Here is a 144,179-nt window from a genome sequence, read left to right as displayed (position 1 = left end):
TGCATTTATCCGGGCTTGGGACCGGCCTACAGATTGCACTGGTTTGTGCCCCCATAGGGCTGCATTAGGGCATGAGGCTCAACTATTGTAACCTTTTTTGCCAGACAGTTTCTGATTTGAGTGTCCCTGGATTCTATTAAGACAGTTGATAGGTGTCTCCAGTGACTCTTTGTCTGCCAATCGCTGTCCAAACATTCATTTTCACTCAATCCTATTGTCTCTTGCAAAACCTGTTGTTCTTCCTCCTGTGGACAAGCAGTGTGCCCTCCCATTAGGGCCACGGGAAAAGCTGTCAGGTCCAAAAACATAAACAATGAATAAACAAAGCTTCAGCTCTGTAGCAATTTGCCGCTCCAGCAATTGGAGACTTTCTGCTCTAACTGTTCATTTGCATGCCTTAGATGCACTGACCACAAAACCATTTAGTAAAAATTGTGGGGGATCTGGTTTACAATAACGTAGATCAGGGATAAGAAACTTCCATGAAATTAGATTAAATTAAATTAAATTAAACTGTTGATGGAATGGTGGACAGCTGGTCATCATATCTGCCTGACAGTTCTGTATCTGCCTGACAGTTCTGAAGACAGTGGTTCAAATCCTGGCTCGCCTTTCTGTAGTTTGGATGTTCTCCCCGTACCTCCATGGGTTTTCGCCGGGCATCCCAGTTTTCTCCCACATCTCAAATAAATGTACACCCCGCTTCCAGCCTGCAGTGAGCTGGGATAGCGTCCCCTATTGGGGATAAGCAGTGTAGATAATGGTGGTTGGATGAATTAAACTCAAACTCCTCTACTTGTGAGAAGACATTTTTATCACTGTCTCCCAGCATATCACATTACCAGCAACCTTTTATTACTCATTGTCTGTTTGTTTTGTTTTTTTGTCTTTATGTCTCAAAATTATTCTCTGTCAATTGATTGTCTGTTGTTGTATTAGAGCGGCTCCAACTCCCTAAGACAAATTCCTTGTCTTTTTGACAAAGTGCACAAACAAAAATGATTCTGGTGAAATTCAGCACTGCACTACATGCAAATTAGCTTTTATTTAATGGAATGTCTCATGGGGGGGATTTTCAAAACATTTGTAGCTAACCACACCAGCTGGAGTCATTCCAAAAGAGTCACTCATCTTGTGTAAGAACTGATCTGTTTACTGGTCTTACAGCAACCTGGGCCACCTTTCAGATATACATCCATAGTTAAGGTAAAGGAGCTTGTGCGGTGGAAATAAATTGTGTGCTTAATCTGAGTTAATACATGTTTAATGGAATCAGGATCTGGTGCTATAGTAAGCGATCGCTGTCTGCTCTCTAAATGACAATGGTGTTATTACAACCAATAACTGCTTTGTTGCAGTAGAGGAAAAATATTTATAAATTTTACCAAATAAGTCTAGGGGCCACTTGGAGTGGGCACAGGACACATTTCAGACCAGGTATATAAAACAGAAAAATTATTGTTACTTGTCCATGTTAGTTATTAAGACCAGGTAAAAATGACGAGAACATTTGGGCAGACATGAGATCTATGTTACAGGGTTGCCTACAGTAGACATTGGTATGTGCAGACTTCCTTGTATATATGTGTTTATTTGAACAGCACATCTAAACAAAAGAGTGAGCGAGGAGGCCACTTTAGCCCGACAAAGGTCACATTTCCTAATGCAGAAAAACTGCTTCCTGCCCAGCCAGAACATTTCACCAATGAATAATGCTAAATTATGACGCAAAACCATCAAAATTTCTCAATGTGAAAAATGTCAATGTGCAGAGAAGTTACCTCCAAATCTCCAAATGTATTATTTATTTATTGCTTCCTGTATTTATCAAGATGCATCACTTTAAAAATCCAATTTCTTCAGTACCTGGTAGCTGCAAAAAGCACCACTTTGACAAATGCAAAATAGACAACACGGGCCTTTAACCATTCCATCCACTCTTTAAGAAACGAAAGCCCCTCTTGACTGCATAAAAGAAAACTCCAAACTAAATAAATTACAGTGTACCAAAGTGCTACCGTTAATCAACTGAGCTCCCAGTTCAGAACGAGGGCTTGGCTGTAATTTGTCAATAGCCTTTACATTTAATATTTGCTTTCACACTCTGAAGGCACACTTCAAGTTTAGTCTATTAGTGGAGCAGTCAGTCAGTGCACCTGAAGATAGGCAAGGAAGATTATCAGACCCCTTCAACCCCCAACTCCCAACCCCAAGTGTATGAAGTGCTATTTCATCAACAGGCGAGCACACCGGAATATTAAGGAAGGCTTCTCAGAGTTGCAATCAAGTGCAACATCCATATTTAAATAACTTTGAGTATGATGCAGATAATAGGGCATATTTTAGTCAAAGGCAACTGACAGAGGCCGCTGGAGGTTGTTGTTATTAGAGTCGTTGTCATTTTGTTTGCTAATTTCATGGTCGGGTGGATTAAGAGATTAAAACATAAGGTTGATAATTGATGTCATCTTAAAATAGCATGGAAGGAAAGAATGATTTGTACGTTTATTTGAAAAATGGAACAGCAAACAGGAGAAGTGAGTGTTGAAATGATGTATATGCTATTTAATTTATATATCTTCACTGACTTGTACTCCACTGGGGGGAAAATATTGGGCAATGTCATTTTTTTTTAATTGAGTAATTCAACTAAATGTTTCAAGTTTTTCTTTAGTGAAAAAAAAAACAGAACTACAAGAGTTGACAGAACAATTGTCCAATGTATTGTACTGATCTCCTCTTAAAAGAAATACTTGTAAGTACAAAACAAATCTCAGCAGTTGTGGTTGCCATAAATGTCAATGACTTTGTTATTGAAGTTTTTTTTTGTTTTTTTTTAAGATACTTTACCCTTTATGTACCATTTTTAACTGCTTGTTTTTCATGAACCATGAACCTCACTTGCACTTACATAAATTTCTCATATACTTACAGTGAGAAAGTTCTGTTGGGTAAAAAATTGGGGTGCAGTGTCTCCAATAGATCCACATCATCACACACCACTTTGACACGGACGTGCTGCCTGCTCAGCTCTTTGGACCTCTCGGCTAAGCACTGACAGCTGTCCACGATCAGGTCCGGACAGTTTCTGTTGGCCACGCTGGACCTCCAAAGCCCGACCACGGCGCACAGTAAAGTCAGAATCTTCATGATGGACTACGCTTGTTCTTACGATCATCTGTCAAGTGTTGTCCTCCCAGTTTGGAGTTCGAGTCCAAACCATTTCACATGGGCTCAATTTCAAGTCCAGCCTGCAAAGCCGCGGTCCAGATCACACGTCGTCATGTCACCAAGAAGTAAATTACGTGTTGTTGTTTATTTTACAAAGGCAAAAAGGCATCGTGACCAATGAGGGACTTGACACAAAGTTTCTGAACATTCTTGCAATGTCCAACTCCGAATGTTCTGCTGTGCTGCGCCATGCGTAAATATAACAACTTCCCACGACGAGCTCCACAAGTCTGGACAAACTTTCCAGCGCGCTAACCCTCACCATTTAATGACACACTTTTGAAGTCAGCAAATCCTCCTCCAAAAAGTTTTGTCAGAAGTGCTACCAGCAGAACACTGCAACCGCCTTCAGCGTCCTCAAAGTCCCTCCCAGCCAGTCTTCAACACTGCCGGTTCCGAATTTTGAACAGCACTGTATTCCTCATCAGGAGGTCACGTGACACCTCCGCGTCAACCCATAACAGAGTGAATGCGCTGTTTCTATTCATCTTAACACTCGGATCCAAGCAGTCAACGCATTAGGGGTAAAAAATAATGGGCAAAAAACATTTTCACCTGTCATATCTTTGTGGCTCTGGTTACCCATTTAAGAAGAAAAGTCTAATGATATACATTAGCACTCACTGTTTGTATATCTATAAGGAGAACATGTTCGCTGGCCGCTTTAAAAGACTGGTATTGGATTTATTGATGAAGGTATACAAAAGCGTTCTATGAGAAATAAAACAACTGTTAATACACATCAACTTAATATTTTAATAATGCAGATTTTTAAAAATGTGAAACCTATATATAGATGGCTCATTTAATTAGACAGTGACCGGAAGGTCAAGGACAGAGTAAATTAACAACATTGGAATCAACAACCAATTTTTCATTTATTTATTAAAATAATAACGTGTCTGTGTGAATTTTCTCCAGGCATTCCGGTTACTTCCCACATCCCAAAAGCAAACCAAATCAAATCAAAAGCCTTTAATGTCATACGTTAATGTGCATACAATGAAATAATGAGTGCTTCTCCACAAGGTGCAAGGTGAAATAAAATAGAATAAAAATCAAAGAACATCTTAGGTAAAACAGAATAGATAAAACATCAAGGCACAGTTGTTGCTAAAATAGATAAATGCACAAAAGTGCAGTTGCATAATATTCCATTACAGTACTGTTATTTCACTGGTTTGAGTTCAAGGAGATGATGGCTCTGGGGAAAAAGCTGTCCTTGAATCTGGTTATCCGTGTTTTGTGGGACCTGTACCGCCTGCCAGAGAGCAACAGGTTAAACAAGTGATGACCAGGATATGAAGAGTCCTTTACAATATTAGTGGCTCTGCTCTGATAGGGGGAGTTGTCAATGTCCTCAAGGGAGGGCAGAGAGCAGCCAGTGATCTTCTGGGCACTGTTGACCACTCTTCGCAGAGCTTTCCTGTCCGCTGCTGTGAAAAACCTGCATTCATTGGAGATTCTAAATTGCCCTTAGCTGTGACTGTGAGTTTGGTTAGTTGTTCATTTCTATGTGCCCTGCGACTGGCTGGTAACCAGATGAGAGTAGCCTGCCTCCTGCTCGAAGATAGCAGGGCTGGCTCCAACACTCTCGTGACATTTGTGAGAATGAGTGGAACTGAAGATGAATCAATGAATGATGAGTGGTACAATAAAGTCACAATAAATGAAAATTAAAGAAATGAAAGAAGTCTACACAGTTCAACACTGCCCTTAAAATGTTGATTTTTTTTCCTCATATTGAAGACTTATTTTGCGACCTGTTGAAAATATGACGTGAACTGTCAGAGTTGGCAAAAGTATGTTAAACATTAAAAAAAACATGTTTTTGAAAAGCGAAATGAAACCTAGCTCCATGATTCAGGAGTGTGAAAATGCTGCTCAAAAGCTGATCATATGAAACATAGACATTGCATTCTTGCCCATAAAAAATAGCCACAGCATTTCTTAGGTTTTGGAATGGAACTGCAATTTGGAGCTTTTTCAACAGCAACACATGGCCACTCCACCCAAATCATTGATGCAGGATTGATTAGTTTGTACAGAAAAGAATACTATAGCTGTGGCTCAAACATTTGGGTTTTTTAAGAGGCTATTCGTCTGTCTGACCAGCAAAATCCATTGGCTACACGGGCCGAAGACATCCTGTTCCTTGTGTTTTTACACACATGGAGGCCTGGTTCCCTCCCATTGTGCTCGCCTGACACCTCCCAGGATTGCCACTCACGTGTGTTTTCACAGATGTAGTTGCCGCGTCGCTGTAAATCCACACGAGGATCTTTCATGGGGGCTAATCGGAAAGTCACCTGGTGTGTTTGACATACATAACGGTTTTTGATGATCCATCTTCGGTGTGATGTACAGCTGATCACTGAGTTACTTGAAAGGTCGTTATGGAAACTACCGCAACTCATGCAGCCTTTGTGTTGAGCTTTTGTCAAGCCGATGTGGTTCTCTCTCACAATGGATGGCTCATCATGATTCATGATTTCAGTTGCAGTAAATGACCTCAGAAGACATTGAAGGCATCACTGATGGTTGCGCTGGTACAGTTGCCTAACGGTGCAGGACGTGTGGGTTCAGTGTCAGAGTGAATGTGAGCATACATGATTTTCTGTCTGTTTATATAATATATAAATCAAATAATCTACGGAAACAACAAAAATGGATATATCTGCTTTTGGATCTGAACTCTTCTTATCTCGACTGTCTGGCATACAGTCCAGTGTGTAACTATATCAACTCAAGTTAACTCATTTTTATTTATAGAGCAGTTTAACAACAACTGCACCTGTAACAGAGCTGTACTATCACGGCACTGTTTTTAAATTGTTCATCTTTGTGTTGCAGTGTCAGGATGAGCGATGGTGGGCGTCAGAATATTCACCCGTCTTTGCCTCGTGTTCGCCGCCAACGTTTGTCTTACGTCTGAACTTAGTTACTTTAAGGAGATATTTTCTACCAGTTTTTTCCATGCTCTCCGGTGATGAGTTCCTTTTTCTTTTGTGTGTGTCCCTCCGTAATGCTCCTTGCGTTCAAATAGAATTTGCTCATATGGCATTGCCGTCCCTGACAAATTCTGCTTCACCATGTTTACTTTGGACTCTGTGTTCCACAATTTGACCCAAATCTGTGGATTTCAGAGCCCTCTGGGTTTATATTCAATGAGCGCATTTCTTTCATAGATTTACGACTTACAACGTTGAATGCAGGTGTCTCAAACTAGTTGCCCGTGGGCCATTTGCGGCCCCCAAGATGATATTTTGTGGCCACTTTACGATGTAAGTTTAATATTAGTGCAGCCCTCAAGTTTTATATGAATGGCATTTTCATAGTGTTGCGTGCAGATCTGATGAACCAACCACGCACGGTGGGGTGTATGGCTCTCGGGGGCATGACATCAACCAGGCTCCATGCAAGCAGAGATGCACTTTTCAGTGTGTAAAAATTACAGAAGTGGTGCTATGGAGAGTTGTATTCGTAGTTTTGTACACAACTTGTTTACACCAGCATCCTGGTTTGTTTTCTTTGTGTAAAAAATAAATAAAAAGGACATTTGAGAAGATTGGATTCTTTACATTTCTTATTTAAATTGCACACACATGCTTGTGCACCGAGGCTGAGGCCCACCCTCTGTCAGACTCTGCGGCTCCAAGGTAAATTGAGTTTGAGACCCCTGATTTAGTGATTTATAGACCAGTAACACGATCCCATCCATCCATTTTCTGAGCTACTTATCCACTCAAGGGAGTACTGGAGCCTATCACAGCTATCTTTGAGCAGGTGGCAGGGTACCCCCTCAATTGGTTGATATCCAATTGTAGGGCACATATAAAAAAATGTATCGCATTCACAGTCACACCTAAGAGAACCTTAGAGTTTCCAATTGATGCATGGTTTGGGGATGTGGGAGACTACTGGAGTGCCTGGAGAAAAAAAAAAACACAGGCACGGGGAGAACATGTAAACTCCAAACAGGCAGGGCCAGGAGTGAACCCCGGACCTCAAAAGTGTGAGGCCAACGCTTTACAGCTGCTCCACCGTGCCACTCAATGAATTACTGTAATTCTAAATTGTATGATGATATAAAAATGTATGTTTTCTAAAAAATAATTTAAAAAATTATGTCATTAAATGACCACTCACAATTTTACATTTTTTTTCCATCTACACTATATCTGGAAATATCATTAATTAGAACTACAGTAGGTATTGTACTGTTATTAGTCACTCACATTTAAAAAATGCCCGCAGCCATGCCCGCAGATAAAAAGTTGCGGGGTGTGTTCTGTTGGTAATTATGAGTGTACACCTTTGAGAGCAGAGGGGGGCGGTGTCGGGTAAACTAGGAAGTAGAAGTAGGCTGAGCAGCAGCTTGTTGTTATAGACTATGGAAGCTTCTGTTAAAAATAAATAAATAAATAAAACAGGCTGTGGTTCACTGCGCTGGATCGGTTTTCATGTGCGCTGAGAGTGTGCGACAGGTGCGCAATTGCGCAGTGGGGCACCTTAGAGGGAACAAACGTGTTGCTTTGTTGCCGGCTCGCAGTCGAAGCTTAACCAGACTGTGTTTGCATGAAGATATGCCCTGTATTGGATTTTCAATACACGTCTCGTATAAATGAATGGGACATTCTTCGCTAGCAAAACATTGCTACGTGTGAACGATTGACACACTTATTCTTTGTTGAGCGATATTTAGCAATGATCGGACTGCACAAACGTGTCGCTTTCTTGCCGGCTCGCGGCCGAAGCTTAACCAGACTGTGTTTGCACGAAGATATGCCCTATATTTGATTTTTAATACACGTCTCGTATAAATGAATGAGATGTTCTTCGCGAGCATAACATTACTACGTGTGAATGATTGAATGAAATCAGAAGCATGGCGTCTCTCTCAGTTAAGAATGTATTGTATTTAGAATCTATAATATATCATTGATTTGAATGAAATCAGAAGCATGGCGTCTGTCTCAGTTAAGAATGTATTGTATTGCATTGTATTTGCCATTTTTACTAATTGTTTGTCTTACGTCAGCGCACGTGGCGTGACATCACTTCAGGAGGCGTGGTTAAGTGCCCTGTATGGAGGGGTCAATTGTGTTCTGCAGTGTAAAAATAACAATGGTGGATCTGGATTCCAGAGAGATTAACAAAATGGGGAGCCAAAGCCAATGGAAATCCAAAAAAGTGAAATGAAATCATCAAATAAAACACATTTATAACGACACGATACATCAAACCACAGGATTCAATTTAAAAAAAAATCCAATATTAATTCGTGATCAGAGCTCATCTGGATAGGGTGGAGTGGTGGGATAGTTCTACTGTTTTCATTCACATTCATCCATGGTAATGCCAGTTCATTATTACTTGCTGGCAGGGGTGAATAAAGTTTGGTGGCACCAATCCCAGTTCTTTCTATATATTTACTTGCTGTACTTGATGAGGCCACTTTATTAAAGGATGACAGTTTTCATTTTTATTTTTTATTTGTACAAGGCGACCTTTGAGAGGAGATCCCTTTTAATTTTAATTTAGCTTGCTTAATCTTTGTAGAGTGTTGCAGAGATTGTGCCAGAAAAAATGACAGGTTTAGCTTCCAGCAAATCTGACTCGTGATCGTAACATAAACAATTACCAAAGGAAGACAAATTGCAATACTTGTTCTGTATGTGTAAATATGTCATCAGGTATCCTGTTTGAATTGATTAGTTTATTTATAAATACAATACATGAGTTAAACAATTCAATGGCCACAAAGAATCCATCCAGTCTATAGAGCTCGTACACGTGACTTCACCGTTTTCATGGCGCCATATTGCCAGTCAAACAGAGCTGTTCGACATTGTGGGAGATATTGAACTGGATTAGAATATTCACAATGTCATAGACCTGTTGTGCTGTTGGTTGTCACAACAGACGATTCAGATCTTCAAAGAGATCATTCTAAAGAATACCAGCTGAAAAGACCAGTAAAAATCGATGGATTTTGGCAATTAAACGTGATGGATGGTGCCCAACCAAATACACACACCTGTGTCGCAATCACTTCATTTCAGGTAGGAATTATTCTTCTTAATATCAAATTACCAATAAGTATTTATAATGCCAAATTGACTCATTTGAATAAATAAATAAACCGTCTGTCGCAGAGAGGTTTACAGAGGTTAACATGTGGCCATAATACGCTTCCGTGTATGGAGGAGATGACTCCCTGTCCTAAAAAATGTTTTCCCAATCATAGTTAATGAATGCAAATTTGTGTAAAACCAGGGTTCATTTATTTAAATATTGCTATTCGTATTGGAAAAATCTGAGTGGGTCCATCACTATGTGGGACTTAATCTTGATTGAGAACAGATCTGTCACATCCCAACGGATCGGGGGTAGGACCCAAATACAGGAACTCGGAAGACGCAAGGTAGTTCAAGAAGAGACACGTTTATTATATGCCGAGGTCGGGGATCGAGCAAGCAGTCCGGTGCAGCAGCGGTAGTTGGGACGTCGGGCGAAGAGAGTAGGTGAGCGGGCAGGCAGGAGTCGGTACACGGGAGAACAATCAACGCAGGCAGAAGTATCAAAGGAGTCAGGCTTACAAGGTTGGTCGGAGAACGGACAAAGGTCGGTACACACAGGTTCGATCAGGGATACCGGAGCACACGAACGGGACATGAAGATCATAGAACTGGCGCCGGCCAGTTGTCATCGGGGTCATATAAATACACAGCATAATCAGGCTGCATGAGGCGCAGGTGTGCACCTCCCAATCAGAGCAACCGCGGACAGCCCAGGCTGTAGCGGCAGGTTCATGACAAGATCCAGCAACAAAGTATTTGTATGCGTCCAGACATTTCTATGCTTTTGAACCTGTCCATGTAAATCTCAACGACATATTCACCAGATACAGATATATGTATATCCAGTTGTCCAAGATAAGTGGAAGCGAATTAACAGTTCAATTTCTTATCAGCTAAAACATCGACTTCGGCATTAAATATGGGTCCCTTATGCCAAGTGTCCCTCATTTTTCCACGTACCTTCATTTATTATCACCTTCTAAATGTTTAACGGTATCAGACAAAACTCTGGATGTCATGCTATAAGACATATTTTTGTTTCGTCTCAATGGAATTAACTTTCAACAATGCTTTGTTACACCGGCAAAATGGCGATGTCACGTGATTTTATGACATAGGTGCACGAGCTCTATACCCAGACCTCTCTGGTTCTAGCATCTCCAATTGTAGCATGTCAATACCAGTTGTAAAGGGATTGTCGTTCCTGCATGTGCCAGCTTTGCCCATGTTATGGTTGGACTTTTTTAGAACCCCTCATCAGGGAGGAATACTGGACACACTTTCATTCTAGACACCTCAGCTTGGCCTTCTCGAAGTAGAGCAGTTAGTACTTGCTACTCTCCTATTGGTGCTCCAGTAATATGCTACTCTGTTGTTGGGTGCTATTTGTTGCTAATAGTTTCACAATGACAAGTGTTTCTCCAGAGGTGTCGCTGGAGTCTGGTTTTCAGTTGCCAACTCTGGTTGGAAAGAAAAAAAAGATATATGTATTAACTACAGGTTTAAACAACCAAGTTAAAGTATTTGGACAACTTTTTGGAGAACAATTTGGTGATTCTCTGCTTGTTTCGCTCTCTCAAATTCAAAATTCACTAGAGATGACCATGCGACTAACTTATCTAATGCCATTTGTATCTCACTCACATCATTTTACTGTGTACTTTTGATCAAATTGAAATGAGCATCATGATATTGTGACAAATATTATGGGAACAAATTGCTATAAACCGATATCCCAAGATTACCAGCTTCTGTTGTTACTCTCACCCATCCTCTCTTTAAGACAGATAGAAATGTGCTTTATTTGATCACGATGTGTCAAAGGAAGGACAATGCTGAATTGTATTGGTGTGTAGAATTTTTAACTGATCCAAGTGTCTAGTTTCCACCGGTTATCCACACCAGGATTGTGGAGCTAAAAAAACTCCAGCATGTCGTTGGTCTTCTCCCCCTGGTTCAACTTGTAGAGAAAATAGAACACTAGCTTAGGAATTGTGGCTGTACTCTGACTCAAATGAACAAATGATCCCACTATCACTGAGGGTTGATATTTTTACTGCTTGTCATCACGTGCCTGTTCTTCCAGTTGCTACCTAAAGCTGATGGCCACAGGTCAGAGTAGGAATCAATCAATTGAGAAAGTGCTTTTTGGATCAGCTCACTCTTCGTCAAGGCAATCCAGTACAGCCTTTGGTATCACAGTGGATGTTCGCTTGCAACTCCTCACTCATGAACAAGTCCCTCCAAAAAATGAAACTCTTTCAGTACAAACCCAGAGGCTATGATCAACCCTTTTCCTCAGGCCGATAAACTGGGCCTCCTCTATTCTTTGCTGCACATAAATTCTGTCTTGAAACATAATCATCAGGGCCAGTGATAAAGAGAACTCTGGCCCCAGTCCTAGATCAACTGCATAGGCTATATATTTGACTTGGGAAAGACACCTAAGCTTCTTCTTTGATTGTACTGAGATTGAATACCACAAAGTAACATGAATTTTATTCCTTTCACTCCCCCAACTTCACTTCCAAATTCCATTAGTTCCTGTTCACATTGAACGGACAGTTGGCCAGAGCCCTATTGGCAGTAAATAGAAGATGAGTTATTTTCATAATGCTGCAGTATGTGGTGTTAATATAAACGTTTCTCATGTTAATCATCTTTCCATAGGTCAATTTTCATTAGAAGAGATGTCCAGGCTTTCTTGTCTTTGGTCACCTCCTCTAGCTTGACCATGGGGAACAAAGAGTTTCTATGCAAGCTGTGACACACAGTCCCATGACAAACAAAACCTAAGTCTGCCTTAGGGCCTCCTCCAAGAAAGAACCACCTCAATCGGCTTGTTAATATGGAAGAGCCGGGGCTCTTTTCTGATTTTCTCTCACATGAACAAGTTTACCTACCTGTGGAGGAAACTTATTTTAGCCACTATTATCTAGAATCTTTCCCTTTTGGTCACTAATAAAGTCTTGTGACTATAAATGAGGGTGGGAATGTAGATCAGTCCATTGATTACATTACTAGGGAGGCCAAACCAATCCATAAATTTGTCTTGTGTTCCATCCTTCCTTTTCTTATAAACAAGGCAGTGAGATACTTAAACTCCTCTACTTGAGGCAGAATGTGACCATCAGCTGGACGGTTCAACTTACCCTTTTCCCACAAAAAACTATCCATCTGTTCATTTTCTGAGCCCCTTATCTTCACAGGAATTGCCAAAGTGCTGGAACCTATCCCAGCTATCTCCGGGCAGGAGGCGGGGTACACCCTGAACTGGTTGCCAGCCGATCACAGGGCACATAGAAACAAACAACCATACGGCAATAACACCCACGAGCAATAAAGAGTTCCACTGAAAATCATGATCATAAAATTTAAAGATGCTTAATACCCTCTTGTTTTTTTCACGTTTTTGAGAGTAAATAATGGTATAAAAATATATTGTTGAATTTGAAATCATGACTGGGATGATTTTTCATGTTAACAAAATACACTAAACATTTTTTCTTCAGTTAAATTTCAAACATACAGGATGAGACAGCCACTACTAAATTAACTTTTTTTAAAATTTTATTTTTATTGCCCCTCCATTTTGCCTTGTTCTAAGATGATATCCAAGATGACACATTGCATAACAAATACTGTCCTCTCCTCATTTGCAAACTGGAAGCATATCAATCTTTTCAAGGTATTAATTTCACTGAAGGCTGCAGACATAAAGTCCAGTTGTGCCTATTTATTTGTAATAACTGTTTTGTCTCCCAACTCCCCTCTTTTTTTCTAGATCTGAATATGGTTATCATTATTATCATGTTGTGTGCTAGTGTCTGAAAACTCCAACATCATATTGCACACTCTTGAAGGCAGCAGTATTAGGAACAAACTATCTATTCACTGAGTTATTTGTCTTGTTAGAGTTTGTTTTTTCTTTTTTTTTTTTACAGGCAATATTGTCGAGAAACAGCAGTGATGCGTTGTTAGTGGTGCTGAAGTGAATTTGGCCTCATAAAAATGTCGACTCATAATCTAGCCTGTGTGAGCAGGGAACAAATGAAGATATGAAGTATAAAGAGAATATAAAAGGGAGAGGGAATGGAAAATTTCAAGACATTAATTTTACCAAGGGATTTTATGAAATTTTATGACAGAGCTTTTTCAGGGAACGGAACCATGTTGTCGATTTAAATGTAATAAAAATGTTCACCACATAACTCTCTGTAAGGTAGTTGCACAACATATTTTTTCCCCCTCAAATATTTATGGTAGGAAAACATTGATTGAAAAGTAAAATCTGAATTGTTCCCCCCCCATTCTAGGAAACTGATACAACAGAAGTGTGCAAAATTATAGTAAGATAACATGGTGTTCATACCAGTCTGTTAAATAATTAATAGCAAGGGGAAAGAAGTAGTTGAAATGTCTAGTGGTTTCGGTGTGCAGTGTTTAATAGCACAAACAAGAGGAAAAGCACCAGGAAAACGTGTTGACGAGGGTGGGATGAGTTCGACAGGATTTGACATGCCTTCTAATTACTTTCAGTGTCCATGTCCTCAAGAGTGGGCTCGGCGGCATTGATAATTATCTCTAGAGTCTGATTGTTACCGTCTATGTTCTTACTTCTTTTCAACAGCAATAAACTAGACTGGGAAGGGCAAATAAAGAAACAATGTTAAGCTATAAATTATGACATTTTCTGGAATTAAAATAAATAAGTAAATAAATACATACATACATACATACATATGTTCTCCCTTAGAAAGGTGAGGAATCACCCAAGGACTACACGACAGGACTTGGTCAATGACCTGAAAAGAACTGGGACCATCGTTTCCAAGGTGACTGTTGGTAATACACTAAGACGTCATGGTTTAAAATCATGCATGGCAGGGAAGGTTCTCCTACTGAAACCAGCACACGTCAAAGTCCGTCTTAAGGTTGCCAATGACCATTTGGATGATACAGAGGAGTCATGGGAGAAATTTTGTGGTCAGATGAGACTAAAATGGATCTTTTTGGTCATAATTCTACTTGGTGTTTGGGGGAAGACAAATGATGACTTCCAAGAACACAATCCCCACTGTGAAGCATGGCGGTGGTAGCATCATGCTTTGGGCCTGTTTCTCTGCACAAGGGGCAGGACGACTGCACTGTATTAAGGAGAGGATGACTGCGGCCATGTATTGTTAGATTTTGGGGAACAACCTCTTTCCCTCAGTCAGTGCATTGAAGATGGATCGTGGCTGGGTCTTTCAACATGACAATGACCAGAAGTACACAGCCAGGAAAACCAAGGAGTGGCTGCGTAAGAAGCATATCAAGGTTCTGGCGTGGTCTAGCCAGTCTCCAGACTTAAACCCAATAGAAAATCTTTGGAGGGATCTGAAACTCCGTGTTTCTCAGCGACAGCTCAGAAAGCTGTCTGATCTAGGGAAGACCTGTGTGGAGGAGTGGGCAAAAATCCCTCCTTCTGTGTGTGCAAACCTGGTGAAAAACTCCAAGAAACGTTTGTCGTCTGTAATTGCAAACAAGCCTACTGTACCAAATATAAACGTTGGTTTTCTCAGGTGTTAAACTGCTTATTTGCAGCTGTATCACACAAATAAATTGTTGAAAAAAATCATACATTGTGATTTCTGGATTTTTTTTTTTTTTTTAGATTATCTCTCTCACAGTGGACAGGCACCTACGATGAAAATTTCAGACCCCTCCATGATTTTCTAAGTGGGACAACTTGCAATTGAGCAGGGTGTTCAAATATTTATTTTCTTCACTGTATGCGCCCTGGAAATGGGTGTCAACAAGTTCAGGGTGTACCCTGCCTCCTCTACAATGATAGCTTGGATAGGCTCCAGCTATCCTGCAACCCTTGTGAGGATAATTGGGTCAGATAATGGATAATGGATGGTCGGATAATTATTATTGTCCATCCATTTTCTATCACTTATCTGAGGTCGGGTCGCGGGGCCAGTAGCTTTAGCGGGGAGTCTCAGACTTTCCTTTCCCAAGCCACTTCATCCAGCCCATATGGGTCAATCCCGAGGCATTTCAAAGGCCAGCCAAGAAACTTAATCTCTCCAGTGTTTCCTGGGTCGTCCTCAGGGACTTTTTCTCATGGAATGTGCCCAGAAAATCTCACCAGGGTGGCGTCCGTGAGGCGTCTGAATCAGATGCCCCAGCCACTTCATCTGGCTCCTCTCAATGTAGAGGAGCAATGGGTCTACTCTGATCCCCTCCCAGATGAGAAACTCATTTTGGCCAATTGTATCAATTCCACCAACACTCCTTCCCACGAGGAAGCTGAGTCTGGGTGCTCTGGGACGGGCTCTCCGATCTCTGGGGTTGAGGTCACCGAGGTGGTTAAAAAGCTCCTTGGTGGCAAGGCCCCGGGGGTGGATGAGATTCGCCTAAAGGCTCTGGATGTTGGTTGACACGCCTCTGCAACATCACGTGGACATTGGGCAATGTGCCTCTGGATTGGCAGACTGGGGTGGTGGGCCCACTTTTCAAGAAGGGGGACCGGAGGGTGTGTTCCAACTATAGAGAGATCACACTCCTCAGCTTCCCTGGTAAGGTCTACTCAGGGGTACTGGAGAGGAGGGTCCGTCGGGAAGATGGGAGTTCGCCCAACCAGTCCATATGTGTTTTGTGAACTTAGAGAAGGCATTCGACCGTGTCCCTCGGAGAGTCCTGGAGGTTCTTCGGGAGTATGGGGTACCAAACCCCCTGATACGAGCTGTTTGGTCCCCGTACAACCGCTGTCAGAATTTGGTCCGCATTGTCGGCAATAAGTCGGACTCGTTTCCAGTGAGAGTTGGACTCTGCCAAGGTTGCCCTTTGTCACCGATTTTGTTCATAACTTTTATGGACAGAATTTCTAGGCGCAGCCGAGGCATAGACGGTGTCCGGATTTCTGGCCTCAGCATCGCATCTCTGCTCTTTGCAGATGATGTGGTTCTGTTGGCTTCATCAAGCCGTGGTCTCCAGCTCTCACTGGAGTGATTCACAGCCGAATGTGAAGCGGATGGGATGAGACCTCCACCTCCAAAATTTAGACTATGGTCCTCAGTCAGAAAAGGGTGGCGTGCCCTCTCCAGGTCGTGGATGAGATCCTTCCCCAAGTGGAGGAGTTTAAGAATCTTGGGGTCTTGTTCACAAGTGAGGGAAGAATGGAGCGGGAGATCGACAGACGGAACGGTGCAGTGTCTGCAGTGATGCGGACTTTGTATTGATCCATTGTGGTAAAGAGGGAGCTAAGTCGAAAGGCGAAGCTCGCAATTTACCAGTCAATCTCCGTTCCTACCCTCACCTATGGGCATGAGCTGTGGGTTGTGACTGAAAGAACAAGATCCCAGATACAAGCGGCCGAAATGAGTTTCCTCCACAGGATGTCTGGGCTCTCGGGTGAGGTAGGGTGAGAAGCTCGATCATCCGGGAGGAGCTCAGTGTCAAACCACTACTCCTCCGCATTGAGAGGAGCCAGATGAGGTGGCTGGGGCATCTGATTCCGATGCCTCCTGGATGTCCCCCTGGTGAGATATTCCGGGCATGTCTCACCAGAAAGAGACCCCGAGGAGGACCGAGGACATGCTGGAGAGACGATGTCTCTCGGCTGGCTTGGGAACGCCTCAGGATCCCTCCGGACAAGCTTGAAGAAGTGGCTGGGGAAATGGAAGTCTGGGCATCCCTGCTGAAGCTACTTCCCCTGCGACCCATCCTGGAAAAAGGGCATTTTATATTGCTCCAGTTCTTCCCGCTACCGTTTCCTTTGTCTCACCATCGATTCATTTATGCCAAGTTTACTTCCAGCAGCTCTGTTTCCTTTTTTTATCGGCCAGCTCGATTACTTTTAACTTGGAAGCTGCGATATATGCATTTCTTCTTGCATTTCCCATGATGAGGGTCATGCTAATTTCATTTGTGCACAAAGCGTGAAGTTACATTAAAATTGCGTCTTCCTCGACACATATATTCCAGCTCTCTCACTCTTATCTTTTCTGCTCGAGTGCCCCTGGCGGCCATTGGAACAAATACATAAATTAGCCACATCATTGCATAAGCGTGTAATAAAAAAAAAAAAAAGGGTTATAATTATATATATAAAAGGATTATTTAAGGGTTGAAAGTGTGTGATAAAAGTCACAGTTTATAGTCCGGAAATTACAGTATATGATGAATGCTGGGTTTTGTTGGCTTTCTGAGAATCTTTTGCACTTACTGTTTTATATGTTGCAATAAATGATATACTGAAAATGTGGATTAATCTGGTTAGTCACAGTGGACTCGTATTATTTTGAACATTACTTAGGTTAGGAACATAGATCGACCAATAAATTCAGAGCTTTCCCTTTCGACTTCGCTCCTTCTTTGCCACAATGGACCGATACAAATTCCGCGTCAATGCATATGCTGCACTGATCCGCCCGTCAATCTCACATTTCATTCTTCTTTCACTCGTGAACAAGACCCCACGATAATGGAATTCCTCCACATGGGGCAGTATCTCATCCCTGACTTGGCGATGGCATGCCACCCTTTTGCGACTAAGGACCATGGTGTCAGATTTGGAGGTGGTGATTCTCATACAAGCTGCTCCACACCGTTCAAGTATAAGTTGGAGCACACGGCTTGATGGAGTCAACAGAATCACACCATCTGCTAAACATAAAGATGCAATATTGACGCCACCAAACCTCCTCTGTGTAGAAATTCTGTCCATAAATGTTATGAACAGAATCGGTGACAAAGGTTAGCCTTAGCAGAGTCCAACTCTCACCGTAAATGAATCCAACTTACTGCCAGCAATGGATAACAAACTTTGACACGGACTGAACAACCCGTATCACGATGTTTGGTACCCCATTGTCATGATCCTGCCGCTCCAGCCCAGGCTGTGCAGGTGCCAGTGCGGTTGCGCTGATTGGGAGGCGCACAGCTGCGCCTCATGCAGGCTGATTATCCGGCATATTTATATGACCCCGATAACGACTGGTCCAGGCCAGTTCGTTGAGCTTCTTGTCCTGTTCGAGTGCTCCGGTATCCCTGATCGACAACCCTTGTGTACCGACCTTCGCCTGTTCTCCGACCAACCTTGTAAGCCTGACTCCTTTGATACTTCTGCCTGCATTGATCGTTCTCCTGTGTACCGACTCCTGCCTGCCCGCTCACCTGCTCTCTTCACCCGACGTCCCAACTACTGCTGCTGCACCTGACTGCCTCCTCGATCCCCGACCTCAGCATATAATAAACGTTTCTCCCTGAAGTACCTTGCATCGTCGGAGTCCTGCATTTGGGTCCTACTCCCGTTCGTGACAGAACGAACTGGCCACAACAGGACCCAGCAGGAAAGACCCGGCGTTGCCGGGATCGACGCAAGGTAGACCGTCTGCCGGAGGACCAAGCCTGTCCGATCCGGGTAGGCTCCTTGACGTCCTCCTCTTCCGTGTCTTACGCTCCGCCAGCGAGGTATGAATACGTCCCGAACACGACCCATCTGGCTTCTCATATTCTTCTGGACTCTGACTTTTCGGAATATGAGGAGGACCGTGATTTGTATGACCGGCTGCCGGAGTACGACTCCGATTATTCCGATTATGAATCTGCTCGTCCGATCTTTCATCCCAGTCAGTTTGTTTCACCTCCCCACGTTTCCAGCAACTGAGCGTCTTCGTCCAAGTACACCAATCCGTATGAGGGGATCCGCTTCGCCATCTACCCGGGACCTCCACGTGGCGGCCAGAGGAGACGCCCCGGCCGGGCGCTCCCTTGTGCCTCTCGCTGCGCGGCAACTAAGACACCGTCCTCCCACTCCTCGCCGGCAACGGCGAAACCGGCAGACCCGCAGCTGGTGGTGAAGCTTCCAGCCCAGAGGGAGGAGGAGCCGCCAAATCACGAGGCATTCCGCCGCGAAATGCGGGCAGAGATAGAGCGGCAGAGCGCCAAATTGGCGGCTCTCACAGCCCAGGTCCGGCAAGGATTGGCGAACCAGCCGAGCTACGCTGACGTCACAACTGCGACGGACTCGCTGCTGACGCAGGTTCACGTGACAGTTGGAACTGACCCGCTCCCGAGACATGCCCACGTGTCAGTTTCGACTGACTCTCTGCCTACTCTCGTTCACGTTGCCATGGACACCGACCCGCCCCCTCGCCAAGCGCACGCTGCAGTGGGAACGGACTCGCCACCATGCCAAGTGCACGTCGCAGTGGGAATGGACTTGCCACCTCGCCAAGCGCACGTAGCTGTGGAAACTGACCCGCCTCCTCGGCATTCCCACGTCGAGGTTTTGGCTGTTTCGAGCAGAGCTCACGCGGCTGTTGGAACTGACCTGCTCCCGAGACACGCGCACGTGTCAGTTTCGACTGACTCTCTGCCGACTCTCGTTCACATTGCCCTGGAAACGGATTCGCCATGCCCACGTTGCTGTTTCAACGAATGCACTGCAAGCTCACGTGGCAGTGGGGACCGACCCAATGCCGCCTCACGTTGCTGTCCAGGAGGTGGCGACGCCTCCACAGCCGCTTCTAGTCCGTGCCCTGGAGTACCAGTGGCGACCGGTCCACGGTCGCTCCCCGTTTTTGCTCTGTCGGCAACCGGTCCGCGGTCGTCCCCTGTTCCTGCTCCGAAGGCGACGGGCACATCCATATGTTCCCGTCCAGGAGGTGGCGATGGTGCCACCACCTTCTCACGTTCCTGTCCAGGAGGGGGTGGCACTGGCGCCGCCTTGTCACGTTCCTGTCCAGGAGGAGGCGGTGATGGTGTCGCCGCCTTCTCACGTTGCTGTCCAGGAGGTGGCGATGGCGATTGTGTCGCTCAATCCCCGACCTCGGCATATAATAAACGTTTCTCCCTGAACTACCTTGCATTGTCCGAGTCCTGCATTTGGGCCCTACTCCCGTTCCGATGGGACGTGACACCCATAATCCTGAAAGACCTCCAACAGGACCATTGAGACCCCTCCATGATGATAAGGTGACAGGTCTGAATGGCTAAAAAAAAATAATTAATTAAGATTTTGGCATGGCCATGTCAAAGTCCGGATTTAAATCTAATTGAGATGCTGTGGTGTGACATTAAATGGGCAGTTCAGGCAAGAATACCTTCCAATATGGCGGAGTTGAAACAATTCTGCAAAGAAGAGTTAAACAAAATAGCTCCAGAGTGATGTGAAAGACTCATCACTCATTTTTGCAAACGCTTGATTTCAGTTATTGCTGGCAAGGGTGGGTCACGTTATTTGGTTCAGTGGGCAATTATTTTTTCACAGAGGGTCAGAATGGTTTGGATTGTTTTCCCCTTCATTCATTGAATTATCATTTGCAAACTGAATTTTTAATTTCCTTGGCTTGTCTCTGAGTGATAGTAAAATTGGTTTAAGGATTTTAAACTTTTGTGTGTAATATGCAAAAAAAAAAACAGAAATCACAAAGTGGGGCAATATTTTTTTGACGGCACTGTAGTTTATTTATGTGTTTATTTTCATCGAATAATAATTTTACAGCTGCTTTACAGTATTTTGAAATTGAGATATCTTGTGTTTTGGCAATTGTCTGTATTTAATTAATTTGGGAATGAGAAAAGAAATATTTACAGCTACTGGAAAAAAAGTATGTATAAGTGTTTCAGTAAGATTCAATCATGGATATGGGAATTATGTAACAGCACCAAGCTCTGTTGAGGAAAGGGAGATACTACACTACTTTGGTTTCAAAAATATTTTACTCAATTACTCCCTGGCTTTCCAGTGAATAGTACAGAATCTGAATCAATGAACAGGAAAAAGAAAGCAGCCAGGTTTAAAATGAGTATGCTGTCTCGCATGTTTCTACCTTATATTAGATATTACACTCAAATTGCATGAACTTGGAAAAAAAACACAATTGTGAGACAGTGCACGAGAACTCTGAACCTAATGATCATAAACTTCTAGGAAAGGCTCACAGGGCAGACTCCTTTCCCATTTTTGTAGAGTAATTGCCATTTGTTTGCAGCAGAGGTCATCTCAGAGTCAGCGCTAATGCTCTCCCATGTCAGATTTTTCATGCTTGTTGATGCATCCCTCTCGATGTGCTCTATAAAAATGCCTGCTTTGGTTTATTTTATACATCTCATTCTCAGAGTTGCCTCAAGAAGCTTGTTGGCACACCTTAATTTGAGTCTATCCTTCTCCCAAACAGTACAGTTAAGAAGTTCCTTTTTTAAACTACCCCTAATTCATACCCATTCATCCGCATCATGGCCTTCATAGAGAAACGTCTCTTTTCTTTAGCCGCATCAAAGAAGAAAACTTGGAGGAAATAAGGAAAGCACATGTCACTCACCACAGAAACCTCCAGTTTAACTACTACCATTCCCAGCAAAAGTACCAAGGACCTCTGAGGTTTTAAATTAAAACATTTTCTTGGAGATTTCATGGTCAAAAATAAGGTGGTGATCTTTGAACCTGGCTTTATCTGCCTCTGCCCTCCAATCAGATGCATTCACCCACCAAAAAGGAATCGAGAGCACTCTCGAATTGGTGAAAGCTACTCATGTGGTGCAGCCTCCCCACATAAAGTTCCGTTGCTGCTTTGCCGCAGCAAAGACTGCAACTGTTTAAGTTGGCTGTGGGCAACAAGGGTTGTTCATGCGTCTCCCATTAAAAAAGAAAAAAAAAGAGTGAAGGTCATTTTCGGAGCATTCCTAAATGAGGTAAAACTACAGATTTGTAAGTACAAATGGAATTTTCCATATAAAATGTATTGCAACAAAATTGACTGGATTAATACATGAAAGTCAGTATTCAGCATTTTAGTTTTTATCTATCTATCTATCTATCTATCTATCTATCTATCTATCTATCTATCTATCTATCTATCTATCTATCTATCTATCTATCTATCTATCTATCTATCTATCTATCTATCTATCTATCTATCTATCTATCTATCTATCTATCTATATCTATCTATCTATCTATCTATCTATCAAAAAATGTTGGATTATACACTAATATTAATATGGGTGCATAAGGCCTCTATTAAGTGCTTCGATTCAATGGACAATCAGTGAAATCAGACACCTCTTATTAGTCCATTCTATCAAGTTTCCTCAATCCGTGTGAGCATGTGTGTGCATGCGCACGTGTATGTATATGTTATTTATTTAGTTCTTGTATGAAAAATTATTCTGTGACTTTATTTCCTTACCTCGAATGCATTTAAATTGAAATTCAATTCAGACACAAAGTGTCAACAATTATAATTCTGTCCATTGATCCATATATCCCTTACACAGTTCAATCTAAAGGTTACTTCAGAACATTTACAAATCATTAGGAATTATGAAAATAAATAAACTCTTCCTTAATATTCTTATTCTTTGTAGATAATATTTCATGTGACAGAGGTTTACAATAACATAAAATGTACTTTTTATTCATATAACCTCTGCCTTGTTTTTGATTGTTTTTGCAATACTGTATACTAAGGTCTTCCCTAGATCAGACAGGTTTCTGAGCTGTCGCTGAGAAACACAGAGTTTCAGTATCCCTCCAAAGATTTTCTATTGGGTTTAGGTCTGGAGACTGGCTAGACCACGCCAGAACCTTGATATGCTTCTTACGCAGCCACTCCTTGGTTTTCCTGGCTGTGTACTTCTGGTCATTGTCATGTTGAAAGACCCAGCCACGACCCATCTTCAATGCTCTGATTGAGGGAAAGAGGTTGTTCCCCAAAATCTCACAATACATGGTCGCGGTCATCCTCTCCTTAATACAGTGCAATCGTCTGGTCCCATGTGCAGAAAAACACCCCCAAGGCATGATGCTACCACCCCCATGCTTCACAGTAGGGATGGGATGGAACTCATCTTTCGTCTTCCTCCAAACACGGTTAGGAGAATTATGACCAAAAAGTTCCCTTTTGGTCTCATCTGACCACAAAATATTCTTCCATGACTCCTCTGTATCATCCAAATGGTCATTGGCAAATTTAAGACATGTCCTGGTTTAAGCAGGGGAACCTTCCGTGCCATGCATGATTTTAAATCATGACGTCCTAGTGTATTACCAACAGTCACCTTGGTAACAGTGTTCTAGTTCTGCAATCCTGGGCTAATTCCTCACCTTTCAAAGAATTATTGAGACCACACGAGGTGATATCTTGCATGGGGCTCCACTCCGATTGAGATTGACCGTCATGCTTAGCTTCTTCAATTTTCTAATGATTGCTCCAACAGTGGACCTTTTTTCACCAAACTGCTTGACAATTTCTCCATAGCCCTTTCCAGCCATGTGGAATTGTACAATTTTGTCTCTGGTGTCTTTGGACAGCTCTTTTGTCTTAGCCATGTTACAAGTTTGAGTCTTAGTGATTTTGTATGGGGTGGACAGGTGTCTTTATGCAGCGAACGATCTCACACAGCCGCATCTGATTCAGGATAATACATGGAGTGGAGGTGGACCTTTAAAGGTGGACTAACATGTCTTTCTGAGTCAGAATTCTATCTGATAGACAGGTGTTCAAATACTTATTTGCAGCTGTATCACACAAACAAATCATTAAAAAATCATACATTGTGATTTCTGGATTGTTCTATTTAGATTATCTCTCTCACAGTGGACATGCACCTACGATGAAAATTTCAGACCCCTCCATGATTTCCAAGTGGGAGAACTTGCAATATAGCAAGGGTGTTCAAATGCTTATTTTCTTTACTGTAAATGCAGAACCCATGACAATTTTGGGGAGGTCAAAATGTATAAAGCCACATTCTAGTATTTTCGGCGATTATCTGTCTCTATATAATAATTGATGGTCCTTATCGACCCATGGCAGCAGGATAGGACTTCATTTATCACCTGTCAGATAATTTATATTGAACACCACAGGAGTTGAACAAATTTTCACTTGTCTTGTTGCAACACGATATGAAATTGTTTGGCATCATTAAATTAAGTACTCAAACCTACCCAGTGAATTTATCACCCCAATTGCTCAGTTTTCATCATAATAGCTGAATAACCGCGTTACGGATGGTGGACCATCTCATTTTTTGTGAAGTGAGCAAGAAAGTAAGACTTCATATTTTGTAACTTCAGATCTGGGACTATGAAAACAATTCTGTTTTAGGCCTCAATGTTGATTTAGCATTATTAATGAAATTGACATTGCCATTTGAGCTAATCTAAATGACATTTGAGATGGACATTTAGAGGAAGAGGTTTAAAGGTGGGCTTTAGTCTAGGGTTGCCTTATGCTGTTTGGCAAAGGCTAAACATGAGATGCGGTAGGGTTGTGAAAGTTATGGTAACTATATTTTTCAATGATTAGAAAACTGTAGCATGAGCTTTAGCATTTAGCTTCATGAAGCATTTCATGATTAACTGAAAAACCCAATATCTTAAATGCATCCAGACGTTTTCTAAACTGCTTATCCTTACAATGGTCGCAGGAGTGATCGAGCCTATCAAAGCTATCTTTGGGCAGGATGGGAAGGGGGGTACACCCTGAAGTGGTTACCAGAAAATTGTAGGTCACATAGAAACAAACAACCATTCCCACTTACATACCTATGAGCAATTTTAAGTCTCCAATTACTGCATACTTTTGGGATGTGGGGAAAAAAACTAAGTGCCAAAAGATAAACCATCTAGGAACAGGGAGAATACTCCAGGGAGAAACTCCATACACGCTGAACTGGGATTTGAACCTCGGTCCTCTGAGGCAGAGGTGGTAACCATTCACCCCACCCTGTCACCAATATCTAAAATGCTAAAGATTATTTGAAAATAGTAACCATAAAAGCAATTTGAAGAAACTTAGCTAACTATCGCATTGAATTTCTGTCTGGTCATCTTTACGGTCTTCTGGAATTTGTGCCTTCAGTCAGCATAGTCTTGTGAAATAAAATTTGCATAACATGTACATATTAAATCTTTATTCAAGTGGAAAAGTTCACAATAAAACAGAGCTGTATAGTGGTAAAGATATTGTGTTTTATTTCTTGAGAACGCGTTTGTTGTTTTGCCATTGTGAAGAAAAAGTGGTTTGGGGTATTTAGGACGAATAGCAACATTAATTGGGAGCGTTTGAGAATTGAAGGTTCCCTTGGGGAGTAGTGTTCCTCGGGTTCACACATACTCTACTCTCCAGGGAGGTCTCAGAACAAGATGGATGTAACATGACTGTGTGCCACAACTCTCAAGACCTCGAGGTCTAGCTAACCTCTGCTCCTCTAGCTCTCCGCTCTGCTTGTCCCTGATGGGTGTTTTCTTTCCCCTCATTTGCTCTCCTCTGAGGTGTGGGCCTTACTGAGTCATGATTGCACACAGGCACCCAGTGACAGAGGGCGTCAGTTGGCTGTCAAGTGTACGAGGGTCTCCAGCTGAATCAACAGTATGTGTTATGTGGCAAACACATTCTGAAAGCTATACACAAACAGAACTGCATCTGGTAATTATCCATAAAAAACATTGACCAATTCAAAAATTTAAACAAGGAAGATGTTATTTTTCAGACCAATATTTGGTACAAACTGTGTTGTGGATGATGCAAAATTAGGAAAATCCTTGGTCTGAAGAACCCTCTTTAACAGCTCTATTATAAGAAATATAGGCCCAGACACCTTTGTGTTATCTCTTGTTCCAGTTCTAATTTCATTCCATTCCTTTCTCTCCACCTCCCCTTGGGTTCATTGACACTGGAACCAAGCCAAGCAAAATGTTCCTTACAGAACTTCTGCAGGACATCTGCCCATGGTACTACAGTGCCACAGACAGTCACCAGCTGTACAGAGTCAACTGGTAGGAATTAGTTGAAACCAGAGTGAAAAGCATTAAAATTGGATTTAAATCAGGTAACACAGGGTTGGTTGAATGCGTTTTCTGGAGATGTAAATCAGAGCACGCTTCTGAGAGACGAATCAAAATCACAATTTCCAACTTCCCAATGTATGACTGTACTTGTTTACCTGTCTTCGGCTGGGTAAAGCATGTCCTGCTAGCCTCATTAGGTCTTCTAAATTTTTTGAAACAGCTTAAGTAACTATCAATACAATTAAGAGTATTTTACAATCATTTTTGTTATTTTGAGAGCAGCTTTACAGACAATCCAAAACAATGCTCAAAACCTGTGAAGATAAATCAATAACAAATTAATCTCGAGGCAGGTGGACAAAATCATGGTGTTGAGCCTATATGTCGCATATCCAGGGATCAAAGATGGGTTTGCATATGTCAAAATACTTGAAGAGGTCATGTAGCATCATGCTGAAGAGGACATGCCCTTGAAATAAGTTTTTCAATAAGACAATGACCCTAAAGACACTAGTAAACATGCAAAAACTTGGTTCCAAACTAACAAAGTTAATGTCACGTCGTGGCTAGACCAATCTCTGGACTTTAACCCAATTGAGAACTTGTGGGATGACATCAAAAATGCAGTTTCTGAAGCAACACCAAGAAATGTAAATTAATTGTAGAGTGTCGTTAAGGAATCTTGGAGTGGAATAACAGTTGGAAGGTGCCACAAGTTGGTTGACTCCATGTCACACAGATGTGAAGAGTTATAAAAACTGTGGTAATGCAACTAAATATTAGTTTAGTGATTGAAATGATTGATAAATCCTTGAAACAAAAATGTTTGTACAGAATAGTTTTGAGTTTGTAAAGTCAGTGCCAGACAACTATTTTTTTTTAACACACCCCTTTCAACAAATTGCCCAATTGCACAGCCTTAAGAGTGTGTATATCATGAATGTTGGCTCTCGTTGGTTTTCTGACAATCTACTGCACTTACTGGTAATATTTAGCAATAACAAATATACTGAAAATGTGGATTAATCTGCATGATCAAGTAAGACTGCTGTTATTTTGAACATTATTCGAACTAGGATGCATTACTCCAGCTCCCAGACCTGCAACCCTAGTGAGGATAGGCTGTGTAGAAAATGAATGGACGGATGGATTAGACCACATTCGTTTGCTTCTGGGAAGTACTAAAGGCTTTTGGAGTGTAGATAGACATGGAGGACACTGACCTTTTTAATCATTGTCAGTGTAACAAATTAATGATTTCTTTAATGTGTTAAATTAGCAATTGAACATGTTTTTGGGGTGGTGATGAGGTGATAATGATTTCATTAAGATCAAAAAATGACGGTCCCAATAAGTAAGTACACAAAGACAGATCTATTGTACATCCATCCATTTTGTTATTCGCTCTCATTTGCTTATCCTCATGAGGGTCGCGGGAGTGCTGGAGCCTATCCCAGCTGTCAACGGGCAGGAGGCAGGGCTAAGAAAATAGATGGATGGATGTTTTGTAGATTTAAGTAAACAGCAGCTGATGAAAAAGATTTGGACATTTAAATTCCATTTAAAATCTTTCCACATTATGGGTTTACATCCCCTTTAAAAGTTTATAATTGAGGTTTTTAGCAAAACTTCATCTTGGGACCCTTTATGGACACAATACATCCCGCTATTGCTCACCAAAATTAAAGTCATCTGTTTGTGCTTGTAATAGTGTACTATAGCTAAACAGAAGCATGGCTATTTGGATACAAAGTGAAATAATTTAAGCTGCTACATTATTATGTCCACATTACATACTGTAATCTCATACACACAATGTAAAGAATGGCACATAAAGCATGAAATTTGCAGGATAATGGGAGGAATGTCTATGAGAGGCATTTCCCATATTCTGAATGTTCATTTCATCAGCATAAGCAAAGCTGTTTCATAGAATTTGGCAGTTTGCAAGACATCTGTCGAAACAGTTCAGAGGCAGAATCATTGTATTAGCAGTCAGAGACTTTTGCAGCACGTTGGAACAACCAACTTGGATAGACAAATTTCACCTTTGATGATGCATTGTTCCACTTGTTCACATGACAGACAATTCAATAACAGTCGCACTCACAATCACACTTAGGGGCAATTTAGAGTGTCCGATCAATGTTGCATATTTTTGGGATGTGGGAGGAAACGGGAGTACCCGGAGAAAACCCACGCAAGCACGGGGAGAACATACAAACGCCACACAAGTGGGTTATCTAACCCTCGACCTCAGAACTGTGAAGCCAATGCTTTACAGCTGCTCCACCGTGCCGGCCATGTTTATTTATTAAAACAAATTTGATAAGAGCATTGAACCTTTATAAGAAAACTAAGGGGGGATGATAATTTTTTTTTGTAACTTTGAAGGGGCTGAGTTTGTTTGCCTTCAAAACCGATCGATATTTCAATTACTCTATGAAAATGTTCTGCTGTGATTTACTTTTTCCTCGCTGAATTTCTGAAGTGATTCATAAACAAACTTGTCACAAATAAGAATTTTTTTTCCCTTGAATCCCTTTTAACCTCAACCCATTTCTGCCACTATATTGTGCAAATAGCATCAAACTATGTTCACATGCTAAAAAAAAAATACATCTTCCCTGAAGTGTAATGTATTTTGTGTTATTAAGTGCTGCATTTAGGCATCGAGAATTCGAGTGACAATATTCATGTACTGCAGAAGCATAAGATCTATTTTTGTCTTGGTTGAACTACCTGGCTTCATTGTTTCATGCTCCGTGACAGGTGCACTCTGGTTGAAATAGTAATGTCATATTATATGACGTAAATGGTCTTCTGACCACGTACTGACACTGTCTCTGTCCAATTTTGCTTAAGTGACTGATGAAAATGTTTGTTTAAAATAAGCAGCATGCATTTCAGAACAACCAAAACTAAGTGGGGGACACACGTACTAATATTCCGGGCAATTGAGTGCTATCCCCTTGAAATCAAAGTTAGCAAAGGCCTGATAATTATTATTATTCGATGTCTCTTTAAAATAATACCTTGATACTATTCATTAAAAAACATCACAAAAAAATGTCAGACACTGCCTTTAGCAACACAGGAGAGGCACATGGTGCTGACTGTGTTCTCTACCAGTCCTGTTCATCTTTTACACCTTTTGCTTATTGTACAGTGTTGACCTCTTGTTTGCAGATGACACTCCGAATGGGGGTCAAATCAGAGGTGGACAGGAGGAGTACAGGATGATGAATAAAGTCCCCCCCAAAATGTGTATTCTTGTTTTGCTACTAAATACATTAAAGATGTTTGAAGGTAATTGATGAAAATGTTTAAAGACAATAGCATACTGAATTATTGAAATATCTTGTCGTTTCAGACTTTTTCTTCATTACTTCTGGCTAGATTTTTGGGACAGGGCTAACAGCCCCTTGATGTCAGAAGGCTGAGTTATCTACTTTCTATCATGAGTCACTCCCTCCCTCTCTATACAAACATATTCCATGCTGTGGGCATTCACCTATTCTCTCGAATAGCCACTTCCTAATCTCTTTTAACCTCAACCCATTTCTGCCACTATATTGTGCAAATAGCCATTAAACTATATCCACATACCAAAAAATACATCTTCCCTGAAGTGGAATGTATTTTGTGTTATTTGGGCTACACTGTCTCGCTTTCTGGCCCCACATGCGTTATTGTCACGGACGAGACTCGGGGGTGGACCCAAATGCACGACTCAGGTGAGAGGTAAGCAGTGCGGAATAAGCCTTTATTCGTTCCAATGTCGGTTTCCAGGGAGTCAGTCCAAACAAGCAGCAAGATCAGTAACGGCAGGCTTACGGGGTAGGTCGGGAGACAGGCGTTGGTCGGTACACGGGAGGTAGACGTCAGGAGTACGGTAGTGCGGGAACAAGGCATGAGAGGCAACGATCTAGCAGAGTCTCTGTCGTCCCCCGGGTCCTATATGTACTGGGTCTAATCGGAGGTCATGAGGCGCAGGTGTGACCCTTCCGATTAGACGGCCACGCCCAGCCCTGGCTGGAATCCAGGATCATGACAGTTATCTTCGGACCAGAGGCCTGGCACGAGCGCGTGAGGTGGCGTCAACCTCTCAGTTGCCAACTGGATGTCGCGGGACACGTGCTCGTCGCATGGCTATGGCCACTTATGACGCCCCCTTCGGCAGCCACAGAAGTGCGTTGTAATGTTGAATTTTCAAGGCTTTTTTCTTCACCCTTAAGAGCCATAATTTGGGTGAGATTAGCACATGCTGGGATGCTGTGGCCTGAAGAGAGCGCCAAAGGTTGGGTGAAATTTTATCTTTTCTGAATTTTATCAGTTCTGAAGTCTGTTGTTCAAATCCCGGCCCCGCCTGCGTGTACTTTGCGTGTTCTCCCCTCTCGTACTCCTGCGACCCTTGTAAGCATAACTGGAGCGGCTAAGTTAAATCAAAGGCAGGGTTAAAAATACGATGTACGACTTCTTTTGTATGATTATGTAACTTGCCGAAAGAGGGGGGAGCCAAATTACAGTAAATCTCATCTCAGGCACCACATTAGGTCTGGCTGCTCGCTCGGGCTGAGTTAATCAGACCCCTTGTGATTATACCCCACGTTTAGCTTTTGCATATAATAACCGTTTTTAATTTGAATAATTGTTAAATACAGATAAAACATGTATTATGTGCTATATAAAATATTTTTATGGAGTGTTTGTTTAATCATGCTTTTCTCGCCATAACGTTATGCATCTGTGTATGCAGTAAAGAAATAAAATGGTACGCTCAAACCAAACAGGTTCAAGGGTTTGAATTTCCCTATGTTCAGGTTTTACCGTGTGAAATGTGTGCTTGCAGAGGTCACCTCCATATTCCTCCAGAAAATACAGTATGTATTAGATTTCTTAAGAGTGTACATTTCCTGTTAGTGGGTGGTTGCCTATGTCTAAGGGTTTAACTTTCTGTGAGCAAAAAGACTGGAACACAAATTTGTTGGAACACTGCTTGTGTCTCCCCTTATTGTGGGAGGTGACATCTATGTTTGCATAAAGTTATAGCCGAAGAAGTTCAACAGAAATTTGGCTCTATAAACATCATACATTGTGATTCACAGAGTTGATGCAAGCAGAGCCAAAGTGTGCGCCAAATCTGATTAAGATTGACTTTCAACATTCGAGTGTAAAACAGTCATAAATTTTCAAGGTGGATTTAAAAATAAATGTGTTTTGTGATTTAGTCCCATGTTTATTGATGAATGTGCAAACAGCAGCAGTTCATTGCCAAATGCATTTACATTGCCAGCAGTAAGTCTTGAATACAAATATTGTACATTATGCATAGTGATCAACATTTGAAACATGGTCTTTAATTGACAAATGAATGGCATTGTGACCTATGCTTTATGATCAAAGATGACTATATCTCAGTTTTCCATACTTTTGTGTGCAGAGTTAAGTAGTAACCTGCTACATTTACTCAAGTAGCATAAATTGTACTTGTCAAAGTAGTTTTTAACATTTATTTGAGTATTTCTGTTGAGAAGAAACGGGACATTTACTCTGTTAAAATGATGTAAATGCCCCTCACTACTTTCATTGATCAATTATTGCTCATTTATTGACCATTTTGTGGGTGACCTATTAGTTTTGACGACAACTTTGACTTCTGCGTTGGGTGCTCTTTGCTCCAATCCACTTGGCACTGGTGACTTTTAAATTGTGGTGACCATGTTGGGAAGGTTGTAGTTACCATTGAAGGCAATGGGGTGTGACCAGTGTCTACATTTATCTTATTTGTCCAGCACTGTCTGCCCAAACCTAGATACTTCAGGCCACATCTAACTTGCGAAAAACACCTTGCAGTGAGCTGCAGACATACACACACATTCACACACCACAGACATGCACACACAAATACCCCACACAGACACACTTTCAAGTCTAGTCAGCAAAAACCTTCTTCATGAAGGCAACACAACTGCACAACTGTTTAGAGCATTGGCCTCACAGTTCTGAGGACCGGGGTTTAAATCTCGTCCCTGCTTGTGTGGAGTTTGCATGTTCTCCCCGTGTGTGTGTGGGTTTTCTCCGGGCACTCCAGTTTCCTCCCACATCCCAAAAACATGCCTTCATTGGACACTCTAAATTGCCCGTAGGTGTGAACGTAAATGGTTGTTTGTTTCTATGTGCCCTGCGATTGGCTGGCAACCAGTTCAGGGTGTACCCCCCTTCCTGCCCGATGATAGCTGGGACAGGCTCCAACACTCCCACGACCCTAATGAGGATAAGCGGCTCATAAAATGGATGGATGGATGGATGGAGTTGACATTCATTGATCTTCGGTATCCCTTGTCCTCACTGGGGTCGAGGTCGTGCTGGTGCCCATCCCAGCAGGCAAGAAACGGTGTACGCGGAGAAAACTCACGCAGGCAGAGAACATGCAACATGCCAAATTTGAAGCCGGGTCCACAGAACTCTGAGGCAGCTGTGCTAAACAATCATCCATCATGCCACCTAAAGGTTACATATGATGAAAATTTGACTTAAAATTAAAATTGGGTCCATGTAGATCTTGTATGGGCCACCTATTTGGAAATGTATCCAACTAAGTGTGAACTAAGAGGTAACAGTGGGGCCAGTGTTACCTCTAATTTTCATGTCTGAACATACAGACAAGCTCCCTGAGCACAGAGAGGACCGCTGTGAGAAACATCAGAAATGCTCACTGTGGCCACACACAAATAACACACCTAGGATCGTAGAAAGTTTCATGCCTTATTAAAAGAATCAAATTACAGTAGCAATTTCCATTAGTTTACTTTTAATATGACTAATTTGGGACACGGCGGCACGGTGGATCAGTTGGTAAAGCGTTGACCTCACAGTTCTGATGACCCAGGTTCAATCCCGGACCCATCTTTGTGAAGTTTGCATGTTCTCCTCATGTCTGCATGGGTTTTCTCCGGGCACTCCGGTTTCCTCCCACATCCCAAAAACATGCAACATTAATTGGACACACTAAATTGCCCCTAGGTGTGATTGTGAGTGTGACTGTTGTCTGTCTCCACGTGCCCTGCAATTGGCTTGCAACCAATTCAGGGTGGACCCTGCCTCCTGCCCGTTGACAGCTGGGATAGGCTCCAGCACTCCCCGCTACCCTCGTGAGGATAAGCGACAAAGAAAATGGATGGATAATTTGGGACACTTAAAATTAAAAAGATAAAACACATGGATTCTTCGTGAGACTTGTCGTCCGTTATGTGTGAGGGTCCCTATTTGGCTTAGGTCGGCGAGGTCCAGTTTTTGCCTGGGTGAGTGTTTTGCCTTGGAAGAAAAGAGACATACAAACCTTTCAGGCATAACATTTTGCTCACATTAAAACATTCACATTTTCCACAATGACGTGTGCTGTAGCTAGTGATAGTGTCGTTTACTTTATTTCTACTACCAATAAATTATCTAGTCATAAAAGAATTTAATGATTAACATCCATAAATAAAACATCTCATCAGATGTCACTAGAATATGCACAAATCTGACTTAAAATTTACCTTATTTCTCATGTCTGTCCTTCTCACTTTTCTAATGGTTGTACACTTTGTCCAGGTTGATTTCTCCGTCTGCTGCTTGCATTAACTTTATGCGCATCAGTTGGTCCAAATGTGTCACCTCAAGACGATTTATGGATGCTGTTTTGATATGATTCATCAAACTAAATCCTCTTTCAAGATCTGCACTGGAATCTTGAAATGTAGCACAAATATTCACAAGCTGTGAGATCTCCTTTAGCTCCTCAAATTTAAGTTCTGCAGCCACCATATCTGAGAATGGGCTGATTGTCCCCTGTTTAAGTTTTTGTTTCATTATGTACTTGAAGTCAGCATATTGACTGTTGATGGCCTCCATAGACTGTTGGTGGTGGAGAATGGCCAGTGTAACAATGTGTGCTGATCCATTGCCAAAACTGATGTTTGAGCTTCAATTTGCCCTTCCTCACAGTGGACAGAGAGAAAGTGGAATATACAGTTCTAAAAGAGTTTCCACATCTCTCTTCAAAGTCACATCTTTCCAGGCATCATCAATGCCCAAGTCTTCTCTGTGGGCCACACAATGTTGTTCAGTTAGATGTGGTATTTGGCGCTTCAACAAAGCTGCAACTTCGTTGTGTTGTCCGAGCATGACTGAGGCAACATCAGAGGTCAGCATTCCCATTCTCTGCATGTCCAGTTCATGTTTGGAGTAAAACTGAGTTATTGCCTGCACAATATCATGAGCAGTGCATGCTGTCAGCTGTATGATACCACCAAACACAGTTTTATAGCTGAAATCTTTTTCCTCCCTACATTTGACTGTTATTTCTGTGCTCTCATCTACTATCATGGTGCACCAGGGTGCATTTTTAACCTTATACATAGTCTCATTCTGCCATATCTCATTGATGGAATTCACAAATTCAAATGCATTTTTGCCTCGCCAGCTTTCTGGTATACTCACATAATTTGCCACGTGATTTGTTGAACTGACAGCATTGAGGCATTAATTTTAATGGCAAGTAAAATATTGTCAATGAGAACTTTAACTTGCTCAGGGTCAGATTTTTTTGTGTGTGACAGCTCATTCTTTTTCTCCCGGTTGTTTGCGCTCTCTCACAATAATGTACTTATCCCTTTTCCCATCTTGAGTCTTTGTATAATTCCAACAGCATTCAAATGATTTTTCTGCTGGATGTGACGCTTGCGGTAGTCCAGCTTCCATTTCGTCCATTTTTTTCCATCAGAAAACTCATTCGCAACTTTACCCTCACTGCATATTTTGCAGTGCAGACCCTTCTCAGTTGAAAAAGAAAAGATCTCATCCAGTTTCAGTTTGTTCGTCTATTTGCACAAACTCCAACGGCCATTCCATCTTAAAAGTACCGCAGTCCTTTTTTACTTTGGTTTGGGGAGTCGACGTATCTCATTCACTGCCCACTCGTTTCGCCATGTTATGAGTTTGTTAGCATTAGCGTTAGCGCCGCTTATATTATGGAGTGTTTACAAGCCGAGTACATGTGCACGTACTGTCAATGACATGACTGGCTGCGTAGCGTAATTCCATCATAGCGTGTGGCTGGCGTGACACCCGTCACTAACTGAATTACACAGCAAAATGACGGAAAAAAAATCTAATTCATTTGCAGCGCGTTCACTGCGCTAGATAGGTTTTCTTGTGCACTGAGTGTGGAACGAGTGCGCAATTGACCCCGCCGTAGAAATTGCGTCATCTGCGTCGCTGACCAATCAGAGGCCAGAGATCTGCATAAACCACGCCCCTTTTTAATCATCCGCCGTTACCTCAGACAACGTTGCATGGTCCAGTATAGCTTTTGTTAGCGTTTTATCGCGTATTTGGGTTCTTTAACAATAGATATGGTTAAGAGGTGTAGTCACGGACTTTATAATAGTGACGACAGGTATCCTGAAAGGCTAGTTGGTGGAGTTCAATTTGTACCCTTTTCAAAACCGAAGACCCAGTACGAAAAATGTCTTCGATGGGTCAAACTTTGTGGAAGACTTGGCATGATCAACTGAATCCATCTAAAATCAACCGGAACAGAAGACCGAGTACGAAAAATGTCTTTGATGGATGAAACTTTGAGGAAGACCGCATGATCAACTGAATCCATCTAAAATCAACCGGAACAGATATGTTTGCACGAAAGTAAGCCCTATATTTGATTTTCTATACATGTCTCATGAAAATGAATTAGCAGTTCTTCGCTTGCATAACAAAGCTACGTGTGAATGATTGACACACTTGATCTGTGTTGAGCGATATTTTGCGATGATCTGACTGCACAAACGTGTCTCTTTGTTGCCGGCTAACGACCTAAGATAAACCGGACTATGTTTGCACGAAGGTATGCCCTATATTTGATTTTCAATACATGTCTCATATAAATGAATTAGCAGTTCTTCGGTTGCATAACATAGCTACGTGTGAATGATTGACACACTTGATCTGTGTTGAGCGATACTTTGCGAGGACCTGACTGCACAAACGTGTGTCTTTGTTCGCGGCTAGTGAGCTAAGCTAAACCGGACTAGCCAGTCCTAAAAGCCTTCGATGTGCACCGAGACACCAAGACTGAAGGAAGGATGTTTGAGGACACTAAAGTAGTGATTGTCGTACTCAGTCGGGACTTACGTAGGTTCGGCACTAATTCAAGAATAATTATTGAGGGGAGCACGTGACGTTACACAAAGAAAACGAGAGAAACAACTCGTAAATCAAGCCTCGCCTTCCAATACCATACCATTGAAACGATATTTCACTATTCGCTAAGAATGCGAGTGAGAAATCAGGTGGTAAATCCGACAATTTCGCTCTAGTCTTTTCTTCCTGTGCCGCCATTTTTGGTAATCGTTTGTCTGAGGTTAGCACACGTGGGGTGACGTAACTTCAGGAGTCATGATTCAGTGCCCTGTACGGAGGGGTCAATTGTGCAGGTGTGCACCTTAGAGGGAACAGTGAGTGGGGCTGATTTACAAAACATCACCTCCACAAAAAACCATGACTTGGTAGCTTGGCTGAGTAAAGAGCTCACATTTCAAGCAAAGTACACAGAAGGGATATCATTTTCAAGCCATTTGGTTAAGATGACAAAGAGAAAATGGAAAGAAAACAGAAAGTGGATGGATGATTATTTAAAGGGGAAGTCTACTCATTGAAAATAACATTATATCAGATAGGTCATGTCATTGGTACTGTAACTTGAAAAGAAATATTTTCATCTGATATCATTTAAGGTTGTTTATACTGGCAATTTTTAATGTTCCCGGTCACTGACATTTTGGGAGTCACATGAGCGAATGTGATGTGTCATGTGCTTGGTTAAGTTCCTACACAGTTATTCTTAGCGCTGATTTGTCAGATTTGTCCTCATCTGAAAAAGAAATAGAAGTGTCGGTTGATCGGGAAGACGGCGGAATACATCCATACAGATTTGAACCTGTGGCTGTAAATAATGTTCAATATTAGGATGGTTCTTCGGACTTTTAAAAATACAGGGACCGGGGGTCTTGGCTGTGTGTGTGTGTGTGTGTGTTTTTTTTAACAACCAGTATGCCAGTGATGATATTCAAAATGCGGCGGGGTGTATTGTATGTATTGGCCTCACAGTTGTGAGGACCCGGCTTCAATCCCAGCCCTCCCTGTGTGGAATTTGAATGTTCTCCCCGTGCCTGCGTGGGTTTTCTCCTGGCACTCCAGTTTCCTCCCACATCCCAAAAAATACAACATTAATTAGAGACTCTAAATTGCCCCTAAGTGTGATTGTGAATGCAACTGTTGTCTGTCTCCATGTGCCCTGCGATTGGCTGGCAACCAGTTTAAGGTGTACCCTGCCTCCTGCCTGTTGACATTTGGGATAGGCTCCAGCACTCCCGTGACTGTTGTGAGGATGAGCGGCTAACAAAATGGATGGATGGATATTCAAAATGACAAGTATAGTTTCTATTGGTTAGTATTTCACCAAAGTCTGTAAATATTACTCATTTGTACAATAAAGAAAATGTACATATACAACAAACACCTAGTAACCTCTGTTTCTATCTTTATCTAGTCACTGCTGTTTCTTTAGAGAATTGTCATACCATTCTTTGAACATTGATCAACCTTGCTGCTCACTCACTGCTTTAAGCATTCCGCTTATTTTTCATGCAAGTAATGAATAGCACACAATACTGTAGAATATTTCACAATCAAACAGCCACCACAGCCTCTGAAGTCAAGATCAAGCATTATCATCCAGTCTTCAGACAAATGATTACAATTGTCATTGTGCCACATAGTGTAATTTGCATTATTTCACTTCATAAAGCTTCAGCTATCCTCATAAACTGCAGTGACATTTGGAATGAGGACATAAAAGCCTGAAGACGATGCTACATGTGAATCCTCCGAGAAGGAAAAACCTCAGCTGAAGCCCCGAGTGACCCCTTTACAGCAGAGAACCAACTGGAGGATGGCACCAGTTCTCTTGAAATGTCTGAGTGTCTCCAGTAGTGTAATCAGTTGGAAGAGGAGGTTGACACCACTTTCATGCACAGGGATGAAGACCGTTTGAGCCGTCATTCATTTCAAACCTCACACTGGCTGGCTCAAGTTATGCACTCTCATGGTCTTTAAATTTACTAAGCCACCCCTGCCTTTTTTTACTTATTTTTTCAAAAGATACAATATGAAATTTGAAAGAATGGAACCTGCATTTATGACGGCTACAGTGGTGACAATGCAATTCTACACAACATAAAACTACATCGACATGTTTTTTTTAGATAAAAAATACATGATATCACTCTGACTAAAAATCTAATTTGATTATCTTTGGAAAGGCATTTTTTTAAATGGATTTTGTCTTTAATCTAGTCAGTGAACGTTTTCAGCTGTACAAATCGTTCTTTCCTGTAGGTCATAAGTTACATTGATACAGTGGTGGAACAACTTGACTAACAAACACCAGCAAATGAGAAAGGACCTTTAGTTCTAAGTGGTCCTGTTGAATATACTGTATAACCAAGTACAGTAGCATATATTTGAGGTCATTGAATAGTCAGGCATACATGGTTAAGAATAACGGAATGCAAACATGCAAGGTGTAGACAAATACATTGGGAGAAAGATAGGATTCATAATCAGATTCGGTCTTGGGAAAGTGGTTATACTTAAATTCTATTTTTATTACATTCAGGGCCGTAACCTTCAAAATATGAAGAATCAGAATCTATTATGATGTGTGGTGGAGTGCGTAAGATCATCATCGACAAAAGCAAATCCAGAAGACCAGAGAGAGAGAGAGAGAGAGAGAGAGAGAGAGAGGAGAGAAGAGAGAGAGAGAGAGAGAGAGAGAGAGAGAGAGAGAGAGAGAGGAGAGAGAGAGAGAGAGAGAGAGAGACGAGAGAGAGAGAGAGAGAGAGAGAGAGAGAGAGAGAGAGAGAGAGAGAGAGAGCAGAGAGAGAGAGAGAGAGAGAGAGAGAGAGAAGAGAGAGAGAGAGAGAGAGAGAGAGAGAGAGAGATAGCGAGAGAGAGAGAGAGAGAGAGAGAGAGAAGAGAGAGAAGAGATTGAGAGAGGAGAAGATGAGAGAGAGAGAGAGAAGAGAGAGAGAGAGAGAGGAGGGAAATGGAAGAGGGCTTCACAGCAGGTTAATGTCAGAATCCAAAAGATATTTTTAAACATTTCTTGATATATCTAGAGACCCTCTATGAATCATTACTGATATTTTTATGTGATTATATCGCAGTTATACAGCAGTTTCATCAATAAATATAAATCAGTAAGTGTCATCTGCCTTTGAAATGAAATGGATAACATTCATTTGGTGACACACACACACACACACGCACACGTCTTTGTTTTGTTGATTGACGCATGTTTTGCCATTTCACGTTTTATAGCGCGTCAGCCAGTTGTACTAATTACAAATAAATTAATTCGTTTTTACGCATATGAATCACATTTTGTTTTCCAAACAACACAAAACCATTGTCAGTGCACGATTTCCTGGTACACCCATTACAGTGACGCACACATCAGAGCTCGGCTACCAAAATGCAGGAATTGGATGAAATAGCGTTTTGAGGACTGATAGGAGGAAAATATCATTTAAAAATAAAAAGAATCCCTGATGGAAGTGTCAACGCATTCCAGGTTTGTGGATGGTACGAAAACCAAACTAATTAACAAGCATGCCGGCACATTTTGCTGTGTGTGGTCGCACACTACATCGAAAAAAATATCAACCTTCATTGGTAAGATTGTTTTGGGTTTTTTTTGTCTTAAGGTAAAAGATAAAGAAAATGAAATTGAACGAGGTGAGCCTGAAGCAAGACATGTCTGCTAACTACAATGCATGTCTCTTTCTTCAGAGCTCCCTCATTTCATCTCATCTGGTAAATTGTTTGACAATGCTACTGCACTGCATTAGCAACTCAGTGTTCACTGCAGAAAACACCGATTCATTGTACATCGACTGGTACTCCTGCATTAAAGAGCGCAGCCCCTAAAACCAAAGAATTTTGATCTAGTCTCTAATCTCAGCACGGTATCCTTTGCCTGAATTTGTGTATTTCACATTCCAGGAAAAACTTCTTGAGGGTTTTGACCCATCATGAATTTCACTGACGATCGTTAGCATTCATGGTTGCATTTCACTAAAGCCCTGATTATAGACTGCAAACTATCCAAAACCTCAGAGTAGTATTAGAATTTGATTGTAGCAGCTCATTAATGAGCATGAGTTCAAGTTAAGTTCACGCTGGCATTTAGTGAAAAGTCGACCTGTTAGCCAATTCGGGCCTTCATGTAAATTGGAAATATCGTAAAAACAATGATGGCAAAATGGAACGTTTGTAGTTTAACCAGGACTTCAGGAAATCCTTGCACAAGCTGGTCCAGGTCCATTTGTACACATCCACACCCATCCTTTGCTCATCCCCCTCCATTCTCTTCTCGCAGTAGCAAACTACTGACCCTAATCCCAAAGTATTGCTGTCACTTATGCTTAGCCACAGAAGTTTGATGACTCTACACGGGGATGCCATTAAAAAACACACATCCTCCATGAGTGATGCTTGTATATGTCATTGACTTCAAAAAGAGATTTTAATTTTATTTGTCATCTCCGCCCAATGCTGCAATGCACAGGTGTGGGATCTAGAGAGATAAAGAAATCTATAGTATATATAGAAGTTTTATGCCATTGTCAATGTCATTCATAGACTATACCATTGCCATCTTCGGCAAACTGATACAATGAGAGGGATAAAATAATATTCCATGTCTGCAAACATAAAAAATAGCTGTATTATTAATAACATACGCTCTATTAATATCCTTTCAAGGGGTGAGTTTTCTGAATGCAAGATATAAATATTTTGAATCACCAATGACATTGCATGTTTTACTTAAAACCCTTGGTTTTTGCATCCAAGTGTCCAGAAAAAGACCCTCTGACAGCTTTTTTCTGTTTGACCCAGTTTTCTATCTGCATTGTGCATATTTGACTATGACTGCCCCTTTCCTCTGATTAGTTGCCTACAAGACTCATTTGTGAGAACATACGTGTTTGTCATGTTGACTGCACTGACTATGAAGCAGAAAAGGATGATGGAGATATCCTCTGGTGATGTACACAAACTCCAAAAATTCAAATGACCACAACACCTTCGATTTGAGAAGCAGAGCTATCAGAGTGCATTCACAAGCCTGTAACTTCAACATAATACTCTTTTGGATTATACTGTGTACCCTGGTAGGTCAGATGACTAAGTGTTCCGAGACAATGTATTTATGACAGGTTTAATACATTCCTACAGTGAGGACTATTTCATGAATAAAGGAAAATCAAAGATGGCCATGTTATTTTATTTGGATTCTACCAATCACGAATCTTTAACCCAAATGATTTATTGGGTTTGCATGTTTGAAATATGTATGACACCGACATAAGAGTTTCCAAGATGAACAATTTGCCTGGGTGGAATGTGAAATCTACCCAATCAGCACTGCGGCACCGTAAGAAGGTGAGTGAGTGAGTGAGTGAGTGAGTGAGTGAGTGAAAAACTAAAATACGCACCACAGCAGGTTTTTCTTTAGCGATCCCATCACTGTCTTTTGAAGTGCTAAGGTATTATGTTTTGGTCACTGAGAGTTTACACTCAAAACACTTTTGTGATGAGACACGGCAAGAATGTAGTGGAGCAAAAACCCTTCCATTTGCAGTCAGGGGTTTTAGTCGCTCTATGAATTTCAATTGGACTGAAATTAATCAGGGATGCAATGATTCTGGCAAAAAAAATAAAAGTGAATGTGATCACACAGACGCCATACTGCAGCAAATTACAGGATCAGGATTAGACAATGACATAATCGGCTGCTCCTATGAACTTTTATTTTAAATAACAATCCATATAAATCAGTGAGTATGTCTCTGTGTGTGTCCATGAATATTTTCTTGGATAATGGGAAGGTCTGACTTTGGAGAGTGTTAAGAGCTCGTTAACAGTATTCATACTTCCCGTACTTAAGTGTATGAAATGCATTGAAATATACACACCCCTCAAAATATACTTCCTCAGTAAGAGGACATCAGTATCAGATACACACTTTTTGTTTGATTCAACCCATTTTCCATGTGAGGAAAATTCTTTTATAATCGAGGTAAAGTTGGTGGCATGATCCAAATCAGTTTATTTAAGAACACATTGTGTGATAATGAATAACATAGTGCTGCTGACATCGTAAAATCTCTTTTCTCTACTGCGGAAGAGGTCCTGACTCCGGGGTAACATTAGACTGACACTTTATAAAAATGGATAATAGGTACTTGGACAAGCCAGATTAACGTTTAGATGAGTAGTGGGCATGAACAACAGCCCTCTTAATCATCCGTGAATCAGTTTTTGGTGTAGTGTGACATCTAAGGCCTAGTAAATGCATAAAGACAATGGGGCTGTTTTAGTCTGGATCATGACCCTTAGGTCACGGGAGTGCTAGAGCGAATCCCAGCTGTCAATGGGCAGGAGGCGGGGTACACCCTAAACTGGTTGCCAGCCAATTGCAGGGCACATAGGGACAACAGTCACAATCTGAATCACACCTCAGGGCAGTTTAGAATCTCCAATGCATGCATATTTTTTGGGATGTGGGAGGAAACCGGAGTGCTTCGAGAAAACTCATGCAGGCACGGGGAGAACATGTTAATTGCACAAAGTCGGGGCGGGGATTTGAACCCCGGTCCTCAGGACTGTAAGGCCAACGCTCAAGAGCTGCGCCACCTGCCGTGTGTAGAGGAACAACTTTTTTTTTTTTTTTTTTTTTTTTTTTTTTAAGAAAAAGGTCTTTCATTACAGTAATGATATATTTCAAGTTGTGTGTCATTTTACGTCAAACCTAAACATTTTCAGACTACAGGAAAATAAAGGAATCGGAGTCTCGGTTGTAATATCTTTAGCGCAATGTGTTATTCTGCTTTAGACTGTGTATTGTTGTTTTTGTTTTCTATAAACCTATTGTATGCTCTCATGCATGCACTCTGATGAGCAGATTTTCCTTCCCTTTTGTTTTTGCAACTTTGTGTGTGTGTGTGTGTATTTGCGTGTGTGTGTGTATTTGTGTGTGTGTGTGCTGGTAAATGTGGAAGCTGCTTAGTATTCGTGACTCCCTGCTGTGATGCAGAGCCTTCTGAGCTATGACTCATCATGGATGCTCAGTGAGATCTCTGAGGTCAGACACAAAAGAGTTCAGGCAGGCAGAATGGCAGAGACATGTACTGAACAGAATCTGCCAGGTTATAGCCACTGAACTAAAATAACCTCTGACAGAACAGCACACTGATTCAGAAATTAAAAAAAATGTGGGAGGGAAGAAACAGTGAAGAATACTGATATGCATCTTGCAGCCACTTCTGCATGATGCGGGAAAAAATATGGGGACACTAACCCTTGCCTTTCTACAGGAACTGGAAACTAAAGAGAGTTCCAAATTAAATTTCAAAGTAAATTAAGGCCAGGTTTACACATTGAGTTTTTAAAGATTTTTAAAAAGAAGTCTATTATAGACCTCATAGATAAAGATAGCAAAGTAGTCTTTTAACAGTTTCGGATGTATTCTGTGTTATGCTCCAGTATTCTCAAAATAAAACATCACAAACATAAAGATTCTATAAAGTCGCTGATTTCCAAATCTGATCTCGCAAAAACAAATAAAATTTCCGGTATGTCAGTCTTTGTCAAGTGTTGCCAAAGGGAATGAGGTGGAAGAGGTGTATATTAATAAAAAGACTTGTTTTGGAAAGTACTTCTTTTCAACTATTGAACCCATTTTAATCATAAAAAAGTAACATTGGGTAAGGTATGTTTGTTATTATTTAACGGCCGCTCCTTTGTTCCTGATTCCGGTCACTTGTTTGGCTACCTTCCATTTCACGTTATAATTCTCTCTCTCATGACATGAGAAGTCGGCTTTCCCTGAACACATGAAGATTAATAAATATTGAACATGGTCAATATTTTGTAATTGTCAGCTGCACCCAATTTTAGAACCTATCATAGGGACACATCCTTTCCTAACACAACTCAGCCCGAGGGACAATCTTATAGGACAATCTTATGAAACATAACTATGGCATTTGACATGCTTTGTCTGGAAGGGTCATAATCCAGACAAAAACAGCCTCATTGTCTTTATGAATTTACCAGGCCTTAGATGTTGCACTCCACCCCAAACTGATTCACGGGTGATTAAGAGGCCTGTCATTCATGCCTCTTACGCATGCAAATGTTCCTCTGGCTTGTCCAAATTCGTATTCATTCTAGTTTTGTAAAGCGTCAAACAAATGTTACCCCGGAGTCAGGAGCTCTTCCCCAGTTCACGAGAGAAAGGTGATTTTACGATGTCTGCTGCACTGTGTTATTTATTATCCCACAATGTGTTCTTAAATAAACCAATTTGGATGATTCCGACAACTTTACCCCAATTATATTGTCATCATAGGTGATAAGCAGAGATCTCAAAGTAGATTAGACATCACTCAGCACACCCTGTGCAGAAACCTCTCAATGGAGGCTAAAAGCTGCCAGTCAAATGTGATCTCACAGGCAGGCAGGCTGAGAAGCAGACAGAGAAAGTTGTGCATGACTTTGTGTGTGGGTGAAAGACAAGCTGGGGTGGATAAGAGTTTGTCTCACATCTGATAAGAGTGTTGTGGCTTATTGTATACAGCTAAGCAACAGGAGACGTGACAACAGCAGCAGAGTGTATGAGACCTCTTACTCAGTTTACGGGCAATAAAGTTAGTTAGCAGGACACGGTTTGTAACACAGATCGACCCATCAAAAGAGCTCTGTTATTGATTTAACTATACCACCTCGCAATCTTTGCATTTTACCATGCAAATCGTACAGCTCGGTGGAAGAAAGGTAGGGATGGAGATTGGTGGAAGTGAATGAGACAATGCTGAATTTTATAAGGTGCTGTTGGTTTTGTTCTGAATGAGAGCTGGTTGTTGTTGTTGTCTTCGGAGTGAATTGACCCCTCCGTGGATATTCCGCAATCCGCGTCACTGACCAATCAGAGGCCAGAGATCTGCATAAACCAAAGCCCGTTTTTGCTCCCGCCATTTTCTCAGACAACATTGCATGGTCCAGTATAGCGTTTAGTTAGCGTTTTATCGCGTATATGGGTTATTTAACAAAAATATGGTTAAGAGGTGTAGTCACGGACTTTGTAATAGCGACGACAGGTATCCTGAAAGGCTAGTTGGTGGAGTTCGATTCGTACCCTTTCCAAAACCGAAGACCCAGTACGAAAAAAGCCTTTGATGGATCAAACTTTGTGGAAGACCGCATCATCAACTAAATCCATCTAATATCAACCGGAACACATATGTTTCCACAAAGGTATGCCCTATATTTGATTTTCAATACATGTGTCGTTTAAATGAATTCGAAGTTCTTCGCTAGCATAACACCGCTACGTGTGAACGATTGACACACTTATTCTTTGTTGAGCGATATTTAACGATGATCGGACTGCACAAACGTATCGATTTCTTGCTGGCTCGCGGCCGAAGCTTAGCCATACTGTCTTTTCACGAAGATATGCCCTAAATTTGATTTTTAATACACGTCTCGTATAAATGAATGAGACGTTCTCCGCTAGCATAACACCACTACGTGTGAACGATTGACACACTTATTCTTTGTTGAGCGATATTTAGCGATGATCGGACTGCACAAACGTATCGATTTCTTGCTGGCTCGCGGCCGAAGCTTAACCAGACTGTGTTTGCGCGAAGATATGCCCTAAATTTGATTTTTAATACACGTCTCGTATAAATGAATGAGACATTCTCCGCTAGCATAACATTGCTACGTGTGAATGATTGAACGAAATCAGAAGCATAGAGTCTGTCTCAGTTCAGAATGTATTGTATTGTATTTGCCATTTTTACTGTTTGTCTTACGTCAGCGCATGTGGCGTGACGTCACTTCAGGAGGCGTGGTTAAGTGCCTTGTACGGAGGGGTCAATTGTCATTCCAAGTAGTAGCATATCAATTTTTACTGCTTTTGCATTGTAAATTCCAGGCCCCATGCTGCCCCAGCCTTGCTTGGCCAACCCTGACCTCCCTTGCTTCTCCATTACAACAGGCCCCATTTAAAAGTGAGAGGTATTTAGGTGGGATCAAGAAGAAGGTAATGTACGATACTTGTTTCTTGTTGCATCTTCCATCTCTGTGTATTTCATCTTACGTCAACTTGGACAAAAATGCCCACAAGTCCTCAGGTGACTATAGAACAAAAGCTGCTTTAAGCCTGCCACACACTGCGTGAGATGGTCGGACGGGAACATCGTGTAGAGTTATTGACACACGCCCATACTCGAATTATTACAGCATCACAGATGGATTCTTGGCGAGCCTGAATAGGCATTTAATCCTGTCCATTCAGTGTCTTGTACTTTATCACATTCCTTAACCATAAAAAGATAGATTATTAGTTAAGGAAGAAGGAGGTTGCTATAGAAACAGGGTGTTGGTGAGAATAAAAGCAAGAGAGTGGATATTTTAAAGGAGCTTCTCTAGGTCTATTCAATCAAATGTACTCACCATTTAGACATTCTGGTCATAAACTTTGCTTTTTCATCCACAGATGAATTTTATATTATAATTATGTTGAACTAATGATGTAAAACACAATATTTTATGTTTTGTATACTATTTATATGGCTCAATGCGGCATGGCGGCACTGCTCACTAAACCCGCAGGAAAATCTTATCTATGGCGATGTTAAGACGGCTGACGAATAAAATTTTGCATTGCAGCAAAACATGTGGCAGACTCATTGGTCCCTTTATAGTGTGTACCCTAGTTTGAGTAACTACTGAATCGGTGAATCACATTACAACTTTATGTGTTGTACTAAATTATTATTTGTGTTGTATATGTCGATAACACGTGGACCTGAGTAAGATTAGCATACTCCTACACCTTAAGACACGAGGATCATTAAAAAAAGTAAAATATCCTTTTTGAAGGCCACGTCCTCATGAGGATCACAAGGAGACAAACTTGGAATCCTAAAGACCATCAATCGATCCTTTTTCTGAGCTGCTTATCCTTAAAAGGGTCATGGCCGTGCTGGAGCCTATCCCAGCTATCTTTGGGCAGGAAGCAGGGTAAACTCTGGACTGGCTGTCAGCCAATCGTAGGGCACATGGAGGCAGACAACAGTCCCACCCACAATCACACTTAAGGGGAATGCATGTTATTCGGAGGAAACCACAGTGCCCATAGAAAACCCACACAGGCTCTGGGAGAATATACAAACTCCACACACGCAGGGCCAGGATTTGAACCCCAGTCCTCAGAACTGAGAAGGCAGCGTTCCAACCAGTTCCCTCACTGTGGTGCACTTCCTAAAGTCCTCAAGTTAATTATCATAAGATGTAAACTCCATATGAGAAGGCCTAAATTGAGAACCTCATCACTATGAAGTATCATTATTTATTGATGATTTAAATCTCTCTCCCTCTTCTTCTCTCTCTCTCTCTCTCTCTCTCTCTCTTTTTATATATATATATATATTATATATATATATATCCATCCATTTTCTTCACCGCTTATCCTCACGAGGGTAGCGGGGAGTGCTGGAGCTTATCCCAGCTGTCAACAAGCAGGAGGCAGGGTACACCCTGAACTGGTTGCCAGCCAATCACAGGGCACATTGAGACAAACAGCCGCACTCACAATCACACCAAGGGGCAATTAAGAGTGTCAAATTTATGTTGCATGTTTTTGGAATGTGGGAAGAGGAAATCCACGCAGGCACAAGGAGAACATGCAAACTCCACACATGCGAGTCCGGGATTGAACCGGGGACCTCAGAACTGTGAGGCCAACGCTTTACCAGCTGATCCACCATATATATGCAGTACATTAAAATTTGTTTAATATCTACTGTATATCTAAAAAGTACCTTCACTTGACTTCAGTTTCTACTCAATGACGGGTGAATGTGAGTGGGAGAAGTTATTTGTCTTTATATTTGTCCAAAGTCAGCTGGGATCGGCTCCAGTCCCCACGACCTTGAACAGGCTAAGAAAATGGATGTTGTATGTATATATATATATATATATATATATATATGTGTGTGTGTATGTATATATATGTGTGTGTATGTATAACCGGCGACCCTCATGAGGATAAGCAGCAAAAGAAAATTGACTGTGAAGAAAATAAGTATTTGAACACCCTGCTATATTGCAAGTTCTCCCACTTAGAAATCATGGAGGGGTCTGAATTTTTTATCGTAGGTGCATGTCAACTGTGAGAGAGATAATCTAAAAAGAAAAATCCTGAAATCACAATGTATGACTTTTTTAACAATTTATCTGTGTGATACAGTTGCAAATAAGTATTTGAACACCTGAGAAAACCAATGTTATTATTTGGTACAGTAGCCTGTGTTTGCAATTACAGAGGTCAAATGTTTCCTGTAGTTGTTCACCAGGTTTGCATACACTGCAGGAGGGATTTTGGCCCACTCCTCCACACAGATCTTCTCGAGATTAAACAGGTTTCTGGGCTGTCACTGAGAAACACGGAGTTTCAGCTCCCTCCAAAGATTTTCTATTGGGTATAGGTCTGTAGCCTGGCTAGGCCACGCCAGAACCTTGATATGCTTCTTACGCAGCCACTCCTTGGTTTTCCTGGCTCCCTGCTTCGGGTCATTGTCATGTTGAAAGACCCAGCCACGGCCCATCTTCAATGCTCTGACTGAGGGAAAGAGGTTGTTCCCCAAAATCTCACAACACATGGCCGCGGTCATCCTCTCCTGAATAGGGTGCAGTCGTCCTGTCCCATCTGCAGAAAAACACCCCCAAAGCATGATGCTACCACCCCCATGCTTCACAGTAGGGATGGTGTTCTTGGGATGGAACTCATCATTCGTCTTCCCTCAAACATGGTTAGTGGAATTATGACCAAAAATATAGATATACATATAGCAGGGTGTTCAAATACTACTTGAGGAAGATATGACCAATGATTACAAAAAGTTAACAGCAAATGGATTTATTACAAAGGAATGTGCAGTACACACGTATGTGTTCTGGCAAAATAGCCAAAGAAAAAGACAAAAGCTGCCCGGTAACACAAGGTTTTTATTTGTCTGGGTCCATGGTAGAAGTGGCTGCCCCCCCGCAGTCTGGTCCTGGGCCAGGATGGTAACTTTCCACTCCTTAATCTGGTGTTGTTCATCTCCACGGCAACGCCTTGGAGAGGAGAATGGCGCCAGCCGGTTTTCTGCGTACAAAGATCAAGGACAACCACTGGCTCCACAACACATCCGTGTGTGATTAGCAAATGGGCAACACTTTATCCGTTGATTAAATGTATAAGGTCATATTTAAGCAAATAATGAAAGTGCAATAAAAGTAAAATAGTCTTCATTCCCTCTCTTGATCTATGAAATAGATCATAAAAACAATCACGAAAATTCCCAAAGTAACCTTTCAAGAAATATGGAAAGCATAAAACCCTCTGTAATCATCCAATCATACCTTTTAACAAGTGCATAGCCTCATGATTCAGAACACCCATACGCTTTAAACCTGCAAGACATTACTAGACAACTCAAAAACAGCAAAACATTTCTAAAAAAGTAATGTCACGCAAAAAGTATCAGCAGAAAAGAAGGACAATGCAATCACGGGGCATCTCAACATCATGACATCAGGAAGTGGTGGAAGTTTAGTATCATTTTCATTGGGAGTGATAGCAACAATAAAATCATCTTGAGGAGTGTGTCAGGGTGGGGGTCTAATGAGGACATAATTACCGCACCCATCAGCTGGGGCACCAGTCGCCTTCTCAATCAGACGGGTTAAAAGAGAATGGATACAAGGATGCAACAGCATCCACAGAGGGTGAGAATAGAGGTGAAGGTAGCCAGAAAGATGAAGATTGATGAAATGACACCCTTCCATTTACCAAACACATTCATCCAGTTATCCCACATAGACGTGTCAACACTAGAGTGTTCCTTCATTTTCTTAGTAAGGGTTCTAAATCCATCTACGGCCTTAGTAAGGCGTACGCCAGGTTGGGTGTTATTCGGAAAACCCCTCCTTTCTCGGCCAACAGTGCATCTAATGCAATTCTATTTTGGAAAGCCATAATAGATGTAGCCTTAAGTTGCTCATGTACAGCTTCAAGTCCTTCAAGGGTGAAATTGCCCAAACGTTGCACATTATAATGTATGTAAGTGGTATGCTCGACATGTTCGTTAGGAGCAACGGGCAAAAGAGCGGAAATTACAGGTGTATTTTCAAAATCGGCAACAACCTGATCAGCCAGTTTATACTCATCTGGGACACCATGGGGGACGCCATTAGGGTCAATGTAGGTGGGGTCGTCAGCACCAAGCCAGGTAGGTTTGGACCTACGTGAACAGTGTAATAGGCCTCAAGCTTCATTGAAGTGTTCAGGATCAACCACCAGATCATCTAAGGTGACAGGAACAACGGAAATGGGCAAAAGTAAAGTAACTCGTGCACATCTGCCCATACTGTTGCGGGTAAGGCGGTCGAAGATACGGTCCCCTCCGCACCACCACCACACATCAGCACGGCTGACAGGTTGGAAGAAAGGTGCTTCCTGGATCTCCGCACACTGATCATCAGAGATATTGCCAATTGGGGCACCATTATCTTAAAAAATACAGGTGAAGTTTTGGCGTGGCACGGCACGATTAAACAGAGGTTTGTTCTTTTGGGCTGGTGTTACCGGATGGGCAGTATCCCAAATTTTCCATTCATTTTTAGTCGCCACATAATTTTTCATAAGATCTAGAACACAGGTGGAGTTGACAGAAGAGGAAACAACGCGTAACAGAGGTCTAGGTCCCATGCATACAACACAGTCACTTGGGGTTTTATTAGCCGCTTGTTCTGCCATTAGTAACCAATTATTGTTTACTGCGCTAACACCTGTCAAAACCCTAAACCACTCATCAACAGAGAGGGCTTTGTTTATAATACAACTCTTCTCTGTGAAAAATGTTTGCTGGGTGGGTTGTGCTAAGAGCTGGCACTGATGTGGGTGTGGTTATGGGGTATTTCTGAGCGATTTCCCAGATTAAAATACCAAGAACAATAACACCAATAATAAGAATGCCATAGATTCCTGCTCTCCCTTTCTTGGTCCGATAAGCAATCGGACCATCTGTAGGAATCATGGCTAATAAAACAACAACAAACAATGAAACAAAAGTGCAATTAAGAGTCTGTAGCATGGCGAAGCATAGAATAATGAAACTACTTAGTTCCTTTTTCCTCGAAGCGGACGGCTTTGGAGGTACGAGCAGTCACCTTGTGGGGGCCAGACCAACGGGTTCTGACCACTTACAGAGAGTCGTTCAAGGTAGACAGATGACCACTCAGGAAGATCAAGTGCAGGAGGTGGTGTTGGAAGATCTGTCCTGGATCTATGAAGGGAAATTAGAAGCAAAAGAATGCAGTTGTGTCCAAAACAGTTTGTGAGAAAATTTGGGAAACAGCCTTGCCTCCAGCGGTTGGAGTGAGGAGGAAGGGCCAGGCGTTAGATGACCTGTAAGAAGTTCATAAGGAGAGAAGCCAGTAGGGCGAGACACAGTTTGTCTCACAGACATTAGAGCAAGGGGTAGAGCCTTAACCCAATTCATGCAGGAAGAGGTACATATTTTAGCCAGTTTTTCCTTCAACGTGTGATTGATATGTTCAAGTGAGCCTTGACTGGCGAGGTGATAAACACAACCGAACTTGTGAGTTAACCCTAACCACTTCTCTACAGTAGCTAGGTGTGTGGATGTGAAATGTGTACTGTTGTTCGAGCGGATGAGAGCAGAGAAACCATATGTTGGAATCCAGTGGTTCACCAAAGCTTTCATTACCGACATGGCATCTTCGCGAGTGCAGGGGTAGGCTTCAGGCCATCCGGAAAAGGTGTCAACAAAAAGAAGAAGGTAGCACTTACCTTGAACAGGAGTGATCACGTCTGTGAAATCTATGACTAGTTCCGCACCGGGCCAGGTGGGTGGGTCAAATGAACCTGACAACGGTCTAAGTGTGGGGTGAACATTGTGTAGCTGGCAAATATTACAGTCACGACAGTGGGCGTGACAAAAGTCAGACATTTAAGGATGCCACCGCATGCAAAGTTTGGTTAGCATGCCTCTGGGTCCAATATGAGCCATAGAGTGAGTTTTGGTCAAAATATCTTTTGTTCAGGAGAGGCTTTGTGCTGTATTTTAACCAATTCACTATGAGACGGAGGTTCGGGCAGGTCAGGAGAGGATTTGTCAGATAATTGCACAAGCGTGTGTAGGACATAGCCCGCAGCCCTCTTGGCAGCCAAGTCGGCAGCATTATTGCTGGGGGCTGTGGTTGAAGTGGATTTGGAGTGGCAAGGGACCTTATCGATAGCCACTGCCGAAGGTTTGGCCAAGGCTTTGTCTAATCGTTGGATCAGTGTCAAATGTGCAATAAGGGTACCTTTGGCTGTTTTAAAATCATTCCGTTTCCAGGCAGAGAGGTCCAACACAGCAGCTGAGACAGCGTAAGATGAGTCAGAGTAGACAGTGACAGATTTTCTGACCGCCAGTTCCAATGCGAGACAGAGTGCGAGCACTTCTGCTGCCTGGGCTGAGGGAACAGATGTTAGTACGGAAGGGGAAACAGTTAAAAATTCACCTGGGGTCTGCTGCTCCACTACGGCAGCCGACGCTGCCAAAGAGCCATTCGGCTTATGGTAACAGCAACCATCAGTGAACAGAAACCTGCCGTGAGTCAGAGGTTGGACAGAGAGATCAGCAGGTTAGTTAAGAGACAAACACGACTCTGCTGTTGGGGCTGCCAACAGGAGATCAACATACATCAGGAGATTACATCCCTCTGGGAGATCTAGATCCTGCAGCAATAATTTCAAACATTGATTAAAGATTCCAAGTGTATTTTGGAAGCCTTGTGGCATCCTGGTGTATTGCAAATTGCATCCCTAATATCTGAATGCAAACAAGTGTCTACACTCGAGTGCGAGTGGGACACAGAAGAATGCATTTGCCAAATCAGTTGCGGTGAAGTATTTCAAATCTGGTGTGATGGTAGACAACATTCTGTGGGGGTCTGGTAGAGGTAATAATGGTGTGGTCGTTACATCATTAACGGCTCTCAAATCATGCGCCATATGATAAGTGTTACCATCTCCTTTTAAAACTGGCCAGAGTGGTGTACACCACGAGGAGGTGGATGTTTCCAGGACTCCAGAATTCCACAGGCCAGTGAGAGTGTCCTGCATCCCCTGGTTAGCAGCCGCCGGCCAAGAATATTGATGTCTGTAAACATGAGATCCTGGTAAAGCAGTGATTTTAATGTCTGGTGTCTGAGTACAATGTCCAACATCAAAGGGTCCAGAGGACCAAACTAATTTAGGCAGTTTGTTTAACATTAACTCGGCGTCGTCATGGTCAGAGTAGTCATGTCCGTGTTCTCTAGACAGGGTCTCGTGTTCTAATATGGTGATATTAGTTGTCAGAGATGCGTCAGGAACAATGATGCCGTATGCATCTGTAGATTTGGAGATCTGTACATTAGGGAGTGGTGTGTCCTCTCAGTCAGTCATTTGAGACAGTCATTTCGCCATAGGTCCCAGCTGCCGGGCCTCATGTCCTGTAGACAGAGCGAGTGAAATGTGGGGTAGTGGCTCTTCCTGCATTTTGAACCATGTCATTTGATCTGGTGGAGCAGGATGCCGCTACACCCTCTCTTGCTGCGTATATGTGTGGACGTAATGTGCCAAGAGTCACCTTGTATGCATGCAAGGTTTTCCACGTATACTAGATTGTGGTTGCAGTCGTAATATAGTGTGGAATGGTATGGATCTAGTGGAGGCAGGTAAGCCCGAAGAGTGTTCAACCAGGGCTTCCACAACAGAAATTGATGTATGAGACCAGGTTTGAGCAGTGTTTCTGATTCAAGTGAGGCCCAATAAATGTCCACAGTTGGAGTTGGTTCACTCACAGGTGTCATAAGCCATTGTCCAGAGTGGCAGACGGTGTCAGCTGCCGGCATTATAAACGAATGGTAGAAGGTCTGTCCAGCCAAGATTGTTGGGAGGGGTTGAGTCCATTGCAAGGCCTGTTGAGTCCCTGAGAAGCCCATCAATTGCACAGTGTGTTGTGACAATAAAGTGTCCGGGAGCAAGATGTTGCGTGAGGAGTGTGTTGCCCCTGTGTCAACGAGAGTGTTCACTTTTCGCTCATGCAGCAGAGATGGGGATCATGGCACCTGCATCGCCGGACCCCTGGCTTCCTGGACACCCCTTGTGGTACTGTCCAACCTGCTGCTGTCCATTCTGCTGCCAGGGTGGGCTGCCAAAGCTGTCATTTCTGCCTCTGCCTTGGCCCCCTCAGTTGTTGGACCAGCCACCACGCCCTTGCATTGGAGCTTAAGGTGGAGGAGCTGTAAGACAGTCTTTAATCCAGTGATCGAGAGAACCACAACCAAAACACCTTTGATCATGTTGATGTTGCACTCTCCCCCGGCCCCTCCATGCTTTCCTGCGTAACTACCCCGGCTATTACCCTAGAACCCACCTGCCTGTCTAGGTTGTTGCGTATGCCAAAAAATTACGTCTGGTGTGGTTTTGGACACTTACGTCCTGGGCTACTTGTAATTTAAGAAGTTGTTTTTGGAGTTTAGTACTTTCATTATTACCCTGTTGTTGACTAAAATACATTTTGAGGTGATGCTCTAAGTGTCATCTAAATATAGGCTCATCTCTGGACAGGAGGTCAGGGTCAGCTTTAAGAGTTGTCTGTACTGGTTCAGGGAGACCTGCCAGGATCGCAGTCCGTAGCCTCTTCCTAACCAGACTGTCCAGGGTGACGTCCAGTCGATTCAGTCCAAAGTTTAGTAAACTTAGTCAAGTGCTCAAGTGGGTTGTTTAACATAGGGAAAATAAGTGGGTGTGGCTGTAACAGGAGTGGGGAACCTCTCTCCGATAGCTGCGGCCAGACGCTCAGTCTGCTCTCAATATGGTTCCATTGGGTACGTTAAGCATACCTGTAGTTGTCTCGATTTCTCGTTGTTCAATACTAGTGCATGATCTAGATGCTGCTTGTCTCCAGTCTCCCATGCAGAGTGTATATCCCTGTATAGTTTCCACAAAACTAGACAGCCATGCATTACCACCAGAAGAGAGATGAGGCAAGCGAGCAAGACAATCAACATCTTTAAGATCAAACGGCTTGTATATTGGACCTGCCAGAGCCTCTGTCATAGGCATCATTGTAAAGCAAAGCATAGGAAATTTATTTGTATAGCGCATTTCATACACGAGGTAACTTTACATGATTAAAGGCATTCGAAAACAAAGACATAAAACATTTAAAACGGGATAAAAACAATAAAAATGACAATATTTTAAAAAAGCAATTAAAACCGCATACAGTGCAAGTAATATGATCAAAAAGTGGATATATTCTAAAAAGCCCGAGAAAAAAAGTTTTCAACCTTGTAGCATTTTGTTTTCAACCTTGTAGCATTTTGTTTTCTTGTTATATAATATAATATAATATAATATAATATATATACATCCATTTTCTTTACCACTTATCCTCATGAGGGTCGCAGGGAGTCCTTGGACCTAATCCCAGCTGTCAACGGGCAGGAGGCAGGGTACACCCTGAACTAGTTAGATGCCAATAGCAGGGCATATAGAGACAGAAAACAGTTGCACTCACAATCACACCTAGGGGCAACCTTGAGTGTCCAACTAATGTTGCGTGTTTTTGGTATGTGGGAGGAAACCCACGCAGGCACGGGGAGAACATGCAAACTCTACACAGGCAGGTCCGGGATTGAACCCGGGAGCTCAGAACAGTGAGGCCAAAGCTTTACCAGCTGCTCCACCGTGCTGCCATAATAATAATAATAATAATAATAATATAGTCATCCTGTTATTTCCGATGCGAGAGGACGCTTCACATCAAATCAACAAGACAGTTTTCACCCCCCCCCCCTTTAGCGCCTCTCGCTGCCTCTGTGTGTGTGTGTGTGTGTGTGTGTGTACTTACTTGTGATTCAGGGCACGTGCGTGTTCGACGTGCCTCCTTTCTCATTTTTGCAGTCCTTCACTCGCGTCCACATATCAAATACAACTTTTCTCAGCTCCATCTTCTTTTCCTCATGGGCTCCTTGATCCCCTCAACGTCACATGCAACCTTACCAGCCGTCTCGGGTAGTTTCCTGGTCGCGTTCCAACGTGCATCTCCCCCGGATAGGGCGAAGAGAGTCTTGGATACAGGGGGCCGCTCGGCGCCGGTCCGGGAGTAACTGTAGAATCTTCTTTACTTACTTTGCCTTCGTTCGACTTACCATTACCCTTTTTTCTTCCAAGTTGCCGTCACTATCACCGTCACTAAATGCGCAGTGTGGCTTTCTCTGTTCACCTCATTAAATTCCATGAGCCCTTATTTAATCTTTCTTAAATCTTTCATAGTCATTTACATTTATATTTATATTATATTTACATAGTCTCTGTCAATTTCCTATAACTTCCTCGTCAGTTTGTCCCAGTCGCGAATTTTACCCAAGTTGTGCTTTTGCCATTATTTTAATGCGCGCTTCCTTTCTTTATCTTGTTTCTTTTTGTCAACATTAAGCATCATTTGCTGCTCAATTGCAATGTACATTTCATCTTTAGTTGGATTATATTCAGCACATTCATGATCAAATTCACCATCCATGATTATTTATTTAATTTAGTGGTCACTCTTCTTTGACTAAACCCAACCAAATTCCTATTAACAAATTAGCTTATACTATTCGTTTTTTTCGTACTCCACCTTGTGACATCCCAGGCTCAAACCGACGGCAAACCCTCTGTTTTTAAGAGATCCCATCCCCCTTAGGTGTAACAGGTGAACCTCACAGTGCAATTGTACGTCTACAATATACGTCAGCTACGACGGGATATACAACTTATCTTTATCTCTTATTCTCTTATTCTCTTTATCTGTTATTCTCAATAACTCATATGAGGCATGAACAATCGGACACCAATGACTTCTCAAATTTAGGCAGTTCAATATGCAGAATTCGAGAGTAAAGAGGCTTCTGCTTACCTTTGGATTTGGTCGCGACCTGGAGAAGTCAGAAGTACAGACGACCACCCTCGACTTGTCCGTATAACACTCCTGTGTTTGTCATATGTCTCTCTTTATCTCATCTGTTGACGGCCAACGCTTGTCTACCTCCCTCAACTTACGGTCGGGGTCACCAAATTGTAAGGATTTGCGAGTTTGGACCCTACACGTGTTCACAAGTCGAGGAAGATATGACCAATGATTAGAAAAAGTTAACAGCAAATGGATTTATTACAAAGGAATGTGCAGTAAAGACGCCCGGGTCTTATCTAGGTATCTGCCGCACACGGGACGTGTGTCTTCTGGCAGGATAGCCAAAGAGGAAGACAAAAGCTGCCCGGTAAACACAAGTTTTTATATGTATGGGTCCATGGTAAAAGTGGCTGCCCCCGGGATGGTAACATTCCGCTCCTTATCTGGTGTCGTTCGTCTCCACGGCAACACCTGGGAGAGGAGGATGGTGCCAGCCGGTTTTCTGCGTTCAAAGATCAAGGACAACCACCGGCTCCATAACACATCCTTGTCTGATTAGCAAATGGGCAACACTTTATCTGTTGATTAAATGTATAAGTTCATATTTAAGCAAATAACGAAAGTGCAATAAAAGTAAAATAGTCTTCAGTTTCTTCACTGTATACATATAAAACAATTGGAAGTAACTTAAGATGCAATTTTTTTTGTGACACTGTCCTGCCTACATTCAAAAACAAAAAACGTCAGAGGCCATTCGTGCTTCCAATACCCTGCCGGGCTATCAAATTCAGCTAGAATGGATTCCAACTCACCTGTGACCCGACTGAGGTCAAGCAGAATAGAAAATTTATAAATTCACACAATTTTTAAACAGTTACTTATCTGAAATAGTCTTTATACTAAAATAATTGGGTTTCTATTTTTAAAATTCCAAGTTTTTCTCTAAGTGTCCAAGGGTTAACATTATTTCATGATCTCAATTTGCATCCATTTAATGAAAAACAAAGTTGTGTTTTGGATAAAATTTGCTAGAGAAAACAGTGGAGGTTTAAAAAAAAAAAAGGTGTTTTGGCAATTGTGACGAACTGCAATGTTGAATGCAAAACAACCAAATACATTTATACAAGCCTACCAAGAAGATCGTTTTCAAACGAGACTGCTGTGCTATAGATGAATACAGCATGCCTATACTGTACCTCCACACAACATAATTGTGGACTGTGTGTGTCATTGCATGCTGCAGATGCACTGCGGCAGGTTTGTGTGTTAATGAAATGTTATTCCACGGCGTCATCTTGTGGTGGCTCAGGGCTTCACAACACGTCATCGATCCGTGCCTTCCTTTCTCATGGTTAGATAGTTAGCTCGTTTAGTCTACCGCATGTTCCTGGATGTAAGTCTTTATTTGAAAACATCAGGTGAGTGTCATAAAACAGATGACCAATAGAACATTTTAGAATGCACACACACAAACACACGCGCTCGCACCCAACCATACACACTCACACTGATCCGACTTTTTCACTGTATATTTCAAGGGGCCCTTCAATCCTGTTTTAACACAAGTAAAGACACACACATTTTTGCTATTTAGGGTGAATCTCTAATATTTATTAAAAGTTTCAATTTCATTAAAAAAAAAAAAACATCTTGATTTTGTCATACAGGTGTCTAGAAAAGTAAAACGGCTGAAAGTCAGGAATATGTGGACATTTTTAAGTAATATTTCATGTTTACTGAGGCATTGTAGAGACACAATTCCATCACAAATACAAGAAAAGTTGAGTTAGACCCAGTTGTTTTTGTTTATGTCGATTCCCAAGGAATATCTTTGCAAGTGAAGGGAGGGGGGGGGATGTTGAAAATTTAATTTCCTAAAAAGTGGGCACACCAAAAACAGTTTGGGAGCCACTACTCTATTCACCATAAGGGTTGCCAGAGGTGAAGTTGCAATTACCCAACACAGTGCGCTGCACTCTATAGAGCTCGTCGTCACCGAAGTCACGGGCTAAAAAAAGCGTTCTTCAATTCTAAGTCGGTTGGAGATGCTTTGCATAGAGGAACCATATTTAATGCCGAAGTCGATGTTTTCGCCAATAAGAAAGTGGACTGTTAACCCGATTCCGCTTGTCTTGGACAACTGGATGTATACATGTATCTGGTGAGTAAGTCGTCGAGTTTTACAGGGAAGAGTTTGAAAGCGTAGGAAAGTCTGGACGCATACAAATGCTTCATTGCTGGGTCTGTTCTCAATCAAGAATAAATCCCACATAGTGATGGAGCCACTCAGGTTTTTACAATACAAATGGGAATATTTAAATAAATGACCCCTGGTTTTACACAAACTCTCATTCATTAACTATGATTGGGAAAAAAAAAGACAGCGAGTTGGCTCCTCCGTACACGAAGCCTGTTGAGGCCACACGTTAAATGTCGATAAACTCCGTGACAGATGTTTTTTTTTTTTTAAATATGCATTATTCTCAAATGAGTCCAATGCGTATTTAAACAAACAAAATAAACCACTGGGATAGGCTCGAGTACCCGTACACGGAAGCGTGTTGCAGCCACGTTAACCTACTAAACATCACGTTGACTGACGGTTTATTTTCTTTTTTTAAATACATATTTAAAACAAACAAACAAAAAGGTTTACCTAAGATTAACGTGTGGCTGCAACACTCTTCGTGTATGTTGGAGACGACTCCCTGACTGTTTTTTTTTTTTTTTAACGCATTTTTCTCAAATGAGCCAACATGGCATTATAAATATTTCTTGGGAATTTGAGATTAAAAAGAATAATTCCTACCTAAAATCAAGTGATCGCTGCACAGGTGTGTTTATTTGGTTGGGCACCATCCATCACGTTTAATTGCCGAAATCCATTGATCTTTTCTCGTCTTTTCAGATGTATATATTCTGCTCCAGTCCAATGTCTCCCACACTATTGAGCAGCTCTTTTGGACCTGCAATATCGTGCCGTGAAAATGGTGACGTCACTTGCACAAGCTCTATACCCAATGGCAAGCAACATGTTAAAATATGAAGAGGAGGATTTCGAAGTACAGGAGCTCCCAAATGAACTTGGTATCATCGAACCATACATGTTTGAGCCATTCACCAGGTCAGAGCCTGACAGTGACAACCATGAGTGGTCACAGTTTATGTTGGTTAACGTGTGGCTGCAACACACTTCCATGTACAGGGGCTGAAGCCTATCCCAGCGATTTATTTTCCATCCATCCATTTTCTTTGCCGCTTATCCTCACTAGGGTCGCGGGGAGTGCTGGAGCCTATCCCAGGTGTTGCGTTTGAGATGCATTGCTGTTGAACCCGTATAGCATTGAACATGGGAAGACTGATAAAGGGTGTGCTAAAAAAAAAAAAAAAAAAAAAAGCTATGGAACAGCATAATAAGAGCGAATGATCAGCAGGAGTGTTTGAATGACTTTTATGTTTAATCCAGCCGTATTATTTTCAACGTTTAACTTGTTGTATTTGATTTCTCTATGTTCTTGAACACTAGAATTAGAAATAGAGTAGAACACACTTATTTGAAGTATTGTTTCAAAGAGTTTTGTTCAGTACATTTGTTAGTTTATATGCTGTGTGATTCATCCGCAGAAGAACCTGCAGCACTAGGAGACGTATAAAGTGCGAAGGCTGTTTATGTGCTGTAAGCACAATGTGTATTTTGTGCTGTTGACAGAAATAAAAGAAACACAACTTTAATATGCTGCACAAAGAATTGGGTGACTCCATTCTTTAAAGTATAACATATTCAGTATTACAAATTGCTCTGTGCCCCTCGCTCGAGTAGCTTTGTAACACGCTGCACAGACTTTGCTGTATCTGTTGGCTTGTCATAAAGGCAAAAGTGCAGATGTGAGTACTGAAAATAACTGCATGGGTCTTTTTTCCCACCTACTGCCCAGTACATAGTAACCCTAATAGTATCATAAGTATATACAACCCCTCCTTGATCCATCACCTTATTGTGGTGGAGGGGTTTGTGTGTCCCAATGATCCTAAGAGGTAAGTTGTCTGGGCCTCACAACCCTGGTAGTGTCATCAATGGCAAAAAGATCCAAGATGAGGGACCAGGCAGCACCAGTCCATCTACCTCTATAATGAGAAAAACTAATGTATTCAAGTTTCCCTTGCCAGATGTGGGTCAGGCCTGGCGATAGGGCTCGATGGCTAACACTTGATGGGTGGGCCTGCAGCCATGGGGACTGACCGGGTAAAGCCCAAACGAGTAACCTGGGTCTCCTTTCCCACAAGCTCAGGACCCGTGTGCAGTGTGAGCACCTTGCCGATCCAATCCCCGACTACAGAAACTGGCGTTAGGGACGTGGAATGTCCCCTCTCTGGCAGGGAAGGAGACAGAGCTGGTGTGTGAGGTTGAGAGGTACCGACTAGATATAGTCAGGATCCCCTCCTCACACAGCTTGCGCTCTGGTAACAGTCCTCTTGAGAGGGGTTGGACACTTTTCTGGAGTTGCTCATGGTGAGATGCAGCAGGCCGGTGTATTTTGGTCATTTGTTTTTTACCTTAGGCTCATTAAAGGAAGTTAAAACGGATGTTCTGTCCTATTTTAGCAAGTTATAGATTTTATGCACAATGAGGGGGAAAAAACATAAAGGGTACACCCTGCACTGGTTGCCAGCCAATCGCAAGACACATAGAAACAAACAGCCGTGCTCACAATCACACCTAGGGGAAATTTAGAGTGTGCAATTGTTACATGTTTGCAAACCGGAGTGTTCGGGGGAAACCCACGCAGGCACGGGGAGAACATGCAAACTCCACACAGTCTGGGATTGAACCCGGGACCTCAGAACTGTGAAGCCAACATTTTACCAGCTGATCCACCGTGCCTGTCATGGTCCTGCCAGTCCAACCCTGGCTGTGCAGGTCCCCGCACACCTGCACTGATTAGGAGGCGCACACCTGCGCCTCATCGGCAGTGATTAATCCCTGTATTTATAGGACCCAGCGGACGATCTGTCTTTGCCAGATCGTCGCCACCTATGCCTCCTTCCCACACTTCCGCATTCCTGACGCCAACCTCCCGTGTACCAACCAACGCCTGTTTCCTGACTAACCCCGAAAGCCTGTCCCTCCTGTTACTGCTGCTTGTGCTGACTGACTCCCCGGTTACCGACTTTGGAAGACTTTCTCCTAACTGGCTTCCTGTCCACTGAGTTGTGCATTTGGGTCCTCGCTCGAGTCCTGGTTATGACAGAACGATCTGGCCGAGTCATGGACCCAGCCGACTGCCATCTGCCACTCGTTACAATTCCAGGGGAGATGCAATGCAACCCTATGGGGCCCTATGGGGGCACAAACCAGTGCAATCTGTAGGCCGGTCCCAAGCCCGGATAAATGCAGAGGGTTGCGTCAGGAAGGGCATCCGGCGTAAAAACTGTGCCAAACAAATATGAGCGTTCATCTAAAGTATCCCATACCGGATCGGTCGTGGCCCGGGTTAACAACGCCCGCCCCCGGCACTGCTAACCTGCAGGGCGTCGGTGGAAATTCAGCTACTGTGGGTCGAAGACAAAGAAGAGGAGGAAACCGGATCCAGCGTCAGAAGAAAAAAAAGGAATGCACAGAGCCTACAACTGAGTGTAGGGACTTTGAATGTTGGGACTATGACAGGAAAAGCTCAGGAGTTGGTTGACATGATGATTAGGAGAAAGGTTGATATTCTGTGCATCCAAGAGAGCAGGTGGAAAGGTAGTAAGGCTAGAAGTTTGGGAGCAGGGTTTAAATTATTCTACCACGGAGTAGATGGGAAGAGAAATGGAGTAGGGGTTATTTTAAAGGAAGAGCTGGCTAAGAATGTCTTGGAGGTGAAAAGAGTATCAGATCGAGTGATGAGACTAAAATTTGAAATTGAGGGTGTTATGTATAATGTGGTTAGCGGCTATGCACCACAGGTAGGATGTGACCAAGAGTTGAAAGAGAAATTCTGGAAGGAACTAGATGAAGTAGTTCTGAGCATCCCAGACAGCGAGAGAGTTGTGATTGGTGCAGATTGTAATGGACATATTGGTAAAGGAAACAGGGGCGATGAAGAAGTGATGGGTAAGTACGGCATCCAGGAAAGGAACTTTGAAGGGCAGATGGTGGTGGACTTTGCAAAAAGGATGGAGATGGCTGTAGTGAACACTTATTTCCAGAAGAGGGAGGAACATATAGTGACCTACAAGAGCGGAGGTAGAACCACGCAGGTAGATTATATTTTGTGCAGACGATGTAATCTGAAGGAGGTTACTGACTGTAAAGTAGTGGTAGGGGAGAGTGTAGCTCGACAGCATAGGATGGTAGTATGTAGGATGACTCTGGTGGTGGGTAGGAAGATTAAGAAGACAAAGGTAGAGCAGAGAACCATGTGGTGGAAGCTGAAAAAGGAAGAATGTTGTGCAGCCTTCCGGAAAGAGGTGAGACAGGCTCTCGATGGACAACCGAAGCTCCCGGAAGACTGGACGACGACAGCCAAGGTGATCAGAGAGACAGGCAGGAGAGTACTTGGTGTGTCATCTGGTAGGAAAGGGGAGAAGGAGACTTGGTGGTGGAACCCCAAAATACAGGGAGTCATACAAGGAAAGAGATTAGCGAAGAAGAAGTGGGATACTGAGAGGACTGAGGAGAGGCGAAAGGAGTACATCGAGATGCGACGTAGGGCAAAGGTAGAGGTGGCAAAGGCTAAACAAGAGGCATATGAAGACATGTACACCAGGTTGGACACGAAAGAAGGAGAAAAGGATCTCTACAGGTTGGCCAGACAGAGGGATAGAGATGGGAAGGATGTGCAGCAGGTCAGGGTGATTAAGGATAGAGATGGAAATGTGTTGACTGGTGCCGGTAGTGTACTAAATAGATGGAAAGAATACTTTGAGAAGTTGATGAATGAAGAAAATGAGAGAGAAGGAAGAGTTGAAGAGGCAAGAGTGAAGGACCAGGAAGTGGAAATGATTACTAAGGGGGAAGTCAGAAAGGCACTACAAAGGATGAAAACTGGAAAGGCAGTTGGTCCTGATGACATACCGGTAGAGGTATGGAAGCAATTTGGAGAGATGGCTGTGGAGTTTTTGACCAACTTATTCAACAGAATACTAGCGGGCGAAAAGATGCCTGAAGAATGGAGGAAACGTGTTCTAGTTCCCATTTTTAAGAACAAAGGGGATGTTCAGAGCTGTGGGAACTATAGAGGAATAAAGTTGATGAGCCACACAATGAAGTTATGGGAAAGAGTAGTGGAGGCTAGACTCAGGACAGAAGTAAGTATCTGCGAGCAACAGTATGGTTTTATGCCTAGAAAGAGTACCACAGATGCATTATTTGCCTTGAGGATGCTCGTGGAAAAGTACAGAGAAGGTCAGCAGGAGCTACTTTGTGTCTTTGTGGATCTAGAGAAAGCCTATGACAGAGTACCAAGAGAGGAACTGTGGTACTGCATGCGTAAGTCTGGTGTGGCAGAGAAGTATGTTAAAATAGTACAGGACATGTATGATGGCAGCAGAACAATGGTGAGGTGTGCCTTAGGTGTGACAGAGGAATTTAAGGTGGAGGTGGGACTGCATCAGGGATCAGCTCTGAGCCCCTTCCTGTTTGCAGTGGTAATGGATAGGCTGACAGATGAGGTTAGACTGGAATCCCCTTGGACCATGATGTTCGCAGATGATATTGTCATATGCAGTGAAAGCAGGGAGCACGCAGAGGAACAATTGGAAAGATGGAGACATGCACTGGAAAGGAGAGGAATGAAGATTAGCCGAAGTAAAACAGAATATATGTGCGTGAATGAGAAAAGTGGAGGGGGAAGAGTGAGGCTACAGGGAGAAGAGATAGCGAGGGTCGACGACTTCAAATACTTGGGGTCAACAATACAGAGCAATGGAGAGTGTGGTCAGGAAGTGAAGAAACGGGTCCAAGCAGGTTGGAACAGCTGGCGAAAGGTGTCTGGTGTGTTATGTGACAGAAGAGTGTCTGCTAGGATGAAGGGCAAAGTTTACAAAACAGTGGTGAGGCCGGCCATGATGTACGGATTAGAGACAGTGGCACTGAAGAAACAACAGGAAGCTGAACTGGAGGTGGCAGAAATGAAGATGTTGAGGTTCTCGCTCGGAGTGACCAGGTTGGATAGGATTAGAAATGAGCTCATTAGAGGGACAGCCAAAGCTGGATGTTTTGGAGACAAGATTCGAGAGAGCAGACTTCGATGGTTTGGACATGTTCAGAGGCGAGAGAGTGAGTATATTGGTAGAAGGATGCTGAGGATGGAGCTCCCAGGCAAAAGAGCGAGAGGAAGACCAAAGAGAAGGTTTATGGATGTGGTGAGGGAAGACATGAGGGCAGTTGGGGTTAGAGAGGAAGATGCAGGAGATAGGCTAAGATGGCAAAAGATGACACGCTGTGGCGACCCCTAACGGGACAAGCCGAAAGGAAAAGAAGAAGAATGCCTGGCTGAGCAGGAAGCTGCCCTCCAGGTAACAAACCAGAGGGTCCTCGAGATCTGTGCCTGGCTGGAGCCGTGGCTAGCCTCTCAGGCTAGCGCCGCTACTACCATGCCGACGGCGGCCACTCCGGCTTCTATCCCTGCCCAGCTCGCTCCGACGACCCCGCTAGCCGCTGCGAGACCTCCCACATCAAACATGTCAGGGAGGTGCTACAACAACTGCCGCAACATCAGCTGTACGTCAAAGTAGAGAAGTGCGAGTTCCACCGATCCTCCGTCTCATTGCTGGGGTTCATCCTGGCAGATGGACAGATCTGAATGGATCCCGTGAAAATCGACGCGGTCCTTCAATGGCCTACTCCCATCCGTCGTAGGGACGTGCAGAGGTTCATCGGGTTTCCCAACTCTACCGCAAGTTCATCCAGAACTTCAGCTCCATTGCTGCCCCTTTGCACGCCCTCACATCTCCCCGCAACACTTTCGAGTGGGACGGGACATGTCAGGAGGCCTTCGACAGACTCAAGGCGAGCTTTACCACCGTGCTTATCCTCATAATGCCGGACCCAGAACGGCAGTTTGTTGTCGAAGTGGATGCGTCGGACTCTGAATGGGAGCGGTTCTCTCCCAGAGGTGCGCGAAGGATGGAAGGATTCACCCATGCGCCTTCTTATCGAAAAGACTGACCCCGGCCGAGCGAAACGACGACGTGGGTGACCGTGAACTGCTGGCGGTCAAGACGGCTATGGAAGAGTGGAGTCACTAGTTGGAAGGGTCGCAAGTGCCGTTTTTGGTTCTCACCGAGCACAAGAACCTGGAGTATCTGAAGACCGCGAAGAGACTGAATGCTCGCCAAGCCAGGTGGGCACTTTTTTTACACGGTTCCGGTTTACACTGTCCTTCCGTTCAGGTTCGAAGAACGGCAAGCCAGATGCACTCTCGTGGATCCACGAAGGGGAGCAAACAGATCCCGTGAGTGTCCCGATTCTTCCGGAGGGCTGCTTCATGTCCGGATTTACCTGGGACATCAAGACACGAGTGAAGGAGGCCTTTAGGGACACTCCAGGTCCATCCGAATGTCCTCCCGGCCGCTTGTTCGTTGTCCTGTCACTACGAGGGGAAGTTATTGACTGGGCCCACACCAACAAGACTATCTGCCACCCGGGAATGGCAAAGACACGCTCAGTCATCAAGCTGCGGTTCTGGTGGCCAAACCTGGGAAGGGACGTAAGGGAATACGTCAACGCTTGCCCGGTATGTATGGCCAATAAAACTTCCCACCTGCGACCTATGGGGGAGTTGCGGCCACTGCCGATTCCCTCTTGTCCCTGGTCACATATCTCCCCGGACTTCGTCACTGGGCTACCCCCCCTCCCAGGGGAACACGGCGGTGCTCTCTGTCATTGATCACTTTTCCAAGATGGTCCACTTTGTGCCAGCCCCAAAGATCCCGTCCGCCAAGCAAACGGCCCAGCTGCTACTGGACAAGGTCATCCACTACCACGGGCTGCCGGTGGACATCGTATCTGACAGAAGACCACAGTTCATATCCCGGTTTTGGAAAGAGCTCTGCACCCTCATCGGGGCGAAGGTAAGTCTGACCTCAGGACATCACCCGGAGTCCAACAGCCAGACTGAGAGGATAAACCGAGACCTGGAGACCGCCCTACGCTGCTTGGCATCGCTTGACCACAGCACATGGAGCCAGCACCTCGAATGGGTGGAGTATGCTCACAACTTCCTGCCCTCCACCTCCACAGGTATGGCTCCATTCCACATAGTGCACGGTTATCCTCCCTCTCTATTTCCATCGGTGGCCACAGACTCCGCGATACCATCCACTTTGGCGGTAGTGAGACGCTGCAAGCGGACCTGTTAAATGGCTCGCAAGACGCTGGTGCGTATGGGCAGCTCCTACAAGTCCGCAGCAGATCTCAAGAGGAGAAGGGCACTGGCGTTCAAGGTGGGATAACGCATGTGGCTGTCCACGAAGGATCTCCCGCTGCGGACGGAATTGCGCAAGATTGCTCCCAGGTTCGTGGGTCCGTTTCCCATCAACAAGGTCATTAACCCTGTCGCTGTCTCACTGAAGCTCCCCAGGTCGATGACGGTCCACCCCACCTTCCATGTGAGCAGGCTCCGTTCAACCCGTCCGTCACCCCGGTCACCACTGATTTGTGTCCATACAGTATTTTTACATTCGACATACGTACATATCTATAGTTCGTGTATTTGTGATATTTCCGTAAACTCCCAAATGTCAAAACTGTGTCTAGTATATGAACATTAACTCAAAGTAACTGGAAGGCAATGAATATTGAAAAAAAAATATTGAGCCAACATATCCAAAATTGTCAGAAGATTGCATTTCAATTTATATTTTGGTAACTAACAATCCTTTAAAACAAAATAATTCAAATACAGCAATAATTAGTTTAAAAAAAATACATCTATCTTACGCACAAATCATTTTATTGCTCTTATCTTTTTCTTTACAATAAACATGCACATTAGATGGATTTATTTACAAATTGTTAAGCAGAACAATATCTAGATCATTATAGCACTACCGTATAAATACAATTCACATGAAGACGTCCAGGGTTGGTCGTCAACATCACCATCAGGTATTATTTGACACGTTCTACAACATAAAAGGAAAAAAGGGTTAGTCCATCTTGAGCGGTTGGTTGTCTACAGTTATCTCCTGGCATTTTTGACTCTGTTAGGTGCTTGTAACCAAGTGGTACTCATGACTGATTTACAACTTTGGAGCCATGTGCAAAAAAAAAAAAAAAGCAGCTGTCGCAAACCCTGCGCCATCTTTATTATAACTAATGATTCCTTTCTGAAGCATCAGTAGCTTCTCTTCTGTCACTTTGGCTCAATATATACTGTAAGCATTCATTTCACATCTTTTTCACATGATACACTCCATTGTAAGAGAAAGGTGGTGTGTATATATAAAACCTGACAGAATTACAACATTTATGTGAATCTTTTGAATCTCTCAGTGCTTGTCTGCTTTCACAGGACACAGCTCAGGCTCAATATCATCACAGCTTTGAGGCTGAGAATGAGAAAAGAACCAGGAAGAACCTGACATTTTGGAATGAGAAAGCAGTGACAATCAAAGGATCGGGTTGCTTTCGCTCCATCATATTTAACGCAAGTCAACCGAGCAGAGTAGAATAAGCAGACATAATACATTAAAATGCATGTAGGGAGAAAAAAAGTCAGAAATAAAATACATTGTCACTATTATCATCAGGAAAGTACGGCGTGTCTTGATACAGTGAAACTAAGGAGCTGAAATAGTTTTAAGTAATATGCACAGGTCATAATTTCACTGCACATCATGGAAGATCTGAAACATAGAATATGAGTATATTAACTCATTCCAGTATAAGTGAGAGCTTGTTACAGCAATACTGCATACAACATTAAATTAACATGCAGCGTCATCCTGTCGTCTGACATTTGCAATGTCAGCTGTGGTGTTAACATTTGGAAATGCACATTTATATCTGATAAGAGACTTTGGTTCACATAATCAGCCAAGATATCAAATAATGCTACCTCACTGAAAAAGCAAACAGACTGTACATAAATATATGTTCAGGTTGTGGTAGACTATATCTGTCATTAAAACACTCATCCACGTCAAACACAAGTACAGTAGCATTTACCCTTGACTTGAATAGTACCAGTTTGCTGAAATGTTCTCGTCTATCATATGAAAACATAGCTAATATCCTTCACATTTTTTACTATACCACTCGTTCTCACTACCTTTCATAATAGTTCAAGTTCTTTCTTCCAGACTGTTTGACGTACGTACCGCTCAGTTTGTAATCATTGCTAATCTCAGAATTTCGGCGCTTCACTTCTCATTTTAAAGCAGCAACATGTAGAAAATTTAACTGAGTTGCAGAGACGCGCAAAATCTTTGCAAGATGCCAAGATGTTTGAAAATAAATAAAACAATGACACATGAATGTCGTGACATTTACCCCAAAACTCAAAATAGCTACGATAACAAAATGAACAACTGGTTAGCACATTTTCCTCACACTGCGGTTGAGGTCCAAGCCTTGCCTGAGTGGAGTTCGTATGTTCTCCCCGTGCCAATGTTTCTATGTGGCCTGCGATTGTCTGGCGAGCAGTTCAGGGTGTACCCCACCTCCCGCTCAAGGGGAGGGCTGGGATAGGCTCCAGCATTCCCGCGACCCTTGTGAGGATAAGCGGTTCAGAAAATGGAAGGATGGATCAAAATAGCTAAAAAATATTAAATGGGTACATCTTTCAATTTCAATATTTCAGAGGAACAATTCCAATTAAGACAACTAGCTTGAGACAGCTGATAAGGAAGCTTTAAACTGGTTTATTACAATGTAGTGTATACTGTACCTGTATCTGTTATGTAATAATTTCATTATGTATCTGTATTTCGCACTGTATCTACCAGATGTTAAATGTGGTCTTTATTCCACTGTTAAAGAGATAATCTGCTCTCTAAATAGGATCCATCTGTTTTCCCCCCTCTACAACAAAACCTTTTTGTTCAAACAATGTTATACAATTGTGAATCATGAAGGTAAGCAAATGGGGTCATTTAATGGTGCAGTCTAATTTGGTTTGTTTGATTGAGCTATTAATAGCAAACTAATCAAATAAACTCTTTATCTCCTATGTATCAGGTTTTATGGAGTCTGAATACTCGAGACAAAAATACTATTTGTGTGATTTTTTTAAAACTGAATTTCCTCACTATGTAAGTTTTGAAGATACTCCCATCATGAATTATTCTTCAGCATGGTATGTTTCTTTTATTTCTGTCACTACTCATCCATTTTCCCCAGTTTTACTCAAAATGTGCACCTTCAGACAGAAACAAAAAATGAAGAAAATGTATTAAAACAAAAACATAAATATCCATTTACGTTTCACATCATTGGACATTTCTGCTGTCAAGTCATAAATTAAAGCTCCTTCTCTGTCTTCGTCGCTACAACCTTAGAAGGACACAATTAGAATAGCTATGCTACAGTGAGAAATATGCAAACTGAATTGTTTTCATCTTTGGAAGCGCTTTTTCCTTTTCACGTCAAGTTTCTCTGTGTACCGGATCTCACCAGTCAGCATTAAGTAGGTTAAAACATCCGTGCTGAATCAAAAGAGTAGAAGATGCCTTGAGGGCATTTCCTTTTTTGTTCCTTAAAAACAATCTTATATCATTATCATTATGCTGCTGCTAGGAAATTATATATATAAAAAAAAGTCGCCTACATCTAAGTCACACTTCTTGTTTGTACAGTGAAATAAACACCCAGTGTACATAATGGGATAAATGCTAAAAATACAAGTAATATGTCCAATAAAGAAGATTAACAAGGACAAATGACAGGGGAAAAGTGACTCTTGAGTAATTGTCTATGTGGTGAGGATTCTCTATGTGACAGCAGTTTATAAAATTGAGAAGCTTGCGAAGGTTGGTCAGTACAATGAGACACCAGTTGGGGGGTTTTGGAGGGGACACCTCAGGCTTGGGGTCGCTGCCTGTCGGGCTGGACGGGTCAACTGGCAATTCGGCGGAGGCGGGAGCAGCGGTGGGACCTGCATCAGGTTCCTTCTGTCTCTTGGCCCTCTCAGAGTGGCTAGAGACGGTTGTGACGATGCCGTTCATTTCATCATCAAAGTTGTGCATTTGGTGGCCATACTGCAGCACATAAATGAGAAACCATGACACAACTAACTATCTGACTGAATGAGTGACCCGATACCTAACAATTGGTCTGCCTGGTTCATGCTTTTACAGTTTGATGCTTTGCTTCGTGCAGTTTACTGTATTTTATTCTCTATAATGTGAACCCATCTGTAATACTAACCCAAAAATTGGCCTCAAAATTCTGAAAATAATACCTATATAATATGCAATTTTACGTTGGAAGATTTTGCTCCGACCCATATGATCAAAACATGACGTACTCTCTGTATACTGCTTTTTTTTTAAAGGAACTATTCTGAAGTGAAGCACTTTTATTTTAACACTTATTTTCTTTTTATTTACATTCTCTTATTTTGAAATTCATAGCCCTGCTTTTATTTAGTAAATGAAAAACATACAGCTGTGCTCATGTTTAATTACCCAGGCAGGATCAGCAGAAGTCACCTGTCCCTCTGCCGTCAGCCGCAGTCTTTTCTGACTTACTTAGTGCTCGGCACGAATAAGGACATGTGAACAACACTAATGAAGGATGCTGTTAAAAATACAGTGGCACCTCTACTTACAAGCGTCTCCAGTAATGAAAAATTCAGGTTACGATATGCCTCCTCGGGAAAAATATTGTCTCTAGTTACAGAGGAAATTAGGCATATGAAAGGAAAAGCTAGGCGCTGGATTCGCAGCCCCCAAATTCCACTGAGCGTTAACATCCTGTATCTCAGTTTGTGTGGTGTGAGAGAGCTGCACTCCTATTGGCTATCGTCATAGCATCTTCCTGACATCCCATTGGTTAGATGGGATGTCTGTCTTTACCTATGCTGCTTTGCGTTTCACTTGGACACTTGACTGTCACCAAATCACGCTAGCACGCTTTGGAAAAGTACAACTTTTTTGTGACTTTTCTGGGGTTTTTTTTTTTAAGTTTATTTATCTTTCTTCATCATGCACCCCAAGAAACCCAAGTGGAATTCAGTGACATGCATGTGTACATTCGTATCTATGTTTTCTCTCAGCTGTCAAATGTTTGCCTCCTTCTCCCTTCCCCACAATGCCTTGTGCTTGTCACTCACCCTTCTCTTCGCAGTCGTCCAACACCTAAGGTAAATGATCATAATTTTTTTTCTTCTTTACATTATGTATTTTGAATGCTTATTTTTGGCAGGGTGGAGGGAGGGGGTCGGGGGCTTGGAGCGGATTAGGCTATTTACATATAAAATGTGCTTTTACTTATGAAAAATTCACGTTTCAAAATGACTTCCAGAACGGATTAATTTTGTAAGAAAGGCTACCACTGAATTGAGAACTGCTGCTGAGAACTGTAATTACTATCATTGTTTATGTTTTTATTTGTGTTTGTTTTCATGGTTCAATGTTTTTTCAAGTCTTGTGTGCTCATTCAGTAATTTGTGTCCACCTGTTCTCATTAACGTTCTAGTTTGTGTCGACCAATTAGATCCCTCCAGCCACTGGTGTCTTGTCTAAGTCTGTCAATATCTCAATCTATTTATACATTAGTTTCCTGGTTTTTCAGTTCTTGTTAGTCCAATGCCAATTGCATTGTTCCTGTCCATGTCTCTTGTCAGTGTCATGTCCAAGTTGTCCATTATGCTATGTTTCCAGATTTAGGTTTAGTTAAGGTTTTCTTTGTTAGTTTTTTGTGTGTGTTGTGGGACTTTATTTCATTTGCCTTTTTGGAAATTGAATATCATTTTGTTGAGAGTCCTGGACTCCTGCCCTGCCTCCTGCTTCCCTGCATTTGGGTCCTTATGTTGTGGTCTTGCCTTCCTTGCCTTCACAAAACTGTGACATTAACGATAATTATGATTGCAACGAGACACGAGCGAAGACCAGACAGCAACAACAGGACGGAATAACAATAGGAGAGTCTCACCATGAGCATGTGCGTGTCGCTGTACGTGAGGGTGCAGAAGTGAGCCACAGCATACTCTATGAGGGCACCAAAAATAAAGCTGAAGCAAATTCCCAAGTATACATCAATCGCCTTGATGAAACAGTTGGCATTAGGTAACGACGTGCGAGCCCCCATCATCAGAGTGGTCATCGTCAGTACTGTGGTCACTCCTGACATGGAACACATACACAGTACAGGACACATTCTTCGATAAACAAGATCAGACAGAAACCTGCTGTGAACACTATCTCCAAATTCCAACAATGTGTGTGTAATAGCTTGAGCAGCATCTTGGATTCCCATTCCTTCAAGATCAGGCTACCCCAAATACTGCGGTAATGGACCAGTGCATTGGATGGGGATCATCAGAGTCCACAAGGGCTTTGATATTTAAAGTGTATGGAATGTTTAATTTCTAATGCAAATTATCTTATCCATATGAAAATATATGTTCAACTGTACCATAAAATGCATTACCTTTTCGATGTTTTTAGCAAAAATATATGTGTTTATGAATTAAAGTCTGCAAACTTTGACCTAGTTTCCCGTGTCTGTAAAACGCGTGTGGCTGACCTCTGACGTCACTACAGGTAAAGACATCGTACTGCAGATGGTTTCTCATACAAGCACAGGCAGATAAATCGTGCTGTACAATGAACGGCCGGGTTGTCGCGTACCAAATCACTAAATACACTGCGGTTGCATAATTTTAAAACGAGACCGAAAACTTCGTATATACATTCAGGATATCGAAGCCTTGACTATTTATCCGTTTATGACTAATTAAACTAAACAAGAACTTCACAAATGCTTACCAGTCTTTGTTTCCAACACGAGGGATATCCTACTCCCTGCGTGCTCGGCGCTTTCTTCATGGCCAGCTATTTCGTCTCCATTCCAACGTGTATGCTGTCTAACTGGCTCAACTTGATAACCTTTAATGCCTTTATAAAGCTCGTATTCTTCACCATCTTCATGGGACCCTTCAGAATAGCGTTCGTCGCTTGAAATATCAGAAAATTCATCGTCATTCTTACAATGTATTCCAATGCTCGCCATTGTTGTTCTGACATCACCTTCTACTCAACTGTTTCCGCTTTGTTTCCTTCTTTTTCCAGCAAATCCAGCAATGTGCGAACTTTTTTTGCCAATCATTGAAAAATAAAAATGTTTCCTTCATAATGGATTTCAGATTCGAATTCTGCATAAAAAAAACTGTATAATATTAGCAAAAAAGTGCATTGAGGACCTTCCATAAACTTTAAGAAGAACCCACGTTGTGTCCCAGCCACTAATTGTAAAATTGTGCTGCTTTCACATTTTCTCCATCAAAATTTGATTCCTGGTAAATCAATTCCAGATATTAATTATAGAGAAAATGAAATGTCTCTGGATAGTTTCTTGAAAAAGGAAAAATGTCAATGCTGAGAAAGTCGAAGACATGAAACTATCATCTAACATTTAACCTTAGCTTCACTTTTGTCTAATTGTGGCAGATATAATTCGAAAACAAGAAAAAAATGAAAAGGCAGAGTAAATGTTTTGGCAGAGTAATAATAGTACACATCAATACATTGTTTGAAGAGAATTTTCAGGGAACAGTATCCATTAACACTTACACAGTAAACTCACTTGCAAAATTTCGGAATGTATTTGTTGGGAAATTAAGAATGACCAACATGTGAATTCACTTGTATTTGTTGGTGGCTCACATTTAAAAACATACACTAACTCAAAATGCAATGCATCATAGGCCCCGAAGAAGTGGAGGAGCTAATAAAACAAACAAACAAAAAGATCTGCCTTTGGATGTTCCAACTAAATAAACGTATCACAGATTTTCTTCATCGCTCAGCCTTTAAAAGTCTACCGACACCAAAAGCATGATATTTAATGGCTTTAATAAAAAAATATAAAAAAAAGGCAGCCGGAATGGAACCATTTTTTCACCACACGTCATAATGTTGTTGTATATGGATTTTTGCATCTCCCGTTATGAAAATCCTCTCGAGGCATTTGTGTTGGAGAAGAACCAAGAACTGACATTTTTTTGTTTTATATCTATTGTACCGGCGAAAAATTACTTGTTTTTTCATCGTGTTAGCCAAAATGCCGGCTCGTTGTATTGCTGGGTTTTGCTCGAACACTCAGGAGGATGGATTCATTCTTCACACTTTCCCAAAACACCCGGTTCATCGTGAAAAATGGATTGCATTGGTGCAAAGGACGAAAGCTTTATGGGTTCTAAATGACAGGTAGATGTGTATAGAGCTATTAAAAAAAATAATAGTTGTGGGGGACTAATTTGCGTCACAGTTTATAGCATATGTTACACTTGAATTTAGAATAAATCCCCATGGTCAAACCGGCAACATATAACAAAGCACTTGTATTGCGTTTAAGACGATTTAATCACACACAATGCAAAACAAAACAAAACAATAAAATAGAATTATAAAGACAGTTTAGTGGCGTGTCACACAAGCTAACTGGCTAACTAGACATATAGTCACCAAACTCGAACAATTTCTCTGCAAGCAGCGATCATAAAAAGCTTCGTCCGCGTCCGATGACGCAATCCTTCATGTCAGAATGTAACAAAAGATCAAGGTTATAATAACTTCATATAGTACGACAGTGTCGTTGTCATCCGCTGGCAGACAGCCTGGTGTTAGCATCAACGTGGAGGTGGATCAGGCGGGGAGGTGGTTTTGGGCCACGTGCGCGGAGGAGAAAGGACTTCTCCCCCCCACCGGTCACCGGTGTCTGGGCACTTGTTACTTCGCCTGGCATGGGTCCTCCTGAGTACGCTACATACACAAGTCATTTTGAATATTTGATCGGGTTCCTCGTCATCCTCGTCTGTCTGTCGGGGAGTCTGTTGCCAGTTTGAAGTGATACGGGTATCATCTAACATGGCTCAAAATGATAAGGTAATATGGTCACTTCACTTGCTTCTGAGATGTTCTCTTCTTCAAAAAAGAGATTTAGTCTCAGAAGGGGTGTCACAAAAATCCAAAAATCCCTCTTGTTCATCTGCCATAACAGGTGGCACAGCGTCTTCTCAATGGCAACTGTCCCAGTGTGACGTCTATAAATGACGTAGCAGGAAATATGGCTACCACTGGGATGTCAAGTGAGACTTCTGCAACTTTGCGTAAGAATGACACCCTTTTTTGCTCTTTTTTTTCCATATAGACATTGAAGTGAATAACATTATATGTAGTTTTCGTAACAATATCTATTTTAAAATGTATAAAGGGATGTCAGTTGGGCTTTAAGAACGCAACTAAAAACATTTGAATTTACTAAAATAAACTGTTATTTTGTTTAAATGTAAGCAATTAAAACACATTTACAAAATGATTCAATACAAGTCCATCCATCCATTTTCTTAGCCACTTATCCTCACAAGGGACACGGGAGTGCTGGAGCTAACTGTCAACAGCCAGGAGGCAGGGTCCACCCTGAACTGGTTGCCAGCCATTCGCAGGTCACATAGAGACAGACAAAAGTTGCACTCACAATCACACCTAGGGGCAATTTAGAGTGTTCAATTAATATGATTCAATACAAGTAAAAAAAAAACATACATCCATCCATTTTCTGAGCCGCTTATCCTCACGAGGGTCGCGGGAGTGCTGGAGCCTATCCCAGCTGTCAAAGGGCAGGAGACACGGTACACCCTGAACTGGTTGCCAGCCAATCGCAGGGCACATCGAGACAAACAGCCACACTCACAATCACACCTAGAGGCAATTTAGAGTGTTGTAATGTTGCATGTTTATGGGATGTGGGAGGAAACCGGAGTGCCTGGAGAAAACCCACGTAGGCACGGGGCAAACATGCGAACTCCACCCAGGTGGTTGGATTGAACCCAGGACCTCAGAACTGTGAGGCCAATGTTTTCCAGCTACGGCACCATGCTGCCAAGTAAAAAACTAAATCATCAAATTTATCAAGTTAATCACACGGTTATGATTTAACCTCCTAATTCCTCCACAGAAATCCATATTTTGTTTTGCACAATTGCCATTTGCATTCCATAAAATGCAATTTTTGGTTCATGTGATCCTGAAATACTGTACAATTGTGAAACATAGTTATATGCATGATACTGTATGTAGCTCTTTATAATTGAAAAAAAGGTGTACTTGCTTCATGTGTTGTATTGCTATAGACACTCTAATACCTGTATATACTCTTGAGCTCAACATTTTACATAGTAAAAACTACATGACTCCTGACTGGTCCATACCTATACAAATTCGTGCTGGAACAGAAGAAAGGGAAATCCAGAAGGAGACCCAAGAGAGGACCACCAACAGGCTTGATGGAACATATGTCTCCAGGATGAAGTACAGGATGCTCCTCTTCAGCTCAAAGTGAAAGACCAGCTTCGGGTAGTGACCTTGAAGACAATAGCCAGCACACAACAGAGAGTTGGCATGTTGTGTAACATTTAAGTATTTAAATATGGAATGTAAAAATAAAAGAAAAAACAAAACCTGTGATGCCAGACACATCAAAACAACCCCTGAGCATAACCATGTCTCCTCCATGTTTCACAGTTGGGACAGTATGCTTTACGCACACAAGCACGCACACATGCACAATTGCAAATTAAAAATTGCTGGTATCCTTTGGTTGAAGAAAGAAAAATGTTACTGAAATACATCTTCAGAAATGCATATGAAAAGCAAAAAAACCTTATGGGAACTCTCCTTTCTACAGATGAGAGAACTACCTTTTTTCAAAGAACATCAAACCTGAGACAACTGGAGATTTGCTCACAGGCATCTACTGAAAAGGTACACGAGTCTCATTGAGTGCGACAAAAATTGTTTGTTGCCAGTGACTGCCTCAAAGGTTTGCAGAGCAACATTGTTTTTGACAAAGCCTCATAAGTTAGTTTTATTTTATAATTTTGTTTGACCAAAAAAAAGTTTTCATTACTACATTTTCAGTAAATGTGTATTTATTATTACCTTTGTCATTTTCAAGTTACTTCAATGAGCATTGTGGGTTTTTCCAATAAAAAGAGTGCTGATAATTTTGTCAACAACTGTAGGTTAAGAGCTGATATTATTGTTGTTGTTTTGTGTTTAAAACAGTTATGTATTTTAGTACTAGACCACGAGTATGGATGTAGGATCAGCACATGTTCAGAGCCCAAGAGTGTTGGACCGTCTCACCCATTCTATACAGGGCAGGTACAATGGACCCAACATGTTATGGATTTGGATCAGAATTAATAGTAAAAGAAAATAATATTTCCAAAGAATCTTGAGGTTACTGTGAAAAAAATAATCAGATCCATCTAGTTAGGACAATTCAAATGTTGGTATAGTTACCAGTTTCATAGATAGCCTCAGACACAGAGGTGTAATGGTCCTCCACTGTGTACTGTGCAAGTTGAAGAGTGTCTAGGCCACTAACAGACTCATTTCCTCTGGTCCAGTAGAACATGACATCATTGATGTTGTAACCCCCTACGGAACAAGAAACCGATGAAAGTGATTTTTTTTTTTCAGGAATATTGCACAAAAATTATTTTTTATTAGCAGTTTGTCAGTAGAAATTAATCACTTCCCTTCAAGAGAATTTATCTTATAAGGGCACTCGGATATCATCACATAGCAGCAGAACCATTCTTTTATTTAACAGAGTAAAATGCACTCTTGGTCAAGTTGGACTGCGCCTTCTGCATTAAGCTTTTGTCCTCATGTAACATAGCAGAGCTCCTATTAATACAACAAATTGTGGAATGGGTGAGACAGAATGTCACTAAACCGAAATGCAGCACTGCTGAGGACACCTTGGAAAGTTAATTAACTCTTGTCCACCCACAGTTTGGTTGTTATGGGATTACAAGCTTCACTTGGCGTAAAGTCCCTTTCATAGCAGTACAAGAGCACAACAAATCTAAAACTCCTCGGTAAAGCTAGTATAAAGAGGATGTAGTCCCCTCGGGGGCGACACCACGTTCAAATAAATCTGTTTCCATCACAACACCTGAAATGGACAAACTGTGTAAGAACCTCTACCAAGCTTTGAAAATATTGTCAATGTTTAATTCATTCTAGCAACAGTGGAAACAGAATATTCTCTCTGTAATAAAGATAACGCAGTTTGACAAAAATGTCCAAGAGGAATTGTTAACCGAGATGCATTCGTCATGTTAAACTCCTGATTAAAAGGCACCACTCTAGCCTCATACAAACCGCACGAATCATGCATATTGCACTGGGCCCCAGAGAGGTAAGGTGACCCAGAAAAAGCTTGAAAAATCAGCCATGTAAAGTGTACTCTTCCTGTAACAACTACTGTGACAATTGTATACATTCTCAAACAGCCTGCCATCGCACAATAAAGTGGGCCATAAATTTGTCATTTATGCCAGGGGAAATTATCCAATTTCACTTTGTGGGTGTAAGACTATTGTTTAAGATTTATGTGAGTGTGTCCGCAATTCCTGCAGGTATGCCAATTTCGTTTTGCAACTAAAAAGACCCAAATTCAAATAATTTTTTAATGTAAATTGAGGCAAGATCGTTATATGTGTATATTTTGTGACGTTTTTGTTAGGTGGCCTGCCATAAGATTTTTTCTAATGTAAAATGTAATGTAATGTAATTCTGTTCTAATGTAATGTAAATGTCTTGGCTCACTTAATGGTTGGGCTATGTAATTGGAGCTGGAAACTCATTTATTAAGTCATGAATTCAGCCTTCACAAACATAAGAATGCATAATTTAAACGAAACAATGTGAGTTGGTGATTTTCAGGAGTGTAAAACTGCCCTACATCATACTGACATTTGCTCTATTTTGTAAATTTAGTGCCCGGATTTAGCTTAATCAGGGCAGAAAATTGTACACAAAGTTAACAAAAATATTTTCAAATGTTAATTTATGGCATATTATACAATATAATACAATAACAATAATTTCATGGTTCATGAGGTATCATATCTGATCACCGAGAAGAACCAAATAAGGTTAAACCTGGGTGTGTTTCACACATTTTTCACCAGAGGGAGCAGGAGATTAAAAAAGAACAATTGAAGTGATATTTATCAACTTCATTGTAATTACCTGTCATCTCTACATTGATTATTTCATGCATTTCTGAATAATTGACCAGAGGAGTCTCACACAAGGGTAATAGCTGAACCTCTATTTGTTTTCCCCAAATGAAGCCTTGATATTATTGTACAACTATGAAGAGTGCAGTACAATTGTATGCTATTAAGTCTTAAAACTAAAATGCCATGCAATTTAGGTCTAAATGGTTAACAAATTAGAATTGTACCAAATATCCCAACTACCATATCGTTTCATACTTTGCTGTCAAAAGTCACTTAATATTTTAGCACAATCCCAAATAAATGCGTCTCACCCTCCCACAGTGACTCCTTGCTCTGCTGTCACCTGACTTTTTGCACAATTTTAGAGGAAATTGATCTTTGTATCTTCAAGCTGGTAGATATGCAAGACATGGGGGGTAGATGAGGGCAGAGGGAAAGTAAGAGGAAGATATCGGTAAAGAGAGCCAGAAGATCAAAGAGAAACTTGATGAAAAGCGAAAGAGAGCGACAGAAGGTGCAGCTATTTAGCCAGGAATTATTGAGGCAGCGGAGAAGGGGGGCTGTCATCCGTTCAGTTTCAACCTCCAGATGCTTTTATATCTGTTAAGGAGGATTGGAGCGCCTCCATTTTTTATTTTTTTCCCCCTTTTTTCCTTTCATTTTAGCACTGATGGAACGGTGGGCTTTTGGCAGGGAGCAGAATAAGCTAAGCCTGCACGGCATAAAGCTGGCGGATCGGGAATGACAGCAGATCTCTGAGGGTGGCAGAACCTGCACATGGGGGAGTTTGTTTCTCTCGTCACAGTCATTTCATAACATGTTTTCATTCTAAAGATGTGCTTGCTGACTTCCTGATAAGACAAACATGATTAGTGTTTAAAAAAAAAAAAAAAAAACTGACTATACTTGCAATACATGTCCACCCAACAGATGGACAAAACTATGATGACTTTTTGTCTCACTTGTTCAAGTAAATCCAGTGGAATTCAACAGTCTCAATGATAAAACAAGAATGAGCTAAGTTTCTCAAATGAATACCTGTTGAAGGGCAACAGTTTCAAAAGAGAGTCATATTATGTTCACGGAGGCAGCATCACAGAAACAACAACAAACAAAAATAAAGTAAAGAATTGGATTTCTTCAAATGGGAATTAATTAAATACCGTATAAATATACTACGGGAGTTTTGGCTTATTGATCAAATCGGTGAAGCAGTCTCTGACAAGGACCAGTAAAACAATTTGATACGGAACTTTAGAGAGAAAAGGAAGGTTCTTACAGCTCTCCAGTTGCAGTGTGCAGGTCTGCTTGTCCATTGGGTATTTGGTCAAATCCATGTTACAGGCCACAGTGGTGGTAATTCTGCGGGACATGAATGTAACAATTGTTAAATAAAAAATTCCAGTTGTTGAACATGTAGGACAGAAGGGAATAAGGGATAAATGGACGAGCTGAATCATTTCACATTTACTCATGAGAAAGGAAGAACAACATAGAAAAAGTAAGTTTCTTTCAGGGTCACCAGAGCTTGCCATCTCAGATGAGTGCATATGTATGGTTGGCACAATTTTTTTTTTTTTTACACTGGATGCCCTTCCTGACACAAACCTTCTCAGGGAGTGGAGGCCCCAGTGGGATATGTACCCACAACACCTGGTTTACCAAACCAGTGCTATAACCACTGAGATATAGGGCCTCTGAAAAGAGCAGGGTTACTTTGGGCTTTTCCCTTTTGGGGTCACCACAGTGCGTCATGTCAGATGAACACACATATATGTTTGGCACAATTTTTTTTTTTTTTTTTAAAAACACCAGATGCCCTTCCTGACGTTACCCTTCTCAGGGTGTGGAGTTCCCAGTGGGATATGAACCCACAACCCTGGCCACAACCGCTGGTTTACCAAACCAGTGCTCTAACCACTGAGCTACGGGGCCTCATAGGGGAGAACAACGTAGAGGCAATCATTAAATCAAGAACATTATCAAAAGGCATAAGCATCTGTTTATATGCTACAAAAGTAGTCATTTAACAACACTACAAGCCACTTCAATGGTGTTAGCAGCTGCTTTTAATAAACTATTTACAATCTTTACTATAGTTTAGCCAAATGCATTACATAATTCACCAGAGTTTAGCATAATCAAGTCAAGTCTATGACTTTTTACACAAGTACATCCACTGGTGTGACTTCACATTAAGAGCAGTAGGAAGTTATAGCAGTGCAGAATACAATACAATACCTTACACAATATAAAATAACATCTAAGTGCCCATGAGAGAGGGTTTTCATTGTGCTGGTGACATTTTAACATAGAATAAGGTATTCCAAATTGTCATGTTGAAGAAAGGTCTATTTTACGTACCAGAAAATGTTGATTAAAACTCTGCAACCTAGCTGGCATGGACCTGGACTGCTATATACTCCATGCTGTAGTTTGTGTAGATTTTCAGGGACAAAGGTTAAGTGTATTCAGATGTAGCATTTTTCAGGTTCAGTGGCACTTTTGTTGTTAAATATACACTCTAAAGCAGTGGTCTCAAACTGGTGGCCCAGGGGCCATTTGCAGCCCACGAGATGATATTTTGTGGCCCCCACCTTAATATGAAAGTTTAATGTTAGTGCAACCCTCAAGTTTTTTATGAATGGCACTTTCACAGCGTTGTGTGTGCAGCTGATGAACTTACCAATCACGGTGGGGTAGATTGCTCTCGGGTACGTGACATCGATACAAACAGAGAAACATTTTTCATTGAGTGAAATTTACAGCAGCATTGCCATGGAGAGTTTTATTACAGGTTTTACACACAACTTGTTTCCACCATCCTTCTTAGTTATATTTATGTTAAAAAAAAAAAAAGAATTACATTTGAGAAGATGTCATGACCCAGCGGAACGATGGTAGGACCCAAATGCAGGATTCATCAGATCCAAGGTAGTTCGGTGAAAAATGTTTATTATTAGAAGGTCGGGGATCGGGCAGGCAGTCAGGTGCAGCACCGGTAGTTGGGACGTCGGGCGAAGAGAGCAGGTGAGCGGGCAGGCAGGAGTCGGTACACGGGAGATGGATCAAGCCAGGCAGAAGTGTCAAAGGAGTCAGGCTTACGGGGTTGGTCGGAGAACAGGAGAAGGTCGGTACACACGGGTTGACGATCAGGGATACGAGAGTGCTGGAACGGGACATGAACCTCAATGATCTGGCCAAGCACCAGTCGTCATCGGGGTCCTATATACACACGGGGTAATCAGCCCGACGAAGCAAGAGCGTGGAGCGGCTGCGGGCCGGTGGCCACCGGTACTCCTGGGCACGGACGAGAAGCGGCTGCAGAGACGAGGCGGCGGCGGATCGGTCTCCACTGCCACTTGAGCTCTGCTCGGAACAGCCAAAACTTTGAAGTGGGAATGGCAAGGAGGCGGATCCGTTCCCACTCACGTGTGCTTGCAGTGCATTAGTTGATACAGCAACGTGGGTGTGGCGCATTGGCGGGTCCGTTTCCACGGCGACTTGAAGAAGAGTAGGGAGAGAGTCAGTCGAAACTGGCACGTGGATGTGTCTCGAGAGCGGGTCATTTCCAACTGCCGCATAAGCATGAGTCAGAAACGAGTCCGTTGAAACCGCAACGTGTGCGTGTCGAGGTGGCAGATCAGTTCCCACTGCACCGTGCACTTGGCTTGGTAGTGGATCAGTTGCCACTGCCGCGTGAGCAAAAGTCAGTAACGAGTCTGTCGAAACTGCAATGTGCGCTTGGCGAAGTGGCAGGTCCGTTCCCACTGCAGCGTGACTCTGCGTCAGCAGCGAGTCCGTCGCAGTTGCGACGTCAGCGTAGCTCGGCTGGTTCTTCAATCCTTGCTGAACCTGGGCCGTGAGAGCCGCCAATTTGGCGCTCTGCCGCTCTATCTCCGCCTGCATTTCGCGGCAGAACACCTTGTGATCTTTGCTGTAAGCTTCGCCACCAGCTGCGGGTCTGCCGGTTTCACCGTTGCCGGCGAGGAGTGGGAGAACGGTGTCTTAGTTGACGCGCAGCGGGAGGCACAAAGGAGCGCCCGGCCGGGGCGTCTACTCTGGCCGCCACGCGGAGGTCCCAGGTAGATGGCCAAGCGGGTTCCCACAAACGGGTTGGCGTACTCGGACCTACCGGGCGAAGACGCTCGGTGCTGGAAATGCGGGGAAGTGAAACAAACTGGCCGGGATTGAAGATCGGGCGAAGAGATTCGTAATCGAAATAATCAGAGTCGTACTCAGGCAGCCGGTCATACAAATCAAGGTCCTCCTCATAGTCCGAAAAGTCAGAGTCCAGAAGAATATGCGGTGCCGGACGGGTCGTGGTCGGGACGTATTCATAGCTCGCCGGCGGAGCATATGACACGGAAATGGAGGACGTCATGGAGCCTACCCGGATCGGACAGGCTTGGTCCTCCGGCAGTCGGTCTACCTTGCGTCAGTCCTGGCGACGCCGGGTCTTTCCCGCTGGGTCCTGTTTTGGCCAGATTGTTCTGTCACAAGAATGAGAGTGCTGGAACGGGACATGAACCTCAACGATCTGGCCGACCACCAGTTGTCATCGGGGTCCTATATATACACGGGATAATCAGCCCGCATGAGGCGCAGGTGTGTGCCTCCCAATTAGCGCGAGCGCGCGGGCCCCCGCACAGCCAGGGCTGGAGCGGCGGGATCATGACAGAAGATTGGATTTATTTATTTATTTTTCTAATTTAAATAGAGCACACATGCATGTGCATCTGTATTTGTGGCCCACACTGAGCAAATTCTGCCCGAAGGTAAATTGAGTTTGAGACCCCTGATCTAAAGGTTACACATTTGTAAATCTAATAACGGTGTTTCAGTAAAATTTATTATAATCATATTTAAAGGGCCAATTTCTACTAATTTTATCCATCTGTCCATTATCTGAGCCACCTATCCTCAGGAGCCTGGAGCCTATCCCAGCTATCTTTGGGCAGGGCTCATCCTGAACTGGGAGCAAGCCAATCACAGGGCACTGTCACGACCCATCGATACGGAGGGAGGACCCAAATGCATGACTCGAGAGACGCAGAGGTAATTCGGGAAAAATGTTTATTGTTCCAAGGTCGGGGATCGGGCAGGCAGTCAGGTGCAGCAGCGGTAGTCAGGACGTCGGGCGTAGAGAGCAGGTCCGCGGGCAGGCAGGAGTCGGTACACACAGGTTCACGATCAGAGATGCGGGAGTGCAGGATCGGGGCATGAGTTGCACCGATCTGGCGAAGGACTAGTCGTCCCCCGAGTCCTATATGTACTGGGTTTAATCAGTGGTCATGAGGCGCAGGTGTGCGCCTTCTGATTAGCTGGGCACGCCCAGCCCGGGCTGGACCGCCAGGACCATGACAGACACATAAAGATAACAACAGTCAGATTCAGAATCACACCTAAGAGCAATTTAGAGTCTCCAATTAACACATGTTTTTGAGATTTGGGAAGAAACCGGAGTCCCTGGAGAAAACCCACACAGGTACGGGGAGAACATGCAAACTCCTCACAGGCGAGGTCAGGATTTGAAACCCAGTACTGTGAGACAGATGCTCTAAAAAGTCACTCCACTGTTCCACCTACAAGTTTTCAATAATGTTGTTAACATTTTGATTTCATTTTAATTGAAGGGGTTTGTATTAAAAGATAAAATGTGGTTCTTGGGAATAACTATCAATCCATCCATTTTAAACACCACATATCCTGGTTAGTCATGGTTCCCTGGGGCCCATCCCAGCTGACTTTGGGCGAAAGGAGGAAAAAAAATATCAAGGATGACATTTTAAGCGTATCAAACCCAGGCCTGCTGCTACCCCATAGTCTTATTTTCTCTTTATTGGTATTTTTTTTTTTTCAGATTAAAGATTTGATCTGTAATTGTTTAGGTTTTGGAGTCCTTCTTCGTAACAGATCATGTTTTGTTTTTCTGGTAAGAAGGTTATCTCAAATTTTGTGTTTGCACACCACCTCGATGAACCCCCCAAATGTGACACATTTTACAATTTGTTTGGATGTAAGTGGTTAATTATGAACACAGCCACATCTTATCACACAGGTATAAAAGGCTGTGCATGTTTGTGAAACCATATTACCTTTGCTGTTTAGTTTTACTTTTTCAGACAAAAATATATGTATATTTTTTTTTTGGTAGGTTGTTGTACAGATTATATGGTGGGTTGAGAATGTGGCTCTGTTCACAATCAACCAACCACATCCATACATTTTAAATTTGTCACATATGGCGGGTTAAGGGGTTCGTCGAGGTGGAGAGCAGACACAAAATACCACATAACCCCCCCCCCCAAAAACCTAAACAATAAAATAAAAAAACAAATCATTAATCTCCAAAAAGTATTTATTACCAAATACAGAAAATAACGGCAGTAAGTAGCAGTAAGGCTGGCATTATGCATTTAAACCGAAAAGTACCCACTGTATATAATGCTTTGTTCATACAAAAGGTTTTTGCCCAAGGTGATAGAGCCATATTTTTATATTTCATGTAGAACCAAATTCATAGGAGCACCTGCCCAAAAAAACTGCAAACATAGCCGTTATTTAAACCTTATTTTATTTTATCAGAGTCTTTATTATTTTAACTTTATTGTGAATGAATCCCACAGACATTGCTTCATTAAATCTCTCCTCTAAACCACTTTACTCTACTGTATATACATCTGAGTGGTTCTCATGGATTTCCTCAGGCAAAGCATTGAAACATTCCAAAAGCTCAAACACCTCACATTTCTCACATCACACTCGCTTTTCTCAACCCCAATTCACATAGAAAGCCATTCTTCCTTATCCTTTTAGTCCCATTTCACTCTTACAAGTTCTGCTTCCTAATCACTATCCTACTCAAAATCTCAGGTTCAGTGAAGCCCAAGGACATTTAGAGCACAAAGTGTAAAAAGAAAAAAAAAAACATTGATTGCACATGTTTGGCAACACAACCAACTCTCCTCACAGCAGCACGTCATCCATAAAGAAAGATGTGGTCCTGCAAAGCCAGACTGAAATGAGTTGGAATACCCAACTCAATTTTGAAAAAGCAAGATGTTGACATTATCGTATTTCCTCTGTTTGTTGCAAGGCTGCAATTAACAACTTTGTAGATGTCTCCCATGTGAACTATTACCTCTTTCACATTATGTTGGAGCCATGAAAAAATAAAAACATTTGGAATCGTTGGGGTCAAGCCACTTGGGTACAAATTATCCATAATTAAAATATAAATTGTCAAAAAAACCATAATTTTTCTTGGCTTTCTAGATCATGTTAAACTTCAATTTATAATCTTAAACCAGTATCCAGGATGTTGCACAGAACTTGTCAGATAAAAAAAGCAATACAGTGTACATTAGATAAAATGACAGTACTACTTGGGTGGTACAGAGCTCCCTAGATTTGTTTACTCTTATGTGATTTTCGGTTGTCTCTTGACTCAAGTGCACACGAGATGACTTGCTAACCATCATTGTCTTCCCGGGACTTTTTTTCAACAACTCAAATCCTTTGAGTATTTTTCCCAGGTTACTCACCGGAGCAGCGACGGCAACAGTGTCTGCCCTGGAGGCAAGGATGACGCAAGGGGAGGTGAGGTGGAATCCAAGTGAAACCACGCAGGAGAAGACAGATTGCTGCTCCCTTCTATTCAAATCTATGAATCTATGAATCTATGCTCCCTCCCCAACAAAATAGACGAGCTTCATCACCTGATCAGGAGCAGCAAAGACTTCAGACATTTTGCCACCTTGTGCTTTACAAAGACTTGGCTGTGAGAAAGCATTCCCGATTGAGCTATACCACTACCCAGCATTTATATTCACAGGGCGGAATGCATCACAGAGTTGGTGGGAAAAACACAAGGCGGTGGTTTATGCTTCTAAATCAAATATCAAATGGTGCACGGGCATCACACAGCTCACACTGCAGGCTGCTTTTGGAATTCCTGTTCTTGAAATCTATGCCATTTTACTCACCACGTGAGTTTGGCTCATTTATACTTGTCGGTGTCCACATTCCCCCCCAAGCTAACTTAAACGCAGAATTGCTAAGGATTGCTGAACAACTAAATGAGATTCAGAAAAAACACCCAGACTCACCCCTAAATATACTAGGAGATTTTATCAAAGCTAAATTCATTGCCCTTAATACAAACAACAGACTGTCTGACAAGCGAAAATAACACTTTGAACAACTGCTATACAGAATCAAAATCATATTTAATGGCCAAATGTGTAGAACACACAAGGAATTTTTCTCCGGCAGTCGGTGCTGCCCTGGTACGACATACAGAACAGAAAACAGAGAACAAGGAACAACAAGAAGACATTTGTCTTTATAGGAATTATTCCTTATAAGACATCCAAGATGTGAAATCTATATAGATAAGTGTGTTAACTGTCGATTGTGCAAATGGAGCAGTTTAAGTGATGAATCGTGCAGTCTGGAAAATAAATAAAGTAATATAAATATATATATATATATTGCTCATACTAATACTGATTGGACCTGCCTAACAAAAAACAACAACGGGGTAGCCGATGACACATCTAAACATCTTTTACTGCAGATTTGAAAAGAACACTTTCATTTCACGCACTGACCACAACGCAACACCAACTACTTCAACATCTGTGACTCCTCTGTTGACCATTCACAAACAGGACATTAGACTCATCTTCAAGCAACAAAAGATTACAGTCTCACAGGACCCAAAGTGGGAGACAAACATCAACACCATTGTCAAAAAAGCCCTGCAAAGGATGTACTCCTTGTGGCTTCTGAGGAAACACAACCTGTCACAAGAGCAGCTGAGGCAGTTCTACACATCGGTAATCGAATCAGTACTGCGCACCTCCATCACAGTCTGATTTGGGGCTGCCACAAAAAAAGGACAAACTTGACCACAATGGACAATGAAAACTGCTGAACGGATTGTCGGAACCATCCTACCAACCCTTGAGGACTTGCACGACACGCAAACTAGGATAAGAGCAGGCAGAATTGGACCCTCCACATCCTGGCTATCAGCTCTATCAGCAACTTCCATCAAGTAGGCGCTACCGATCAATCCAAACTAAAACTACCAGACATTCCAACAGTTTTCTTTCCTCTAGCAAGTAAATTCCTGAACAGCTAATTTACAATTCCACTGCCATATCCTTCAAAATTTCTGCCTAGAGTTTGTTGTTGTCATAGCTTGCTGGGCCACATAGTAATATATATGATAGATTATCTCACGACTTGTCACTTTAAACTGCATACACTCCATGAAGTCTCTACAGTCTTTGGACAATGGACATTGCACTGGACTATTGCTCTAATGGGACATTCTAACCGCTCAAAATGCTGGAAGGCTCTGTATCCTTTGCACCACTTTGCATAACTGTGAGTTAAAAAAATGTTCCCTGTTGATTGACTATGTATTGTTTTTCATACTCAACATGTATATCGTACTAGGGTGGCTCCAAATACCAAAGACACATTCCTTGTGCGTTGTTTACTTACTTGGCCAATAAAGCTGATTCTGAGTCTGAATAAGAAGACAGATGTTTTGGTAGGCTGAAGCTCTTTGTATTGACACATCCTGTGCTTCCTCTATCTTTCAATTCTTCATGCTCTGCAATTATGTAGTAAACCTCAGTTATTTTGTGAGCTTTAGTATCTTAATTCCCTTGCTGACTGCATTGTATGCTAAAGGAGAGAATGCAGCCAACAACCAATAAACCAGCAATTAAATTCATTATCTGACCTTAGCGCATAGAGCACGGTCCCATTTGGAAAGATACGGATCAGTCTGTTTTCCACAGTGATGTCATGAAGAAAAGACTTCTTGGAGTCCACAATGAAGGTGTCAGGGACCCAGAGGAGCTCCACTAGCCGTCCATCAAGACTCAGGCTCTTATTGCCCTCAAACACCAAACGCTCATCTGTCCAGCGCTGCCGGAGAAATATGGTGGCTGTGTAATCCTGCAAGATTGAGGTCAAAAGGTTATAACAAAACTAATAGACTACTTTATTAGGCATGTTTAAAATACCCTGCCAGACACTAAATGTTTCTGCTATCTCTAACATTCCTGTGTAGTTACTGGGCACTGTCGGATGCTGGTGGTGTCACGTCCCTGAGCTGTTCTATGCCTAAAGCAATTGGAATGCAGTAAAATGCATCAAGTCAGCAACTTCGCTTCTATGTCTCGGATTTTCAGTAATGCAAGTCTTCTTCTTTTGAGACTGTCGGTGTGGACAACTTTAGAATTTATAGCTGTGTTTGTTCATTGCTAATGAAATACATGCTGCTAATGTGAGTTGGCAAAAGCCAATGTTCATGTAATTATTTTACATCCATTGGTAAATAAGTAGTTTGGCTTATGAAGGGTTTGACAGCGGCTTGGCAATAATTTAGACGGTCCTGTGAAAGATTGCTCTTTTACGTTCTTTGAGTGAAAAGATGAGTCAGGTTACAATGCAAAGGTCAGACACTAAATTGCAACACCTTCAGAAAATAAATTAAATACATTATCAGCATTCAGGAAATTATATCTAGAAACTTATAATGCATGATACCACTGACATTCTCATTGGATAATTACTTTAAACAACACTTGTGTTTATGGAAACAAAAGTTAAAAGTAAAATCATAGAAGTGTGCTTCTGTTTCTTACTAGAAATGATTGGAGAAAAAAAAACAATGCAACGGTCCTCCATTTACTGTGTCATAGTATCAGCATACAGTGGAAGGAACAGGAATCTGATCCCTTTGGATTTTTTAAAAATTATACATATATTTGTCAGATGCAGTCTGATCCGGATCAAAATCATAACACCACACAAACAATTTTGTGTTCATATTTTTATTGAAAATAAAATAGTCACAGGATCAGGAGGAATAAGTATATGAGCCTTTTGATTTAATAACTAGCTGAGCCTCCTTTGGCAGCAATAACCTCAACCAAATAGTTCCTGGATTTGTAGATCAGACCAGAATCACCATCAGGGTGAAATTTGGACCATTCCTCTTTAGAAAACTGTTGCATTTTGGCAAAAGATTCCTGGGATATCTTGAGCACTCTTGAGGTCATACCACAGCATCTCAATTGGCTGTTACTATAGCATTTTAAGATGAACTTCCTTTAGTTATGTAATATTTTGTTGTATTGATGAAATTATACACACACACACACACACACACACACACACACACACACACACACACACACACATATATATATATATATATATATATATATATATATATATAATATATATATATATATATATAATATATATATATATATATATATATGCCTCCTGTAATTTCGGACATCCAGATGGAAAGAAAATGCTCTTCTCATTTCCCCTTTTCCTGGTCAACAAACAATGTAAAACAACCCAGCCTGAAATTATAAAAAAATAAAAAAAGCACCCTTTTGTAAAGTTAAGTCCTATGAAAATAAACCAGTTCCATTTTGATTAATAAAATAAAATACTGCACAGTCCTCTTCTCTTTCCCCTTAATGGCTGTAACAGACACAAATTAATAGACAATTACAACACATGACTATGCTAAATCACAGCCTATATTTATACATATTTAGCAACAAAGTGTCTGAGTTTATAGAGTGGTTTCTGATCAGTATATATTTGGAATGACACATAGTGATACTATGTTTTGTTGCTCAGGTCTGAGGATGCCTGCGTTGTACTGTACATGTTAAAAGAGGAAAGGATGCTGCATTTTACCTTGCACTGACTTACTAAGCGTTTATAGAAAACCAAAGAGAAGAGGATAATGCAAAGAAATCAAACTTAAACTGTATTATTTTAAGTCTTATATACTTTACTGTTTCAAAAAGGCTGCTATTTTATTATTATAAGCCTGCGATTTAAATTTAGTCTTGGAATAGGTCTCAAGGTCTCATTTGTGAGATGGTTGTGATTTTTGGTTTTAATGTAATTCATGTTTGAGAATATCTGCTCGCACAGTTATGTGGATCCAAATAGGGTTAATACTCCAAATGGATATTTCTTCCTGCTGCTATAACTGTCAGCAAGAGCATTTTGTGTTTCAACAAGTTTCTCAGGGTGTTGCTAGGCTTTCACTTTTACTTCATTTGTGTGTGACTTTTTCACTCCAAACTGAGTACTCGGCTGCAGATGTAGCATGCCTTCCCTGGAAACCTTTTTCACAATTATTCTTTTCATGACTGGACAATTTCCCCTAGCAAACTAGACATGGAGGGAAACCTTCCGGGTTGGCAATGAAAGCAAATGATTCAATTCAATTCAATTCAATTCAAGAAATGGTGAATCCTCTGCTCTCCTCTGCTATCTTTCAACTTTTTCCCATTGCGGTCCCTGGCCCGTTACACACCCGCCAGTTTGTTTGGGACAGCCAGCTGCCACAAAGAACTCAAAGTAGTGTTTTTACATTCGCACACGATTTATTAGAAAGATTACTTTTTAGTGAATGAACTGATCAGAATCAGTTTATGAAATTTTTAATTTGTTTTGCTTTCTTCACCTGCCTGCTTGAGGCAAGCGAGTCACCTCGGAGTGAAAATGGAATTGCTGAAGTATTCTGTCACTCACTTGTTTAATATTTGGTGAATGACCAATGAGCAGCCAGCCTAAGGCACCACCGTGCAGGCAAAGGGGGCACTTAAATGAACTGAGTGATTTTTCACTGAACTGGTGGATTGTGGAACTGAAGAGTGATTCCTTCGTTTGTGATACACCAAGGCGCGATGTACTAGTACGATGAGTGATTCGTTTGGTAGAGGAACGATATACTACACAGCGAGCATAATCATGAGTGATTTTAACAATAAGTCCTATTGTGCTCATGGGGATAGCTTCACTACCAGCCGTTTCTTCAAGCTAACGGGTAAATTTGAATCAGTTGAGCTCATGAAAACAAACACATATTTAGAATAAATATAAATTCTGAATAAATTTATATACGTATACATATATTTAATCCCCCCCACTTTGGCCATTCAAAGTGAACTTTGGCAAGAATTGAAACATAGATTTATTAATCCAAAACATGCCAAACAGTGAATGGTGTGTATATTGTACGATTCAGCCCATATAATAATTTTGGAGTGCATCTTAGGCCAAAACATCTGTTTCAGCAGATGTATGAGGGCGTTGATCTTGGCGCATTTCCCACATCATGGACTGCAATGGTCTGCGTTTGTGAGATTTGTTGGATGTACGGCCAAAATCTCAGAATCACTGTTGGAGGGAATTACAGTAGATTGCAGATTTTTGTCGTAATGTTCTTGGTGGACGTCACCACATATACATTCATTAAAAATAAAAATTCATAAAATCAACAACAAAGCAACAGTTCTGACATTGGTGGTGTTCTCAACCTTCTCGCTAAATGGGACGAAATACAGAATGGATGGGGTTTCTGTGGAAGGAAACTTCAACGATTTAGGAACCTTATACCTGATCACCAGAGCTTTAACAAATACTGTATGTAGAATGTACCAATTACATTGAACAGAAAACCTTTCTCACCATGTTGATCTCTGAAATGGTGTCAATACTGGCAATGTCCAAGCTCATGCCAACAGTCACAGGACCATCTAGAAACAAAGAAGAAAGATAAGAAGAAGAATTACAGGTTATCTTAAACATTCATAAGGAGTTAATGGATTGCGTTGAATAATTACACTGCCTAGTGAAAGTATTTGGCCCCCTTGAACTTTTCAAACTTTTGTCACATTTAAGGCTTCAAACATGAAGATATAAAATTACATTTTTTTGTCAAGAATAAACAAATGGGACATAATCGTGAAGTGGAACAAAATTCATTGGATATTTTATACTTTTTTAACAAATAAAAAACTGAAAAGTGGGGGGTACAATATTATTCGGCCACTTAACTTTCAGTAGTCATTCCAGAAGTTCAGTAAGGATCTCTGAATGGTCTAATGTTGACTGATGATGATAAATTGAATCTACCTGTGTGTAATCAAGTCTCCGTATGAATGCACCTGCTCTGTGATCGTCTCAGGGTTATGTTTGAAGTGCAGAGAGCATCATGAATACCAAGGAACACACCAGCCAGGTCTTAGATACTGTTGTAGAGAAGTTGAAAGCTGGATTTGGATACAAAAAGTTTTCCCAAGTTTTAAACATCTCAAGGTGCAGTGTGCAAGCAATCATATTGAAATGGAAGGAGTATCAGACCACTGCAAATCTACCAAGACTGGTCAGAGATGTAGCCAAGAGGCCCATGATCACTCTGGATGAACTCCATAGATCTACAGCCAAGGTAGGAGAGTCTGTCCATAGGACAACTATCAGTCATACACTGCACAAATCTGGCCTTTATGGAAGAGTGGCAAGAAGAAAGCCACTTCTCAAAAATATCCAAAAAAACGTCTCATTTAAAATTTACCACAAGCCACCTGGGAGACACAACAAACATGTGGAAGAAGGTGATCTGGTTAGATGAAACCAAATCAAACGTTTTGCCACAATACAAAACAATGTGTTTGGCGTAAAAGCAAAACAGCTCCTCACCATGATACACCACCCCCACTGTCAAACATGGTAGGGTCAGCCTCATGGTTTGGGCCTGCTTTTCTTCAACAAGGACAAGGAATGGGAAGATGAATGGAGCCAAATACAGGACCATTCAAGAAGGAAACCTGTTGGAGTCTGCAAAAGACCTGAGACTGGGACAGAGATTTATCTTCCAACAGGACTTCTTCTTTTCTTTTTGGCTTGTCACGTTAGGGATCGCCACAGCGTGTCATCTTTTTCCATCTAAGCCTATCTCATGCATCTTCCTCTCTAACACCCACTGTTCTCATGTCCTCCCTCACAACACCCATCAACCCATCTTCTACCTTCTTATCTTTCAAAAACCCTAAAACATGCAAGATTAATTGGACACTCTAAATTGCCCCTCTGTGTGATAGTGACTGCGGCTGTTTATCTGTATGTGCCCTGCGATTGGTTGGCAACCAGTTCAGGGTGTACCCCGCCACCTGCCCGTTGACAGCTGGGATAGGGTCCAGCACCCCCCGCGACCCTCGTGAGAACAAGCTGCAAAAGAAAATCGATGAATAGATATATTTGTCTCTCAAAATATGCATCACCGCCACTTTATGTCTGACAGTGCCACGACTTATTGCGTTATATTCAACATATCAAAGAGGAGTTTGTGCAGGAAACAGAACATTTGTTGTGTGCTCCATGAACTCCATGAAAAATAAGTCACTCAAAGATGAGGGTGAGGTCGTAAGACTGGGTTTGAACCCAGGTCCTCAGATTTGTGACAATGACGTGCTAACCAGTCGCACACCCTGCCGCTGTCAAAGAAAATGAACTTTGATATTTTCAGCTTTATTGCATGTGTTTTTTTTTAGTTCTTTCCTTTGACTCCCTAAAGCATTCTGTATGTCATTATGTTAATCTGGACATACAAAGTTGCACAGAATCAGTATATACTATGACCACCCCCTCTGTGAAAAGGCCATTTCTACAGCTTTGTGTGGTTGCACTCCGCTTACTATCAAAGAAAGGCCTCAGGTACTTGTTATATCCTTTCATCAGCTTTTGAATGGTTGGCGGAAGAATTTCACCTTCCTTCACTTCTGCATTAAGCATGGAGCTCTCTAACAACCTGAGGAAAGAAAACAAGGAGAACAATGAGAGAATCTGCATTTTTTAATTTGCCATGCTGGTTTACTAGGTAAATTCATTATCAAATGAGACAATACGATTTGGTCACACTACATTCAATTTACATGTAATTACATTTCTGGATAACACTCTTTCCCGGGCAAACAAAAATCAAGCTTCAAGGTTCACCATTTTAATAAAAGGTGACCAATAATTTCTGAAAGTTTTCCATTTGCTTATTCCATTTGACAGAGATATTTTATAGTGTTATATACTCTTGGACAAGATTTTGCCATTGGTTAATGCTTATCTTTTCATCCATCCATCCATCCATTTTCTTAGCCGCTTATCCTCACAATGGTCACGGGAGTGCTGGACCCTATCCCAGTCAACGTGCGGGAAGCGGGAAACACCATGAACTGCTTGCCAGCCAATCGCAGGGCACATAGAGAAAAATAGCCACATTCACAATCACACCTAGGGACAATTTAGAGTCTCCAATTAATGTTGCATGTTTTAAAAACCCATGCAGCCATAGAGAGAACATGCAAACTCCACACAGGGAGGGCTAAGACTGAACCCGGGTCCTCAGAACTGTGAGGCCAACACTTTACAGCTGATCCATCGGGCTGCCCTGATCTTTCCAGTTTAACAATATTATTTTGTTAGCGATTCCGAGAACTACAAGTAAGTTGGGACTGTATTTAACAGAATACAATGATTTGCAAATCACCTTGACCTTATATTTAATGTAATGCACTACAAAGACAAGATATTTAAGGGTCAGGTGTCATCCTATAAACATTCCAAAATAGATATTGTAATGAAAAATACATATAACATTATTCACTTCAATGTCTATAAGAAAAAGTAAATGTGAGCGGAGAGCGTGTCATCCATGCGCAAAGTTGCAGAACTGTCATTCTACGACGCCATATTGGCTGCATCCCCTGTCCGTGACGTCACCCGGACATTCGGCAATGAAAACACGCGGTGGACCCTACTATGGGAGACACCCCTTCTTGAAAAGGAGAACATCACACAACCGAGTGAAGTTACCGGGGCAATATTACACGATTGTTTCGAGCCATATTCAGAACCCCGTCGGATCCACTTTCGCGGCAGAGATGAGCCATAGCGACTCATTGCAGCCAGCCGGTGTGGGTCATTTTTGGCGCCGAGATGGCTTATCAGGGAGCTGTGCTGTGCTGCTTTCGGGGGTTGTTCATAGTAGTAGTTCGCAGTACGCGATGAACAACACCGTCGAGCCGGGGAACGTTACTCAGTTGTCGTCGCACGCGGCTGATAGAGGCAATGTCTGCTGCGTTCTTCAGAGCCGCGGCCGTCCGCGAGCCCGACGCGCAGCCTTCGCCGAAGCTGTGACTGGTGAACGCAGCGCCTCAGCCGGTGTGGTTCATTTTCGGCGCCGAGGTGGCTTATCACGGAGCCGAGCTGGGCTTCTTTAGGGCGTTGTTCATAGCCGCCTCCGTCCGCGATGAACAACACCATCGAGGTGGGGTGCTTTACGACGTTGTCGTCGCACGAGGCTGAGTGCTGCATTATTGGCTGCGTTGTTCAGAGCCGCCGTCCGTGAGCCTGACACGCAGCCTTCGCTGGCGAAGCGACGCAGCAGCCTGACGCCGTCTGAAGTGCACATCGACACATTTAGCACACCTGTCATACGTACGTGGATCTTTTGTTAAGTTATGAGACCGATTACTTGGTCTGCCCCAAACTATTGTTTTTTTTTTTTTTTTAGTAGCTGTACGCACACCTACCTGTCATTTGGAACCCACGAAGCTCTCGTCCTCTGCACCCGTGCAATCCATTTTTCACGACGATCTGGGTCTCTTGCAAACCTATGAAGGGTAAATCCATCCTCCCGAGTGTTCTAGCAATGTCCAGCAATGCAACGAGCCGGCATTTTGGCTAACACAAAGGAACAACGAGCTACCTTCCTGGAAGTAAAACTAATTGAAACAAATGAGTCTACTTGAGGGCGGTCCTGTCCGTTACATCACTTCCTGCTTACTCTCAAAAACAAATCCCTTGAGAGGATTTTCATGGCGGGACTTACAAAAATCTGTATACGTCAAAATTATATTTTGTGGTGAAAAAACGCATGGATCCATGTCGGCTGCAGTTTTTTCATTAATAACATACTAAAAATCATGCATTTCATGGCCCTATAATGTTCGAACTGGTGACCTGTATTTTTTGAGCGAGTAATCTTAAAGTTTGAATTTTATGGCTGCAACATGTTCCAAAAAAACCTTGAAAAGGTGCCAAAAAAAAAAAAAACCACTGTGAAAGTTGGGAAATTCTCATCAAACACCGGTTTGGAACATCCAACAGGTGAACAGGCTAATTGGGAACAGGTGGGTGCTACAATTGGGTATAAAAGGAGCTTGCCTGAATTGAACCATTTATAAGCAAGAAGGGGCAAGTGCGTGAGAAACTAGCCCAACAGTTTATGGACAGTGTTCCTCAATATACCATTGCAAGGAATTTAGGGATATCATCATTTACAGTCCATAATATTAACAAAAGGTTCAAAGAATCTGGAAAATAACTACAGGTAAGCAGCAATTCCAAAAATCGACAATAAATGCCCGTGAATGCAGCCCTATGGGGGCACAAACCAGTGCAATCTGTAGGCCGGTCCCAAGCCCGGATAAATGCAGAGGGTTGCGTCAGGAAGGGCATCCGGCGTAAAAACTGTGCCAAACAAATATGAGCGTTCATCTAAAGAATCCCATACCGGATCGGTCGTGGCCCGCGTTAACAACGCCCGCCCCCGGCACTGCTAACCTGCAGGGCGTCGGTGGAAATTCAGCTACTGTGGGTCGAAGACAAAGAAGAGGAGGAAACCGGATCCAGCGTCAGAAGAAAAAGAGGAATGCACAGAGCCTACAACTGAGTGTAGGGACTTTGAATGTTGGGACTATGACAGGAAAAGCACAGGAGTTGGTTGACATGATGATTAGGAGAAAGGTTGATATTCTGTGCATCCAAGAGAGCAGGTGGAAAGGTAGTAAGGCTAGAAGTTTGGGAGCAGGGTTTAAATTATTCTACCACGGAGTAGATGGGAAGAGAAATGGAGTAGGGGTTATTTTAAAGGAAGAGCTGGCTAAGAATGTCTTGGAGGTGAAAAGAGTATCAGATCGAGTGATGAGACTAAAATTTGAAATTGAGGGTGTTATGTATAATGTGGTTAGCGGCTATGCACCACAGGTAGGATGTGACCAAGAGTTGAAAGAGAAATTCTGGAAGGAACTAGATGAAGTAGTTCTGAGCATCCCAGACAGCGAGAGAGTTGTGATTGATGCAGATTGTAATGGACATATTGGTAAAGGAAACAGGGGCGATGAAGAAGTGATGGGTAAGTACGGCATCCATGAAAGGAACTTTGAAGGGCAGATGGTGGTGGACTTTGCAAAAAGGATGGAGATGGCTGTAGTGAACACTTATTTCCAGAAGAGGGAGGAACATATAGTGACCTACAAGAGCGGAGGTAGAACCACGCAGGTAGATTATATTTTGTGCAGACGATGTAATCTGAAGGAGGTTACTGACTGTAAAGTAGTGGTAGGGGAGAGTGTAGCTCGACAGCATAGGATGGTAGTATGTAGGATGATTCTGGTGGTGGGTAGGAAGATTAAGAAGACAAAGGTAGAGCAGAGAACCATGTGGTGGAAGCTGAGACAGGAAGAATGTTGTGCGGCCTTCCGGAAAGAGGTGAGACACGCTCTCGATGGACAACCGAAGCTCCCGGAAGACTGGACGACGACAGCCAAGGTGATCAGAGAGACAGGCAGGAGAGTACTTGGTGTGTCATCTGGTAGGAAAGGGGAGAAGGAGACTTGGTGGTGGAACCCCAAAATACAGGGAGTCATACAAGGAAAGAGATTAGCGAAGAAGAAGTGGGATACTGAGAGGACTGAGGAGAGGCGAAAGGAGTACATCGAGATGCGACGTAGGGCAAAGGTAGAGGTGGCAAAGGCTAAACAAGAGGCATATGAAGACATGTACACCAGGTTGGACATGAAAGAAGGAGAAAAGGATCTCTACAGGTTGGCCAGACAGAGGGATAGAGATGGGAAGGATGTGCAGCAGGTAAGGGTGATTAAGGATAGAGATGGAAATGTGTTGAATGGTGCCGGTAGTGTACTAAATAGATGGAAGAATACTTTGAGAAGTTGATGAATGAAGAAAATGAGAGAGAAGGAAGAGTTGAAGAGGCAAGAGTGAAGGACCAGGAAGTGGAAATGATTACTAAGGGGGAAGTCAGAAAGGCACTACAAAGGATGAAAAATGGAAAGGCAGTTGGTCCTGATGACATACCGGTAGAGGTATGGAAGCAATTTGGAGAGATGGCTGTGGAGTTTTTGACCAACTTATTCAACAGAATACTAGCGGGCGAAAAGATGCCTGAAGAATGGAGGAAAAGTGTTCTAGTTCCCATTTTTAAGAACAAAGGGGATGTTCAGAGCTGTGGGAACTATAGAGGAATAAAGTTGATGAGCCACACAATGAAGTTATGGGAAAGAGTAGTGGAGGCTAGACTCAGGACAGAAGTAAGTATCTGCGAGCAACAGTATGGTTTCATGCCTAGAAAGAGTACCACAGATGCATTATTTGCCTTGAGGATGCTCGTGGAAAAGTACAGAGAAGGTCAGAAGGAGCTACATTCTGTCTTTGTGGATCTAGAGAAAGCCTATGACAGAGTACCAAGAGAGGAACTGTGGTACTGCATGCGTAAGTCTGGTGTGGCAGAGAAGTATGTTAAAATAGTACAGGACATGTATGATGGTAGCAGAACAATGGTGAGGTGTGCCTTAGGTGTGACAGAGGAATTTAAGGTGGAGGTGGGACTGCATCAGGGATCAGCTCTGAGCCCCTTCCTATTTGCAGTGGTAATGGATAGGCTGACAGATGAGGTTAGACTGGAATCCCCTTGGACCATGATGTTCGCAGATGATATTGTCATATGCAGTGAAAGCAGGGAGCATGCAGAGGAACAATTGGAAAGATGGAGACATGCACTGGAAAGGAGAGGAATGAAGATTAGCCGAAGTAAAACAGAATATATGTGCGTGAATGAGAAAAGTAGAGGGGGAAGAGTGAGGCTACAGGGAGAAGAGATAGCAAGGGTGGACGACTTCAAATACTTGGGGTCAACAATACAGAGCAATGGAGAGTGTGGTCAGGAAGTGAAGAAACGGGTCCAAGCAGGTTGGAACAGCTGGCGAAAGGTGTCTGGTGTGTTATGTGACAGAAGAGTGTCTGCTAGGATGAAGGGCAAAGTTTACAAAACAGTGGTGAGGCCGGCCATGATGTACGGATTAGAGACGGTGGCACTGAAGAAACAACAGGAAGCTGAACTGGAGGTGGCAGAAATGAAGATGTTGAGGTTCTCGCTCGGAGTGACCAGGTTGGATAGGATTAGAAATGAGCTCATTCGAGGGACGGCCAAAGCTGGATGTTTTGGAGACAAGATTCGAGAGAGCAGACTTCGATGGTTTGGACATGTTCAGAGGCGAGAGAGTGAGTATATTGGTAGAAGGATGCTGAGGATGGCGCTCCCAGGCAAAAGAGCGAGAGGAAGACCAAAGAGAAGGTTTATGGATGTGGTGAGGGAAGACATGAGGGCAGTTGGGGTTAGAGAGGAAGATGCAGGAGATAGGCTAAGATGGCAAAAGATGACACGCTGTGGCGACCCCTAACGGGACAAGCCGAAAGGAAAAGAAGAAGAAAGAAGAAGACAATAAATGCCCATGAACATCCATCCCTCAGGCATCACTGCCTTTAAAAAAATGATAATGTGTCAAGGAAACAATCACATGGGCTCAGGAACACTTCATAAAACCAATGTCAGTAAATACATTTTGGCCATACTACAACCGAAAGTGAAACTAAAAAACTTTATTATGCGAAGCAAAAGCCATTTATCAACAACACTCAGAAATGCCCCCACCTTGTTTGGACCCAAGCTCATCTAAGATTGATTAAGTGGAACAGTGCTCTGTGATCTGACAAGTCCACATTTCAAATCGTTTTTGGAAAATATCAACGTTGTGTATAAACCTCATGTCCTCCAGACCAAAGAGGAAAAGAACCATCCGGACTGTTATGGATGCAAATTTGAAAAGCCGGCATCTGTGATGTTATGGGGGTGTGTTTGTGCCACTGGCATGGGTATATTACCCATCTGTTAAGGCACCATTAATGTTGAAAGGTACATATAGGTTTTGGAGAAACATATGCTGCCATCCAGGCAACGTCTTTCATCCCTGCTTATTTCAGCAAGACAAAGGCAAACAACATTCTACATCTGTTACAACAGCAATCATATGAAAAGAGTGTGGGTACTAGACTGTCCAGCCTGCAGTGCATACCTGCCATTGAAAATGTGTGGCGCATTATGAGTCATAAATTCAGAGGAGCTTTACCCAAGTGCTAGAAGGCAAGGCAGGAGTCCAGTAATCTCAAAAAATGACTTAATTTACGACTTTGACAGAATTTGGACAATGGGATTAGCACGGACAGAGAGACAGAAAGAAACAATGACACTGGCATGCACAAAAATGGACTGACAAGAACCGAAAGAAACCATGGAGTTGAATACATAGAGATTGATGAGACAATGAGGAAAACCTGGACAAAACAAGAGTGGGTGGAGGGAGCTGATTGGTCAACACAAGGTAGAGGGTAAATGCGAAGAGGTGGATACAGCTAACAAAATGAGCACATGGAAAACATGGAACACGAAAAACATGAAACAAAACCAACCCAAAAAAAATGTAGACCATGACATTATAAGGCGTAAAACACGACGACACAGGCACTAGACTTTTGAATAGCTGACGCTGTATATCAAGCAAGAACGGGAAAGAATTCCACCTACAAAGCTTCAACAATTAGTGTCCTCTGCTCCCAAACATTTATTGAATGTTGTTCAAAGAAAAGGTGATGTAACACAGTGGTAAACATGATCCTATCTCAGCTTTTTCTGAATGTGAAGTGATCATTTGCTAAAAACAATACAGTTTCAATGTTTGTACATTAAATATGTTGTCTTTGTAATGTATTCGGTTAGATATAGGATGAACGGGATTTGCTTAATCATTGTATTCTGTTTTTATTTATTTTCAACATCACATCCAAAGTTCATTGGAATTGGGGTTATATTTAAAAGAACTTTGGAATCACCCAGTAGTTAAAGATGAGGAGAAATCAGAATCCTACAGTTCAGTAACTAGTGACCAGCAGTACTGTATGAAAATAAGTGTCTGGAGTGTTTTCAATTCAATGAGGGCATATGTTTGATTTTGAATAGTCCATTTCATGCATACAGTATTTCCTTACATGTGATAGGTGTTGTATTTTGAACCAAGTCAGCTGTAAAATAATGGGGGGGGGGGGGAATTCTGTTTGTTTGTTTGGGTTTTTTGTTATTTCGAAAGTATTTCTACAGATTGCATCCATCCATCCATTTTCTGAGCCGCTTATCCTCACGAGGTTCACAGGAATGCTGGAGCCAATCCCAACTGTGAATGGGCAGGAGGCAGGGTACACCCTGAACTGGTTTCCAGCCAATCGCAGGGCACATGGACACAGACAACAGTCACACTCACAAAATCACCTAAGGGCAATTTAGAATCTCCAATTAATTTTGCATGACTTTGAAATGTAGGAGGAAATCGGAGTGCCTGCAGAAAACACAAGTGGGTACGGGGAGAACATGCAAACTCCATGCTGGTGGGTTGGGATTTGATCCCCAGTCCTCAGAACTGTGAGGCCAACGCTCTATAGCTGCGGCACCGTGCCGTCATTTCTACAGATTTGTCCCCAATAATTATTGTTATTAGAGACTGAGAGATCTTTTCCCTATTTTATGAATCGTAAATGTGTTGAATTAGTACTTGAGAAAAAAGGTCAAACTTTTTAAAGCAGTTTTTTTTTGTGTGTGTGGGATTAGTGCTACTATTTTCTGAACAAAAACAGGTATTTCTGTATTCACATGTTGATAATCTTTTAGGATTGTTGTTCTTACTTTAAAGTAATTAATGAAGTTATCACATCTAATTTGAAATTGTCGTAAACCCTCACTCCATTGCACTGCACCTTTTTTTAATAAAGCTGTATATCTTTTAATCACAAAATCGGGATTGTGACATTTTGGGGAGGAATTATATGGCGCTGACTTCTAAACAAACTTGTTCAATAATCAGATTCGGGGGCCGGGTTCAGCCTGCCACATGATTTTATATGCCCCATGAAGGCAAATCATGTGTCATGATTTTTTGTTCAAATCTGTACCAACATTTCAAATTGTCAGTGCTTGTAGTTTGAGTCCCCTCGAAAATATGAATCAGCAAGGTCAAATTTGTGAACTGTACAGTAAAAATAAAAGTACAATTAACTGTGTAATGCTTTTGGTGCAGCTGGTGACAAGACAATAGCTTTTAAATGATTACGCTGTGACACACCTATTGGGTTTATCAGTCACTTGATATTGATGGGGGCACTTTTAAAAACACCTGTTTGGTCACAATGTATTATTGATGAGAGAAGTTTTCTAGTCTTTTGGCAAAAATCTTAGATGTGGTTTTGGTCTCTGTATGTATTACTGACAGTGGTTGATCATTAGCTGGATGAATGGGGACTTACCCTGTTTTCAGCAGTAGTCTTATTGCAGCTGCATTTACACGACTTCTCGATTAGGACTTTACCTTTTATCCCATTCACCATTCAGAAAAGTAGTGCTTCTAGTATAGACCAGAAATGTTTATAGAACTCTGTGGAAAACCCATCATTGCCTGAAGTAGTACCTGTTGGCATATCGTTTAAGGCACGGATCTCATGGCGACCCCCGAGATGATATTTTATGGTGATATTTTTATGTTAGTGCGGACCCTCGAGGTTTTTTTATGAATGGCACTTTACAGTGTTGTGTGCAAAGCTGATGAACCTACCAATCACGGTGTGGTATTTGACTCTCGGGGGAGTGACATTGACGGGCCTTGATACAAGCAGACAAACATTCTTCAGTGAGGGAAACATATAGTAGCGTTACTATGGAGAATTTCATTAGTAGTTTTGCACACAACTTGTTTACACCAGCATCCTTTTTTCTATTATTTTGTGTAAAATATATAAAGTTTTTGATGATAAGGTTTTTAAATACATTTCTGATTTAAATTGCATGCGCATGCATGTGCATCATTGGCCCAACCTCAACCAGATTTGCCTCCAGCGGCCCAGAGGTAAATCGACTTTGACACACCTGGTTTAAGGCCTTATGTAACTCTGCAAGAGTTAGTGGGGCATCTGAAAACTATTTACTTTCTGAATCTATTTAAGGTATCTTCTTCTTCTTCTTTTGCTTTCGGCTTGTCCCGTGAGGGGTCGCCACAGCGTGTCATTTTTTTCCATCTTAGTCTATCTCCTGCATCTTCCTCTCTAACTCCAACTGCCTTCATGTCTTCCCTCACCAAATCCATAAACCTTCTCTTTGGTCTTCCTCTCACTTTTTTGCCTGACAGCTCCATCCTCAGCACCCTTCCACCAATATACTCACTCTCTCGCCTCTGAACATGTCCAATCCATCGGAGTCTGGTCTCTCGAATCTTGTCTCCAAAACATCCAACTTTGGCTCTCCCTCTAATGAGCTCATTTCTAATCCTATCCAACCTGCTTACTCCAAGGAAGAACCTCAACATCTTCATTTCTGCTACCTCCAGTTCTGCTTCCCGTTGCTTCTCCAGTGCCACCGTTTCTAATCCGTACATCATGGCCGGCCTCACCACTGTTTTGTAAACTTTGCCCTTCATCCGAGCAGAGACTCTTCTGTCACATAACACACCAGAAACATTCCGCTAGCTGTTCCAACCTGCTTGGACCTGTTTCTTCACTTCCTTACCACACTCACCATTGCTCTGGATTGTTGACCCTAAATATTTGAAGTCCTCCACCCTCGCTATCGCTTCTCCCTGTAGCTTCACTCTTCCCCCGCCACCTTTCTCATTCACGCACATATATTCTGTTTTACTTCGGCTAATCTTCATTCTTCTCCTTTCCAATGCATGTCTCCATCTTTCTAATTGTTCCTCTGCATGCTCCCTGCTTTCACTGCATATCACAATATCATCTGCAAACATCATGGTCCAAGGGGATTCCAGTTTATCCTCATCTGTCAGCCTATCCATTACCACTGTAAACAGGAAGGGGCTCAGAACTGATCCCTGATGAAGTCCTACCTCCACCTTAAGTTCTTCAGTCACACCTAAGGCACACCTCACCATTGTTCTGCTGCCATCATACTTGTCCCGTACTAATTGAACGTACTTCTCTGCCACACCAGACTTCCGCATGCAGTATCACAGTTCTTCTCTTGGTACTCTATCATAGGCTTTCTCTAGATCCACAAAGAGACAATGTAGCTCCTTCTGACCTTCTCTGTACTTTTCCACTAGCATCCTCAAGGCAAATAATGCATCTGTGGTACTCTTTCGAGGCATGAAACCATACAGTTGCTCGCAGATACTTACTTCTGTCCTGAGTCGAGCCTCCATGACTCTTTCCCATAACTTCATTGTGTGGCCCATCAACTTTATTCCTCTATATTTCCCACAGCTCTGAAAATCAGCTTTGTTCTTAAAAAATGGGAACTACAACACTTTTCCTCCATTCTTCAGGCATCTTTTCGCCCACTAGTATTCTGTTGAATAAGTTGGTCAAAAACTCTACAGCCATCTCTCCAAATTGCTTCCATACTTCCACCAGTATGTTATCTGGACCAACTGCATTCCATTTTTCATCCTTTGTAGTGCCTTGCTGACTTCCCCCTTACTAATCATTGCCACTTCCTGGTCCTTCACACTTGCCTCTTCAACTCTTCCTTCGCTCTCATTTTCTTCATTCATCAACTTCTCAAAGTATTCTTTCCATCTATTTAGTACACTACTGGCACCAGTCAACACATTTCCATCTCTATCCTTGACCACCCTTACCTGCTGCACATCCTTCCCATCTCTATCCCTCTGTCTGGCCAACCTGTAGAGATCCTTTTCTCCTTCTTTCCTGTCCAACCTGGTGTACATGTCTTCATATGCCTCTTGTTTAGCCTTTGCCACCTCTACCTTTGCCCTACGTCGCATCTCGATGTACTCCTTTCGCCTCTCCTCAGTCCTCTCAGTGTCCCACTTCTTCTTCGCTAATCTCTTTCCTTGTATGACCACCACCACCAAGTCGACTTCTCCCCTTTCCTACCAGAAGACACACCAAGTACTCTCCTGCCTATCTCTCTGATTACCTTGGCTGTCGTAGTCCAGTCTTCCGGGAGCTTCTGCTGTCCAGCGAGAGTTTGTCTCACCTCTTTCCGAAAAGTCGCACAACATTCTTCCTTTCTCAGCTTCCACCACATGGTTCTCTGCTCTACCTTTGTCTTCTTAATCTTCCTACCCACCACCAGAGTCATCCTACACACTATCATCCTATGCTGTCGAGCTACACTCTCCCCTTCCACTACTTTACAGTCAGTAATCTCCTTCAGATTATATCGTTTGCACAAAATATAATCCACCTGTGTTCTTCTACCTCCACTCTTTTAGGTCACTATATGTTCCTCCCTCTTCTGGAAATAAGTGTTCACTACAGCCATCTCCATCCTTTTTGCAAACTCCACCACCATCTTCCAATGCATGTCTCCATCTTTCTAATTGTTCCTCTGCATGCTCCCTGCTTTCACTGCATATCACAATATCATCTGCAAACATCATGGTCCAAGGGGATTCCAGGTTATCCTCATCTGTCAGCCTATCCATAACCACTGCAAACGGGAAGGGGCTCAGAACTGATCCCTGATGCAGTCCCACCTCCACCTTAAATTCTTCTGTCACACCTAAGGCACACCTCACCATTGTTCTGCTGCCATCAAACATGTCCTGTACTATTTTAACATACTTCTCTGCCACACCAGACTTCCGCATGCAGTATCACAGTTCCTCTCTTGGTACTCTATCATAGGCTTTCTCTAGATCCACAAAGAGACAATGTAGCTCCTTCTGACCTTCTCTGTACTTTTCCACTAGCATCCTCAAGGCAAATAATGCATCTGTGGTACTCCTCAGTCCTCTCAGTGTCCCACTTCTTCTTCGCTAATCTCTTTCCTTGTATGACCACCACCACCAAGTTTACTTCTCCCCTTTCCTACCAGAAGACACACCAAGTACTCTCCTGCCTATCTCTCTGATTACCTTGGCTGTCGTCGTCCAGTCTTCGGGGAGCTTCTGCTGTCCATCGAGAGCCTATCTCACCTCTTTCAGAAAAGCCGCACAACATTCTCCCTTTCTCAGCTTCCACCACATGGTTCTCTGCTCTACCTTTGTCTTCTTAATCTTCCTACCCACCACCAGAGTCATCCTACACACTATCATCCTATGCTGTCGAGCTACACTCTCCCCTTCCACTACTTTATAGTCAGTAATCTCCTTCAGATTATATCGTCTGCACAAAATATAATCCACCTGCGTGGTTCTACCTCCACTCTTTTAGGTCACTATATGTTCCTCCCTCTTCTGGAAATAAGTGTTCACTACAGCCATCTCCATCCTTTTTGCAAACTCTACCACCATCTGTCCCTCAAAGTTCCTTTCCTGGATGCCGTACTTACCCATCACTTCTTCATCGCTGGGATTTTTCTTTTGATAAAGGCTCATATTTGTTTGGCACAGTTTTTAGACCGGATGCCCTTCCTGACGCAACCCTGTCCATTTATCCAGGCTTGGGACCAGCCTACAGATTGCACTGGTTTATGCCCCCATAGGGCTGCATTAAGCTATTTAAGGTATGTTTAGGTTAATGTTTAATATTTTTATTTGGCTAATTTTGGAAGAATATTATCTACTGTTGTCGTAGAAATTATTAATATCCTGTTGTGATTAAGTATGCCATTTGAATGTTCCCAATTATTATTGGCCAGAACTGGTTCCTGGCCAATCACAGGGCACATCGAGACAGACAGTCGCACTCACAATCACACCAAGGGGCAATTTAGACTGTCCAGTTAATGCATGTTTTCGGGATGTGGGAGGAAACCTGAGTACCCGGAGAAAACCACATGCAGGCACAGGAAAAACGTGCAAATTCCACACATATTATTTTAATCAGGGTTGTGAACTCATTAAAGCTCAGGGTCCACATGGAGGACAATCTATTACTAAGTGGGCCAAAACGGTGAAAATCAGCCTATTAATACCAAGTTATATATTTTATAGCTCAAGAACAATAATTTCATGATCATTTTCTTTTTTTTAATACAGTCCAAAATAGTACGAGCCCAACATCACTATTAATCATAAAACATTTGATGTTTTTTTTATGAGAAAAAAACAACACACAATGCCTCAGTTATCCACAGAAGTATCTCAGAGAACACAGAACTATATCAGGGTGTCTTTTCTCAGGCAGAAATATAGATAAAAATAAAATCATCCTGCTCCCAAAACAAGTGCACCAAATAACTGCATGAAGAGCGTAAACTGTCATAATACTGCGTAACAACTGTGTTGCTGTCACTGTGATTTGACGGGCGCGTATGCACGCGCAGGCCATTGCACTCACAAATCTGCACAGTTGAGCACAAAAAAATCATGCACGTGAAATTTGTTATGAGTAGAAATACATAGATATTGAAAGACGTCACTTATGTTGTGTCGTCTTGACCAATGTTCCGTCTAAGCTGTGCCACTGTGCAATGGTGCACTTGTTGCACACTCAGCACACACGAAAACCAATCCAGTGCAGCAAACCACAGCCTGACAGCCTTTTTTTTTTTTAAAAAAAACACAGAAGCACAAGGTCTTTAAAGGTCAAGTCTCATGAAATGGATGATTTTTCGTATGTTATTAATGAAAAAATGGCAGCCGGTATGGACCCTTCTGTTTTTTCACCACAAAACTTGATTTTGATGTGTATGGCTTTTTGTAACTCCTGCCATGAAAATCCTCTCGAGAGATTTGTTTTCGAGAGGAAGCAAGAAATGACATATGGGGCAGCAGCGCCCTCCAGCGAACTCTATTTTTTCTTAGTTTTACCTCCGGGAAGGTAGCTCGTTGTTCCTTCATGTTAGCAAAAATGCCGGCTTGTTGCATTGCTGGATATTGCTCGAACACATGGGAGGATGGATTTACCCTTCATAAATTTTCAAGAGACCCAGTTCGTTGTGAAAAATGGATTGCAGAGGTGACAAAGACGAGAGCTTCGGGGGTCCCAAACTACAGGTAGGTGTGTATACAGCTTCTAAAAAAAAAACAATAGTTTGGGGCGGACCACGTAATCGGTCTCTCATAACGTAACAAAAGATCCGCGTATGTATGATAGGGGTGCTAAATGTGTCGATGTGCGCATCAGACAGCTGCCGCGTCGGCTTGCCAGTGAAGGCTGCCGCGTCAGGCTCGCAGACGGCGGCAGCTATGAACAACGCTGCCAGCAATGGTGCATTCAGCCGTGTGAGACGACAACGGCGTAAAGCGGCCCGGCTAGACGCCATGATAAGCTACCTCGGCGCCGAAAATGAGCCACCACGGCCGACCCAGCCTTGTCGACCGACGCTATTCACCCAAACCCTCCTGGTGCAAAATACGGTGAAATGTTCAAAAATTATGTCCTATATTTGCAGATTGCACTTTGTCTTGTATCTTTGTCACAGACCTGCTTTTTTTGCTATGACTGAGGGCGCACCATCTGTAGCCAGCCTGACAGAGTGGGACCAGTCCACTCAGACCTTGTGCAGCGCTACCGTGAGTGCGGTGAAAATATGAGCTGTTGTTGATGTAGCTTTCATTGGCACCATCTCCATGAACTCTTCAATGATGGTCAATGTGTCTCCACGGATGAAAAGGGGCTGTTGTGCAATGTCTGTAATGTCAGTGCTTTTATCAATTATGTCTGAAAACGCAATAAATGACTTTACTTTGTGCTGTAAGTGGCTGTCCAAATCCACTGAAAGATCAGAAATTTGTTTGCAACTATGTTTCTTGTAAGGCTGACATTTACAAAAGCCTGTCGGCGTTAAGGGTGCTCAATCTCCGCTGAAACCTAACCCTAACTCATCATGCAAGTTTTTACAAAGTCACCGTCATTAAATGGTTTTGAAGCCATTGAGATTTCATCAACAGCCTTTCCAGCAATGTCACTGATGTCACCTTTTCTTGTTTCTGCTGTCCTTGAACGTTGTCATATTTATCGGCATCAAGACTCAAATAGGAGCGATGAAGGTTACATTCTTTCAGCACTGCAGCATGCTGTGAACACACTAAACACAGCTTTCCATTCACTTCCATGAATAGATAGGAAGATAACCATTTTTCTTGGAACTCCTTGCACTCTGCATCCACTTTTCTCTTTTTGACAGACATTTTGGGGCAATGAGGGTGCCAAAGCACACTTTAAAAGTAGAAATCATAACAAATAGCGCAGGCAGAACACAAAGCATCTCAGCCGACTTTATGCTTGACCTACTTGCTCTGCCCAGGTATAAACGGTATGAGTCCTTAACTCAATTGTTATTGTCCCATCTAGTGGATGCAATCAGAACAGCAGTTTCTTTTATTGAAAAATTGTAGGTCATTTTTATCTTCATGTCAACATTTTATACTTGACTTTGTATGTTTTCTCCGGGCACTCCGTTTTCCTCCCACATCCCAAACACTTGCATTAATTGGACAGTCTAAATCGCCCCAAGGTGTGATTGTGATTGCAACTATTATCAGTCTCCCTGTGCCCTGCAATTGGCTCGCAATCAGTTCAGGGTGTACCCTGCCTCCTGCCCAATGACAGCTGAGACTGGCTCCAGCACACCCGCGACCCTCATGAGGATAAGCGGCTCAAAACAAGGATGAATATATAGGCATACAGAGTGCTCTTTTTTTTGGAACTTTTCATTTCACATTAGTGGTACCATGCTAATGATGTTTCATGAGTCCACTGTGAGCAGTAGCATTTTACATGCTGCTGCACAAACCGTGAGCACTAAGACACAAACCTACCGTTAACCGGGTTTTATATTTGCAATACAGCATATCACATCTTTGAATTAACATTGAATATTTTTTTAACAAGGTGCAACCACTTTATTTTGCTGTTGGGAAAATTATATTCAAGATGCAATGAATGACCATTAAACATTTTAATTCATTTCATCCTGTGATTTTCACACTTGTGAAAGTACCATGTTGGCTCCAAGTGGAACTGCTGGAACTGACGAGCTTCCTTGCAAAAGAAAGTGAAGTTCAGCTTTCAGAACACCTGACTGTGTCAAATAAGCAGAGACAGCTGCTAAGTTGCTCCCAGCACCCTGTTGCTATGCTGCATGAAGGTCTCACTCACATGGCTTTCAGCCTATTCTTTCAGGAGTCAACCATCTTCATCAAGTAAAGCTATGTTAGTGACAGTGGTGACAGGGCTCTGCCTCTGGCCCACTGAATTATCATTCTAGCTCACCCACTGCGGTTGCATTCATACATAAAGTGCTCTTTGCGTTTGTTCAAACACCTTCAAAATAAATCCTTCCGCAAAGATGTAGACAATATGATAAGGACAAAAATATATGACGTGAACCGAAATATATATTTTGTTATGACTTGAAATTAACCCCGTGGTGCTTAATAAAATATGGAGGTAAACTGTAGTTGCCAAAAATGCAAAGTGGGAGAGCACTTCATTTTACAATTAAACATCGATTCATTTTCTGAACCGCTTATTCTCACAAAGGTAATGGTATTGCTGGAGGCTTCCCCAGCTATCATCTGTCAGGCGACAGGGTACACCCTGAACTGGTTGCCAGCCAATCACAGGGCACACAGAGACAATAATCACACTCACAATCAGACCTAAGGACAATTTAGAGTCTCCAATTAATGCATGTTTTTGGCATGCGTGAGGAAAAAAAAGAAAACCCACGCAGGCATAGGGAGAACATGCAAACTCCACACGGGCGGCGTTACAATTTGAACTGGGTGGACTCCCAAAGGTTCCACCAATCTGGACTGAGCAAAAAGCTGAGGAGACGTCAAATGAACCTTAACCTAAATAGTAGCTTCCGGTTAAATCTTGATTCCTGGAACATGAATGCATCCGTTATCCGATCTGTGTCAGTGGATGATGAAATGTTTTAATATGTTATGAGCACTGCAGAAGTATTATAAATGTATGCCTTGACCTCTGCGTCACTGTGTAAACTCTAAAAGCCTTTTGAACTTTTTCTGAAGAACTGTGACATTTTGAGAATTGTGGCTTGATTTTGTCTTAAAGTAGTATCAAATGTAATCAATCATCAATGATATCTGCCACGACCAAAAGGAAACAATTATTCTTTGCATGAGAGAAACAATGTTGGGAATGTTTTCCTTTCTGATTTCAAACTTGCAATAGTTCAAATTCTACATTTGAGTCAACCTAATGATTGCTACAGTCTCCCCCTCCTAGTGGCCCATCCCCCTTTTGGATATGCCCTCGGCGTATTTAAAGGGGAAATCCAGTGCATTGCATGAACAGTGTATCCAATAGGTCACGTAATATATACCCTATTTTGACAATGTGACATTAAATCCTTTCTCATTTAAGCGTGTTTTGAGAAGATTTTTATCGACAATTAAAAATTTTCAGGGGCGCCGCCATTTTCCCGAGTCACATGACCTACGTGCCTCCCCCTCCCCACCACGAGCCGAGCTTCGGCGGCGGAGGCCTTTGGCTGAGTTTCGGTGTCCGGGTCTAACGGCCTCCGCTGCCAAACCTCGGCTTGTGGCCCGCCTTCGGTGGCGACGGAGGGCTTTAGCCTAGCTTTAGCGTCCGGGGCTAACAGCCTCGGCCGCCGAATTTTGGCTCGCAGCCCGCCGCCAGAGCTCCCTCTCAGACTCTGCATCATTCCCATCCGAAGAACCATCTGCGGCTGCCGGCCTGGAGCTCCTGGGGGCCTTTGTTTACGCACTTATGTCACGCGTAGGCCTCCAGGTAGTAAGACTCAGCATCATTCCGGCCAGAGAACCATCCGAATATTCAACATTAACTGCAGCCACAGGTTCAAATCTGTATGGAAGTATTCCTCCATCTTCCTGATCAACCGATACTGCTATTTCTTCATCAGATGAGGATAAATACAAGAAATCGACCTTGGGCATAAATGGTGTCTCATGTAATCAAGCCTTTGTTGCGGCACGGTACACGTCACATCCGCACACGTAGGTCATGCGGCTCTCGAAAATGGCAGTGCTCCTGAATATTTGTAATTGTCGATAAAAATATTCTCAAAACATTACCTAATGAGAGAGGATTTTACATCATATTGTCAAAATAGAGTCAGTATTACATGACCTATTGGATGCACTGTTCATGCAAAGCACTGGATTTACCCTTTCAACACTAATTCTTTTGGGAGTTTTTTTTTTTGGGTGGAGGATGGTTTTGACTCTTTCTTTTGGTTCTGTTGGAAGCCTTGGCCAAACCCCTCACCCTTCCTTTGTTGTCCACAGTGCACCTGGTGCCACCATGTGCGAGGCAAGCTGGTGACATTTTGTGATCGTAGAAACTAGCCATGCAGCTCCAATCACCTTTCTAATGCAAGACCGGTTTGTGTTGCTAGAGCGAGCGTTCAGCATACGAGTGAGCACCAGACCTCAGTTTTCCACCAGTTCAACCAGCAGGAAAGTTACATACATACCAGGACAACAACTTTTCCTCTGCTTATTTTTCAGTGGTTTTATTTTTCTTCATTATTTTTCCTTCCTCAACCAAACCTGCCTACCTGCTCCTGAAGTCCCTAGACCACTCCATCAATTAATTCGTTGCAGTTTGTAGTTGTAGATATGTTTTGATGTATATTCTATTAATTTTCCTCCAAATTTCACTGCCAGCCATGCTGCATGTTTATTAAGTACAGCCTCTGTACGTCGGGAGCTCTTATATTTAAAGTGTAGCAGCCAACACAATTTTTGGGACTTGATTAATAAAAAGTTTGTTGTTCATTTTTCCGAAATGTTATACATTAAAAAAAAAAGATGTGGTGCCCTTACACGAGAAAAAGCTAATTTATAACAGTATTTAGGGTTCAAAACAGATTGAGGCTGACACACTTAATGAATGAACATGTTCAATATATATGGGCAAAGCTCTTCGTGTATGGGGGAAGCCAAAGTCTTCCAGGGTCAGGAAATACATTGTTACGTGAAACGGAAAGTAGAAACTACTTACTGTTGAACAAGTGGCCATGAATAGAAACATTTTACCCAAAATCACTTTTTGTATAAAATTAAGTCGCGCAGACAGGAATTATTTTCTATATAGAGTTGTTTTTTGCCCATTTTAAAATGGTCCTGTCCGGTCTCTCCAGAAACTCTGTTAATATTATCGCATAACAGAAAGTATCTCATGTCTTCGTTTATGTGAAATATGTGTGATCCCACTGCAGCATATTAAAAAAAATCTTTGAAGATTTAAAAACTTCATTACAAATACCAGGCCTAAGGCGCAGCATTCGAAGTATGCATTCCTTCTCTGTTTTTCTACAGTTTCATTCCTTTCAAGGAGGAATGGAATGTCTTTTTACCAATGTTAATTAGGACTGAGGACACATTACTTTGGAATCATTGTAACCTCTTCTTTTCGGTATTAATCAGTCGTCCATATCTATCATCATTACCGTGCTGTTAAGACGGCATGATAAGGATGAACAGTGGATATTTTGTCTGTGCAAGCCAGTTTAAAGGTCAACTGAGCACCATATATACATTTTAAAACAGATATTGTTATGAAAATTACTTATAATATTATTCACTTATTCACTTCGTTAATGCGCAAAGTTGTGGAAGTCTCACTCGACAACCCAGTGGCGGCCATATTACCTGCAACATAATTTGCAGACGTCACACTGGGACAGTCGGCATTGAGAAGACGCTGTGCCATTTGGTATGGGAGATGAACAAGAGAGATTTTTGGATTTTTCTGATTTGGATTTTTCCCCTTCTGAGACTGAAGCTCATTTCGAAGAAGAGAACAGAATCAGAATCGAGTGAACTGGCGCAATATTACCCTATCATTTCGGGTCATATTTAGATATGCAGATCACTTCTAAATAACTACAGACTCCCTGAAAGATGGATGAGGAACCTGATGAAATATTCAAAATGACGGGCCTATAATTGTTTGATTTCCTTACTCTTTTACAAGTCTTGTGTATGTAGTGTGAGTGTTCGAGCAAAAACCAACAATACAACGAGCCAGCATTTTGACTAACAATGAAAAAAACAAGGAATTTTTCACCGGTACAATAGGTATAAACAATATTAATCACTCAACCCCGCAACTGCAAAAACATACATTGCTGGTTCTTCTCCAACACATATGCCTCGAGAGGATTTTCATGGCGGGAGTTACAAAAAGCCACATACAACAAAATCATGTTTTGTGGTGAAAATTGGATGGGTCCATTCCGGCTGACGTTTTATTTAAGAACATACTAAAAATGACGCTTTACGTGTCAGTCGACCTTTAAAGGTCCACTGTCATGAAATCCATGATTTTTAGTATGTTATTAAAAAAAAAAAAAAAGGGCAGCATGGACCCAGCTGTTTTTTCACCACAAAACATGATTTTGACGTATATGGCTTTTTGTAACTCCCACCATGAAAATCTTATCGAGGGATTTGTCTTCCCAAAGAAGCAGGAAGTGACGTACAGGGCAGTAGTGCACTTAAGCGGTCTCGTCTGTTTATACTAGTTTTACCTGCTGGAAGGTAGCTCGTTGTTCCTTCGTGTTAGCCAAAATGCAGACTCATATTGCTGAATATTGCTCGAACACTCGTGAGGATGGATTCGCTCTTCATACTTTTCCAAAAGACCCAGTTCGTTGTGAAAAATGGATTGCAGAGGTGCAAAGGACGAGAGCTTCGTGGGTTCCAAATGACAGGTAGGTGTGTATACAGCTACAAAAAAAAATAATAGTTTGGGGCGGACCACATAATCAGTCTCTCATAACGTAACAAAACATCCGCGTAGGTATGACAGGCGTGCTAAATGTGTCGATGTGCACTTCGGACGGCGTCTGGCTGCTGCGTCGCTTCGCCACCGGAGGCTACACATCAGGCTCACGGAAGGCGGCTCTGAACAACGCTGCTGACAATGTAGCACTCAGCCACGTGCGACGAGAACGCCGTAAAGCACCCCGGCTCGACGATGTTGTTCATCGCGGATGGCAGCGGCTATGAACAACGCCTTAAACCAGCCCAGCTCGGCTTGGTGATAAGCCACATCGGCACTGAAAATGAGCCACACCGGCTGAGGCGCCGCGTTCACCGGTCACGGCTTCGACGAAGGCTGCGCGTTGGGCTTGCGGACGGCGACCGCTCTGAAGAATGCAGCAGACAATGCCTCACTGAAAAGAAACAATAATGGGGTGGGGGGGGAGACCTAATCCTCTCATAACCTAACAAAAGATACGCTTACGTAAGTCAAGGGTGCATGTGTTGATGTGCGCGTCGGACGGCTTCTGCGCAGCAGTCGCGGAAGGACAGCCTCTGCAGGCCTTGTGGATCGCCACCGGCCTTGTCGACAAATTGGGTCAGCCTTGTGGATTGCCACCAGCTTTGTCGACAAATCGGGTCAGCCTTGTGGATTGCCACCGGCCTTGTCGACAATCGGGTCAGCCTTGTGGATTGCCACCGGCCTTGTCGACAAGGCTGAGCCAGCCTTGTGGATCGCCGCAGGCCTTGTCGACACGGCTTCGGCTGGGGTGGCTCGTCGCGGCACCGGGCCGCGGTGGCTCATCTCCGCCGCGGAAGTGGATCGGGAGGCGGTTTGGCCGTGGCGTCAGCATCGCTCGCGGGCAGCGTTGTTTTATCACCGCCACGAGGAGGTGGATTGGACTGGGAGGCAGTTTGGCTGTGGCGTCATCGTCACTCGTGGGCGGCATTGTTTTTATCACCACCGCGGGGAGGTGGTTTGGCCGCGTGTGGTTTGGCCGTGATCCGCATATCATCTAAATATGACTCGAAACAATCCGGTAACATTTTTCCGGTCACTTCACTCGGTTGTGAGATGTTCTCTTCTTTGAAAAGAGCTTCAATTTTCAGAAGGGGTGTGTCCCATAGTAGCGCCCATGGCTTGTTTTCAATGGCGAATTTCCGGGGTAAGGTCATGGACAGAAGATGCAGCCAATATGGCGACCTCTTGAATGTCGAATGGACTTCCACAACTTTGCGCATGGATGACGCGCTCTTGGCTCATATTTATTTTTTCGTATAGACATTGAAGTGAATAATGTTATATGTATTTTTCATTACAATGTCTAATTTAGAATGTTTATAGAGATAAGACTTGGGATTAAAGTACGACATCACAAAGTAGCAAAGTTTCACACACAGAAGCATCCATTCTATTTTTGAATTGGAGCAATTTTTACTGTCCTTTGGAAAGCAATAATACAGTGGGCACATTTCCCAGGGTACAATCTGACACTCCTGCCCACTGTGCTGCCATACTAGAATAATAAGATGACACACTTGGTGTGCACAACTCATCTCTGGGGCTTGATGCCATGCAGGGAGGAAGCCTTTCTTAAGATGCAGTGTATAACATACTTCAAAATTTTCAAGTCATTCATGTTTTCCAAAGCATATGTTTGAATAATTTAGACTAACAGTACTCATCCATGGATGTGATATATTTTTCTTAGTATTTTATGCATAGGAAACTTTTTTCACAAATATTTGGTCGAGCAAAAAGTGCTGGAATTAGTCATCATACTACAAATGATGCTGATTTTAATTTAGAATGCAAATGCTTTGCTTTAATAATAAACCGTTTAATGTCATATTACTACATCGTGTGAGTATGACTGCTTCAACTTATCAAAAATACAGATAAAATAGAAATCTATTTCTGTGAAAACATGTCCAATGCTAACAATAGAGGAAAAAAAAAACTAAAAAATGTGACAGTATTTACATTGTTATACAAACTTTGTACTTTATAAATCCTCTAAATTCTTCAGCTGTGTTGGAGATGGTGGTAAGGAAAAATTACTGCAACCTATTAATAAGCTAGGTCACACTACAGCACCCTTTGTATACAAAGTGACTGTATTCAAGACAAATTGTAGAGAAAATGGATAGATTCTTTTCAGTGTGACTCATCAGTGCAGATCAATATGAAGGAAACACAAATAATGTCAGAACTGTGTAACGACCAGCTACCAATCAATGAGTGAAAGCACACACAAGGACAAAAAAATGTCTAAAGGCACATTAATGATGCTCACCACTTGTTCCTGAACAGCAGTTAATCAATGTCTTGGGATTTGATGTGATTTCTACATGCTAAAGGCGACAGACAGATTAGCTAAACAAGATCACAGTGCATATTGTTCTGTATTGTGGTCTTCTAAATCACTTTAAGAATGACTATTTTCTCCTTGAAGACCCTTAACCTATACTGCACAACTCAGCAAAGAGCAATAGATGACATTTGAAGATGAAATAACTACCTCCATCTTAATACATTTAGTGGCCCAAAATATTAATGTGTGGTGGCTTCATGTTAGATACTTGGTTGGATGAATTGGTTCAGACATTATAAAAGAGGTGTATTGGAATGAAGGTCTCACACCCTGTGGCAGAATCTTCCTTTTCAGATACGGTTTCATGACATAACCTCTTGAAAGACCTCGCAACCCCATCAACTCTTCTTCCCAATCTTCATTCAATTCTAACGTAGCATCAGTTCAGGCAGTTCTTGTGAATTTCATATAGATTAGTTTAGATCAACACCCCACTGCAGTGTGTTGAGTAATGGGCTCCATGGATTTCCTTCTCCCTGTCTTTCCCTTTTTGCTTCCTCCCACGCAGCAATAAGTACGAATCTACCAGCTTCCCACTCTATTTTCATTGATGCATATCATTATCTTACTCCAACATCCAAACCATGCCTTTTGTTGTACACAGTTTGTGTTTTAGTGTATGCACAAGAAGCAGTTTGATTGATTGTTTTTCTTGAGCATTTTGAAGGATTTCACTGCTGGCAGGGATAGAGTTCCAGTAAAGTTTATTATTACTCATGAAAGTCTTACTCACATGGGATTCACTTGTAAATTTTAATGAAATAATTTTGAACTACATTCATTAAACTTGCAATTCATATTACCATATACTTTCCATTTTCTTCCATAGAATTCAACAAAACAGTTGTCAGTCAAGTTATGTTTTTCTGTGTAGCCCTTAAGTTAAGCACAAGAGTCTCAAAGGGCTTCAGTCCTCCATGTTCGTTTTGACTTACTTCACATTCAAGATGATTTACATGAGAATGATCCAACCATCCATTTTCTGAGCCACTTATCCTCACAATGGTTGCGGGAGTGCCAGCTAGCATTAGGCAGGAGGCAGGGTACACTCTTAACTGGTTGCAAGCCAATTTCGGAGTACACACGGAGCGACAACTATCGCTTTCACAATCACACCTATGGGCAATTTAGAGTTCCAAATTAATGCATGTTTTGGAGATGTGGGAGGAAACCAGAGTGCCCGAAGAAAACCTACGCAGGCACAGGGAGAACATGCAAACTCTACATGGGCGGGGCTGGGATTGAACCCTGGTCCTCAGAACTGTGAGGCCAAAGCTCTAAAAAAAAAAAACGCTACACATTGTGGGCGCGGCTTATTGTCCAGTGCTCGCTGTCGCCTGGAAAATACAGGATTGCTTTAACAAATAAATAAACAAATTGACTTCTTTTTTGCATTTGAACTCACCAATCAGATCTCTTGCTATTAAGAAACTTAATTGTATTGTGCAAGCTCCTGTAATACATATTTTTGATTGGATATTGAATCTGTGATGTTGGTACATCATTCACCAATGAGTAAAATTGGAATCAGAATCAGCATTTGCTTTAATGGCCCAATTGCCCAATCCGCGTCACTTACCAATCAGAGGCCAGAGATCTGCATAAACTACGCCCTTTTTTTGGACCCGCAGTTTTCTCAGACAACGCTGAATGTTCCAGTATAGCTTCTGTTGGCGTTTTATCGCATATTTGAGTTCTTTAACAATAGATATGGTTAAGAGGTGTAGTCACGGACTTTGTAATAGTGACGACAGGTATCCTGAAAGGCTAGTTGGTGGAGTTCAATTTGTGCCCTTTCCAAAACCGAAGACCGAGTACGAAATATGTCTTCGATGGATCAAACTTTGTGGAAGACCGCATCATCAACTGAATCCATAAACCAGAACAGATATGTTTGCACGAAGGTAAGCCGTATATTTGATTTTCAATACATGTCTCATATAAATGAACTAGCAGTTCTTCGCTTGCATAACATAACTAAGTGTGAATGATTGACACACTTGATCTGTGTTGAGCGATATTTTGCGATGATCTGACTGCACAAACATGTCTCTGTTTGGCGGCTAGGGAGCTAAGCTAAACCGGACTAGCAGTCCTAAAAGCCTTCGACGTGCACCGAGACACCAAGACTGAAGGAAGGATGTTTGAGGACACTAAAGTAGTGATTGTCGTACTCGGTCGGGACTTACGTAGGTTCGGCACTAATTCAAGAACAATTATTGAGGGTAGCGCGTGACGTTACACAAAAAACGAGAGAAACAACTCGTAAATCAAGCCTCGCCTTCTTCTTTTCCTTCATACGGCTATACAGATACACATACAGCTTATGCACACAAGTGTGATAGGTAACACGAAAATAGGAAACTGTCAATGACGAATTCGTCTTTGGGTTATAATATATTATATTATGTGGCTTCTCGGTCTTCCTCTGACTCTGGAAAGATCTCGAGCTAATATCAATGGTTTCTCCGTCGAAATGCATGTAAATACCCCTCGCTGAAATACTTGAAGCCCTGCTGTCTGCTTTTCAATGATATTTCACTGTTAGCTAAGAATGCGAGTGAGAAATCAGCCGGTAAATCGGACAGTTTCGCTCTATTCTTTTCTTGATGCGCCACCCTTTTTGCTAATTCTTTGTCTGACGTAGGCGCACGTGGCGTGACGTCACTTCATGAGGCGTGGTTTAGTGCCCTGTACGGAGGGGTCAATTGAACTGAATCCATCAACCAGAACAGATATGTTTGCACGAAGGTAAGCCGTATATTTGATTTTCAATACATGTCTCATAAAAATGAATTAGCAGTTCTTCGCTTGGATAACATAGCTAAGTGTTAATGATTGACACACTTGGTCTGTGTTGAGCGATATTTTGCGATGATCTGACTGCACAAACGTGTCTCTGTTTGGCGGCTAGGGAGCTAAGCTAAACCGGACTAGCGAGTCCTAAAAGCCTTCGACATGCACCGAGACACCAAGACTGAAGCAAGGATGTTTGAGGACACTATAAAGTAGTGATTGTCGTACTCGGTTGGGACTTACGTAGGTTCGGCACTAATTCAAGAATAATTATTGAGGGGAGCACGTGACGTTACAAAAAGAAAACGAGAGAAACAACTCGTAAATCAAGCCTCACCTTCTTTTCCTTCATACGGCGGTTCACAAACTGCTATACAGATACACATACAGATTATGCACACAAGTGTGATAGGTAACACGAAAATAGGAAACTGTCAATGAGGAATTCGTCTTTGGGTTATAATATATTATATTATGCGGCTTCTCGGTCTTCCTGTGACTCCGGAAAGATCTTGCGTCGATATGCATGTAAATACCATTGAAATACCGCTCGCTGAAATACTTGAACCCCTGCTGTCTGCTTTTCAACGATATTTCACTGTAAGCTAAGAATGCGAGTGAGAAATCAGAAATCGGACAGTTTTGCTCTAGTCTTTTCTTACTGCGCCGCCATTTTTGCTAATTATTTGTCTGAGCTTAGCACACTTGGGGTGACGTAACTTCAGGAGGCGTGGTTAAGTGCCCTGTACGGAGGGGTCAATTGACTCCGGTAGTCTGTGCAACCCTGGTACGACATTCAGAACAAAGAACAAACAAACATAAGATCAAAGAACAAGAGACATTCACTTTATAGGAACTATTCCTTATATGTTTCACAGATCTGCAAGACGCAGTCTTCTTCATTTAGAGCAGTTAAAAGTGCGTCAACACCACACATTATGTTAAGTTTAAACAGAGTGCCCTTATCGTTACAGGGCAAAGCTAATGACTGACAGTGAGCCACGCATGAAAACTACTTGCAGAACCCGTAACACGGTCCGAGTGTTCAGTCATATTTGGCCAATATTTTTGGTGGTACCCCACATTAAACACTGTCCATTTGTTCTCATTTGAGCTTGATTTAAAAAAATTCACATTGGCAATCGCAATTGATTTTTTTTTTTTATAAAGATTTATTTTTTGCCTTTCTAAATGAGATTGCACATGATATCCTGGCACTCTCATGTGCAAAGATTATTTGTTCATGCATTTGGTGTCTTTCGAGGCTTCCTCAGACCTCAGCTACCTCAGGCTATATAAGATGCAAAAGCAGGCAAGTCATCCTCAGTTGGTGGATAAAAGGTGATATTTCTTCATTTGATGTAATCCTTTGTGGCCCCTGAAACCCTTCACATGGGGCAGTACAAAAGACAGTCTATATTAGCCCACTGTTGTTTGAATATCGTGAGAAAAAGGTGATTATGCTCAGAAAGACAATGGAAAAACAGTGAGGACAAACTGGCCTTAAATGCTTTGCATATAGCAATGTTAATAGATCTACTTTGAAAAACAAAGAGCATAAAAAAATTAAAAGGAGCACCTGGTATGAATAAAGTTTTAAAACACCTCCTTGGGGGGGAATTACACCAGATTAAATACAGGTTCTACTGACTGCACATTACAATAAAACATAAGGCTAAAAGTACCATATTACTCCCAGAAACTACCTTCATTGGAAAAAATAGTGGGACCTCTAGTGCCCCAAAAGCTCAATATTACCATCACGGTAACTAGAGATGATGGATTTTCTACTAAGAGTGATATGTTCTAAGGCAGGCAGCATGGTGGAGCGACTGGTAGACCACCTGCCTTACAGTTCTGAAGACTGAGGTTCAAATCCCAGCTGCACCTGTGTAGAGTTTGCATGTTCTTGCTGTGTCTGGGTGGGGTTTCTCCAGGCACACCCTTCCCAAAATCAGTGATAATAGACCACTGTGACAAAATTATAATTTCAAAGCTCTTTTGACTGCACAGACTGCAGTGCCTTTGAAAAGTCAACTAGCACCCTTGTTCATTTTAGGATCGATTTTTGTTTTAAATGAGTGGATATATAAAGTATCAATTATTAGATTTCCTGCCAACCAGTTGAGGGTGTACCTCACCTCTTTTGAGAAGATAGCTGGGACAGGCACCCATGCTACCGTGACCCTTGTGAGGATAAGTGGCTCAGAAGATTGATAGATTATTGGACTTCAGATGATAAAACCATTTACTCCCGTGTTATGATTCCAGAAGGAGGCTAGTATTTCATTGTTTGTAATGACATTTGTGTAAAGACTTTTTCCTTTTTTTTTTCCAGATAGCACCATTGACAACAGATTCAACATCAGATATCCAAGTTTGCAGCAATCCAGTTACTTGTGGTGTTCATTTAGTGTACTTAATATTACATTCCAGTCAAATCCCTCCGGTCATATGAGTGAGGTATCACGTCTGCAGTGGCGTCCCGTCCTTGTAGATGTCACCATCAACCCATTCATTGTCCTGACCAGGCTGACCAAATGGCATACCCCCCAGTAGACAAGCGCCATCGTTGATGGAGGTCTGTGGGGGGGCACTAATTAATTTAGCATTCCAATGCCACCCTTGGCTGTCTAGTTTTCTGTGATGTTCTGGGTGGTAACCCACTTCATGTCAGAGTGACAAAACAAGTGCGAATTGACTTTGTTTCAATTGGCATTGGCGTAGAGTAAGGGTGAGCAATTCATTTTTGCAAGGGCCCACATAAGAAACCAAAATTGTGTCAGAAGGCTGCCCTATTGATAACTTTAACTTAATCGTCAACTTTGTCCCTCTGTATAATGCATTAAATTCTAGATTTGGAATAGCTAGTACTCGTAATTGGAATAAAAAGTATTCTGTAAATATTTATATAAATACACTATGCGAAATTATGGTGTATATGTCAAATGAGAAAATACTCACCATGTTTTGTTTCATCTTCCTCCAAAGGTGCAATAAACTGTGATTTAATACTCTCACTATGATGAAATTAACTATTTACAGCATCCACAACATGGTTAATTTTTAACAGATTGACACAAAAGTAAGAAAGTCAATTTCTAGACAGGGTTAATTTCTGCCACCTTATCCGGCATTCTCTTCAAACATCAGATTTGGACAACCGTCCATTGTCCTACCTGCCAGCTTGTCCCATTTCAGTCCTCACTTGTCAAAACATACAGTTACGTCTGTGACAAAGAAGTCACTCCCAGCTGTGGTCCCTTGATTCTCCTCTGTGATTTGAGAGTCTGCAGCTATACCACGTAAGATGACGAGCAGCTGTGCAGTGTCATGTTCAACGCAGCTATCATCAAAAGGCAGAGAGAAATAGTTCAAGTCAAAAGCTCTGTTGTTCAGCTGAAGCTGCAAGTTTCCAGCAATGTCCTGAACCCGCCTCGTTTAAGTGTGTTGGGAGGGTGGCACATTCCAAAATATCCTATTTTCTTTGGGAATACCAGCGCAGCAGAGTCCAATAAGCACACCCTAATAAGCTCTGTCAGAAAACGCCCTCCTTTTTTGGGCGGCTTGGTAAGAAAGAATTTGGTCCTGATAGCTACATCTCTAGGTGTGCAACATTTTGAAAAAAAACAAAAAAAAACGCTTGTTGGCTTTGCAGTTTTGTTAGCAACGCATCAGACTCCCTTGCGTGATCTTCATCAGACAGATTTCTCTATTTATTCTCATGTAGTGGTGATTAAAACGCTTGTCTTTAAACACAGCGTCCTGTTTGCCTGCACAATCCTGTCTCACTTACACAACGCATACCCCCCACACACTGAGCTTTTTGTCACAATACCCATAACAATTGTAATAAACTCAACCAAGGCGCACATGGAAATATCACAATAAACGCAAGCAAAGCGCGCACACAACTACCATATTGAACTCAAGAAAAGCCTGCATGCACATTAAAAAACAAATTCGATCTGCTTTCATGCCTTTTTGAGACCCCCATGAAAGTCGGCAAAGAGCCACGGGTTCACCAACCCTGTTTTAGACACTGTAATATTGTCTATAAATGCTCTGATCAGGGCTTTTTGGATGCCTGACCCAGACAATAGACCTCTTAACTCAACTTCCATCACCTTCAGGAACATATTCATGGACGATGCAAAAAGTAACAGATTGTGCAGCTGGTGATGATGATCTTCCTAATGGCCCAAAAAAGCTCCAGGACCGTACCTTTTCTCAGCCATCTGGTGCTGTGTAGAAGCAAATCATCAAACTCTGGATTGATCTCTTTCAGAAAAAAATGCCACAAGAAATGCTCCATCGCAAACAAAGCTGCTTTTATACGCAATCATGGCACCCACCTGTTCCCAATTAGTTTCTTCACCTGTGGGATGTTCCAAACAAGTGTTTGATGAGCATTCCGCCACGTTCTTAGTCTTTTTTGACACCTGTCCCAGCCATCTTGTAATGTTTTGTAGCCATAAAATTCTAAGTTTATGATTATTTGAGAAAAACAATGAGGTTTATAAGTTTGAACAGTCACTAAACATGTAATGGTAAACATGCCTGACATTGGTGCAGACAGCATGGGATCTATTCCCGCAGCATGGGATATATTCCCACTCAGTGAAGGTGTCGATATGTGCCCTGTGACTGACTGGTGACCAGTTCAGGGTGTAGGCAGCCTTTTGTCCGATATTAGCTGGGATAGGCTCCAGCACTCCTACGACCCTTGTGACGATAAGGGGATGATAAGTTTGAACATTAAATATCTTGCCTTTGTATTGTATTCAATTAAACATAGCTTGAACATGATTTGAAAATCCTTGTATTCTGTTTTAATTTATGTTTAACACAATGTCCCAATGTCATTGCAATTGGGTTTTGAGAAGGGTTTTCCAGAATTTTTAGGTCAACTTTGAGAGTGTGTAATATACAAAGGTATGCATTTTACGTTAGATATTATGGTAAAAATCCCTGTCCATCCCTCCCATTGTATTAGACCGCACACAGCCCCAATTTTAGTGAGCCTGTGGACTAAACAGCTCAGGGTTGACAAATTCCCAGCTGGGGTCCACGCCCTACCTTTCGAATACTCCTGATTTTAAGCGTTTAATTAACCTAAAATGCATGTTTTGATAATGTGGGGAAAATTGGAGTACCCATGTTGTTAGTGTTTTTGTAGCATTTAGGACAATCGACAATCTGTAAAATGAAATGTCTTGTTTTGGAAGGAGCTTTTTTTCAAATAAGTCAAATAAAGTATGTAGTATAATGCAAGAAATCCAGGCTTCTCCTTGCAGAAATTCTTCCACCATCGAGCAGAATTTTTTTTTTTTTTTTAAATGAACTGCTAAGTTGGGCTACTGTTCACGCAGTGTTTCATTTCGCTCCAGGGTCCAATTAATAGTCCAAGTCTTAAAAGCAATTATTTTAGCTAAGATTCTCAATTCCAGGAAAATACTTTGTAGTTTCATTTTAATCAGTATGGGCCAAAGATCTAATTTAAGCTACTAATAGCTAGATCATGTGGAAAATGTGATTTAATGAGGGAGCACTGCAGGTCTTAAATGGATTATGTTTACCATGGAGCTCCTCTATTTAAACGTGGGGCACTTTTTGTTTTATTAGCAGTCAACAGGCTTCTCCACCACTGGGAATATATATTTATTCAAGACTGAATCACGCTTAAACAGCAAATGATTACATTAGCCATATTATGAAATTGGTGGGTTACAGCATTTACTATAGCAATTTAAATGATTATAATTTCAAAATTATTTTTCTAGTCAAAACCAACCAACTACATAATTATGATCACATGCACAATCAAATGCTATCCATTACAGCAACTGTTTAAAGCGTTGCATTGTTACAGTTTTAATAAAGTTCAGTTTTGATTGGTATTGTCAACAAGTAATCGATTGACTCATAAAGTATGTTTATACATGTGGTTGTAGTCTGCAGTCTGTGTTGAACTATGCAAAGCTACCGGGGGTTGGAAATCTGAAGCGGTGGTGGTTGCACCATTTACATGTTCGTCTCGTGAATGACATATTACAAACAGTAATTAAGCAATGTCTTCCCCTTTCAGAACTGATGTTACTTGTCCTGATGCTGTGTTTTGAGATGACAACAAGCTAAATCCAGCCAATGAGTACACAAAGAGCCTTGTAGATCTGAACTTTCAAAATTATGGAATAATAAGAAAATATTACCGCCCAATAAACCACGGCTGTAAGATGAAAATGGGAAAAAGGCTAATGATTATGGAAAAAGTTGCTTCAGTCAGCATTGCAGTAGAAATTAACTGAAAGGTTAAACCACAGATTAGTTTGCAACACAAGACAATTTACTTAAAGCCTTTTTACTTGAAGACAATAAAAGATGCCATCGGAAGATTATAGTCTGGTAGTGAAAGGTAGCAGAAATATAATGCATCAATCTAAAATACTATGTATTTATAATTTGTATTTCTACTCTATATTGCCAAACGTATTCACTCACCCATCCAAATAATTGGAATTATGCATTCTAATAACGTCCGTGGCCAAAGGTTTATAAAATCAAGCACTTATGCATGCACATTCGTTTTTTTTTTCTGAGAAAGAATGGGTTGTTGTCAGGACCTCACCGAATTCCAGCATGTAACAGCGATAGGATGCCACCTGTGCAACAAGAAATAAAATTCCCTCACCCCTAAATATTTCACAGTTGATTATCAGCTGTATTATAATGATGAATCATTTAGGAACAACAACTCAACCATGTAGTGGTTGGGCATGGATACTGACAGAGTGGGATCAGTGGATGCTGAGACGCATAATGTGAGGAGGCCAAGAACTTTCAACCATGTCGACCACTATAGACCAAGAGCTAATCAGAGACAGGTACAAGCCAACCTGCAGTTTTTTCATTGATTGAAAGTGTGGTTTAAAAGCTGCCGTGACCACAACAAAAACTACATTGTCAGAACTGTCTCGTCATGAAGTGTTGCCCGATATCTACCATGCCTCCCTCAAAAGAGCTCTCGGAAGACCTACAGTTAAGAACTGATAACTTGTATAAAGTTAGAAAAGTTTACACAAATATTTCTAAAAGTTTTTATGTTCATCAGTCCACAACAAGACATATTGCCTTTAACTGGTGGAAGTTCAGCACATGACCGCCAGAGCACAGCACACAATGCTCAAAGAGTTACAAATAAAATAAAATAAAAGAAATAAAATAAGGATCATAATCCAAGAATGTCATCTGAAGACTTACGGAAATCACTAGACCATGGCAAAATCTCTGGACAAATCTAGCATATGTAAAACATTAAACATGAATGGTGTTCATGCGAGAACACCAAGGAGCAAGGCTTTGCTGTCTAAAAAGAGTTTTGCATTTTGAAGTGTGTTAAAAAGCACTCCCCTCCTCGAGCCGTCACTTTATCGTGGTGGAAGGGTTTGTGTGTCTTGATGATCCTAGGAGCTAAGTTGTCTGGGGCTTCATGCCCCATGGCAAACAGGTCCAAGGTGAGGGACCAGAAAAAAGTATGACTCCAAAACCTCTATGATGACTACAAAAATTGGATCTTAGTTTCCCTTTCTCGAACACAGGTCACAGGGCCCCCCTCTGGAGCCAGGCCTGGAGGTGGGGTTCGAAGGGGAGCACCTGGTGGCCAGGCCTGCACTCATGGGGCTCGGCCGGGCACAGCCCGAAAGGGTAACATGGGTCCCCCTTCCCATGGGCTCACCACCTGTGAGAGGGGCCGTATGGGTCAGGTGCAATCTGAGCTGGGCGGTGACCAAAGGCGGGGACCTTGGCGATCCGATCCCCGGCTACAAAAACAAGCTCTCGGAACATGGAATGTCACCTCTTTGGCAGGGAAGGAGCCCGAGTTGGTGCATGAGGTTGAGAAGTTCTGACGAGATATAGGCTGACTCGCCTCTACTCACCACTTGGGCTCTGGCACCACTCCACTTGAGAGGGATTGGACTCTGTTCCACTCTGGTGTTGCCCACAGGGAGAGACACTGAGCAGGTGTGGGTATACTTATTTCCCCCCAGCTCAGGGCCTGTACGTTGGGGTTTACCGCTGTGGATGAGAGGGTAGCCTGCCTCTGCCTGCAGGTAGGGGGACGGGTCCTGAATGTTGTTTCTGCTTATGCACCACGCAGCAGTGCAGAGTACCCACCCTTTTTGGAGTCTTTAGATGGAGTGTTGGAAAGCGCCCCCTCTGGCGACTCCATTATTCTGCTGGGGGACTTCAATGCCCACGTGGGCAATGACAGTGAGACCTGGAAGGGCATGATTGGGAAGAACAGCACCCCCCCCCCCCCACGATCATAACTCGAGTGGTGTTTTGTTATTGGACTTCCGTCCTCATCATGGATTGTCCATAACAAACACAATGTTCAGGCATAAGGGTGTTCACATGTCTACTAGGCACCAGGACACCATAGGTCGCAGGTCGATGATCGACTTTGTGGTCGTGTCATCGGAATTGCGTCTTGGACACTTGGGTGAAGAGAGGGGCGGAGCTGTCAACTGATCACCACCTGGTGGTGAGTTGGCTCCGATGGTGGGGAAAGATGCCAGTCTGACATGGCAGGCCCAAATCTATTCTGAGGGAATGGCTGACAGATTCCCCTGTCAGAAGAAATTTCAAATCCCACCGCCGAAGAACTCTGCTCACATCCCGGAGGAGGCGGGGGACATTGAATCTGAGTGGACAATGTACCGCGCCTCCATTGCTGAGGCGGCCGACCGGTGCTGTGGCTGTAAGGTGGTCGGTGCCTGTCGTGGCAGCAACCCACGGACACGTTGGTGGACACCAACAGTGAAGGATGCTGTTAAGTTGAAGAAGGAGTCCTATCGGACATTTTTGGCCAGTGGGACTCCCGTGGCAGCTGATAGGTATTGGCTGACCAAGCAGAATGCAGCTTCGGTGGTCGCTGAGGCAAAAACCCGGGCGTGGGAGGAGTTCGGTGAGGCCAGGGAGAACGACTTCAGGACGGCTTCGAGGAAATTCTGGTCCACCGTCCGGTGTCTCAGGAGGGGGAGGCAGTGCACCGTCAACACTGTGTATAGTGGGGATCGGGCGCTGCTGACCTCATCTCGGGATGTTGTGAGACGGTGGGGAAAATACTTCGAAGACCTCCTCAATTCCACCAACATGCATTCCCATGAGGAAGCTGAGTCTGGGTGCTCTGAGTCGGGCTCTTCTATCTTTGCGGTTGAGGTTACCGAGGTGGTTCGGTTGGCTTCAACAAGCCGTGATCTCCAGCTCTCACTGGATTGATTCGCAGCTAAGTGTGAAGCGGCTGGGATGAGGATCAGCACCTCCAAATCCGAGACTATGGTCCTCTGTCGGAAAAGGGTGGCGTGCCCTCTCCAGGTCAGGGATGAGATCCTTCCCCAAGTGGAGGAGTTCAAGTATCTTGGGGTCTTATTCACAAGTGAGTGAAGAATGGAGCAGGAGCTCTACAGATAGATCGGTGCAGTGTCTGCAGTGAGTGCAGCTAAGTCGAAAGGCGAAGCTCTCAATTTACGAGTCAAACTACGTTCCTACCCTCACCTATGGGCATGAGCGGTGGGTCGTGACCGAAAGAACAAGATCCCGGATACAAGTGGCTGAAATGAGTTTCCTCCGTAGGGTGTCTGGGCTCTCCCTTAGAGCTCGGTCATCTAGGAGGGGCTCAGTGTCGAGCCGCTACTCCTCCGAATTGAGAGGAGCCAGATGAGGTGGCTGGGTTCTCCGATTTGGATGCCTTCTGGACGCCTCCCTGGTGAGGTGTTTGGGGCATGTCCCACCAGAAAGAGACCCAGAGGACGACCCAGGACACGCTGGAGAGACTATGTCCCTCAGCTGACTTGGGAACATGCCGGGATCCCTCCGGAAGACCTGGAAGAAGTGGCTGGGGAAAGGGAAGTCTGGGTATCCCTGCTGAAGCTACTTCGCCCACGACCTGACCCTGAAAAGTGGGAGATAATGGATAGATGGATTAAAGAGCACTTGGATGTTCCAATTGTACTACTGTCAAAATATTCTGTGGACACATCCCGGCTATCTTTGGACAGGAAGCGGGGTACACCCTGAAATGGTTGCCACCCAATCACAGGGCACATAGAGATAGACAACAGTCGTACTCAGAATCATACCAAGGGGAAATTTAGAGTCTCCTTTCATGCATATTTTTTGGGATGTGGAAGGAAACCAGAGTGAATGGAGAAAAGCCACACAAGCATGAGGAGAACATGCAAACTCCACACAGGCGAGACCGGGATTTGAATCCCAGTCCTCAGAACCATGAGGCCAATGATCTAATCAGATGCTCCACTGTGCCACCACTTTTGAGACATACAAACATAAAAACACACTACAGAGAGTCACTCAACTGAAGATGCTGGAATGTCTGCGTGTTTTATTTTACATTGATCGATACCCCCAACCTGAGGGAAGGAGCTGAAATGATGTTGGTGACCAATATGTGAAGGGTTGAAGAGGATTTTGCATGTCCTTGTCTTAGTTCTGGCAGCGTGGAAATCCTCAAGGGTAGTTAGTCCGGTACTGACGATTTTTATTGACAGCATTAAACCAGACCAGATGGAAGAACACAGGACTGATTCAATGACTGCTGTTTAGAATTGCCTCAACAGCTTCTGTGGCTGGCCATTCTTCCTCAGCAGGCACAGGAAGTACATCCTCAGCTGGTTTTGAGGATGGTGTCGATGTTAATCTCCCACTTCATATCATGAGAGAACATAATTCCCAGGAACCTGAAGGTTTTGATGGGTGACACAGGGCAGTTGGACAGCTTGAGGATGATTCCTGAAGTCTATGCTCATCTCTACAGTCTTGAATGTGTTCAGCTCCAGGTTGTGTGAACTGCAGCACAATTCCAGCAACTCCACTTCCTGTCAATACACAGACTACTCGCTGTCTTTGATGTGGCTAATCACTTAAAGGTCGAGTTTGACGGCCAGATGTATGTAGGTGCAGCTATTGCTATACACAGAGAACAGCCACAGAGAGAGGATACATCTTCGTGGCAGTCCAGTTCTGATGATGTGTGTAGACTAGGTGGTGTCCCACAGTCCCACCTACTGTGTTCTGTCCATTATTAATTTGTGAAGTAACTGACAGAGGGCAGGCAGAAGGTGAGCTGGAGAAGCTTGGAGAAGAACAGTTTTAGGGATGATGTTGAATGCAGACCTGAAGTCCACAAACAGGATCCTCCAGAAGGTCCCACACTGTCAAGGTTGTTCTAGGTGAAGTGCAGTCCCATGTTGACTGTATCATCCACAGACTTGCTTAAATCGATAGACAAACTGCAGGCGATCAAATGGGGGTCCCGTGACGCTGTTAAGGTCGTATAGAACGACATGCTTAAAGGATTTAAAGACCACAGATGCCAGGGCAATCGGCCTGTTGTCATTCAGACCTGAGATTGGAGGTCTGTTTGAGACTAGGATTATGGGAAGGCATTTCAAAGAGGATGGTACTTCATACAGTTCCAGAGATCCATCGGTGTGCCAACTGGAACCAGAAGGTCTGTGATTACTTTGACGCAGGATGGGGCTACAATGTCTGGGCCCATCCCTCTGTTGAACTTTTATAGTTGGAAAATGCATCTCACATCCTGTTTTGTTCAACACAGAATTCAGAGGTGCACCAGTGGTCAGTGGTTCTTCTGGATGGGTGTGGGGTGTGAAAGTTCATACACCCGTTTTCTTTCCCGTTTATCCTCCAGACCGTCATGGGCCTGCTGGAGCCAATCCCAGCTATATTCAAGCCTCTGAGAGGCGGGGTACACCCTGAACTGGTCACCAGCCAATCACAGGGCACATATAAAAAAAAAAAACAACAACCAACCATTCTCATACACAGGCATACATACATCTCATACACAATCAATCTACCAAGGATGTTTTGAGGATGTGGGAGGAATCCCAGAGAAGACCTACATAGGCACGCGGAAAAAATCCAAACTCCACACAGGCGGGGCCAGGATTTGAACCCTAACCCTCAGAACTGTGTGGCAGATCTGCTAACCAGCACCAGGCAAACTGGCGTGAAAGAGTCCTTTTGAAACCTGAAGTTGAAAAGGTTCAAGATACCAGTTTATTTTATTTTTTTTACTTAGCCACTTGGGGGGGTGGTTGCTTGTACTTGGATTGCTATTTTAATCCTGGCTAGACCGATTTATAACTGTGTTTCCATATTTTATGCATAATTTCTCTTGGCAATGTTAATTTCTTTTGTCAACTGATTTCAAGCATGATTCTACAGGGCTCTGATCTCAACCTGATTGAGATGCTGTGGAATGACCTCAAGAGAGACACACCAGACATTCCAGGAATTTTGCTGAATTGCAACCATTTTCTTAAGAGGAATTGTTCAAATTCCATCCTGATCATTGTGCATGTCTGATCTGTTGCTCCTGGAAATTTTTTGTTTGAAGTTATTGATGCCAAAGGAGGTTCAACCAGATATTAAATCCAAGGGTTCACTTTTTCCTCACTGTCCGATAAATATTTACATTTTATGCTCTGTAAAATCATTAAAACACAGAATTGTTCATGTGGTAGTAGTTTGTGTGTACAGTACTGATTATTTTTGTAATTTCAGTGAATATCAGACTTTTTTATGATCAATTTATGTAGGAATGTATTAAATTCCAATCAATCATGTAACAGAAAAGACAGGGATCGAAAAAAGGCTCTTTTTGTCCCAGTTTTTCTCATTCGCAACCAAGTGTGACAAACGCCAGACTAAGTTAGGCCTTATAAGATTGTCCAATAAGATTGCTCTTTGGTATGAGCTTTATTAAGAGAGAATTTTTCTCGATAATATGGTCCGAAATGGGTTAGGGCGGACAATTTTACACATTAAACATGTTTAATATTGATAACCAAATATCATTTGTTAAGAAAGCTAACTTCTCCCGAGTGCATCATTTGTTATTTAAAAAGGAACGTAGCCAATCAAAAGCAAACTGAGGAACAAGGAGCAGCTGTAAATAAATTATAAATAATTATAAAAAAGCTTGAAAATGTTTGAGTCGTTCAAACTCCATTCAAACTTACCATGCAAGTGTGTTTGTTCATGGTGATATTGTTAATGTACGGCACTGATCATAGGCTAGTCACTTTTCATTAATGTACTTCCTAGTTCCAAATGTTGCCAAGGGTGTACCCCGCCTCCTGCCCGAAGAATGCTATGATAGGCTCCCCCGACCCTTGTGAGGATAAGGGGCTGAGAAATGGATGAATAGTCATAATAGATGAAAGAGTGACTCCTGTGACCCTTTATGTCCATGCAGTTTGCAAAAAGCAAACAGGTTGTTGTTTATTGTAAGCTTGGGGTCCCACTCCTAATGTCCTCTGACTTGAGCACCAATATGGGTTTGCTGAAGGCCTGTATATCAGATTAGGTCTCCAGGATCTTTGAATTGTAATTTTAAAAAATTGTAATTAAAAATGTGCTTTTTCAAGAGGTCAAAATCATTCAAAGGGTGATTTTTTTTTAAACTAACATCCCTCAGCATCCTGACATAATTCATTGTTTTGGTTTTTGGATGCTGCGCTTTTTTGTTTCTATGAGCTATGCGTGAATGCTCATTCATCTTCAGAGCTCAGACACAGTGAGAAGGAAGAGTAGAGGGTTCATTCCTGATAAAAGACAAATGTTGCACAAAATATCCCATCATTCCCATGAGATGTGTGCTGGTGTGTCTGTGTATTTATCTGTGCAGAACAAATCAAATCAACAGCATGAAGAATGTGTAAATGGAATATTAATGTTCAAAGTTTGAGGACTGGAGTTGATTGTCAATGTGGTGGGAGTCTTAGTTCACACATATGTGGTAAGCCACTTCAAAGTGTATGCTCTCCTGTTTTTCCCCCACATTAAATTTATTTGACAGGAAATTATGTTTCCTCCCTGTTGAGGTTTGTGTCTGCAACTTCCAATGATTGTACTTCTTCTTCTGTAAGTGATCTTACCTGCTAATGAGGACCACAGAGAAAAGGGACCCCACAGATACAAATACCCCCATGGCTGGAGAGAAAATGGAGAGTACGAGTAGAGTCTGGTATCTGGAATGAGAAACACAGCAGATTATAATGTGCAATTTAGCATGATGCAAGACTTGACTGAATGTATTCTCTTTTAAATGAATACTTTCTGCATCTAAAAAATGATGCAAGAAAATGCTTGTGCTTAACAATGGATTTTGAAAAGTCCCCCTGCTATTTAAAAAAAAAAAAAAGTCAGATGCGATCACTAATGGTGTAGTGGTTCACATGCTTGACTTTGGTGCATGCAGCTTGGGTTCAGTTCTAAATCAGTGACAGTGTGAATGTGAGTGTGAATGGTTGCTCATGTCTATAAGTGGCCTGTGACTGACTGTCAAACATTTCAGGGTGTAGTACGCCATTTGCCTGAAGTCAGCTAGGATAGGCTCCAGCATCCCATGACCCGAACCAGGATAAGCAGTGTTGATAGTGGATGGATGGATGAAATTCAGACGCCAAGCATCATGAGTAATCTTGGTGATTGTTCAAAATCTCCTCAAATATATAGTAGTTTAGTTCATCTGAAAATAGGGAAGAGCCCCAGGCTGTCGGATGACCTCAAAATACCCCCTGTCTTCATGGCTGTACCTTATACAGCAGTGAAAATCTGCCTCTGGAATATTCCCAATACGCACAGCATAATGATCTTGTTAATGACTTCTCTCTGTGAAGACGATGTATGGCTCAAAGCCAAAGACTTGCTTCAAAAGCAAGAAGGAGCATTGCAGTTTTGGCAAAGTGTCTCCTTTTTTCCATAATCTCTTAGAACTTGCAGATGAAAGCAATCATAAAAAGAACTTTTGAGACTTTTACCTTCAGCACTGGTATTGAGTCCTGCCCAGAATGCAAAGAAGGCTAAGGAAATATTGACACATACTGTTGTACTTAGTGTTAAATGAAATCTATGGCAATTGCCTTTTACATAAAGTACAGATAAACGAGCATTCACACTCACGTTCATTCCAAAAGACAATTTAGACTTTTCTATTAATAATACAGTATATGCATGTTTTAGTATGTAGAACGACACGAGAGTACAGAGAATTTTCTTAACGAGGGTCGCGAGAGAGCTGGAGCCTCTCCCAGCTGTCATTGGGCAGGAGGCAGGGTACACCCTGAACAGCTAATCGCAGGGCGCATGAAGACAAACAACAGTCGCACTCAAATCACACCTAGGGGCCATTTAGAGTCTCCAATGGATGCATATAGAGAAAACCCACGCAGGCACAGGAGAACATGGAAACTCCACACAGGCGGGCCGAGATTGAACCCAGGTCCTCAGAACTGTGAAGCCAACGCTTCACAGCTGCCATACTGTTCCACCTGGGGATATTTTTTTGTGTAATTTAGTCAAACTTATTTGCGTGAAAAAAAAAAAAAAATCAATGCCAGCCTAATCAACAAAGAAGAAAACATGCTATTCAAAATAAACATCATCACTGGTTTCATTTTTTGGGAAAGTATTAGTGTTCAGAGATTCTTCTTCTTTTCCTTTCAGCTTGTCCCATTAGGGGTCACTACAGTGTGTCATCTTTTTCCATGAGGCAAAAGAGCGAGAGGAAGACCAAAGAAAAGCTTGATGGATGTTGTAAGGGAGGACATGAGGACAGTGGGTGTTAATTATTTTGTCACTGTTTTTACTATGAACGTTCTTTAACTGTTAAAATAGTGACAGTTTTACATGGAAAAATAAATTTCAATCTGTGGAAGAAATACTTTTGAAACGTTTGGAAAACTTCCACTTTGTTTCAAACGATACCCCCTGCATCAATGCCTTGGAAAAAAAATAAATGAAAAGTAGATTCCTTTCACATCACGAATAGCAACTAGAATGTAGTAAAATGTACCTGTATCATTTTGCATGACAAGTGGTATAGTTTTCTATTACTTTTAAGTACTAGTGTGAGCTAACAGTCATGACTGTGAGTATTACATTTCCTTACATCAATAAAATCCTGAATTATTCACAAAAACATGGCGACATGGTGGACAACAGGTTACAGCATTTGCTTCATATTTCTGAGGACTGGTGTTCAAATCTCACCCCCACCTGTGTGTATTTTGCATGTTTTGCCAGTGCCGATTGGTCTTTTGTGGGGGCACTCTGGTTTCTTCCCACAATCCCTAAAACATGCGTAAAGGCTAATTAAATAGTCTAAATTGCCCATATGTGTGAATGGTTGTTTGTTTATCTGTGCCTTGTGATTGGCTAGTGACCAGTTCAGGGTGTAACCCACCTCCTGCCCAAAGTTAGCTGGGATCGTCTTCACCACTCCCGCGACCCTTGTTGAGGATAAGCGGCTCAGAAAATGGATGGATGGGTTTATATACACAAAAACAATCTCCTGACTATTTGCTTTCTCTATGTTTCTAAAAATTTTAGAGGTCTCTGTTATTAAGAGCATTTCAAACATTTACTCCCAGCTTTCCAGAGTACATTTTGTTCAACAACAACAACAAAATTATCACGACAGAATTTTCCAAGTTTCCAAGTCAACTTTGTGAAAATGTTTCTAGATTTCCCTACCCTTTTAAGGCTTATCCAATCCAAACGCTATGATAATGTATATCTTACTTAACATCACAATACTTTTAACACCACACTTATAATCACCATATTTAAGAATAGCATATAACAATTCTGAATTAAAATGTGTTGATTAGTTATCATTTGTCATTACTGTATTTATGTTTCACATACAATCTAGGGAAATGTGTTTTGTTACAATACAAATACATACTGTAAATAATTCATTCAGGATCAATAATGGGGGTGTGTGAAACCCGGGGATGTGGGAATTTAATTCAGCTTTGAAAAAAATCAATATTTTGTTCACATTTAATTTGTGTTTGCATTTGCCTCCTTTTCTCAGCGTGCATCAACATATAGGTGGACCTATTTTGAATGGTTTGGAACCGCTGACTGCTTTTCTGTATGCTGTGAAAGAAAAATACAGGACAGAGTGCAAATGGACTTTCATAAACATAATCAGTATTATAAATTTTAACAAGTAACAGTAGGATAAGAAGTGCATGTTAACAACCAAGTGATTTGGATCCATTCAACTGAGCGTCCAAAGCTGTTTAATCCTTTTGCTCTTATATTTCATTATGTATTGAAGTACTTGACCAACTGCCAGTGAGCCTCCCCTGAGTTGTATCGTACAGGCTGCGGAAATCAGTCTGGTGGAGGCATCACAATATCGCAGACTGTAAATAGTGCAGAAGAACGTGACATTTTCCTTTGGAAAAAACCTTTACAAGTAATTACACATGGTTTTTAAATCAGTATTTGTGTAATAGGGCCGTACATAATTAATTACCAGCTACCTTGACTCAACGATGTGGACTGTACACATCTGTTTGTTTTTATTTTCACACAAGATTGCTACATGTGAGAGTTTATTACAGCTCATTTAATAATTTCCTTTGTTTTTAATAACCACCAAGAAATCCATAGAAAGCTGCATTTGATAGTAAAAACTACAGAAAATGGACTATGGAAACCCCCAAACAGAATAAATTTATTATTCATAGAATAAACTTCCAGAAGCTTGACGTTATGGGTATAAGATAACATAAGATAAGTTGTCTCTTCACTGTTCCATTTGATGTACCCTAAATAGCTGTAAAATAGTTTATAAAAATAATCAACAATGACGGTCACAATGGAAATTTGTGTGATATGACACAATCCACATTCCACTGTTTGACAGGCCATAGTTCAGCATCTGCTCTAGTTACAGTATGTGACCACCTCCAGGAGCACTGTCATGTTTTAAGAGTGGAAGTCTTCCAAAGTGATGCGTATCGTTCTGCTGTGACACTATCTGTGGGCATTTTGATTTAAAGTGGACTTGAAAAGGGCATAAAGAAATACAAAAATATATGTCAGGCAGAATTGAGTCATTCTCATTCCATTATTATAGACGTGTCACATCTGGCCCCAAAATGTTAGCACTACTAAGTTAATGTTATTGCTGAGCTTCATAGCAGCAATTTACACAATAATCCCTGAGTGGAGGGTTTTGTTTTTTTTTTTTGCCACTTTTGCTGCTAGCATTATTTTGATGGTATCAAAATTATAAAGGCTACAGACAAACAAAAGCAGGTTAAAGAATATCAGTAATTTGATTAAATCACTGTGCATCCCTCCATTTTCCATATTGCATAGCCTCGCTAGGGTCGCAGGCATCTACATAGGCACAGGGAGAACGCCACACTGGAGGGGATGAGATTTAAACCCCCTGGGCCTCAGAACTGTGAGGCAAATGCTCTGCAGATGCACCACCGTGCTTCCTGGATGGATCTTTGTTTTGTTTTAATAACACGTGCCCTCTTTAGGGTCAGAGGTAGGATTGAGCCTTTGCTAATTTAACTACGTTTGAAGTAAGAGATGTGGTACACCCTCACACTCATAATGAGTTCATAATGAGTGGATGGACAATTTTGAGTCTTCAATTTACACACCATGTCTCTTTTTGTAACGTGACAGAGGGCAAACAAACACCGGGGAGACCATACAAACTTACGGCGTGCCTGAGCTGAGATTCAAAACCTTTTGGCCGTGTCCCATATGAGCAAACTCCAATGATCTGATTTGAATCAAATCCAAAGAGAAAACTTAAAAAAAAATAATACTATCACCAATGACTTAAATTTGATAAAGGCTGTCCATTTGAAAGAGGGATACACAACAGCACTTGCAGCTCTGGGTTTTTGATGATAACGCTCCTATTTACCACGCAACTCTATTCATGTAAATCACATTCCCCTACCCTCCAGTCCCTGTTTGTGATGGTTGGCCTGCATTGTGAGATCTGAAAGCTGGCAGCTGGCAGTTTAGAACCAATGAGTGAGCAAAAGCTGCACCAATTAAGTATGCTTTGCAATCTGGGTCTGTTCCAAAGATAAAAGGAGTTACATGAGTGTTACAAATAATTGGCAAAATTCAAGGAGGCCTGAGAGAAACACAACATAATGCTCTAAAAGGATATCAGGGTGATTTTTGGCATGTTTTGCATTGTGGCGTTATAGCAGCAGTACGATACATTATTGTAGAGAAATATGTATCTGATCCAGCATAGTGACAATAACCACAAATCAGTCAAAAAATAATTATTGTTTTACTGGTTAATTTACAATGTATATAAGAGCCATGTGCGGCTCGGTGAAGCACCTGGAGAGCATTGGCCTCACAGTTCTGAGGACTGGGTTTCAAATCCCTGCCTGCCTGTGTGGACTTTGCATGTTCTCTCCGTGTCTGCGGGGGTTTTCTCCTAGCACTCCGGTTTCCTCCCACATCCCAAAAACATGCAACAATAATTGGACACTCTAATTTACCCCTTAGTGTGATTGTGAGTACGACTGTTGTCTGTCACCATGTGCCATGTGATTGGCTGGCAACCCGTTCAGGGTGTTCCCTGCCTCCCACCCAGAGATAGCTGGGATTGGCTCCAGTACTCCCACAACCCTCATGAGGATAAGCGGCTCAGAAAATGGATGGCTGGATAAGAGTCATGTAGACCACACAAACCACATGGAAACTCAAAGTTCAATGAATTCCTGACATACACCTTTGTATCAAAATAAATAAAGATTGCTTTAGCTTTATAAGTCTACGACAGATGCCCCACGTCCACGATTAAAAAGCATAAATGGTGAAACAAAAACCCGTAATTCACCCCTACAAATGCGATGCAAATAGTCAATGCACTCGTGCACTGAGAGAAATAAAACCAAGAACGTGGCACATATTCACTCACAAACAACACATACAAACACGAACCAACGAACGTAAGAACGGATTACGTAGGACTATTTCAGAGTTGGAAGTTTAGAAATCGCTCTCATCCTTCAAAGTTCAGAATCTTCGGCAGACTTGAAACATGCCTTAGATTGCACGCTCACGCATCGGCGCGCTGAAGAAAAATGCGGCACAAAAACGAGACTGCTCCGACAATAATAAAATAATGTATTAAAAAAGGAAACATCACAATCGACAAGTGTTACTTCTAAATTTGCACACTGTTATTTCAGGTTAAAAGATTAAATTTACCTAGGACTGCCGATGAATGAGAGCCCACATTTTATAGCTTCCTTGATTCTTGACTTGTGCTATCCGCAATGGAAGAGATCCCCTTCTTGTCCGGGTCCTTGCAATGGAAACAATTCAATTCAAGACAGTACCTGCTGATCAGAGCTCACATAAGAGCAGCAGAACAAGCGCTTGTGCTCAGTCAGCAGATTGTCATTAACCACTTACGGGCTGGACGCGCTTCTGCGCAATGACGCACGCCGTGGGCATGCCAGCTGGTGTGGAACTCCCAAAACATCCATACATCCATTCATTTTCTGAGCCGCTTATCCTCACGAGGGTCACGGGAGTGCTGGAGCCAATCCTATCTGTCTTCGGCCAAGAGGCGGGGTAAACCCTGAACTGGTGCCAGCCAATCGCATGGCAGATGGAGACAGACAACAGTCGCACTCACAATCACACTAAGGGGCAATTTAGAGTGTCCAATTATCGTTGCATGTTTTTGGGATGTGGGAGGAAACCGGAGTGCCTGGAGAAAACCCACGCAGGAACAGGTACAACATGCAAACTCCACACAGGCGGGGCCGGGATTTGAACTCCAGTCTTCAGAACTGTGAGACCAACGCTTTACATCTGTTCCACCGTGCTGTCCTCCCAAAACATGGAATCTCAAATCTGCGATGATAACGAGATGACCACAATGTTATGTTTTTTTTTTTGTTTTTTTGTTTTTTTTGCTCTGTGGGTAAAAAACAAAAAACAGGTACAATTTCAACATGTGAATGACCTCGAGTGACGTACGCACTCACAAGAATTATTACTTAGCTTACTTTATGAAGGGTCAGGGTATAATTGCAGCCTGAATGAAATGGGTGTCAGCAAAAATGAAAAACATACTTGCTGTGTCATCCATTTTGGTTCTTTGAAGAAATCAAGTGACAATAATCCTGTCAGCACAAATTTAACGCTTGGAAGCAGCACCTGCAGGCTATTATGCTTTCTAATCGGCCACATTGAGAACAGACTGCTTTATAGAGAGCAAAAAAAAAACGCAAAATAAGAGGCGGGGTCATGTAACCTCGTTTGTTTGCCTGCGTGTGAAACGGACATAGAACACAACAACATGCCCCAAGGTGATGGGAGGTCACTAATGCAGATCTACTGTTCCAGCGTTAGCTCTTCAACCTCAGTTCATAAGGCAGGAAGCGTGCCATAGTACCACCTTTCATGACGAAAAGAGGGTAACTTGGCCCTTTGTTGGCCAGCAGCCTTACAGTTGAAGCATGCTCACAAGTAGGATGTTGAATATGCTGCAAACATGGAGCATCCACTTCCAGGTAGCTGCTCCATGTCTTGTAGAAAGTATTGAATTTGGTAGTTAATAAAAGCTCTTGAAAATGTGAATTTCAAGTTGATATATATTTAAAAAAAAATCATTTATTTTACTCCAGTGCACCTTTTCATTTATTTGCATTAAAAGTTGCCTTGAGCGTCACCAATCTGTAAAAGATCAAATGTGTGCACACTGGCCACTCAGATCATATAAATGTAACAATTTTACTTCCAATGTAGTCGCAACTTTATACGTCATTGTCGCTCATACCAATAATTGTTTTTCTCGTGTTTATTCATAACTGTGTTACATGCTCAGATGCCAAAAGACGCTAAGGGCCCGTTAATTTGGAGGAGTGATATTACCTTCTTAACCTTTATCATTTTTCATGACATTAATACATGACATTTTCATGA

The 144,179-nt window shown here is 42.2% G+C and overlaps 2 protein-coding genes across 3 annotated transcripts in view; both read right to left on the bottom strand.

Annotated features, from left to right (window-relative positions):
• Positions 1-3,662, bottom strand: part of LOC133509803 (adhesion G protein-coupled receptor A1) — a 244,421-nt gene extending 240,759 nt beyond the window's left edge. For both annotated transcript variants that reach the window (XM_061837178.1, XM_061837179.1), the window contains exon 1: positions 2,933-3,662. In XM_061837178.1, coding sequence (XP_061693162.1) covers positions 2,933-3,150 — 218 coding nt within the window. In that variant the 5' untranslated portion in view covers positions 3,151-3,662. The remainder of the gene's footprint in view (positions 1-2,932) is intronic.
• A 66,802-nt stretch (positions 3,663-70,464) lies between these two features.
• Positions 70,465-143,409, bottom strand: LOC133509628 (gamma-aminobutyric acid receptor subunit pi). Its single transcript, XM_061836851.1, has 12 exons — positions 143,261-143,409; positions 142,659-143,169; positions 142,452-142,548; positions 136,322-136,414; positions 96,034-96,146; positions 94,028-94,095; positions 90,252-90,469; positions 81,768-81,850; positions 78,753-78,890; positions 77,657-77,809; positions 73,378-73,568; positions 70,465-71,480 (listed from the first exon to the last, which is right to left on the bottom strand). The coding sequence occupies exons 4-12, from the start codon at positions 136,372-136,374 to the stop codon at positions 71,115-71,117; spliced, it is 1,383 nt and encodes a 460-aa protein (XP_061692835.1). The 5' UTR covers positions 136,375-136,414; positions 142,452-142,548; positions 142,659-143,169; positions 143,261-143,409; the 3' UTR covers positions 70,465-71,114.
• Between the last annotated feature and the right edge of the window lie 770 nt (positions 143,410-144,179).

Source organism: Syngnathoides biaculeatus, chromosome 12 (assembly GCF_019802595.1).
Source record: "Syngnathoides biaculeatus isolate LvHL_M chromosome 12, ASM1980259v1, whole genome shotgun sequence".
NCBI lineage: Eukaryota > Metazoa > Chordata > Actinopteri > Syngnathiformes > Syngnathidae > Syngnathoides > Syngnathoides biaculeatus.
The sequence above is the reverse complement of the archived record's forward strand: the minus strand, read 5'-3'. Positions and strand labels throughout refer to the sequence as shown.

Bases quoted from the DNA above. Each gene is read 5' to 3' on its own strand.
- LOC133509628 (XM_061836851.1), bottom strand. From the start codon at position 136,374: ATGGGGGTATTTGTATCTGTGGGGTCCCTTTTCTCTGTGGTCCTCATT. The intron at 81,851-90,251 runs GTCAGATAATGA...CATGTCCCGCAG, and splicing joins ACCGTGCTCTATGCGCTAAG to AATTACCACCACTGTGGCCT. The intron at 73,569-77,656 runs GTATGGACCAGT...GTTCCATGTCAG, and splicing joins TCCAGCACGAATTTGTATAG to GAGTGACCACAGTACTGACG.